General features: G+C 45.4%; 2 protein-coding genes across 9 annotated transcripts; one reads left to right on the top strand and one right to left on the bottom strand.

Annotated features, from left to right (window-relative positions):
* Positions 1–55,027: 55,027 nt before the first annotated feature.
* Positions 55,028–113,844, bottom strand: LOC121672917 (heat shock factor 2-binding protein-like). Of its 8 annotated transcripts, none has more exons than XM_042045834.1 (9): positions 113,351–113,442; positions 112,732–112,830; positions 111,048–111,198; positions 106,432–106,535; positions 102,200–102,349; positions 98,142–98,280; positions 96,676–96,793; positions 92,154–92,257; positions 82,256–82,972 (listed from the first exon to the last, which is right to left on the bottom strand). In XM_042045834.1, exons 3-9 carry the CDS (start codon positions 111,127–111,129, stop codon positions 82,764–82,766), a joined length of 906 nt encoding a protein of 301 aa, XP_041901768.1. In that variant the 5' UTR covers positions 111,130–111,198; positions 112,732–112,830; positions 113,351–113,442; the 3' UTR covers positions 82,256–82,763. The 8 variants fall into 8 exon arrangements, with proteins under 8 accessions (XP_041901771.1, XP_041901768.1, XP_041901767.1 ...); XM_042045833.1 differs by having other exon boundaries at positions 111,048–111,195; XM_042045835.1 differs by lacking the exon at positions 112,732–112,830 and adding an exon at positions 89,024–89,121 and having other exon boundaries at positions 82,886–82,972; positions 113,351–113,458.
* Positions 113,845–114,096: 252 nt separating this feature from the next.
* Positions 114,097–137,536, top strand: LOC121672916 (ribosomal RNA processing protein 1 homolog A-like). Its single transcript, XM_042045828.1, has 16 exons — positions 114,097–114,607; positions 118,740–118,822; positions 119,698–119,755; positions 120,433–120,518; positions 121,523–121,584; positions 122,973–123,102; positions 124,506–124,570; positions 125,080–125,243; positions 125,461–125,555; positions 126,849–126,946; positions 127,395–127,414; positions 127,827–127,952; positions 128,643–129,385; positions 132,178–132,324; positions 133,060–133,126; positions 134,195–137,536. The coding sequence occupies exons 1-16, from the start codon at positions 114,475–114,477 to the stop codon at positions 134,383–134,385; spliced, it is 2,268 nt and encodes a 755-aa protein (XP_041901762.1). The 5' UTR covers positions 114,097–114,474; the 3' UTR covers positions 134,386–137,536.
* Positions 137,537–144,179: the final 6,643 nt, after the last annotated feature.

Genomic DNA, 144,179 nt, shown 5'->3' with positions numbered 1-144,179 from the left:
TAAAATCTATATAGAATCACAAAGTGGTTTGGGTTCGAAGGGACCGTAAAGATCCTTGGAATTCCAACCCCCTGCCATGAGCAAGGACACCTTCCACTAGACCTGATTGCTCAGAGCCTCATCCCACCTCACCTTGAACACTTCAGGGATGGGGCAGCCACAGCTTTTCTGGGCAACCTGTTCCAGTGCCTCACCACCCTCACAGTAAGGAATTTCTTCCTAGTGTCTAACCTAAACCTACTTTCCGTCAGTTTGAAGCCATTCCCCCTTGTCCTGTCCTGTCACTCCAGGCCCTTTGTAAATCTTTCTTGTCAGATCCCTTCAGGCACTGGAAGGCTGCAATTAGGTCACCCTGAACTTCTCTTTTCCAGGCTGAACAATCCCAATCCTCTCAGCCTTTGCTCGTAGGAGAGGTGCTCCATCTCTCTGATCGTCTTGGTGGCCTCCTCTGGACTCTCTCCAGTAGGTCCATGTCCCATATATTTATGCAGCCCTGTGATACCATTGCAACTCTACACTCAGAATCCACCTTCAGTGCCGTTATCTCTGGTCAATCTGGAAGTGAGGCCTGGGAAGTTTCCCTTTGGCACACCAAGGTTTATGGAGGTTGTTTAGGATTGATCAGCCAAGAGACTCCTCTCAAGGTCAAATGTGGAACAGCAGATGCACAGGGTTCAAACAGGGAGATCTTTAGCCTCCACACAGCAGGTGACCAAAATGTTTGTGCACTTGGAGTCAAATTCCAATCTAGTCTCAAAAATAAGTCTTGAATGATGCCTGCCACATCTGTTTTTCAGCTTTATCTTCTCTATTGCAGTCAGTCTATGCTCGTTTCAGACAGGTAATTCCTCAGTCAACAGATGGGTTTCTGACTGGAAAACTCTCCCTCTTAGTCTGAGCCTCTCCCCTGACCATCACAGCCCATGGCACACTGGGAAATGACCCTCCTCTTCCATCCAGGGACACCATGCAAATTGGATTTGCCAGACTGCTGGAAATAAGGTGGAAAAGTTACAGCTCTGCTTCACGCCAAAAATTTCAAAGCACTCAGTAAAAATCTCTTCAAAGAGGAGATGGAGAGGGGATCTAATCAATACATACAAATATCTCTGAGGTGGGTGTCAAGAGGATGGTGCCCAGTATCAGGATGAGGAGCAATGGCTGTAAAATAAAACACAAGAAGTTCCTCCTCAACACAAGGAAGAATTTCTTTACGTTGAGGGTGGCAGAGCTCTGGAACAGCTGCCCAGGGAGGTTGTGGAGTCTCCCTCTCTGGAGACATTCCAAACCCACCTGGACGTGTCCTTGTGTCACTGCTCCAGGTGACCCTGCCTTGGCAGGGGGTTGGACTGGATGATCTCCAGAGGTCACTCCAACCCTGACATTTCTGGGATTCTGAGGTGGTTTTCACTTGTTGTTGATGTTCTCCTTAAGGTCCTGAATGACTCCTAAAGGGTTCAAGAGCGACCTGCTAGGGGAGGACAGCAAGCTTCTTGTGCATTTTTGTAAATTTAAAGGTGGGATGAGGGAGATGTGGTGCTCTGCATAAATCAAATTACATGATCCATGAGCTGTGTATCATCAACATACTTGAGAGAGATTCATCAGGATGTTTTAGTGAAGTTTTAGTGTTCACACTGCAGGCTCTTTCTCTTAGAAAAATGGAGAAATAACACCTTAAATGAACACCCAAAGTTTGTTTATACACAAAACCCACGCTGTCCCAATGCTTGCAGGCATTCTTCAGGGCTTGCATGGAGCTGGGAAAGGGCAGAGCTGGTGGTCAGGAGCTGAAGGACAGGAGCTGCTTACATGGTGTGACCCAAGTCATGGGACTGCTGTGGCATGTGCTGTAAAGAGGAGAATAGCACAGAGCCAGCCCGGGCTATTGTAGCATTCAATTAGTGCTTACACAGTGCCTTGACTAACTCACATGAAAAGCTGACTTATTATTATTGTTATTATTGTTATTATTAAGCTAACAGTATATTCTCTGTGGAGCTCATGAAGAGGAGGTGACGCACAAACAGCACATACGGTAGCAGCTGCATGTGAACAGTGCCCCAGGAGTTATAAAGAAAAAAATTACCTTAATAATGGTTCCTCTGCTGTGGTGGGATTTTCCTCCCTTTAATTATAGTTGCTGTTTTCATTTGAAATTGATTAAGTGTTTTAGAATGGCAAATAGAGCTGGTCTTTTTAGAAAGAGCACTCAAAGACATCCAGCCTCAGCTAGGAATGGAACATTTTTACTCCTTTTTAAAGGACTCAGAATTTCCTTCTTCCAAAATGGGAAGAAGACAGCTGGATTTGGTGCTCTTCCCAACATCTCACACTTTTCCCATACTAAGGAGAGGTGGACATCTGTGCCATGGGACTTCCTGAAGAGTGTAAGACCTCACCTGAGGAGGATCCACCACCCTGATATTAATTACCTGCTTTGGATGGAAGAGGCAAGAAGGACTGGCAAGTGCTGCTCCCTGTGGAAGGTACTTATAGGGACCTCTGTTCCAGAGCATCTGCAGTGAAGGAGGCACCACCTAATTTCTAAAGTTATAACACTGTTGTATCATTTGTTGGGAATTAAAGACCCCCTACATCTATTATTCTCAGCAGCCTTTTGGTGGTTCTCTTCCATTTTCCTTCATCCAGGTAAAAACAGCTTCCAGCAGCACCGCTCAGAAGTAACCATTGCACAATTTTGGTAGTGTCATAATTGCATGGTTTTTCTGCCACTTTCACTCTGAATGCTGTGAAGGCATCACAAACCTCTTACCCAGTCGAGTTTTATCAGCTCAGAGAGGTGCTGCTGTTGGGAAGGTTGAGGCTTTTGCAATTTTTGCTTTAACACTTTTGCTGCCCTCTGGTGTTTTAGATATCCTGGACGAGGAGTCACCTTGGATGATTCCATGATATCCGTGGTCGGGAGAGGTGTAATTACAGAGTTGGCTTGTTCATAATCAGGGAAGGAAAGCGAGGAGAGTGGAGGGGCACTTTTCAGAGCATATCCACGAGGATGTTCCTTTGATTCCTCTAGGAAGAGGGAGAAACTGGGAGGACACAGCTGCTAAGTTTTTCCATTGCAGCAGCTCTGTGCTCCCTCCCTGAGGGCAGCATGATCTGTGTGTGGGAATACACATGGAGGCTGATGCCTTCCAGAACTCACCTCGCAGGTATTTCCAGCAATTCAGCCTTTAGTCATTTCACTCAGCGTTTTCTATCAGTTTCAAAACACACTAACAACAATAACAACTTTCTTCACTTGGCAGAAAGAAAACAAACCAAGAAGTGGAGACATTCCTTTCTACCCAATTCACCCTCCACAGCTAAAGTTAAAGCTAGCCTGGCTTTATGTGGCAGGTTTGCTGGGGCACTACTTGCAGTACAGCTGTAGTTATTTGGTTTTGGGGATTTTGGGGGGTTTTTTTGGGTTTTTTTTTTGGGGGGGGGAGTGGTTTGGTTTGGTGTTTTTGTTTGTTTGTTGGGGTGGTTGTTTGTTTGGGTTTGGTTTTTTTTCCCCCTAGAAAATACCAGTGTGATTATTTTGAAAGTCAGATTTGTTTGACTATTTTATACAATTTAATTGAGTAAAACCTTGCTGAGGTCAATAGAGCTGCTTCTGCTCACACCAAGTTAGACTCTGGCCTAAAAAGAAGTGAAATGGGAGGTGTCACATTACAAAAAGTATACTGACATTTGAAGTAAAGAATATGACATAACCAACTAAAATACTTGTAGGCTTATTTCAAAGACAAAGGTATTATCTTGAAAAAAATGGTGCATGACTGTTTATAGTGTGACTTCAAAGTGTCTTTGAATTTGAAAAAATCTGGGCTGCCACTGCAATTTTGGCAAAAATACTTTAAAGCTAGCATGTCCTCACTGAGGCACCACAATGGTATCCACAAATATATTTCAGACCACTGGAATGTCTTGGGTCATAACATTGCATCACGGTTACATAATTACCATCACAACAATGATCTTTGTCATTAAGGTTTATGACATTTCATCATTAACAAGGCGATGACATCTCACTGGCATAATACACTGAGCTTGTCTTGCAGGATAAAGGGACACAGACCTTCTCTTCATCATTCCTCCTTTTCTAGGGCTAGGAAACTGCTTCTGAAGCGGTCACCACCAGGTTTGTTGGGGTTCTTCACTCTCCTAAATATAATGTGGTACAAAATTTGCCACTAATGCCAAGGCTCTGAGTGTCTTTGTTTGTATAAAGGGAAGTACAAACACAGAACAAACAAGGTGGTCTATGCCCTTGAGAGTGTCTGTTTCATTGTAGTCATTTCCCTTCCGTGTTTGTCACTCTTACAGTGCTCCACTGTGCCTGGGCACGTGAGCCTGACTGACAGCTGGCAACAAATACATGAAAAAATTATGTAGAAAAAGAGAAGTGGGACAGGTTATTTCCATTGCCCAGGGTAAATAAAATGCAGCAGGTAAACAGCCAGCATGGAACAATGGCTTTTGAATTTGGGTTTTTTCCAATCAAGCTTAATAGCCAAAGGTGGTGATGGTAGTAAAAGGGAATACACATCTGTAATCTAAATGTGCCTATTTAAATTTAGATGAAAGTCACTTTGTTTACATCTCTTTAAACATCCATCTTCAAGGTATCCTGCAAGGTGAAGCACTTATTCTACCAAAATTTGACTGAAGAGGACCAAAGGCCCCTGAGTCTGAGCACATCTGTGTTAAGCTGCTGTTACTCTTGGCGTCAGGATCAGCCAGGCAGGGACCTTCCTGGGGCAGAACCACCTGGACTTCAGATGCCTGCAGACCAACACTTGGAAAAGGCACTTTCCCACCAAGACCATACAATCTTCACAGACAAAAGGCACAAAAGCTAAGGAAAAGATGCATTTTCCCCCACTTTACCTGCTTTACTACTGGAGGGGCAAAAAGCCTACAAGGATGAAGTGTCTTGCCCATGGTAGTGACGAGGCAAGTCTATGGCAGAGTTGGAAAATACCTTTGTGTGTCCTGAGCTCAGCCAAAGTGCTCCATCCTTCACACTGAAATTAAGTGATTAATGTTAATCTTACAGCTGGTATAAATACAGTTACGTACATGCTGGGTTTAATACAGTTTATACTTATATGTAATTTTTCTATCAGGTTGGACTTTCTGTAAGATTAGTGCTTGTAGTTTAATGTTGTCCTCCCACTCCCAGATGAAATGTGGACAGAGAGCAGGTCAAACAGCATCAGCTGCTTTCTGCAACTCCCAAGATTTGCTACTCTTTTCCAGCAGTTTCTGTTGAATGTGTGTATTACTTCTCACTGCTCCCTGAAACATCCTACATACTGTAGAAGCTCATGTGTTGCTTTGTTGTTTGGGGTTTTTTAGGCCACAATTTATCAGGGAAGTTTAGCAGTGTAAGAGCAGCCAGAAGCTGCCAGCTTCCAAAGCAAAAAAAAAAAAGCTAAGTAGACTTCAGATATGAGAGCAGAGGTGGGAGGGAGGCATGTCCATGATCCATTTCACAGGGGATTTCATTCCTGCGAAATTATCCTTCCCCTTCTCCTTGTGTGGGATCTTTTCTCTTTGGGATCTTTTCTCTTTAGGATTCCAACAAAAGAGTTGAGGAAATTCTGCCAGGCCGATGGGAGAGCTGGAAACGAGTTTGGGAACCTTCCTGTGGGCAGGCCAGGAGACTGAAGGCTGTTGCCCGTGTCATTACGGCCACTGGAGTTGCCATGAGGTGCTCCCACGTGGGAAAGACCTGCCAGCTATCCTTCAGCCAGTGCAGGGACTGGATGTCTGCTCCCGTGCTGGGCTGGAGGGACAATCTGTGAGGGCAGGAAGGAATTCAGCCTCGTTCCTTTTGGACTGACTGTCCCAAGTGTCCTATTGCGTTTTACAGGAGTGCCATAGGATGCGGGGGTGCCCCGGCCGTGCAGCTGTGGGTGATGTGGACACGTGCCCAACAGGAAGCATCCTGAGACAATGGAATTCACTGCACACACACGTATGTCCTTTGTTGGTGGCTGTGCTGGAAACAGTGACCTGAGTGAGGCACTTTTGATGTCCCCTCGCTGCAGCCTCCACTCCCCTCCCCTCACTTGGTGAGTGATTCATGCGGAAAGCTCCAAATCATTCCCCAGGGACAAAATTAATAAGGGCCCCCTCACCTTTCTTCTGTATTCATGCATTGGAGTCTGAGATCCACCGTGCTCTTGCTGCAGTTTGAAATGGAAAGGCAATCACTTCCCTGGAGTCCCAGGTAATTGCTTCATCTGCTTGTGCCTGCCTGTACCTCTGCCAGGCAATGGGATGTGCACAGGCTCCTTTTGAGAGGGTTTTAATGGCATTTGTCTACTGCATACCAAAAAATCAGGAGCTTTTCCCCTCCCCCTTCCCTTTTTCTACTTTGCTCACTCTGAAAGAAAACAGAAACAAAATAAAAGTTGAGTTTACAGCGCGGTGCCGGTGGTACAGTTATTCCACAGGGAAAACCTGATGTATCCACCTATTGTCTGAGCCACTAGCAAGAGCCCTTCGTCAATGAGCAAGTTACGAAAACAGGTATCCTTCCTTAGAGATTGATGTGATATTTGTGTTGGATATTTCCTGCCATGCAGCACAGATTGTTTGTGCCAGTGGACAAGTGAGAAATGCAGCTTTCCAGCGGGGGGGAGGACTGTTGCAACACACCTTTATTGTCCTCCTCTGGAGCAGCATATTTAATTCGTTTTCCACCCATCCATCCCTGCAAATACATTTCCTATAATTGCTGCTCTGTCAGATGCGCTGTAATCCGTCCCCTCCTACGACAGCTGCATTGTTGTCACCCCACTCCTGTGTCAGGAAAACTGTAATCCTGCTCTTACGTTACTTGGGAGCTGCGTCTCTGGCATTTCCAATCGCATTCGCCCCGAGTCAGGCAAAGCAGGGACACAGAACAAAACACCACTTTCTGGACCACGAATGTAATGAGTCCTCTGGCGTTTGGGGTGTGCACGTGGGTTGTTTGGAACAAAACATAAATGCATTTTACACACTGGGAGGTTGGCATTCTGCAGCCACACACCAGACAAAGGCTCCCATTGGTGGCGGCTGTGAGAAGCTCAGCAGAATTTTTGCGTGGCGTTGAATCATGCGTGATGCATTCTTGCACACTGGTTCTGCACGTGGGCTGTGATGGAGGCAAAGACAATAAATAACCTTTCAGAGGGAGAAGGGTTAGCAAAATTCCTGCTTTGTGCGTCCCAGCTGATGAAATGACTCCAAGGGAGCAGGAGTGGGGGAGGTGGGTGGGCTCACAGTCTGTGAGTGAGACACCAAGACAATCTATTTTCCAATGTGCACACGTGTGTTACGCTCCAGTTCCGGGGCTGAGCAAGAACCTATGAACAATAACACATGGGAAATTTCTTATGTGCAATTCTTGGCACAAGCCAGCCCTGAGTTTCCAGAGAAGTGAAGTACAGGGCATATGGCACCTAAATACATGCCATCATGGATGACAAGAAACATGGAAGAACTTTTTGGATGGGGTTGTTTGTTGACATCCTGAAAATATCTTTCACAAGACAGATACTGACAAGACAACTCCAAACCAGATGATTCTCCAGTGATGGTTTCACACGAGCTTTAAGTTTGGGGTGAAATAAGCAGTTTCTGCTACTGGAGCAGATTGATTGTGACTCCTCAAATAGGAAACCAGATGTTCCTGCTTCAGCTACAGCTATTCCCGTTACACAGCTGATACAACCAGAGAGCACACAGCTTTGTCCTCACACTCAGCAGGACATGCTATCTTCAAGAAGTCTTCCTGTTTCACGCTCTTGATAATTTTTCGAGTTGGCTCAAACTGCTTCCTCTCTGTCGATACCCGTCACCTCTCACAAGATCAGTGACACAGATTCTCCTTCCCTGCTTAATTTATGCTTTTCAGTTGGGCAGATGGCTCCCCAGTCTTGTTGGACATACCGGGAGCAAACCTTTACAATTAAATCTGCCACTGCTCATCTTGGAGGTAAAGACAGACAGACAGGTGTCTTGGTCTAAAGAGATGCCTTTTAGAAGGTGTCCTAATTGTGTGGGGATAGCAAGATCATATTCTGTGGGTATTTATTTTAAAGAGTAACACTTCTAGATGCATAAGAGGTAGAGAGTCAGATTAGGAAGAGACCCAGTTATGCAGAAATTCTCACTGCAAGCAAGGGTGAGAAAGTCAGGAGCTGAACTCATCTCCAAATTTTGGGCAGATGCTTCCATAGGAGCTGAGATCTGTGACGTGAATTCCTCCAGTCAGCATGTTCCTACTTGGGTAAGTCATGTCACTTATGTCAGCAGCAGGGCTTTTTGGGATGAAAACCTCTAAATTTTGTAATTTGTAATTGAAGGAGGAAGAGTGTGAAGAAGGAGAACAAAATGGGTATAGATTTGCAGTGGGTTCCAGTGCAAAACCTCTTCTGGTGAGTCTATGTGAGAACACCCCACTCTGGAGCTGCAGATGGGACATCCCATCAGGGGGAATGATCTGTGATTGAGGGAACTGGTGGTAAAAAGTTGCACAGTCTGCAAGGCATCCAGATACATCTTTTTGCTTCACTGCATGCCAATAAAAACGAATGTGATGGCCAAACATTTCCATAGACTCATTTGTTAATAAGAGATACTAGATAAGAAAGTCAATATATTTGCATACTCCTTCCTTTGACAGCATGAAATTATTCTGCTGGTTTGTAATATCAAAGGCAGTCTAACCTGGGACTTGAGGCTTTAGCCTATTGGCAATATTGATAAATATTTTCCTTAGACAAAAAAGTTTCTCACCTTTGAAATCAAAGGGATAAGCCATAAAGGGATATGTGCCTTCTCTGTTAGCAGGAGAAGTACTTTTGGGAAAAGAGGAATGCTTTTGGGACAGTGCAATAATCTGCCTTACAGAACATGCATTGAATTGGGTAAATACAAGCTTGCAGTGTAGTTGGGACAAAGTACAGGAAGGAGCAACCTTCACCACCACAAGTAGGATGGGACTGTGGTGAGAACATCTATTACTGCATCTTCACAAGACAGGAAGGTATTCAGGAACTCCTCTTTTTTTTTTTTTTTTTTCTGTTTTTCATGAAGAGGAGTCTTGTTAAATAACACAGCAGCCACGGGAGCATTCAGAGAGAATGTACTCATACAGCAACATTTATGGAAAGGAAACACTAGTTTGGGAATCAGAAAAAAATGCCAAGGCCAAACCTGATGGGAAATGAATAGTAAAGGCATGGTCAGAGTGCAGTTCACTGGGTGATCCAGTGCCAGCCACTGAAGCCATTCACTGAGGAATTTCCAGTGATGACAAACTCTCTCTGCACCCAGCTTCATCAGTAGACAGAAAGACAGTTTCTCTTGGGCACATTGTTAATGGCAAACTGTTTTCCTGGCATTGGAAGAGAGCAGAGTGGAGTTTATGTGCACCACTGTATCATCATGTCCTGACACAGAGGGAGCAGCATTCCTGCACTGCCCCGGCAAATATCACTGGGAAGGACAGGGAAACTTTGCAGAAGCATCACCAGTGCAGGCTGCTGGCCTTTAGAGTCTCATCAGTGAACTGTTTTACATAAAGTCCATTAGTGAATGCAATAAAAACACAGAGAGCCATAAACCAGTTGTCCTAATAAACTAAGACAAAAAAGGCTGGGTCCTATGCTGCAGAAATGGCAGCAACTTTTCATCACTGGAGTAGCATGAGAGAGCTGGAGACTTGTGCTGGGTGCACAGTGTGTCTTGTTTGACAGGACCTTCACAGCCAGAGCTGGTCCACTGGCCATGAGTTTAACTCTAGACTCCGCCCCAGTGCAGTCCTAGTGCGAGGGGGATGCTGCCCTGGTCAGCTCCTGCATCTGTCCCACTGGTGCTGTCCCACTGCTCAAGGCATCCTTGAGAGGACATTTCACCACACACCTAGCTGTCTCCAACAGGGCATTCCTACCCACAACATGGATGCTTTCTTGGAATGGCAGACCCCCCCCCAAAATATAGAAAGAAGGGGGAGGAAAAAAAAGCTTTAAAAGCAAGAAAATCATCAGTGACCCCTGCTGGACACAGGCACAGGTATTGCTGTTGGGCTTCCCGTTCGCGCCAGTGCCAGTGAAATGTGTGCCTGGCTGAAGCTCTTGGGAGAGGAATAGAACAAAAAAAAAAAAAAACAACAAAAAAAAAAACCAAAAAAAACCACAAACAAAAAGTGGAAGAAAGTTAGAAGTTAAAATTGTGCCATTTACCCTGTTTCAGTGTGCTTCAGAGCTTTATGGAATCTCACATTTCCACCTCCACCTCAGTTGTTGCTGCCTGCTCCAGAGGAACCCTTTCCTGGCAGCCTTGACCCTTCCCTTCCTGCCTGCTGTCTCCATGGGCTCCAATAACTCCTGCCAAGGCCGAGCATGGGAAGCTCTATGCACCTTGCCAGCTGCTTCTCCCAGGAAAAGTCCTTGCTCTTGTCTCCAGGATCTCCTCACAGTAGGAGTTTTGCTTAGACATGCAGGTTTCTGGAAGGGATCCTAAGCTTTCCTTCACATTTTTTAAAGCCAGCTCTGAATGTCCAGGCAGAAGCAAACCAACTGCCCATTCATCCCTTCCTCCATCCTTCCTGACCCTGGGGGCAGTCTAAGGGGAAGTGTTCCTCCCAGGGTTCCCAAATGGCTCATCTTTGTCTCCTAGTGGCTCTCTGGCCAATGCAGTTGATTATCCTTGGAAGCCCTCACAGCTGTTGAGTCTTTCATTTGCTCTTGGAGCCAGGATAGTTGGTGTGCTCCAGGTCCAAAATAGTTTAGGACAACTGCATCCTGTCCACCTAAAAGTGCCCAGCAGGTTCTTGTGGATGGCCCCCAGCAGCTGCTCGGTGTTTTCATGTGCTGTGCAACAGCTGGATTTCCAAAGGGGAGAGGGGGCTCCTGTAACGTGGACAGTTGTCTCAACTGCCTTGGAAAGGAACAACACAGTCTCTGTCCCAGCTTGACTGAAAATGCCCTCAGCCAATGCTAACCGTGCCAAAACTATAATTACTTTATCTTCCTTGTTCTCCTGGAATCACCAAGAGCTGTTTTTTATAGGTGATAATCACAGTGCAGCTGCTCCTGACGTCGCCATTCCTTGAATCCAAAGAAATCCCTTACCTGCTCTGTAATTGTGTGCTAACTGCCGAGCACACAGGCAATGTATTCTGCCTGATTTGAGGCCACTGGGCTTCTGGCTACAGCACCATCCTCTGTTCAGAGGCACTGGAAGAAGGTGGACACCAGCAAACAGATTGTGGTGGTGTGATCTTCAGTTTCCAAAACTGCGGCACCTTTCTGCGTAAGCAGCCCCACGCAGTCAGCAGAGCGGTGAATCCTCATTATTCACCCTGCTAAAACGACGAAGTATCTGCAAAATCTGGCAGAGTGTGTGCACAGGATTTGGACAAGTTCTGGTGGAGCTCTGGGGACCCCCACAGAGGGGATGTGGTGAGCCTGGAGCGGGTTGCCTGCCCACCCACTGGGTTAGGTGTTCTGCTCAGTGACCAGCATTAGGTTTTGACTTCAATTAATCTATGCACAAAAACCAACCAACCAACAAACAAACAAAAGACTTTGCATCATGGGCACTTTTTACCTCTCTAACAGCTGTGATCCAGCATTCTCCTCCCTTCTCTCCCAGCTCCTGGGGAAACAGCCTTTATATCAAGCAGTCATGTCGCCACAAAGATGTGTTTGCCAGGTCAGTAAACAGCAGTGACATAGGAATCTGCAAACAGGCTGAATCTCTGCTTTAATGACTAGAGAGTTTGAACAAATACAGGTGAAGAACAGTATGAGCCCTCTGCTTCCACCATAACCCCAACATCTAAGGCCCTGCTGGCTCAAGGGACTGACACAGATGTCTTGGGAAGGAGCATCATTTTTTGCCTCTACTCCATGCAAGAGTAAGTCATGAAGGAGACTGATTCATGGATTAGGCTTCCCTGACACACAGTCTTTGCAGAAGGAACAAGCCCCTCATTCCTAGGTTGTGTGGAGGAGCCCAGTGCAGTAAATGAGCCCCAGATGGGCACTCACAGGTTACCTGCACTGAGAAGCGAAGAAGGGCACACAGACCTGCCAGTCCATGCTGCTGGCTCACACTGTGGGTCTGTTTTGGACTGCTCCAGCTGGGCATCTCCTTCTTGAAAGGAGCCTAATTCTTCACAGTGGAAAAAGGAGTGAGCAAGTGCTACATAAAATCAGTTTGTGGCTTTATTTTTTTTTTTTTTTGTCTGTCAGGATGAGTGCCACGGGGCTTAGGTGCTCTCACTAACTGAAAGCAGTGGGAAACTACCCAGTTTCGCACATCCCAGAGAACATCCCTACTGACTCAGCAGACCCAGCACTGACTGCTGATTTCCCCTCCCCTGCCCACGAGGCGTGTTTAATGTCTGCTTTGTGTTAAACAGTGAAAATGAATGCTTCCCTGATAATTGCTCTCAGGAAGGAGTAACATCATAGTCAAGGCATCCTGCAGGAACACCATGAGTCAAAGGAGAGGTAGTTCCAAGACAATCTTGCTGTTAGCTGGGGTCCAAGCTGTGAAGATCTTGCACAGCTCTGAGCAGGCAGAACCCAGTAGGGCTGTAATTTTGAGTCTGTCATCCTTTATTTTCCCTTTTTTGTACAAAGTTGTGCCTGGTCTGAACCCCAGGCCAGGCTTATTGCTTTGCCTGTGTTCTCAGGGGTAGAAGTACCCTTTGGATACACAGCTTGCATCATTAGTCACAGACTTTGATCCTTCTGCTCCCATTTCCTCTGTGGCAAGAGCCCAACCTCTTTCTTTCTGACACCACTCTGCAGGGCTCAGTCCTTTCACCACCACACTGAAGAGCATTGCAATGTTTTCAGTAGCTACTCAGGAACCCAGTGAACCCAGTGCAGATGGAGATGCCCAAAATATTCCTGTATGGATGTGATAATAACATCCAAACTTTGTTGGGCAATAAAATGCAGCAGGGCTGGTGCAATACTCCTGGAGGACTGGCACATGAAATGGGCAGATCTCTGCACCATGCAAGCTTCAGTAATGGGCTGGACATGTCAGGTAGGTGGGCTGGGCACAAAGCCTCATGCAGTTAATCTGTCTCCCAAATGAGGAACTTCCTGTGCCTGGGTTTGTGTCTCATAGGCAGAGTGAAGCTTGTCTTGGTTCTTTGCAAATACCACATTAACAGCTGGCATTTTCAGTGGCCAGAACTTCAAAAGCACAAGCCAAGGAGTTGGAGTTCTTTGGCAGGGGGACAGGGGGTGTCATGGTGGAGGTGCACAGTGACAGGAAGAGAGGCAGCAGAAATGGGTTGCAAGAGGGAGATTCTGATTAGGTCCTAGAAAAAGTTGTCTCCCTGCGAGGGTGGTCACACACTGGACCAGGCTGACCAGAGATGCTGTGTAATCTGCAGCCTTAGAGATACTCAGGGCTCAGCTGGACAAGTCCCTGAGATGTTTGAACTGTGTTGGCCGTGCTTTGAGCAGGGGCTGGGACCAGATGTCATCCAAGGACCTTCCAGACATGCTCAAGCCAATGGTTTTACGATGCTGCGGCCAATGCCAGACAAGTCACAGTGACTCAAGAGGGCACCCTGAGGATGGAGACTGAGCTAAATTCTCCTCTGCTTTATAACTCTTAAATGAGACTGTGCAAAAATCCTCTCAATCACCTCGGGGACTTTGGGGAGCTACTCTGCACCAGGGACCCTCAAGGCTGTATCTGCTCTTGCTTGTCTCTAAGCTATAACTTTATTAGCACAGGATTTCTCTTCTGGCTGAGAGCTTATCCACAAGAAACACAGTTCCAATCAGCCATGGAACACACAGCTCCCCTTCAGCAGCTGATATTTCAGGGGCAAGTCATGAAGCCACAGGGACCCAGCAGCAGCACTTTGTGGTCAGGGCACAGAGCTGTGGGAAACCCATCTGCCTCTCTCAGACCAAGTGGTAGAAACAACATGTCCCACCACACAAGGCAGTCTCTCAGCTCCCAGGCCATCATCTCTTTGGCTCCTGGCTATTTAAAGAGCCTGTGGAAAGTGGAACAACTCCAGCACGAGGAACTGGGAATAATCCACCCCTCAAGACACAGAGACGCAGTCAGGACGCTGTGGAGGAGGCTGGAGACATGAGATTCCCTCGAGGGGTGAAGTAGTGGGATCTGCATGGCCTCCATCCTGTGCCACAGCCCTCACCTCCTGCCTCATGTCCTGCCACATCTACAGCAGATCTGCCACATCTGAGGGTTTGTGAGGAGCAGATAAGGGGCTCCATCCCATGCCAAACTTATTTCTTCCTAATATCTAACTTAAACATACTGTCTGTCAGTTTGAAGACATTCCCCCTTGTCCTGTCACTCCAGGCCCTTTTAAATAGTGTCTCTCCATCTTTCTTGTCAGCTCCCTTCAGGCACTAGAAGACTGCAATTATTAGGTCACTCTGAAGCTTCTCTTTTCCAGGCTGAACAATCCCAATCCTCTCAGCCTTTGCTCATAGGAGAGGTACTCCATCCCTCTGATCATCTTGGTGGCCTCCTCTGGACTCTCTCCAATAGTTTAGGCCAAACTTACTGCTCTGCTTTGCTGCCAGAACAAAAGACCAATGGGTACCTCCAGAAGGGAGGAAACAGGGGCACAGCAACACCTGACACACCTTAAGCAGAGAGCAAACAAGAGAGAGGGAGGTGAGCAGGATTTATGGCTGTGACCTTGAGGCTTTCAGCACATCTCGCTCTATATAGGGGGCAGTTTTCTTTGACAGAGTTGCAACACTGCAATAACCTCCTGCACCTGGTAACAGAGGGCGGGGGCATTGCTTGTGTGCTTTGAAATAAAAACCAAGCATTAAACTAGTGAGAATGATATATTAAAAAAAAAAAAATAGGTAGAAGAAAAGCAGTAACCTGAGAACACGTTTTCACAGGAATTGCCTGCTCTTTCTCATTGGGTCAGTGTATTTGCCCAGCACATAAACAACATTGCTCACACAACTCGCAAGGAAATCTGACCGGCAGCTCAGGCTGCCTGGGTGGGGAGATATTTTTGTCCTAAGGCCCAAAAGAGGAACAAACAACACTGAGCAGGGAGCATAGGTGAAAGGCAAGCTGAAGGAAGGCAGCTCTGAGGCAGTGTGGGGAAGATGGACCAGTTGCTCAACAGGTGAAAGCAAGAGCAGAGGGAGCAGCCTGGAGAGATGAGGAGCGGGAGGCAGGAGTGGGAGCCAGAGATGAATAGAGTGGCAAAATAGATGAGTCTGTGGTGCTACCATGAGGATAGGAAGAGTAGGAGGAAAGCTGAGCTGAGATGTGATTAGAGGCTGGTCAGCTCAGAGTTTTAAACGTCAGGATGAAGAGCTTGACCAAACGTGGAAGGGAAGCGAGTGGGACGGCGATGCAGGGAAGGGGCAGCCCTGCAGGCAGGCACTGGCCCTGCTGGGTGTTCCAGGGGACCTGCTGTGCCCAGCACAGCGTGAGGGCAGATGGAGAGGGGAAGGGAGGTGCCAGTGCAGAGCTCCCAGGGTGGTGGGAGACACCCTGACATCCCTGAGAGGCACTGGGTGCTGTGATGGTGGGAACAAACAGCCCTTTTGGGGACCTCCACAGTAAACAGGAAGAAGAAGATAAAGCTGCAGCCAGAGAGGCCACTTGGTTTCAAGGGAGATTTCCTCTGTCTTTGAAAGACCAGGGAGTGCTTGCAGCTAAGCAGCCAGTCCTGAGGGAAGCACAGCCCATGGATGGAGGGGAGATCCTGCTGGAATCCTGTGCCAGGGAGCAACGTAGAGTGATGTGGAGGAGTGTAGGTACAGCTTCCCATTCTGTCTGTCATGTTGGCACCTCTTCTGTGCTCAGTTCCTACTGCCACAAGCCTTCCTGATCTCAAGCCCACAGGAGGAGGACCCCTCTCAGCATTTTGAGATCAGCTTCACATATCCCAGCGACCAGAGGAGAAGGTTTCCCTGTGACAGGCTCTTCCAGGAAGATACCATCCCACTGGGGTGGCAATGCCATGCACACCTTGGGCTGACTTCCTCTGCTTGCACAACTCCCATCCCATCCCATCCCATCCCATCCCACTTTATCCAATCCCACGCTCAGGATGGGAACAGCAGCCATGAAAAGAGCTGGGTCGTACTGAAGCAGCAGCAATGCAAAGGAGATGCCAGAATACACAAATTGAAGGTGCACCACGAAAGTGTGAACAGATTGGGGTGCAACTGCCTGACCCCAGGAAGCACAGCTCTGTGGTGTCACATCTCCACCCTGTCTCCCAGTGGCCCCGTGTGTGGAGCCAGGTGGGGTGTGGTAAATGACGCCATGTGGAAATCACACTTAAAAAGGTTTTGAAGAACAGTCACACAGGGCCTTTCTTTGGGTTCCCATGCAGATTTGTTCTCTGATGCTGATAGTGCTATCAGCACGTCTGTCCTGGGCTGCACTGGCAGGGAAGGCAGGGCTGCGGTGCCTTCCTTACTCTGCAGTGTAACCCGAGCCGGTGTGGGCAGGAGAAGTCCTTGTCTGGCTGTGCTGCTCTCACCCCCGCTGGCAGCAAGCAGAGATAGTGGAGGGGAAGTGTTGGTTTTCTAGCACGGATTATTTTCCTAAGGATTCCTATCCCTCGTGAGTCACTGGAGGTTTTTCCGCTGACTGCAAGGAATGAAATCCATATCACTGAGATACTCAAAAAATGTGTGCAGTGGTCAGGAATGCTGCTTTATCAGCTTTTAGGACACCCTTTGGTTATGAGACAACTTTGATTGGTGTGAAGATACAGCTAATTGCAATTTAAAGGCCACATCTTCAAATGAAGCACAACAGCTTCCCCTGTCTGAAAAATCTGTAGTATCCCAAAACGAAGTGCTAATTTGGTAAATGTTCAGCCCTCTGAGACTTAAATAGATCCTTTTGTCCAGGAGGAGAATTTGGAGCTGGGTTTCAGTGCTGGATGGCCCCGATCCCACTGTACATTCTGGACATGGAGGAGCTTTGCTCTTTCCCAGAGCTCACAGTGGGATCACATCAGCCACAGCACCGTGGGCAGCACGGTTTGGGAGGACAGAGTCCCTTCCTCCCAGCTTCCCAGATGTCAGCAGTGGAGCACTTCCATCCCACACTGCCGGAATAGCAGGTCAAGATATTCTCGAACAAATAGACACCAAGTCAAAGCAAAGTTCAGGGGTTTACAGACCGGCAGTGTGCGTGCAGCTGAAGAAATTCTCTGCGTGGTTACTGCACAGCTTTAAAACAGCCAGGCTGGGCGAAAGGGCTGCATTTACATAAAAATATCCATTTTCCTGCAAAGAGAGTGCTTCTTCAGGGCTTTCTTGGAAAGAGCCCTCCAGCCGGCTCATCCCAAGCATCACATGGGAAGGATTTTTAAAACACACTAATGAGCAGCGAGATGGAGACACTAAGTGCTGGTTTAGACATTCTAGAGGAGGTCAAAACCGTGTTTAACTTCCATTAATGTCACTCCAGTCCCTTTTGATAGTACTGAATAGCAAAGGGAACAAGAGAAAGACAAAAACAATCTTAAAAGCTTCTCAAAAACACCACATTCCTAAAGAAGATGACATTTGTTTAGAGTGGCTTTAACGGGAAAGAAAGCATGAAAGAACAAAGATTTCTTCACTGATTCCCAAATTGTAGGCTGGGCCTGGGGAAGACTGAGATGTGATTCAGTGCTTGTTGGACACTGATACCAACTGAGTGCCCTTAGCACTGCCGATGTGGGCAAAAGAGGTGGTCAGTGGGGAGCAGGGGGGTGGCAGATGCCCCCTGGTCCCCCTGCACTCCAGGAACAGCACAGGGTAAGCAAACAGAAAATCAGGACCTGTGTAGCATAGCAAATCAAAATGTTGGAGACAAAGGCCATAAGATTCTGTCCAGAAGGAAGAGAAGCAGCGGCCACAAGCTTGGAGAGACCACAACTGCTTTCGGCAGTGCATAAATGTCACACGGTGCTTAAAATACTTGATCAGCCTCGTCCAGCCAGCCGGGCTCTGGCAATAAACACACTGTTCTGCTTTAGATTGTGTTTCCCTCAAACGATGCTCTAGCAACCAACTGTGTTCAAAAAAGCCCAGCAGTTGCAGTTCGAGATTTATTTTAACTTTGCAGAGAATCAAAACAAAAAGAGCCAGAAGGGAGTGTGGGAAACTTTTTCCTAGATAAAGATGAAGTTAGATTATTTTGCTCTTTCCACCCTGCCAGGGCTGTTGGGATGCCACCGGGAGAGCATGGAGGATGTGTGGTCTAATGACTAACAGGGTCAGAGGAATCTGAGCCCAGACATTACCAACAGGCAGAAGCACCTCAGGCAAATCGCTAATTGCCTGTGACTTATTCCCATTTATCCGGGGGGCAGCAGCTCACTCCCGGGAATGTGGTGAGCATTTAATCAATTAGGGCTTGATTGCTGCTTTGAAATCCTGGCTCCCAAAACATGCGGGGTAATTGCAGAAAGTCCTTTATTATTCCCAGCAGCAGGGACCATGTTTGCACACATGGATCAGGCCCTCCCCAAGCCTGGCTGATCCCCCCTGCCCATCTGGGTAACCTGCTGAGGTGGTGGATCATGGCTAGGACAGATGGCTATGCTGCCCATCACTGGCTGGAGCTGGCTTTGAACCCCCCCAGATGGAGCTGTGAGAGGTGGATCACAGCTGAGCACAGGCAGGCAGAGAACTGTGGCAGTCGTTACCCTGATGGGAGAGGACAGCCAGTTTGTAACTCCATCCCTGAGGTGTGGCACTGGGAGGAAGGTGGGAACGTGGCTGTGCTCCTGGGAGGGAGGAAGAGGCTTGCCTTGGAAATGGAGAGAGATGGAGATGGAGATGGAGATGATGGAGATGGAACAGGCTGAGGTGACTGTGACCAATGGAAATGTCAGTGACCTTTAACTAAAGTCTGTGTACACTCTGCAGATGCTGAAACTCAGCTGGGTGGAGAGCTGGAGCAAGCTCTGAGCTGTCCTGTGCCCCTGGCAGTACTCATGCCCTCAGCTCCCCACTGGGGAAAGCAGGACCACCCTCAGGGACCCTGGCTGCTCTCCCAGGCCCCAGAGCAGTGCCACCATGCCCCCTGCACCATGCCCGTGACAGGACACAGTGCAGCCAGCACGCAGCCGCGGGGCTGGAATGGGGTCGTCCGTCAGCTGTGTGGAAGGAAGCCAAGGGACATTTTTTTAGGCGTCTCAGACAAGAAGGAGGTTAACTTTCTTTACTAGATAAGGCATTTGCCATCTAAGTAGGACATTTCAAAATGTCCCATTCCCAAACAAGCCTTTCTAAGATGGCCTGAGCAAAACAAAGTGTCAGAAGCCATTGGTTTGAGCTCCTCCTGCTCTGTTTTGTCGTTCCCCCCCCTACCCCTGGCCTTGCTTCCCTCTTTGCCTTCTTTCAAGGAAGAAAGAAAAAATGTTGAAATTGGAAGGCTGCCAGCAGGACTGGCCACAACAAGCCCTGCAGGGCACTAGTGCAGGAGAGGGTGTGACCTGTGGGGACAGTCCTGTGGCACCGTGGGGCTGGTGGCTGCAGCCGCCACCGGGCTCTGGTGGGGACTGAGAGGCTCTTGGAGGTGACACCAAGTGGGGTGACTTTTCTACCCACCCACAGAGCCAGGGGAGCTGGGGGGACTGGGAGCACTATGGGGCCACCCTCGTCTTCCATTGGGGGTTGCTCACCCTTGAGGTGTTGGAAGAGAGCTGATGGTTGCAGAGGCTCCAGACCCTGTTTCCTCTCTAGTTTTGTGCCATTTGCTGTTGAAATCAGTGACCTTGGCTATGGTTTCCCTTCTTCTGTGCGAGTGCCACCCACCTCCAAAGCTGGCACCCAAGTGCCCGATCTGCCTGGGGCGGTGTCATTTTGGAAAGTGCCCAAGGATGAGGACCCCTCTATCTACTACAGGATGTCCTATGTGACATTTTGCCATGGCCCACCATGTCCAGAGGACACAGCCGGGTTCAGAGCCCGTGCTGGTGACTCAGCCACATAATCACCATGGCTGACGCTCTTGCTGTGCTCCGCACTGAAGCGAGGAGCTGACGGCATCCACGCTTCACCACACACGGCTGGGGTCGGTGTGAATCCACCTTCCCCAGGAAGCTGATGAGCCAGGACAAGTTGTGTCTCCTGAGAGCAGGGGTAACCCTCACTCCTTGCAGACAAGCCGAGGAGATGTTGTAGATCTCTGGTGAAGGAAACACCCTGATGCTGCCGGAGGTTTTATGGCAGTGACAACTCTTAGGCAGACAGGAGGTGCCTAAACTGTGTGTGTGCCTTTGTCACACCAAAAATGCCATTCTCCACCTTTGCTGGGCAAGATGCATGAGCACAGCTTCCTCTACTGCAGCGCTGTGTTTGTGCCAAGCCTTGCTCCTGCTGACAGTGGGCAAAAGCTTTGTGAGACAGCCTCGGGGCTCAGCCATGGCAGGGCGAGTGCTTGGTGGCTCCATCGCCTCAGCCCTCGGCCTGTGCTGGTGCAGGAGCAGGGAGAAGCTGGTCCAGGTCTCCTGGAGCACTGCAGCAGCTCTCAGGGGGGCACACGGCAGGGAAACACCACTGATTCATGTTTCCTAATGAATGGCATTGCCACACGACTGTAAAAAGGGGAAGTGGAACCATGCAGAGGCTGTCTCAATACCTTCCCCCCACCTTTCCTCTTCCCCCACTCACTCTAGCTCATCCCAGGTCGTGTCTGTTGAGATTCACTTATTTCTTCCTCTTGCCAGGCTGTTTCTCATGGTGGGAGAGGTGCATTTTAGGATGGCTTCCACTCCCTGTTAGCTTTAGAAATGATTCCCCAAGGTACAGAGGCACTTTCTCCAGCATCACTCTTATTCCAGCAGCCAAGCCAGGACCCCTTCACAGCAAGGATCAGCGCCAGGACCTGTGAGAGGGAATCCCTGTTGTGACCATTTTCATGCCATTCCCTTTCCCTCAAGAGACCCATGTACTGCCAGTATCCTGGCCTGGGGGTGCCTGGGGATGCCTGTGCTGCACTGTCCTGGGGAGAGGCACAGTTCCTGTGAGGCTGGAGGTATCTGGATTGCCTGGAAAACAGCTGGGGGTTTGAACAAATCCATAGGAGCTCCCCCACACCTGTCCCCTCCACAGTCTGCACAGGCCACCCTGTACAGTGTCCCACAGCTTCGTGTCCGTGCTCCTGCACTCTGGGGTGGTCACCAGGCTACAGTGAGACTGAGATGAAACACCTTTAAAAGCTCTTAAAGGGTGTCACTCTACAGCAGAAGCACAGTCTGTGGGGTGAGGGAGCCCAAGTCCTGGCTTGTCATCCTCCCATGTAGGGAGCAGACAACAGAGATTCAAAAAAGTGGTGATGAAAAGCCCCCTGACAAACTCCAAGGCAGTGAATGATGTTATTTTCCATCAGGAAAGGTGCTGCCAGCCTGCTAACCAGGGGAGAGGACATTCGCCACCCACAGTACCACCCACGGGGCTGCCACCCCATGCTGCAGGTGTCCTCTCCCAGCTGGTACTGAAAGCCATGTCCTGCCCCCTTGTATAACCCTTCTGGGATGGGCCAAGCTCCACTGTGATCCCACCAGGAGATACTGTGGGGAGGAGCTCTGGGAAGAGATTGTGTTCCCACAGTGCCCAAGTCAGCACTATAAAGCCACTCCTCAGGGAACATTAATAATGTAGGAATAAACTGGAGCCTCTATTGTGTTCTGAGTAGGCTGTGGTATTTGCTTATCATGACAATGTCTGAGCCCCTTCCGGCAATGCACTTGCCTGTCTGATGGATGTTTGGCACGTGCTCGTGTCCTGTCCCCAAAAAAAGGAGGGACAGGCTGCACAATTGCTTGGGCAGCAGGAGACACTTGGGTGCTGGACATTCGTCCCAGATGATGAGATAGTCCTAAAACAGGCCTTCAGAATAGGGTCTAAACCCAAAGTAATCATGAGCAGCAGACACTCATGGTTCATTGAAAGCTTAGAAACACAAACCCTTGAAGAAAGAAGGGTTGTCAATTAATCTGGAATCTCTCTGCAATCTGAGATTTGTTGAACCCACTGGGACCAATTTATCCTCTGCAGTTTTCCCCAGTGATTCCTGGAAGTGGTCTGGGATAGCTTTTTCTGGACAGGCCTGTGTGCCAGCACCCCTGTCCCAGAGTGCACACGTGACACAATGCATGAGTTTTGGTTGAGGCACCCAGGAGCAGACACTGTGCTCTAAGTTCACAGCTGTCACTAACACCTGATAGATTTTCTGTGAAAACTAAGAGTGTGGTAAAAATGTTGATGATCATCTCGTGTTGCAGGCAAAGAGGTAATAGCACACAGCACAGCTCGGGAGCAAGACCCAAGCTACGAACACAAGAACAGACAGGGATTAAGAGAGAGATGTCCTTACCTTCCTGTCAGCTAAACTGAGGGGCTGCAACTCCTACGGGAAGTGTTTAACAGGGAAGGAAAGAGTGATTAAAATGCAATTCAGTCTGCATTCACCATCTATCATGAAACCAGCACAGTGAGAGATCCCTTCTGAGAAGCCCTGAGATGGGATGACCCGAAGCTGGCTGGTTTACAGGAATACACAGTGCGTGGCACAGTCTCTCCATTAGCTGGATGAAGGGAACAGCTTAGTCACTGTGAGGGGAACCATTCACAGGGAGATGAAACCTTCGCCTCCTGTTGCAACAGAGGAGTTGTTGTTTCTAACTTGCCCACCATTTATGTCACCACTTGTGCGTGGCAGGCAGCTCTCCCCCACTTCCCAGCAAACTCTCAGTGTCACTGAGTCACCGTGGATGTCCCTAAGGGGGAGGTGCCCAAAAATGAATATCTCATGGGGAACGGGATACAAATACCTTGACTGAGCAGCTGCTACAGTGCAAGGGAGAACACATTCATGGGGGATGATATCTGGGAAGTGCTGCAGTCTCTTACTGAAGCTGCAGCTCTTTATAAGAAGCAGAAAAGTCATCCAGAGGCTTGACTCAGTGGCCATGAGGCAAATGCCTTTCATCAGAGGCCAGCTGAAAATTCTCCCAAGAGCAAAGAAGACTCATGCTGATCCCAGTGGGTTTGTACTCAGGGGTTAGGGGTCTGGGGTTAGGTTTGCAGAGGGGTTAAGGTGTTCCTTCTGTGCAGGAGCTAAGGGTGGGGTCATCCTGTCAAAGTCCTCCTGGCAGCAGCACCCTCATATCCAATCTGAGAATTAAGGCCTGAGAGTGAAGGGATTTAAGCCATCATTTGCCACCTCGTGTGACTGGGCCACAGCACACAGCGGCTCGGAAGAGATGATCTCATTCCCTCCTGCTGGAGCTGTTCTGCCTGACATAGATAAATTAAGTATTGATGCAAGTATTGATTACCGTTGTGCTACGTATTGGAAAACTTATCCTCATCCTTTCGTGGGCGTTTTTCCATCTCACTATAATTAGGTGCCTGGGCAGATACTCTTCTCACTGAGGAGGTGAGGGTGGGTTTTCACTGTGTCCTGTGGGTCTAGCCCTGGCCTGGTGGGCAAGGCAGGAGGAGAAGACCCCACTGCCTTAGTGAGCAGAGGGACAGCACTGCCAGGACAAGCTGTGGCTGGCAGTGACAGCAGTGCCACCAGTAGAGCCCACACCTGAGGGCTGCAGCTTCTGGCTTGTGTTTAGGGGCTCTGTTTGAAGAACACAGTGAGTGGCTGGGACTGGGAAGGCCTCAAGGAGGATATTTCTAAGGAGAAGATGTGGTCTGCAGGCGCCTTTTGAAAACACCTTAATGCTTTCACATTTTGGAAAATGTTCATGTGCAGGATGCAAACAAAGTAGAGCCAAAGAGTCCTACAAAGACTAAAACTCCAAAACCAGAGAAGAACACAACAGTTCTTCCCACTCTGTGGTTTGATCTATGTCCTTTTCAGATTTTGCTCTGAAGCACAAGGGTAATACAGCTCTTACAGCAGAGAGACATTCTCAGTAGAAATTGAGTCATTTCAGTTAAGGTGACATACAAATATAATGGTTTAATGTCTGTGAGGCAAAGTTAAAAGCAAATGTATTTTCAGTAGAAATAGCTGATGGATCTTGTGAGCAGATTTTCCAATGAGACTGCTGTTAAGGCCCATCTGTGTTGGAGGTGTTGAATCTTTCTGGGCCAATCCCAAAGCAGAGAAACAATCTGCCCTGTGCTTCTGACCTGGGGCCATTGATAATCTCCGGGCTTTTTGAGATAAGACATGGGGCTGCGTCCCAGTGCCATTCACTGGCATAGGGTGCATTGTTCAGGAATAGGAAGGGAAGAATAGGTCAGACAAGAACTGTTACAGTTATTCACAAAGAGAGAAAACAAAACTTAAATAGGACAGTTTTTGTAACATCACGTAAGCTAAAGCTCATCTGTCTGTCAATAAAGTCATCCCTGAGTAATTGCTGGCACCGAGGGAGCCAGCCCAAACATTTTACAGTTTATCAGCCTCTCTGTAGGGTGAATATTTGCACAAGGTAGAGCTTTTTTCTTCCCTTTTTTTTTAACCTTTCCCGAAATCAACTGAGAAGTGCATGATTTCTCACTGAAAACGTCACTGGTTTCCGCGATCCTGCCAGAATCAATAGATTCCAGCAACGCCTTTGATGTGGAGATGTGCTAGTGAAGCAAACTCACCGCAGTCTGTTTTTAATGCTTTCGGTGTGTGCACTCTCACAGGGGAAGAGTGGAGAGAGGGAGATGAAACAAGAACACAAAATGCATTTTACATGACACCTTATCCCACCCAGAAGCAGAGCAGCACTTAAAGCTCAGAGTTCCTCACTGGATGGTGCTCCTGTCAACAGCTTAAAGCAACATTGCCTAAAGTGGCATTTATCTTTGGGGCTCTCTATCAGATTCCTTTCTGATTTTGCTACAAGTGCGTTCCTCGCTGTTTATGCCATACATGGTTAAAGGGAATCTTTGTTGTTCCTCCACAGGTTACAGCAAGGTCAGGACTGAGCACTGTACATCCTCTTGTGCCCAAAATATTGGACACTTAATTCCAAAGGCTCTGTCTCAGAGGTGGAAATGCACCTACAAGAATACCTTCTCTCCAGTCTGCCTATAAGGTTACTCCTGAGCACAAAACACAGCAGCCATATAGGATTTGAGGCAGAAATGAGCCAGTTTCTTCCTGCTGTTTAGGTTCAAAGCTTGGTGAGAAGGGATTTATCCTTGTGCTGACTTATCCTGGGGAGTTCTGAGACAGGCTAAATAACCAGACCCTGGAGTGACCAGGGTGGTAGTCTCAGCTCTGGCCAGGGGCCACACAAGATGCCATTGTCAACTCGCAGCCCTGCTCAAGTTCCCCGAGCTGTACAGGTTGGTCTTGTTTGCCAGACATTTTGAGAACAATCCACACATGATGAATATGCAGTGCATTAAAATCAGAAGGCAAATCTCTGCCCCTTTAGGCACTGCAAGTCTGCAATTAGGGAACCCCAAAGCCTTCCTTTTCCAGGCTAAACAACTCCATCTCTCTCAGCCTTTCCTCATAGGAAATGTGCTCCATCCCTCTCATCATCTTCATGTTCCTCCTCTGGACTCACTCCCAACAGGTCATTGTTCTTCATGTGCTGAGGACTCCAGAACTGGATGCAGGTGGAGTCTCCTGAGAGTAGAGGGGCAGAAATTAGAGTTATGATCCTCCAGTTGCTGAGACAGAGGAACGACCCACGTTTACAAAAGACCTGAAGACAGAAATTAAGAGAAAAGAAAAACACCACACATGGTCAAAAGCCTGCTTGTTCCTCAGCTCTCAGAGCTTCTCCACCTCCTTGAGGGACCATGAAAGCTTGCTTGATTCCTCCAACTGCAGGCGAGGAGGTGACCAAAGAAAATTATAAATACCCCTGACTCCAGTCAGTGAGCAGTCGTGGTTTGTACCTCATGAAGTTCAGGAGACTGACAAACAGAGGCTCCTTTGCTGTTTGTGGCACATAAACAGCTGTTTGAGAAAAGAAACATATCTGCATGAGTCTGTTATCAAAGACATACCTAAATTTTTGGAGATTTCTGGTGGTAGAATCCCTTCTGTTCCACAGCTGTCTGAGGGAGGCTGAGTGTAAACTCACACCCCTCTATTCCATACAGATGCCCATAAATCTGACAGAGAAGGCAAAATTAACAGCAGGATAACCGAATTAACTTTAATTAAGTCACTTTCTTATTTTTCATCCTGTGCACCCAGGAGAAAAATCAAGACCTGTACTATCTATTGTACCATGTCATGGTTTTGTAACACTGGAGAAGATTAATACACAATAAAGCAGGGACAAATGCCTGCGAACAACTTCATGGATACATGGTTACATTCTGGGCTGGTTATAGCGGTGGAAGTCAAGAGAGGCAGCATTGCCATTGGTGGCACATCTCCAGCACTGATCTGACACATATTTTGTCTTCACTCCATGGCAAGAATGAGCAAAAAGTGGCTGAAGCCATTGGCCAAACAGCAAATGAGCTCAGACATCCCTGCTCCATGCCCATTAGCAGAGGATAACGTTTCCAGCAATTCCAGTTATTCACCCCTGTGCAGTAGGCTCCAAAATGGAATAGAATCACAGAATTATTAGGGCTGGAAAAGACCTCTGAGATCATCGAGTCCAACCTTTGATCAATCACCACCTTGTCAACTAAACCACAGCACTGAGTGCCACATCCAGTCATTTCTGGAATGCTTCTAGGGATAAATGTTGTCAGAGCCATTGAAACCTGTCAGCGGGCACTAACAAAATGGGTTGTCTTATTTTGCCTTTAACAATTAGGGTAGCTGTTAATCCACACACGTCTTGGGGAGGAGCAGCAGCCTTTCTGCTACGTGAGCCATCTCACAGGGATTTTCTCAGCCCTTTGAAACATCTCTGTGCATATTGGTGGGTGTTTAATTGTGCAGAGTGGGACGCACAGTGAGACACGTCCTCATTGAACACAGGGTCACTTCTGAAGGGGCTGTGTTTTTTAAATCTTTCCTTGACCACAGCAAACATTTTAGGGCTGTGAGAACTTCCTTTGCTACTCGTGTGCCTGGTGAGGATGGACTTCTGAAATAACAACTGCAAGGGAGAATTACCCCCACCAACAGCTTTATCCCACAAACACTCTTTCCTCCTGCCCCGCTGGGGCACTTTTTGGTAACTGATTTTGCTACTTCACCTTCCAGAAAAGCCAAGGCAGTGTTTTACTGCAAAGCCCTGTGGGTGCACGAGTGCATGAGCACAGCTAAAGGGGCTTCTTTCTGGTGGGAACACCGAGTAGGATGTGTGCAAAAGCTGCTCATCCACGTGTAGCTCGGGGCTTGTAGGAAGGACAGCGGTGGGAATCAGTCAATGCAACAGGGGGATAAATGCACATGACCACGCTCCCTGGAAATCCCCTGGCTCATAGGACAGCCTGGCTAGGGAAGAGTTAAAAGCAGAGCTCTGGAAAGTTTGGCCAGATGACTTCCTGATGGAGTTTATACAAGTATAGTGTGCGCAAGGACGTATGTGCCTACGTGCCACTTCTCCCGGAGCAGCCTGAGCAGAGGGAGAAAAAAATTATAAAAACATCACAGATGGGTCCAGGCTGAAAACAACCATCTGATGAATGTGCAGGGTCATCACACTCCTCTCATTACAAACCTGCCAGACAAATCCATGTGATGCTTCCTCTGCTATGTAGCCCCCTTGCCACAGAACAAGAGGGCAGGGGCAGAGACAAGGCAGGGCAGGAGACAAAAGAGGGCATGAGCATGAGGAATTCACAGTATCCCAAACCAGCTGCCACTAGTTCAGCTCTGAGGACATTCCCAGCATCCGGGGAAATAATGCAGTCATCTGCAGTCGCTGGAATGCCAGGGTGATGCAGGGGTGATGCAGAGCTGATGCAGAGCTGATGCCAGGGAGATTCCAGGGAGGCACTGGCACGATGCCGGGGTGATGGCTGCAGGCAGGAGGTGTGATGGAATGCAGCTCCGTACGTACACACATGGTGGTCTCATAAAACCCAGCCTAGATAGAGGTATCAGTGAAACACTAACACGAGCTTGCTAGCATGGATTGTACAAACCTGGGCAGGACTTTGGTACTCAAACTATCCCCTGCCCCTGTGCTGTCTACATGGAAAACCCTCTGGGTTACCTTAATGCACTCATGTGCATGTCCTGCTGTGGAGCTGTGACAGCCAGAGCTGCTAATCCTGAGGGGAATGGGCTTGCTTAGGTGCAGGAGCTTAATTCCCACTGCTGTGTGCTGAGTGGGAGCTCTCTCTGTCCTCCCAAAAGAAAGGAGTGGAGACAAACCGAGGATTATACAGAGCAGCCTGCTTGATCTTCTGCAGGCAGATCAGTAAGAAGGCAAAGTCCTTATTACTCTCATTTAGCAGTAAATCAACCTTCCTCTCAATTATGGAGCACATTTGCCTCCTCCTGCTCCTTCAGAGCAGGGTGAGAGGGCGCCATGTACGAAAGAATTAAGCAGCAGTCCCTTTAGGGATGCTTAGTCAGTGAACCCGTGCTTCTCATTACATACTTAAAACCTGCTGTCATTTGACAATCTTGTGGAAGGGCTTGCAAGTTTGTGCTGCCTCAGAAATTTCTGCTTGTTCACTGCAGCTGCACTCAGAGGGGATTCTCTGAGCACAGCAAGACCACAGCTAATTGCATCAGGAGGTCAGGAGGAAGGTCTGCTAAACTGCTCCTGTTACAAACCCCACCTGCATTCTCAGAGCCCAGCTAGGTTGCTTAGAGAGCCATCATTAGCACTGAAAAGTAAAAAGCTGCAGACAGAATTTGCACAAGGTAAAGCAGCGAAAAATTAAAGAAACAAGAAAACTTTCTTCCCAGTAGTTGAGCTGACTTTGGAAAGCAAGACTTGTAAATATTAGAAATTTGCCATATAAATAAAATGAACATTTTATTCACTGATTTCTTTTAGGTCAAAATACTAACACTGAATACTATCGTTTGACCACATGGATTCCAAAAGTCATGTTATTTTATTTAGCTGGATGCTTTTTATTTTATTCTTTATTAAGTCCAAAAACTTACCTTTGACTGGAGCAACAACAGATCCTAAATCCTTGAGTGCAGTTCTCTGGAAGGTGGTTTTGAATTTTTGACTTACTCTGTTGATTTTCTGAGTATTCTCATCTTTACAATTCTATCAAAGATGTCTGTCATTTCCATCTTATTTCTATGATGCCCAAAGCAAAAGAAACCTGTTGTGTTACAACCCACAAGGCAGGCAGGGCAATTAGGAGGAAGATGTGTTACATTTTGCTGCCTTCCAGTACCCAAAGGGAGCCTACAGATAAAGGGATAGTTTTGACAAGGGCATGGGGGAATGGCTTCAAACTGGCTTAGATGAAATATTAGGAAGAAATTCTTTGCTGTGAGGGTGGTAAGGCACTGGGAAAGGTTGCCCTGGAAGTTGTGGCTGCCCCATTCCTGGAAGTGTCCAAGGCCAGATTGGATGAGGCTCTGAGCAACCTGGGATAGTGGAAGGTGTCCCTGCCCATGGTACGGGGGTTGGAACTGGATGATCTTTAACGTCCCTTCCATCCCAAATCATTCTGGGATTCTGAGATTCTTCTCTGCTTCTTTGCAGTGGTAGCAAGAAGCCTGCTAAAGGTGAGGTCAGGGAGTTGAGTTTTGCAGTGGCAGCTTGAGAGCTTTATTTTCTACCTCTTTGCATTTCACCCCTTCTAGAGATTAGCACGGGCTCAAGCCAGGCTGAGTAGTATCAGGATGAAGCAAGATAGTGGAAAAGAAGTGATTTCAGTTCATCTCAGTGGAAAAGATGAGTTTTCATCTCATTTCACACTGGATTGTCTCCCACTTGAGCTGACGTGTTAAACAGAGCTGTTTACCAGCCTGTGGTAAACTCAATTTTCACTGGGTACACAGCTCTGCAGCCAGGAGGGTCCCAGCTCCTGGGTGGCTGCCTGAACCCAATCTGAGAGCACAGAGCAGGGTTCAGGCTCCCTACCTGAATGGCAGACGTCTGATGCCAGCCACTACAGAAGTGCCCCTGTTTGGGTGGGAAGGACAGGCAGCATGAAACCATGTGGGGATTCATACCAGATTCATTCCAAAACCAAAGAGTCAAACCCATCTTTCCTGAGAAACAAGGTCCTTTCTCAAAAAAAAGAAGAGTAATTTAAGGTCAAATACTTTCACCCTAAGCAACATTAAGTGAAGAATGGCAAAATTTGGTTGGCATCCTGTGTGGTTTACCAGCAGTGCCTGAATTTGGGTTTTGGGGAGGACTGCAACATCACCACACTGCCTGGCAGCTGAGTGACATCAGGTCACACAACGTGCGAGAATGCCACACAGAAAAGGTCATTCCCTGGGCTCCAACCCAGCCTGTCCCACTTGGAAAGAGGGTTCTGTACTGGGCAGTAGCTTGTTCTGGAAAATGCCTTCTCAGGCTCAGCTTCTGTCACCCGAGCCCCTGACAGTGGCTGATGACAGGCAGGGAAGCTCTGGGCATGCACAGGTGGTAGGGAAAAACAGAGATGTCTAAAGGAAGGGGTCATTTCTTAGAAAGAGAAGAGGAACAGGTCACTCTGGGGCTGGCCAGCTGGTACAGGGTGTTTCACAAGCACATGGACTGAAGTGGCTGCTGAGATTTGCCCAGAAATGAGCTCGACCCTCTTAGCACAGCCACAGCCTCCTTTGCAGGACAACTACTCCCTCTCTGTCTTCTCTTTGGAGTATTTCCTGAGCTGCTGCAAACTAAACACAGATCCTCAGGGGCTGGTAGATGCCACCACTGTCTGGCATTGCCCCCACGACTGTAACCTGTCATATCTGTGTCCTCCCCCCGGTACAAAGTGCTGTGGTCACCATGTAATAAAGCAGCTGCCAGCTCTCCATGAGACAGCTCCGTGTCCCTTGCCCATCCATGAGCCCCTTTGCAGCAACACCAGTGAGGCTGGCTTCTGCCCAGCCCCACAAAGCCCTGGGAGTGGTGCCAATGCTGTCCCCAAAGTGTGGCAGTGGGGCCTGTGCCAGCATTGCCAACCCAGAACGGTCTCACACAGCCTTGAAGTGAAAACCAACCTCCTTAGGTAGGAACTGTACTGGATTTTGCAGGAGATATCCAGGAACCCTCTGGCACCCGCAGCCACTGGGAGCAGAGCTGGTGTTCCCTAGTGGTGCTGCACTGTGCCCTGCTCTCCCACCCATCCGACCACTGGAATCCAGAAGAGTTTTTTTCAGTCTCGGAGGGATTCTGCCCTGCCTCATTTGTTATTTTTGTGCCACCACAGTCTTACTAAGGGATTGCATCCAAGCTAGGCTCTGGCTTATCCCCACTTAGTGAAATGCATACCAGTTTGGACACTTGTAGACCTGATGGCCTCGCTGTTGTGGCAGCTTGAAAAGGGAAACACATCCTAAATTCCCCAAGTTTTGGGGGCATAATTGAGCTTGTGAGGTCTGGTACATCCAAGGAGTGGTGTGGTTCAGTGCTCAAGCTGTAACATTCAAAGCCTGGCTTAGGGCAGCTATAGGAAATGCAGCCACCAAACCTCTGGCACTGCCCATCTTTAAAAATGCCCCGTGACTTGCTCCCCACACAAGGTGCAAGACAGGCATTGCACCTGTTAGTGAGACAGAGAGAGAGGGCACTTCAGCTCCTCACAGGGACACATTTCTCACCCATTTGGCACCCATGAAAAGGGTGATGTCCCCTCAGGGTACCAGGCTCAGTGCCAAGCCATCAAGAAAACACATTGTCAGGTGCTGGGACCCTTAAATGAGGTATCAGCTCTGTCTGGGCCATGCAGTCTAGCACCTGCTTTCACACACAAGCACCTTCCATGTCCCCTTCCATCCCTGCTGGTGGCCAGCACAGCACCTTCATCCCAGCATCCCAAATACACCTACCTTCCTTCCCCATACAGGCATTTCGTTTGGGATACTTGGCTCAAAGCTTAGGCTGCTCAAGCTGGGCTGCAGGCAAAGTCGTGCCTCTGCTGAATTCAATGCCAGATTTGCCTTTGATTTCAGTAGGGAGTTAATTTTGCCCTACATGGTAGTAATTTACTGCTCGGCTGTGACCTTGCAGAACATCAGTCAGAGCCCACCTCCATTCTCATCCCCATCCTGCTCTGACAAGCAATTGCTCTCATGCCTCAGTTTCCCCCTCTGTATCTAAAAGGAAAGCCAAGTTGAAAACGCACCTTCCCCTTCCTTATGAATTTCTTTGATACAGAGATCTAAAATACAACACAAGAGCCAACACTGACCTTCACTTTCCTTTACTGTGTCAGACCCATTTAGTGGCTATTTATGGCAACCTGGTCATTAGCACTACAAGAACAAATTCAGCACAAAGAAAGCTTTAAACCACAGAACTGGGGTGTGCCAGGCTGTCAGAACACCATTGTACACTACTTTCCTCCTCGCCCTATCGAAAGACAAAAGCTGCATTTGATGATTGAAGACACAGAAACCAGAACAGCAACAGGAGCTCCTCCTGCAAAAAGGGAATTTTGCATTTCCTAAACCCCACATTCCTCCTTTCCTCTACCCTGCTTGATTCCCTTGGACCTCTCCACACGGAGATCAGAGCAGGATTTCTCCCCCAGCTTTCTGTTCACCTCTTGCAGCCCCTCGAGCCAGACCTGGGCTAAGCTGCTCCAGCAGTGTCAGAAGAGCTTCTGGTGTGCACATTTTTTTGCTGCTTTGTTTTCAGACAAACAAGGGAGCAGGCAGAGGATGTGAGATGTGGACAGCCTCTTTGTCAGGCAGGGAGCTGCTGCCACTTGCTGGCACCCCGCTATGTACAAGTGAAAAGGTTTTTCCTTCTGCATTTCTTCCCATGGAAGATTTCAAGGGTGAAAACTCATTGGAAGGAGGTGATGCACCTCCTCCTGAGCCAGGAGGGATTTTTCATTTATGGTTTCAGGTCCTCTCATAGCTCTCTTAACACCCATGGGGCTTACTATTGCACATTTCCTTTTTTCTCTCTGTCTCTCTTCCTGGAGCAGAGCTGCTCAGTTCTGACTCTAGAAAGGGAAAGACAGGGAAAGACCAGATGCCTTTGCCTCCCTGGAGCTCACAGACAGTGAGAACACCTGAGTTAACCAGATTTTTCATGACTCTCCTTCTGAACTAAAATCAGGCTGGAATGGGATATTTGTGTTCAGATGTGGACAACAGTGAGATTGTCTCAGAGAGAAAAAGAACCTAAGAATCCTACTGTGAAAACATAACATCCTTATGTGCTTAGTTTTAATGAAAACAGTTGTGATAGCAGCTTGGTATTCCTTGAAAACATGCACAGACACCCACTAAAGTATGTATTAATAGTCACTACCTCATTTCTTGCCTTCCATTCCATTCCAATCCAAAATGCCCATCTGGCCTACGCTGTCAACAAATAGCAAACCAACTTCAGTCTTGATCAGTCCTGGGGATGTACTCACAGCACTATGTAAGACATGGGTTTAGTAATATTTTCCAGCTTGGATGTGATGGAAGTGGATATCCATACCTTCCTCAGAGGCAGTATGTTGAGTAGACCCAGCAACAAGGGAAATATAAAACTGCAGAATAAGATCAGATCTTACAAACTGAGCACTTTATGAGGTGTCATACCCTGTGGATGCTTGGAGGATGCCATGCAGTCCAAAAGGATCTCTTTCTCTCCCCCATATTTCCTGGAACAAGAGGCTTAGAGATATTTTATGGTTGACATAGATACGCTGTAAGGAGGGGATTCATTCCTCCCAGAAAGTGCACCACACAATGACTGGGGAACACCTTTCTGCCCAGGAGGTGAAACTGTGCTCTGGATCACGTAAACACAAGGCAATGCCATGCTGGGAAAGCTGTGTTTGTTTGTTGACTGTCAGTTTAGCTAGAGATTAGATAAAGCTTAATTAATGCAGTCCAGTTATGCTTTTGAGGTTAAATTCTTAACACACAGATAAAAATTATTACTGAAAGTCACAGGCTGACTCCAGCAGAAGCCAAGGGAAGAGAGAGCTTTTTAACCACTGACTCAAAGGGGGCTTTTTTACTAAACAAACCACATTAGTGAGTTGCTATCAGCTCCATGCTCACAGCCTCCATTGCTTGGCAGACCAGTATCACCCTGGGAAAAGCCCCAGAAACAATCTTTCAAACATGCCCTTTTATGACCCCAGACATCTATTTTCTACATTCATTTGCAAATATCCTGCAACATGTAGTCAGAAAGAGATCAGATGGATGGACTCAATGATCTTTTCAACTCAAATGATTCTGTAATACTATGATTCTATATTGGAGCTGGCCTTTTATCATTGGGAAAATGCCAACTCATTTACATGAATGTCCACGGAATACCAGTGACTTGGCAAACATCTTGCCAGAAACCTTCAGGGTCACAGTCATTTATAAATAGGTATCAGCAGCAACCTCATTCCTACCAAAAAATTTACCAAAACCTCTATATCTTCCAAGCAGATTCCGGTCAAACAAGTTAATGCATCACAATTAATGCTTCTTGCCTTTCACTCTATTTACAAACACAATGCCATCCTCTGGGTCACAGCAAGTAATTCCCCTTCCTATTCTAGTGATCAACTGAATTCCCAATGAACCCAGAATCCAACTCTTTCCAAAGCCTTTTCAGGAGTCAAATTCCAGCCTGGTCATACCACTACAGCTGCCCAAACTTTTGGATGGTTAAGTGGCAGACAAATGGAAAAGAAATGGACTGAAACAGGGATGGTGGCTGAGGGAAGCAATAATTCTCAGCAGGAGGCGTGGCCACCTCAAGCTCCTCAAAACACCTCTAGAAACAGGACTAAATAACAAAAAAATACTTTGAAAACACCTCAAGTTTATGAACCAAAGTAGCAACACAAGGGAGAAGAAGGGAGGTGGAGTAACTGAAGGCAGAAGGAGTTTGTTGAGACCTTTCCCAAATGAAAGCAAAGCCCAGAACCCAGGGCTGAGGACAGCGAGGCAAAAGGCAGCAGAAAGGAGGTGAGCAGGAGGAGAGGCTGTGGCCAGCTGATGTCCAGAGCTACGGCCACAACGTCAATGGGAGCAAGGCCAAAATTACATCGAATCTGCAGAAGGATCATGGAAATAGCATCCCCCTGACTGAAACACCATGAGTCTGAGAGTCAGCTCCAGGCCAGCTACTGCAGCCCAGTCAGGCGCTTCCCAGGGGATGTGTTCCAGCTCATCCAGCTGACCTGACTTTGGCTCTGTCCCCGGCTATCGCACCCAGCGCTGCATCCAACCATCCAGCGGGGCCACAGCGCCCTTCAGCGGGACAAGGGGATCCCTGGGAGAGCAGATCTGGTGCAGTGTGAGCCAGGGCCATGGGTTAGGACCTGGCAAACTGCCCCTGTTCTAACCTGGCTGCATTTGTAGATGAGGAACTAAGTGTTCAGTTCATCCTCCAGGCAGTGAGGATGGGTATCCCAAGGAGAAAAAGCATCTGGGAAGAGGAAGGCATTCAAAATGACCCAAGGAGTCTGTCCATGCTGTCTGTGGAGCTGGCCAAGGGAGCAGAAGTGGTGAATAGGAGATGAAATGATCAGTTAAAACATGTGTTTTACATGTGGAAGAGAAGATATGGAAGGGGAGATGAGTTACAGCATGCTGGGATTGCAAATAGTCATTTCTATTTTTCCTCTGTGACACACACATTACCGCCTTCTGCATGTTTTCCTACATAAACAAATAACTTTGCACCCCTCCCCCTGACTTTAATAACTTTTGAACTTACTGGCCAATTTTGACTGAATTTATTTGGAGGCAATGATATCAAAGATATCATTCCTGTAACAGTTTCTCAGGCCACGCAAAGAAGAGAAATTTTCCTATTTTAGAGACCAATTTTCTAAGCAACAGAGAATCCATGGGTGCACAAACCTCTGCAGGGGTGAGAAAGAAAGAGGAGGAGTGAGGTGTCCAAACACCAGCAACAGCTCTGGCCAAGCTCTCTTGACTGAGGCCAATCAAGCACTAGACACAGTATGGTGCTGGTAATCCTTTGGAAGACATTCCACTTGCAATGGCAAAAAACAAGCTCCTTTTTCCTTGCACGTGCACCACAGATTTCAAGTTATGCCCTCAGGTTAGGTTTGTGCTTGTGCTAAAGTTGGGTGAGCACCCCTAACCACCCAGCTCTCTCGCCCTCTTCCTTCCTCACCCCTGCACAGGCCTGTGCACCATGGATTCTCTGTTCCTTGGAAAATGGTGACTTTATACTGGTCTCTCAAATAGGATAAATTCTCTTCTTTGCCTGGCCAGGGCAAATATGGGAATGAAATTGTCTTTGATATCCTTGTTTCTCACTGCCCTCCCTCTCTCCCTGGGGGCAGAGCCCTCTCCAAAGCACAAGTGTCTGGGAGGCCATTTGGCATCTCTCCTGCTTTTTGGCTGTACACAGGCACTGCTGAAAACCAACCTGCATAAACCACTGGATAGGAATGGAAAGCGTAACAGAATGATCATAGTCCTGGTAGGAGGCCAAATGCTAACAGTGCAGAAGCCTGTATGGGTTTGTTAACCTACTAAAATAACATAACTCCTGCCCCACCAGCACATTCATACGTGGCTTCTGCCACAACAGGTCAGTAAAGATTTATTTACCAGGCCTGCAGTACAAAATGCTGGCTGGACCCTGCTGGGAATCTGCAGAAAAATGCAGTAAACAGCAACAAACTCTTTGGTGCTTCTCCTTTTGCTGAAAGCAAAGCCTCCAATGGTGGCTATAAATCTTTTGCTGCCACTTGCAGAGGGTACTTACTAATTACAGCGTCAGCACGTCTTGTGCCAGTTGTAGGTCATTGGGATAGCCTAGAAAAGGAGCAGAAATAGTTTTGCAACGAAGGCAGGCTCAAAGAATGAATGTCTCAGCAGTGATCTCTCCACTGCTCTGGCAGCAGCACTAGGAAACTAAGGATCACAATGCAGAGAACAAGGATGTTAATTCTGCCTAAATAACAGACCACGTTTCCTCTACCCGGCTGTTCTGGGGAGCTAATTACACAGACTCCCAAATCAAAGAAATATAAAACAGTCTGCAAATGACTGCAATGTTGATGTGTTGGCAGTCCAAACCATGACATATGGTCCTTCAGTTTGCCATCCTAGAGAACAAGCTCACGAGCAACCCTCATTACGCAAAATTATGTCATAAATAACAGAAAGAGGCTGACTTTAGAAATGAGCTTGAGGTGACCTCCCACCTTAGCCCCACGAGAGACAGAGCTGCTGCCAGCCTGGTCATAGGTCCCCAAATGTACCTCCCTTGAGGGGGAAGGAAGGTGAATCATATCCAGGCAGGATCCTGGCTCAGTCAATACCCACACACAAACGTTGCACTCAGGTCACAAAGCCCAAGATTTCGGCACCAACACCGGCTGGACATGTGTGTGCCACCAGCCCTGCTCTGGGACTGCTCCGCAGCCATGTGCCAGTCCCTGAGGCACTCATCAGCAGGATCCGGACCTTGAGGTCATCACTGGACCCCCATCACGGACCTCATGGAGTGAGGGACACCTGCACACAACAGGAGGGGAGAGGGATGAGACACCAGCACGCCAAGGGCTTTCACACGCCCTCACCCACAGCAGCCGGTGCAGGTTCCTCACTCCAGTCCCAGCCGAAGAGGTGAGCATCGCTCCCGGTGCCACAGGGCTTGGGCCATTCCCAAAAGGGAGACCCTCCTCTCTCCTCCTCCTCCTCCTTCATGCTGCCCTTGTGTCAGAGACTGGAAAGATTGATACCTTGAGACATTTTGGGGTGCAGGTGTGTGGGGCAGGGGCCTGGCGGGGCAGTGCCCTGCTCCGCACACCCCACCCCTCTGGAGCCTGCATCCCAGCCCTGCAGTGGTGCCAGTCAAGGGCACCATGGAGGCAATGCTCCACACCTGCCCCTGGAGCCCCTGACCCAGCTCCTGAATGGCCAAATGACTGGAATCCCCACCTGGGAGAAGGGCCCATGAAGGCCAAGGGGTATTTAAGGCTGAACACGAGGCCATCATGTTTATCTAGATCTTACCTGTCCTTGGAGTCTCTATCATCGCTGGAACCCAGGAGTTGGTAGTTATATGTGTGCTTTTCTATATCTTTTCTGTCTCTCTCTCTTTCTCCTTCTTCTTATAATTTCCTCTTCTTGGAATACTTTGAGTAACTTAAAATCAAACGGGTTTAAAGTCCACTAAGTTGAACGTGCCAAGTTAATGCTGTGAGAGTGTTTTATGTTGATTGAATGTTGTACTAAACCTTTTGCCAAACATTCACTGATTTTCTAAAGTTTATCAGTAAAGTCTTTTGTGTTGTTTTGACCTCTTGAGAATATCTCATTGGTATTTCTCCTGTGCATCCAACTCAGACTACACAAACCACTGTAAGCCTTTTTAAAAGGCTCATCAAGCTGGTTGACTGGGGCCTTACACCTTGCCTGAGCATTTCCTCTTCCTCCACTCCAGCAGTGCCTCACTTCCTACCTTTGTAACCTGACCCAGTGTCACCATCCCACCTCAGCCCCTGCTCAGCCCCCCAGGCCACTCTCTATCCCTCATGGACACCCCAGAACTAGTCCAGCAGAACCCCTGAGCACCAGACCTGTGCTCCTCCCTGGCAAGCAGAGAAGTGATTTTCCTGTGCAAAAGGTTAAGGACAGAGCTGATTTATTTTCTCCTTGCCCTCAGGGATACAAAGTTCAGCTGCACAGAGCAGCTTCCCTGCATCGAGCAGCTCAGGGCACTGAGATCAAGACTTTGGCTCAGAAGACAGGTAACCCTGGCTCCCTTGCCTCAATCCACTCTCCTCCTGCCCCTCAGGACTGCAGGGAAGGAGGAACAGGCAAGGAGGAGTGTGATGTCCACTGCTTCTCCCTTAAGGTCATAGTTTTGAACTTGTAGCTCAGAATGGATAATTTTTATGTACGCAGCATCTGCCCTGGACACTGTGGACTTCATTAGTCCACAAAAGGCTAAATAGGCACAGTACCTTTGCACTTGCCTGCCTTACTGCACACTAAAATCCCAAATTCTGGTGTGCTGAGGGGCTGTTGGTTGCCTTGCTCTCATCCTGCCTGTGTTTGGGCTTCCAATGGGCAAATGTAACTCTGGTAATGGAGTAGAGGAAAGCTCAGAGAGGCCACGGGAGCATTGTGCCTCTTTGGAAGGAGACAGCAGATAAACAGGATTAAGGAATTTTGCACAGTTCAACCTGCCAATTTCTGCGAAGAGGAAATGTAGGCAGTGCCTGCAGCCCTGATTCAGAGGAGAAGCCTTTGAAATGCCTGCCAGGCAAAACGTGTGAAGATACAAGCTGCTTTTCCTCTGTAGCAGGGCGCAGTGCAGGGAACAGCCCTCCCTCTGTGGAGCCCACCCTGCACCAGGCACAGTCTGTGGTGCTTAGGCAGTTTTCAAGAGTCCTGGGAGCCAAGAAAAGTAGTCCTGATTCTGAGTCACAGGCTGGTGCCGGTGCTGGGATTCAAACAGGGAGATCCCCTGCAAGATGTTCTGTTCTGGGCCAGACCAAAAAATTTCACTAAGAATTAGTTTCCCAGGAAGACCTTAATTATTTTCACCTCTTTGTTGTTGTTGTTGTTGAAAAGTGCTGAAAACTGAAATATTTGAAATGGGGCTGGTTGTATTTGGGGTTTTCTTTAGGGGAAGGGGCTGTATTTGGGGTTATGTCTAGAGAAAGTGTTTGGACTTTCAGGTGAAACTGGCTCATTCTGATACCCAGTCTTACAGCAGGTATATTCTGCTACGCCCTGTGGGAATGCAGTATTAGAGGGGCCACCTTGACATCACATACCTCTGGCCTCCACAGTGCTGTCCCCCAAGAGGAGAGATACACCTGTAACTCACCATTGCTCAGGGACAAGAGGAGCTGCCAGTGTCTCTCCCCAAAACCAGAGCCATACATACCCTCTCCTCACTCCTGGTCATGACACCGAAGGATGAACACTGATTTTTGTGAGCTCTCTGTAAGCCAGCATACAGTGGGAGCTCTGCTCATTAAACCCAAGGGAAAGATATTGGGAGAAAAGGCAGGATCATTGGAAAAATAAGTTGCTGCTGTGTGATCAGCTCCATGGAGGGCCATCCCAGCCTGTACGGTGTCACTGGCCTGCCATGTTCTTTACCATTGGTGGTTCTGCCTTTTTGCCTCTCAGGTTTGGCTGCGAATGCAGCAGAGAGCCAGGTTTGGGCAGTTCAGTGGAGATGGGGAGAGAAGAGAGAAGAAAAGCAGGGCAGAAACCAGCACAGCCCAAGCATTCCCTGTGGCACGGGGACAACAGCAGCATCCTTAACCCACTGGGGTGGGACTGAGGCAACCAATGCGAGGAGGTTGGTGTAAGATATTGGAGATTTCCTGAGTGCCCAGAGTGCTCACAGAGGATTTGGCTGTGTCTCTACAAGCAAAGGGAGTGGGGCAGCCCTTGGGCAGGTGCCAGCGATGGAAGGTGAGGCTGGTGTTTCTCAATGGGAGCTCCATGTTGGGTAACCCGGTCCCATCTTTGCAAGAAGTCTGAACTCCTGGAGTATTGTATTTCTAACCAAGTCTATCTAAAATGAAGAAAAATCTGAGCTTTTCATCATTTTTAAAATTTTATTTTTAGAGTTTGTTTAATTATTTATTTGCAAGTAGTGATTCAGAAAAGTTTTTCCAAAGTTGGTCTGGACAACATGCTGTTGAAACTTCCTCTTCTCGGGCACAAGGGGCACCCACCACTAGCAAATTATAAGGAACTGAGTGAGGAGTCATGTCTGGTTTCCCTGCATCTAACTGGAATTTTCTCTCTTTCACATCATATCATATTTGTTCTGTCCCTCAGGGTACTCCTGTCATTGGATGAGGTTTTAGTGGGGCTGTTCAATCCTGTTTGGATGGACTTCCAGACAGCCCAGATAGCTGAAAGCTTGGCTGCACAGAATGCAGGATAGGACTGTTGGGATGTGGAGCAGGCATGGGGAGAAGAAGCTGCTTCTCCAGATGAGGTCCCAGCTGTGTTGTGCAGGTTTTCAGAGCAGCCCACTCCTCCCCTGCTCTGCTGGGCTTGGGGGGCTGTGGGAAATCGGCTTTGTTGGCCCATTCTGCAGAGCCCTGTGTCCAGCTTCACAGTCCAGCCACTCCAGACCTGTTGGCTCTGAGGAGCCTGCAGGAGCAAAGCTGAATCGGCAAGAGAAGATGTAAGTATGGAAGATTTGTCAAAGAAATGTTTTAAAAAATATCAAATATCCCACAGCAGTCCAAAGTAATAGCTCAGCTGCTAAAAAGGTGGAATTAAATAGGTCAGGCTGTAGAGCTGTGCCACTCCATGCCAGCAAAAGGAACCAACTTCTCATCTGTTAGATTGTTTCATCCTTTGCTGTTCCAAGAATCCATCTCTCTGCTAGTAATGATGTCAAATAAATCTTCACTAAAATGTAAAAATGTTTATGATTATACGTACTGACCCGTTCCTTTATTAAATGAGGACAACAGGATGATGCCTTGATATTTACTAATGGGTTACTCCCATCTAACCTTTTCTTGCTCATCCATATCATCTGTTTTCATTTCACCATTCAATGGCTGCCAATAAAATTAAGTCAATTAAATTAAAGGTCTATTATGTTCTTTCAAATCAGGCTGAGGCCCTTTTTCTTTCCCCAGTCAGTCAATGCTCTGAGAAGATTTTTGATAGGGCAGCTGGGAAATCTGGAGCAGATTCTCCTCTGCTGGAAATTGGTTTAGCTTTTCAGAAATCAATAGAGAGGCATCAGCTTACCCCAGCTGAGGGCCTGAGCCCTGATCTGTAGGAATAAGCCTCAAGCCTCTCTTTGGGCCAAGATTTAGATCTGGAATCTCTCCCTCATGCAATCTCAAAGACTTTGTCTGCTTCTCAAAGTGTTAGAAGTTTCTTATAACATATATGGTACACTTACGCCATCATCTCTTCCCTATGGAAATAGCCCTAGCCCAGTATAAAAATGACCTTTTATATTTAACTTTGAATGTGAGCTATTGCCAAGAGGCATAAGTGAAATTGATAAAAGACTCTAATGTCGTATAGTAGAGTCTGCATGAAGCTGTTTGCTTTGGTTTTCTGATATTAAAACAGTTTATTGTGGTTTTTTCCAGTGTAGATAAAACCTTAACATCTCATTCAGTGATTATTAAAAAAAAAAAAGCAAACCAAGGAGGAATGTTCTACATTCTAACAAAATCCTAAAGATTGCAGATCTTTTCTGCAAAATTCTTATCAGGCTAGTGAAAATGTCAAGCATAAACCTAACCAAGGCACCATCACTTTGCTTGAATCTTGAATCTTGAATGCTTTTTTCAACTTTTAAGATGTGAGCCTCCCTCAATGCTCTGAATGCTTTGTCAGAAGTCATCTGTAAACTCCTGACTCATCATCTCAGTGCTGCTATTGTATTTGAAGCCCCAGCCCTCTGTTAGAAATCATCTCAAAGGTCTGCAAAGTAGAAAGTGCAAAGCAGAAAGTGTTTTGTCTTCCTGCAGACTTGGTGGCAAAGTTAGCACAATCCCCACCAAACTCTGCTGTGAAAGGAAGGCAAATAAAGACCTGGAAGAGCTCCTTCACAGAGGCTGAGAGAAGAGACAATGTTTACCCAAAAACCGTAAAGCAAGCTCGGGAATTAAGGCTGAACAGCTTTGTATGTGTGAGAGACTTTGTAAGCAAAGCTTTATTTAACTCTCTGCTGTCACGAATTCAAACAGTGAAACGGCTCCTAACCCTAATTAACTCAAAATGTTTGACATCTTAGGAAAGCTTTGAAGCACAGAAGGGCTTTCTATAAGCCAAACTTACAGTGCAGACCAAAAGTTTCCCTATTCAAATGTCAAAGTTTTTCAGTTTGCATCAAGCATCATATAAACTACAAGCAACCTCACACAAGAGCCAGCAACCTTTTTGGCTCCTAAAGCACATTTTTCTAGGATAAAAGCTTTAAAGTGATTTATGGATTTCTATCTGCAAGCAGAAAATCCCAACTTCTCCTCAGACCCAAGGGGTGTGAAAATGAGTACAAGAGCTACGGTCACACGGTGAAAAGGCAAAGCAAGAATGTCCCTTGCATGGTGTTGCAAGAGGGGTAGGAGAAGAGAACAAGGTCAGACCTTCCTCTGAGCTGATCTCTCTGCCACTGGGCAGAGGATGGATCAGAGAGAACCCAAAATTGCTACTACTGCTGACACTGAACCGTGCCATAAATCAAGTCCCTCCAGATGGGAGAGAATTTGCTGAAAGTCCTTGCAAGGAGTTTCAAAGATAAGCTGAGACTTTTCCTTTAGTTTCAATGCTTCCAGATAGTTGTTTATTAAGTCTTATCAGAGGAACAGAGCCACTAACGTGACCCAGGTACAGCATAGAAGAAAGAAAAGTAGGAGTGAGTCTAGTTATCAAGATTTACACAGCCTTTTAAAGATATTTTAACCAAGAGTTACTAAAAACGTACATTATTTTCACTTTCCTACCAATTATTCAGTAACACAACTAGGAACTGTGGAGTTTTCTATCCAATCATTCCAAACTATTTTTACTGCAGAATATGGAGTAGTAGAAGAAGGAGAAGAAGGTTTAGAGAACAACAACAATCCTCCATTTTGATATTTTTTACTCTTATCTATTTACTACAAAGAGAAGCCTAAAACCTCTAAATTTTTCACCCTGTGACAATCTTACATAGCAGTCTATCACCTAATTCACACCACTGTATTTTCTAGTTCTTGTCTGACTGTTGGCAATTTTTTCCAAGGTTTGAAGCTAAAACAGTGTTGTTCAGGGTGGTAAGAACCCTTAAAAACAGGCAGAGAAATATTCTCGGCACTCTGGGTTCCTATAACTGCTCAGGCTAGTGATTGCCTAAGGATAGAAAGTTGAACCCGCTCTTCCCTCAAAGGATCTTGCCATTCATTTGTGCAGTTCCAACTCTAAATGGTCTCTGAAATGATGCAAACAAGATCTGGTTGCTCGTTGCCTGTTAATGACCCCGCTGCTGTGCAGCTCCATCAGCTCTGTGCAGAGCTCATTTCTGCTGAACGATCACAACTCAGCGGCTGGAAACCCAGAGATCATCAATTTCAAGAGCTGCAAAGGTGATCTTCCTCCCGGGAGACCCACACCCCTCCTGCAATTGTCAAACTGCGTTGGGGTAAAAGCGATGCAAATGAAGAGAACCCTTACTTGGCAATTTATGTGCTGTATCAGGAAAACGTTATCACCTGTGACATATCAGCGGGATTCTGTGTTTACTGACACCTTTGCAACACCACAGTGATTTTGGTGAAATCCTCGGGTAATGATTACGTCAGGAGAGTTGCACCACTGAAAAAGAATTACAGCACTTTCCATCTGTGCTGCACATTAGGTATCAGTGGTGATGACTTCCATGGGGTTATCCCTGAGTAGAAGAGAAGCAGGAGAACTCAGATTTCTGCATTTCGTCAGGTGAAGCTGAGAGCCACAGCCAGGAGAGCTTGTGCTGGTGAGAGAGAAAGGGAAAGGGATGCTTATACCTGATGTGCTCACAGAAGGAGCAGGGTTTGACCAACAGAAGCAGCAGGAAAACGACTTCTCCATCTCCAGACATGCATCATGTCTATAACTCACTGACAATGGTGGTTTTTAACAGGAAGGGGAAGAATAAAAGCAAGAATAAACACTCTGAACAAGAAAATCTGAGTTTGTATACAGCAACCTTTGCAATACATCTACTTTTTCCTTAAAGAAAGATCTTTCTTTAAATCTTTAGGCCAAGGTGCCCCCATGAGAGTTAGAGCTCCTTTTGACCAAAACTGAAGTGCTGCTGTGATAAGGATTAGCCTTATCAGCCTGAGGGCTGTGGAAGAAAGTGCACCAGGCTCAGGGTAGGGGAGGGTGCTGGAAGGGTTTGTAAACATCTGGGACATCTGGGCTGCTGAGTCACACGTGCAGAGAGAGCCTGTGCTGCAGGCAATGGCCAGATGGCAAAAGAACACAAGAAAAGCTGTGTCCCATGTGCCTCTCATACAGGGCATGGGATTTGAGAGTGCAATACAGGAAATCTGTGTTGAAAGGGGTGGCTGAGGAGCTTGGCACTCACTGATGGGGAAGGGGTGTCATTGCAAGGAACAGCAGAGCAGCGTGGCTCCTGTGCAGGATGAGGCACCAGCAGTGGGTCCCACCCATGGCAGCTGGGCACCCCTGGGGGCACCTGTCCCCCCCCCAGGCAGCACCCCGCATTTGCTGAGGAAAGATCCTGCATGGATCTGGTATCCCTGGGCTCTCCACTGGGCTCTCTTCAGGCCAGAGCTGCCAAGGAGGTCAGAGCTCTGCCTTGGCTGCTCTCCCCAGGCTCAGTCTGGGCCCTGCTGCATCTGGCTCCAAGCACCTCTGTGTAGGGAAGGGAGCACTCTCACTGCAAGCTTTCCCCTGGAAGAGGAGAAATTCACCAGCAGCTCTCAGCAGGAAAGAAAATTGTAAGAAAAAAGAGCGATAACACGTGGAGGGTGATGGGCAACAGTGAGAGAGAGAAGCAGTTGTTTGTTAGTCTGATTTATTGAGCAGGGATTTTTTGCAATATCCATGGTGCAGTGATGGAGCTCTCGTGGTGCTGATGTGTCCAAGCCCAGTTCTGACAGCCTGGGAGTTCCTGTGCCACAGGTCCTCACTTTGCTTCCCTGCCAGGTAGACTGGACACCTGGAGTGCTTTTCTTTCCCCTCCTCTTTTCTGCTAGTGGAGAGTGCAATTTCATTTCATTAATCTAGGAGCAAAAGCCACGAGAACAAAAAGCAAATATTCTAAGACTGACAAAATCACAAGAGCTGGTAGCACTGCCTGGATTTGTCTGTTCAATACTCATTCTAGAATAATTGGAAGAGACTTAACCAGCCCACTGGCACAGACAGGGACACATGGTGCCTTGTAAAACTCAGGGCAGAGAACAAAATGAAAAGGTAGTTCAGCCCAACTCCCTGCAGACACAGAATTTCAGTGTGAGAGTCTTGTGGATCCAGTCTCTCTCTGTGAATGCCCGTGTTCCCTGCTGTGTCCCCACATCCCTGCAGATTTCAGCACAAACAGGTACTCCTTGAGCCTTCTATCAAACTGTAGGGTAAACAAAGTCCATATGACAAGAGCCTGAATTAAGAAAAAGAGCTGACCAACTCCAGGCAGTGGCCAAGTCAATGTGTCTAGACTGTGTCCAGTCAGTGCTGCAGACCAGCTTTGATTCCCACAGCTTCTGGAATTCCAGTGGTGAGAAGCATTTTGTGGTGTAAACTTGTCCTTACTTCACTCACAGTTCTCTCTGGCTCTCCTGGGACTTGTTTAATATAACATGATCATCCCAGTGTCACCACAGTAAGGACCTGTGGGCCACACCCTGTGTTCCTCAGGCACTTGGTACTTTCAGGGCTACAGAAATACCCACTCCAAGGCTGACAACTCAAACAAAAAGTTAAAGATGCCCTTTCAGGCAAATTTCATGGTTGGACTTTTGAGTCTTCTCTCAGGCCCAAAACTTCAGAGCTAGTCCCCCATGGTTTCAAGGAGAGCAACATTTTGCATTTTCCCTCCAGGCAGCCACTTATTAAAAACGCCGAGACAAGCAACTTTCCAGAGAATCCCATTTCTGCCTGCTGAAGGACAGCTGTGCTAACCAGGCACCAGTCAGACCAAGCCTAACATCTGGCAGCATCTACCTGGGTCTCCTCTCTCTCACTCCTGTCTGGTTAGAAAGCACAGGAAGAGGCTTGACTGCTGCAAAACTATAGGAAACAAGGTGTTCTGAGACATGGTGGGTATGGTAACACAGTACCTGTGCAGGACAGAAACAAAGCCATTTCTTTTTACAAGAACCAGGAGCAACAGCACCACCGAGCCTGGGAAATGGGAGTGAGACACATCTGACAGAGCTGGGTGAAACATTGCATCAACCAAGACAACCCCAAAAAGTCAGTGGGTAAACAGAACAGCTTTTTCTCTGTCCATACATACACACACACACACATCTCTATGTGCATGTGCTGCTATGTGTATTCAGGTAGAAGCATTATTCAGAGAGAGGTTAATTCCAAGCTGATAATGCCCATTAGTGCGAGGCATAACCAGCAATCTGGAAGCATTCAGAAGTGTTTCCTTCTGTGGGTATAGAGCAGCTGAATTGGATTGTAGAGGCAGCAGTGGCTCTCCTCAGGGATCCTCAGAAGGCAGGCTGGTGCCTCTACCACCCCACATACCTTTCATCACAAGTCAGAGTTAGGCTCCAAGGAGGATTTGCTGCCTTATCACCTCCTCCTGCCCCTTTCACTGGCATTTACATCATCCTGAATCTGGCCTGGCTCATTTAAACAAAACCATAAAAAAAATACCCCTACATTTTCCTAATTACAAATGGATTTAGAGAGCCTAGTGCAGCAAAAGGCAAAGTAAAATTCACTTGCCTGACAAGCACAATCTCGTTGATGGAAACCAAAAGACCTATGCCAAGGGAAACTTTAATAGACACCTGGAAAAAAACATTAACTTGAGTTACATCTATTTTCTAATGGCATATTGTGTATGTAACAAAACACCCACAAATAATTTTGGGACCAGGGATGTTCCCCCTTCCAATTGTTTTCATCATGGGGGCCGACAGGGCTCTTACGTGCGCTTTCGACTGCCACGGTGAAAAATGTGTTCCCTGTTTGTTCTTGTTCTGCCTCTGCAGGAAATCAGAGACTCTGGCTTCCTGTAGGCTACAGATGCTTTATTCTTTGTATTCCCCAAATAGGAAGTCCTGGGGTCACTCTGCCAAATATATGGAAACTTAATTTTGTTTCAACACAGGATTAATCACTAGGAAGTGTCAGGACATTGATGGGCTGATAACAAGACAGTTACAGCAGAAACCTTTTATGGGCACCAGGGTCATAGCATTTGGCAGCAGACATGGAGCTCTGAGTCTCCCCTCGAATGGGGAAGGAAGGCTACCTGATGGGAATTAATGCCGGCAATTGTAATAGCAGTGTTTGTTTAATGCCCTGTAAACCTCACCAAACTTTCAAGCCTTTTCATATTTTGAGAGGAAGGTAAACTGTTTTTGATGACTAACCCCTGTTTTTGATGACTAAGTTCTGTGTTTTCACTCTACGAATCAAAACAGTCTGCGATAAACGTCCTCTCCTTACCACAGCCTGGCAATGGCACAACTCCACTCAGTTCAAGGAAAGGCTTCTGATTTGCACCCTTGGAATCATAGAATCATTAAGGTTGAAAAAGACCTTTAAAATCATCAAGTCCAACCATCAACCCAGCGCTGCCAAGTCCACCACTAAATCATGTTGCTAAGCACCACATGTTTTAACACTTCCAGGGATAGTGATTCCAACACTTCCCTGGACAGTCTGTTCCAATGCCTGGCCACCCTTCCACAGTGGATGAATTTTTCCTCATATCCAATCTAAACTTCCTGGTGCAACTTGAGGCCATTCCCTCTCACCCTGTCCCTTGTTACCTGGAAGTCACAGATCAGTCCCCTATTGCCACTGCATGTCAGAGGGGGTCCAGGCTAATGGATAGAACGGGATCACTGGAAAACCCAAATTTAAATCCAGGAGCAATTAAATAGAGTTCCACCAAGTGTGCTCAGACTTTCTGTTTAAGCACAGCCAATACCACACTGCTATAAAGTTAACAACTATTATTATTCCCACTATAAAGGTGGGAAAAGTGAAGTACAAAGACTGAGAGCTTGATGTGCACCCACAGAGTTGTGGTCTTTGTCAGCACTCAGGGACTGACACCATCAATCACAGAATTTATGAATTGTAGAATGGTTTGGGTTGGAAAGAACCTTAAAGATCACCCAAGTTCCAGGCCCCCTGCTATGGGCAGGGACATCTTCCACTATCTCACATTGCTCAGAGCCCCATTCAAATTGGCCTTGAACACTTCCAGGGATGGGGCATCCACAACATCTGGACCAGGGCTTTCATAATTATTATGTCATCTCCTGCAACAGAGGAAGAGATATGTCTAAATTATAGGACTTTGTGAAGATAACATGCTTCTAAAAGCATCTTCAATCCAGCATTTTCTACAATGAGTAAACAGTGAGGGAGGACTGTCCTTTACAGAAATGAAGATCCCCTTCACAGAGACCAGCAGGCACATGGTGCCCCGCCCAAACTGCTCTTGTGCAGCGTGCAAAGGGAGTTGTCACCTCCTCCCCTCTGAAAACACACTGCAGCAAGTGACTATTTCAATTTCTACCCTTTCTGAGCTTGTGTGACATCTGCTATGGGAAAGCTGTCAGGTCAGCCCATTGTGCTTTGTGTGCATCCTTCATCTCTACTCTCTGAGACTGGAGAGGAGAAAACCTGGGTGAGTAGAGGGATGAGATGAGGTGAGATGAGATGAGATGAGATGAGATGAGATGATGAGATGAGATGAGATGAGATGAGATGAGATGAGATGAGATATCACCCAGTGCCATCACCCTTCCCACACCAGCAGAGCTGAGAGGCTCACCAAGGTCCTGAGCCACCTCACAGGCCCTTTCACCAGGCAGATCCAACACCACAAAAATATCCCTTGATGAGCAAGATTAAAATATCAACACTTTGCCCTGGGAATAAACTGTTGGATGCACAGCTGGTGGGGAGGGAAGTCTTGGGGCAGGAGTGTACCAGTTTTCTGCCTGAACTCAGCTCTGCAGAGCTCCCCTCTCCTTGTAATTAATCCCTGCCTCATTCAGTGATGTAGAGTGGACATTCACCTAAACCCATTAACAAGCTAAGGGATTTGAGCATGAGTTTAATATTAAATTCACAATTAAATGTTCTGCTGGATGGAAATGGAGCAGAAATTGGCTTATGTGCTTTGCTGAGTAGGAACAGCTTGCAGCAGTTCAGCATCAGTAGCAGAGGGAGATTACTCTGTGAGGATGATTCACTCCACTCAAGCCCAGACAACCCCAAGCTCCACCAGCCACATCCCACCCTGCCTGTAAAGAGACTTGAGAACATGAGAGGCTTGAATTGAGCAATGATGCATACGATGAGTGCTGCCAGAAGACACCCAGGATGTGAGAACAACAAATGCAGAAAGGTTCACTGCAGAGCATCTCTCCCTTGGGGATCTGCAGGAACCTGCAGAAAAGCTGCACGAGGGGAGCAGTGACCTTATCGAACTGATGTGCAGCAACTGAGTCAAACCACCAGCACTTCAGCCAGCTCCATTTAGGAGCACTTGTCTATACTACAAAGCCTTTAACAGCAGCTAAATTGGCTGATTTATGTCAGAAAACTCAGCTTATATTTGGAGGGGGGCGATTTGGAAGATTTATCTTAATGTTCTCCCTGAATAAAATAAAGCTGTGTTCTTCTGCTGGTCTGAATTCTGCTTACTCTGCTTACTTTCCTGAGCTACCTAACCTGGTTTGGGAAATAATCTCTTTTGCCCAGAAAAATGTCAGCTTGGGTGAGGAGACCGATGCAGTGGCAAACACATAAAGAGGCAGGAGAAAAAAAAAAAGGACAAGAGGCAGGAAATTTGGGATAAAACACAGGCAAGAAAAACCGGCAAGGAAAGGCTTCCCAATGATAAATCATTTTTGTTACAGGCAAAACCCAAAGGAAAAAGAACTAAGCAACTTATCAAAGAAACAGTCATGCTAAAAGCCTGTCACAGACAGAGTTTACATTAATGGATAAATAAAAGACATCAAGAAAGGTGTAAAATATTGCCCTGAAGGACACATCCTTTACAGAAATGGCCGGGCTCTGGAGGGCAGAGCAATTGGGGATGAGAAGGAAATAGTGAGACCTAAATCATGGAATCACAGAACAGAGACCACTGGAAAAGACCTCTAAGATCATCAAGTCCAACCCAGCATCACCAAGGCCACCACTAACCCATGTCCCCAGCCACCACATCTACACATCCTTTAAATACCTCCAGGGATGGTGACTCCACCACTTCCCTGGGCAGCCTGCTCCAATGCTTGACCATCAAGAAAATTTTCCTAACATCCAACCTAAACTTCCCCCTGGCACAACCTGAGATCATTTCCTCTCCTGTCATTTGTTACTTGGGAGAAGAGACTGACCCCACCTGGCCACAACCTCCTGTCAGGGAGTTGTGGAGAGTGAGAAGATTCCCCCTGAGCCTCCTCTTCTCCAGACTAAACACCCCCAGCTCCTTCAGCACCTCCTGATCAGACCTGTGCTCCAGACCCTTCCCCAGCTCCACTGCCTTCCTCTGGACATGCTCCAGCCCCTCAATGTCCTTCCTGCACTGAGGAACACTCCTGCCCAACTTAGGGTCAGCTGCAGACTGACTGAGGGTGCCTCAATCCCCTCATCCAGACAATAAAGATATGGAACAGAACTGGCCCCAGCACTGAGCCCCAGGGAACCCTGCTCATGCCTGGTCACCAGCTGGATGTAACTCCATTTCCACCACCTCTGGACCTGGCCATCCAGCCAGTTTTTAGCCCAGCAAAGAGTGCACCTTCCCAAGCCATGAGCAGCCAGTTTCTTCAGGAGAATGCTGTGGGAAATGGCATCAAAGTCTTTACTGAAGTCCAGGTATCCACAGCCTTTCCCTCACCTGCTAAGCAGGTCACCTGGTCACAGAAGATCAGGTTTGTCAAGCAGGACCTGCCTTTCCCAAATGCATGCCAGCTGGACCTGATCCCCTGGTTGATCTGCATGTGCCACATGATGGCACTTGGGATGACTTGCCTCATGACCTTCCCCAGCACCAAGGTCAGGCTGACACACCTGTAGTTCCCAGGATCCTCCTCCTGGCCCTCCTTTTAGCTGGATGGCACATTTACTGACTTCCAGTCAACTGGGGCTTCTTCAGCTAACCAGGACTGCTGGTAAATGATGGGAAGTGGCTAGGAAAGCTCCCTCAGCACCCTTGGATGAATCCTGTACAGACTTGTGTATGCCTGTATGGCTTGTACTAGGTTACTGATGATTTCCCCTTGGATTTTGGGTCTTCATGCTGCTCCCTGTCCCTGTCTTCCATCTCAGGGTACCCAGAACACAACTGGTCTTACTACAAAAGACTGAGGCAAAGAAGGCATTAAGTATTTCAGCCTTTGTCACTATGCTTCCCCCCACCTCCCGGAAAGGATGGAGATTCTCCTTAGCCCTCCTTTGGTTGCTAATGTATTTATAGAAACAACTGTTGTTGTCTTTCCCAGCAGTACACAGGTTAAGTTCTATTTGGGCTTTGGCCTTTCTGATTTTCTCCCTGCATGACTTCACAATATCCTTGTAGTCCTCCTGAGTTGCTTGCACCTTCTTCCAAGAGTCATAAATGCTCCTTTATTCCCTGAGTTCCAGCCAAAGCTCTCTGCTCAGCCAGGCCAGTCCTTCTCCCCCTCTGTCTCATCTTTTGGCACATGGGGATGGATGGTCTGCTCTTGCTGTGCCTTTAGGATTTCCTTCTTAAGGATCTCCAGCCTTCCTGGGCCTCTTTGACTTCAGGACTGCCTCCCAAGGGACTCCGTCAACCAGACTCCTAAACGGGCCCAAGCCTGCCCTCTGGAAGTCCAAGGTGGCTTTTCTTTGATCCCACTCCCTACTTCTTCAAGAACTGAAAACTGTACTATTTCATGGTTGTGATTAAAGGATCCTGCTGAAATTTGTTGAGCACTGTTTGCAGTACTTAAAAGTCCTAACTGAAATAGCCCCCAGAAAGTGCAAGTGGGCTCCAGCCAAGCTCTGAGCCAGCCAGCTGGAGCTGTGGTGAGCAGGAATCTCCTGAGCACAGGAACTGGCACCAGCGAGGTGCCTTCAGGGCCAGACCAAGCCTTGAGGGAAGGCTGTTCTTGCAACTTCACTGACCTCTTTGTGCAGCTGTGCAGAGCTGGGGTCAGGGAAAGGGGCAAGGGGTCCATCCAGCAGGGGATATTCTGAGAATAAGATGACCAGTGAGCAAGAATTGCATTTCACAGAAAAAAAAGAAAAAAAGGGATTTCAACACTTGTTCCCCACTCCAGGAGGAATTCAATTTTGGATAGTCCCAACATGAGGAGAGGAGGGAGGAGAAGGGAATGGGGGAAAGGATGAGGGGGAAACGTGGAGAAAGCCGGAGAGGAGCGCCTGAGGAGCTTGGGCTGGGGCAAAGCCAGCATGCCTGAGGTCAGACGTGGGGAGCACTTAATCCTCAGCAGGGCTGCTCACTTCCTCGCTGTTTAAAAAAAATACATCTATTTACAGGACCTCTCAGGGAAGGGAAGTTCTGTGAATCAGTGTCTGACTATTAGCTGCTGACCCAGATGAAGGCATTAGCAACTTGGAGTGCCCCTTTCACGTCGGCTCCCCAGGCATCCTGTGAGCTGTGTGCCATTAGAGCCAACCTCACCTGACCTTGCATCACTGCCACGTTGACACAGCACCAAGTAATGTCACTTATGGACCTCAGCTGACCTCAGGGGGCTTTGCTTCCTGCCTTGAACCTCTTCTTTCAAGGTTCTCAGCGTGTCATAGTGCAAAATCTTTCAGCTTCACGTTAGAAAACTCCTCAGAAGGATGTATTTTCTTTCTGTGCCTCACTGTCCTTAGAGCTTCTCACAGCGACCAAGTTAGAATCATAGAACCATAGAATGGTTTGGGTTGGAAGGGACCCTAAAGATCATCCAGTTCCAGCCCCTGCTATGGGCAGGGACACCTTCCACTATCCCAGGTTGCTCAGAGCCCCTGGCCTTGGAGACTTCCAGGGATGGGGCAGCCCCAGCTTCTCTGGGCAACCTCTGCCAGAGCCTCACCACCCTCACAGGGCAGAATTTCTTCCCAACATCTAACCTAAACCTACTCTCTTTCAGTTTAAAGTTCCTACTCTCTTTCAGTTTGAAGTTCCCCAAGGTCCCTTTCATCACATAATTGCTCTGCAGAGCACCCCAAAACACATCCTACCAGTTTCCAAGACCTATGGATTGCTGAAGGTCCTTGAGGCTGCCCACCTCCTGCTAGGTATTAAAGAGGCTTTCTTTGAGCTTCCATGAGGCTCCACAGTGCCTGTCCCAGACTGAAGGGTCACATCTGAATCCAGGCTCTGCCAGTGGTGCCTTCCCTGTGCTCCACAGCCCTGACCCTGGCCAGGGAAGGGTGGGGTTCAGTCAGGTGCAGCTTCCTTGAGTTCCTCATCCCTTCAACCAGGAAAATCCTCAGAACTTGTGAATTAGAAGCCCTTGTGAATTAGGTAAATCCTCAGTTTTCTTGACGGCCTCTTCCAAAGTGCCAGCCAAAGGCATCCCTGGGGGATGAGCAGGTTGGTCCAGCCCAAGGGAGCATGGACTACAGGGGAAGGTGATGTCCGAGAGTCTGTGCAAATGATGGAGAAATTTCACAATTTGAGAGGTTTCTGGTGGGAATTTGGCACCAGGAGGCACATTTGTAAGGGCACCCAGAGGGGTTTTCAAAAGATCCCACTCTCCCAATGCATTTATTTCAGTGGAGGTTGGGGACCAAAGAGCTTCCCAAAGCCCCATTGCTGTCCCCTGGCAGGACAAAGCTGAGTGAGCTGTGACACTCACACTGTTGCCTCTCCATTGCATAAGCCACAAACCCATGGCCCCGTGTCTGTGCAGCTCTACCCCATCACCCTGGCCTCGTGCCACCTTCAGGAGGACACAGAGCACCTGGTCTGCATGAGAGCTGCTTTAATGACATTAACCCCTCCAAAGCTGTGTTGTCTGGGGAATGAGATGCAGCAAAGGGATTCAAAGTAGCAGCTCAATGTCTTGTGCTGCGTGGTTGTAATGGATTTGGGTCAGCGCTAAATGCCCTGAAAGTTGATTTATGATCTCATTGAACCATGGCCTCTGCTACTTGGGAAATTTGAATAACATTTCCAGAAGTACCTAAGTGCTCCTGATATATTTTACTGCCAAAATTCCATTTGTTTCATTTCCTCTTTTTCCTCCCACTTTCTCCCCTTATTCCCATTATTGTTTCAGGAGTAAAGAAATGTTGTCAGTGTCACAAATAGCTCTGAAATCATTTGCATACAGCTTTTTTGGTTGGGGTTTTTTTTTATTATTTTTTATCTCAGTCCTCCCAAGGCCTTCACACACACACCTCTTATCCTTATCTCTACAGTCACTATGGATGCATCAGGGATGGGCCTGGAAAATTTACATTTTGATAATTTTCAATGGGAAATAGATTTCCCTGTTTTGTTTTCTGCTTTTGCTTTTTTGCTCTGGCCACTGGAGTCCTGAGACCTTGTCCTCCTCCTCCTTCTTCTTGTTCTCCTCCCCCAGCAGGGCTTTAATGGGAAAAGAGACCTAAATTTAAGGACATTTATGCAAATTAGAGGATATACATACAGCAGGAAAGCTGCTGACATGCTTCCATGGCATGGGCAACTGTCCTTGATAGGAAAAAAGAGATTCTGAACTAATGGGAGAGCTTTAGGGTTTGCACCTTCATTTTCTGATTATAGAGTTTAGGAGTGCTTGGGGATTTACATTAAAAATAAACATAGAGGGCCAAAATGCATGTCTGTGCATCTGGGAGAGATAGGGAATGTGGACACCCAGAACTTGTTTTCTCGTTGTGCCAAATCTTGATTTGGTTGAAGTGAATGGAAACATTTCCACAGGCTTCAGCCAGATGGTAATTTAGGTTTTTTTCTGGAAAAGGTTGTCCCTGTGGAAGGAGCACTATTGCACACTCAGGACTGACTGAGTCCTTTTTATAGCTGCTTCTTGTTTATAAGCAAAAGTACTTACATTAACATTGCAAAAACAGTCTAATGTTATTGCATTTTAAGGGCACATTAACTTGACAGAGCAGCCAAGTTTGTTGACTAAAATGATTTACACAACTCTAAGGCCACTAAACAAGTATTTCTTAATGTCTCAGCAGCAGCTCAAGGGAGCAGAAGCTAAAAATGCCACAGCTCAACAAACAGTTCTGTGTTCTGCTGTTGATAAATACATCACGCTTCTTTGCAATTAGGCCTTTCACAGTTGTTTTAAAGAAAAAAAAAACCAACAACAAAAATCAACAAATAAGCTGTAATTAAATAAATAACATGAATAATTTCTAAGTGCATACTGTCCTCTTTCCCTCCTTCCATTTCCCTCATATTACTCCATCAAAACTGCCCAACAAATCATCTGCAGTTTGCCCAGGATTCCCTAATTACCTTCAAACTGGCTGCTGGCTGGCCAAGAGGCAACCCTTGGGGTGGCCTGGTCAACACAGCTGCCCTTTGCCTGGCAGGGACAGGTCACTCCAGGTGTCAGGAAACTCCTTTTACACAAGTTGATCATCCAAGGTTGCCTGAGGGACACAGAATGTCCTCCACCAGCAGATGTTTTGATGGGAGGTGAGCATGTTCACACCACACAGACAAGGTAAGCACCTCCCAGGGCCAGCCCTAAGACCAAGAGCCTACACAGGGCCATGGAGCCTTCTGTGGAATTCCAGTCAGAGAGGCACCCCCTGATCTGTCAAGCTGCAGTAGGAATAGGTCCCTGTCAAAGGTTGTCATCCATTAGAGCTCAGTCAGGATCTCTACCAGCTCCCCAGAGGGAAGTGTCCAGGTGCCTTGCCAAGGGAGCTGTACAAAGTGGAGATAGTTCCTTATCAAACCAGGCAAAGGACTGGTAAAGGGAGCAGAGATACTGAATTGAGCTAAACAGTGTTCTGGCAGACATCCAGTACCGAGCACGGTCAGGCAAGGGACTCATTAACAAGGCCATTACTTGGTTCCTTTTCATCTGGCAAAACTTCCATAAAAGATGCTCTTCAACCAAAAGCTTACTTGGTTTTTGGAACTGGATGATAAAATTCAAAGTCTTCTATCATACAGAGGTCAAGCAAGGTGACCTTAGAATCACAGGACCATCACAGAATGATAGAAGGGTTTGGGGTGGAAGGGACCTTAAAGATCACCCAGTTCCAACACCCTGCCACGGGCAGGGACACCTTCCACTATCTCAGGCTGCTCAGAGCCCTGTCCAAACTGGCCTTGAACACTTCCAAGGATGGAGTATCCACAACTTCCCTGGGCAACATGTTCCAGTTGTGAAGGATTTAAAAACATTGAAGACTACAAAATCAATAATTTAAAAGATTTGAAAAGCTTTTGTCTCTGCCAGAAGTGTTGGAGAGGGAGAACAGGAAAGTGTGCTCTGCAGCTGGACTCCAGGCAGGGAAAATATCAAGCAGCACTACACTGTGCTGTCTGTTTTGGTAATTTCTATGGCCATGGTTGCCAAACAACAGAGATCCTCACTGATGTGCTGACTTCCAGCAGGCCTGGTGCAGCATGAACACAGCCAAATTTCACAGCTCCAGAAAGAGATGAGAACCAGTAGTTTATGTCATCCAGTCACATAAAACGTAAATATGTCCTAATGGAGGCATGCAAAGTACTTGCTTTACTTCCTCTCCTAAGCCAGCTGAGAATACGCTTTGCTGCTGCAGCAAAAGCGGCCAAACCGCTGAAATGTCACGTTTCAGGCATACACCTTCCATCATGCACAGCCTGTCTGTTCCCTTGGTTTTCCTTATTTTCTCTGTTAGGTAGCAAGAAAGCTCCACTGTAAGGAGACAGACGTCTCACAGACCTGATTCTCACTCAGGCCCTGCCATGCATATTCATCACACACATCTCTCCTGCCATAAGAAGGTGGCTGGTCTTTTGCCTGCCATATGATCATTTGCCAGAAATCATTTTAAATAGAGAGGACAATGAGCCTGTTACTTAGAAATGTTTTCTGATAATTATGTTCTGTCATCCTGAGCCAAAGTGATGTAACATCTCTGCTCAAGCAGTTCCTACACAGATGCTGCCCAAGCCCCGTTTTCCCTGTGAACACTTGGTGAACAGTGAAAGACAGAGAAGGAAAACACCACTTGGAGTCACACTATCAGTATTTCCATGATGCAGGAAGAAGGCCATGAGCTGAACTCTCTTTACATAAACACCAATAGGGGATAAGTCAGTACTCTTGAAATCGGGGTGTCACCTTATTTCAACATCAAACTAAAGCTTGATGTGAAAGTTCAGTCAGAGCTGAGTCTGGCTCCACAATTTATAGTATTTATCTAACTCAGGAGACAGCATGATAGTAAAATGTCTCAGTTGCCTCTTTAATCTGGATAGTTTATATCCAAAATTGCATTTAACAGTCGGAGGATGGGAAGGAGGGCAAGTCACAGTTTGGACCAGGTTTTATTGGTTGCACAGGGAACTGCCTCTGGGGAACTTCTTGGGGAACAAGACCCAGGGAGAGGCTCCAGAGCAGGGATGAACTCTGGCCTTGGAGGCCAGGGGAGAGGCAGGAGAGGAGTAGGGAGGGAGAAACATGTGCATACAGAAGGGCAAAGGCACTTGGAATTTCCCAAAAAATATAGGCTACAGGGCAGGAGGCTCAGATGAGAAGGGCACAGGCCAAGCTTGGCACAGGAGACAGCTCAACCCTGCTGCCCTGGGAGGAGACAGGAATTTATCCACAGGCAACACACTCTGCCTGCACTGCTGAGCTTCCCCCCTGCTCCCTCCCTCTGTGCCTGAGGACACTGCACATCTCCTCTGCAAGGGCTACAGCCCAAACCCCAGGAGCCAGGCTTCAAACTGTGGGAACACATTCCCCGCTGGGGGCTGTGAAATGGGATCCTGCCACCGCAGCTGGAGGGACTGATCCCTGCTTCCAGAGAGGCTGCTCAGCGGCCAGACGGGCATAGGGGTAACTCCCCCAGGTGGTCAGTGACTGGCTACTGAGCCACACAGACTTCCTCATGTAAAGGTCGCTGTTATTTTAGGTTTATTAATAAAATTATCTTTGACTGGGCTGAAAGCCACTTCACTATGGAATGGTATCTGAATCCTCTTCAGTTTGGGGATGCAGGGGCAGCAAGCAAAATCTCAACAATTTGCAAAATTCCCCTCTGAGACACACAGCCGTGCACTTGTATTTTTAAATATCAATTTGCATGTTATCTGGAACGGAAACATACATTTACACACATATGTGTATAAAACTCAAGAGACTTTCTGAAGACATTGAAGTGCAGCAGAAAGTTGTCCCACGTCCCTTCAGGCAGGGCTCTGAAATGCCTCTCTTGGCCAGGTGGTATTCCCTGTCCTTCTTCGCTGATGTATGAGAAGGTAATGGAAGTTTATGCTTGCCCAAGAGCTGGACCCCTCGGGAATTTCCAAGGAATTTGTGCTGCCCTCCTCACACAGATTCAGCAGGGGATGGACCTGCCATGGGCAAGACTGGCGAGGCCGGGTGTCCCCAAGGCCGGAGTGCTGCTGTGTTAGGTGCAAAAAAAGCCAGGCTGTCATCCAGAGGGTGCTGCAGCTGAAGCTTTTGGGTGCAGTATCAGGGCTGGCACATCCCAAACCAGCCACAGGTCCCAACACAGATGTGCTGTGAGTGGCACAGCCACAATGGTGTGCTTGGACCAAAACCACGTCCACCCACAGCTGCCGTGGTGAACACCTTGGCTCCCTGGGAGGCTGACAGGAGCTAACGAGGCCTGAGGCTCTGCCTTATCCCTTTGCTTGGCCTTGGTTATCCAGTGCCAAGATCTTCTCCAGGACACTGTGACAAATACCTTGTCTAATGGCTTCCCCTGAAAAGCCAGGATTTTCTGCGTCATCGCCAGACGCTCTCGGAGGCAGACCCGAGTGATTCAAGCAGCGAGCAAATGCCAGAAAGGGGATGATTTCACTGCACTATTGAACACATATTGGGCAGATAAGCCTAGCAACAGGGCCTCTGTCTGCAGGCTGACTCCCAACAATCAGCCACTGCTGCAGCTCCCTGTCATTCAACCGCATGAATAAATAAATGAGATCCTATAGCTTTTCTGCAATAAGCAGAATATTAGCAGTGGCTCTCAAGACGACCTTTATCAAAGGAAGCAGCATTTATGCTGGAGAAATCGATCTAAAAATAAATGATTATCACTCATGTATACATAGAAATACCAAGGGCAAGATATGACTTTCTATAGTGTGAAATGACTCATTTTCCCCCTGAAGTTTCGGTGAGTGTAGAAGATCCTGCTAAGAGTGAATCACTGCAAATGGCCACTGGGTGATTGGCTGAGTTTGAACTAATCCCAGGGAGGAGAGCTGACGCAAGGGCCAGGGGCCTGGGACTTGGAATGCCTCAGCTATTTGCAGGGCAAGAAAGGCAGACATTACACTCAGTTGTCACCAGCAAATCTCAGATTGCTCTGATAGGTGGCAGATTGCGAGACGTGAATGGCTACAGCTTCCAGGGCAACACTTCTGCTCATGGAAAGTGGGATGAGGCCAAGGGAATGGCCCATATTTCTTCTTTGTGTGTATACACGTGTCCACACTCTTGCATAAATAGCTGTAAAAAACAAGAGCACCTCTCCTACGGATCAGCCAACTAACTTGAACCCTCCTTTATACTTGCTAGCTCAACCCCTTGGTAAGAGTTCAAGCTTTCTGGGAGCGTAGCTGAATTTCCAGCCTCCAGAACAAGCCCCAAAACGTTCTGATGAGTTACTTTCAAACTTTGGCAGCACGAGGGAATTCATCAATTCTGCAGATAATCATGGGCATGTGTGGAGCCCCTGCTCACTGGGCTCAAGCCACTCCTGGAACAACCAGTGACAGCAGTATGATGCTTCAAGGATTTTTTCTTTTCAGTTACCTCAGTGAGGTTTGTCCTCTGTGTCATTCCCAGGTATCCAGGTCAGCATGGATGCTGATCAGCACCCCAGGGAATGGCACAAGCCTCGCTGAGGAGGGGAGGCATTCCCTCTCTTCCTGCATGCAGCCAGTCTGGACAGCATATTACTTGTGACAGCACCAGGAGAAGAGCTTTCTCCTCTCTTCCCAGAGGCACAAATGGAAATTGAGGACGGCAGGACCGAGCAGGCATGGCTAAGCAGGCCGAGCAGTGTGCTAAGCAGGCACACAGCAAATTCCTGACTCACTTAGGAGTGCCTCCCCCAGGGCACAGGCATTACACGCACAAATATCAGCTTCACACTGGAGACGTGTCCCGAGGAGGGAGGTGAAAGAGAAGCAAGCCACGACTTTCCAGATTGGTTCACAGCTTTTTTGCAGCCTCCCTTTAAACTGTGATCAGAGCAGCCTGATTGCTGGGAAGGGAATGATCCCCAGAAAACTCTGGCTTCCAGAGGCACCCAGCAGCCTCCATAAGCAATGTAAGTGTACCTGTGCCTGTCAACAGCACATCCCAGCCATGCAACATCACACACGATAGAACGGGCTGAAACAGCAGTGTGTGGATGCCTTGGGATTGGCTTCACATGGAAACTCGTGCTCTACAATCTGCTATGGACAATTCCCATCTCACAGCCCAGCACCTGCCACGTGTGCAGGTTCCTTGCACTCCGTGAACTCAGTTGCTGAACGTGGGTCTCACAGAGGCTTTACACCTCGCTAAGAACCTGGCTGTCTTTCATTTCCCACTCCCAGAGCATGCAGTCAACACAGCTTGCCCTGTATCCCATAGGGAACTTCGTGAAAACTGGTAAAATTTTGTTGTGGGTTACAAGACAAAATAAAAACCAAACCAAACCAATTCAAGGAAAACCTGTTATGGAGAAGCATTTCCTCAGATGACAGAGCAGTCAAACAAAAGGTCTTTCAGAGAACAGAGAGAAACCTCTTTTGACTAACACAGTCTGCCAGAAAGAATGAAATCCTGGAAGGATTTTGAAAATGAGAGGGAAATGTGGATATTTCCACATCACAGAGATTTTTTCTGACTTTAGTATAACCAAAGCGGTTTAACTCCCCCTTTGAACTCTCACTTCTCCCTCCTTCCAAAGGCGGAGGGATGACAGGAACACCTGCAGTTCCTCCCATTCCTAAGGGGCATCAGCAACTCAAACACACGGGACAAGTAGGGATTTTAAGCACATGAATTATTTGCTAGAAACATTCATTTCCACTTGGCTAATTATCCTCAGACCTACTTGGATGACTATAAATCCGTTCATGATTATGAAACAAGAGAGGGATGCAGCTGTAGTTCATCCTGTATGCAAACCCTTTGCACAACCAGGATGGAGTCAGCCCTTGTCCCACTGCAAGAGCTGTGCAGCTGCACAGCCACAGCCAGCTGCTGCTAGGGCAGGGAAAAGGGTCGGGATCTCTTAGCCAGCCTCACACAGGAGTTAAACAGGACTGCAAGACACTCATTTTTTTGCTGCCATGAAGTTATTCAATTGCACTTGCCAGTCCCATGGCACCTTATGGCCAAAACTACAAAGAAATGTCAAACTAACCATAGGAACCCTCCCAAATATTGATATATTTGCATTTTACCTACTTAAGGACAGCCTCAAAAAACCCATGCAAACTCCTCAAGTAAGTGGAGTCCTCAGTAGCTGGTAACTCACATGGTTTCCAATGAAATTAAGGTTTCTGGGTCCTTCTGGGACAAATTTAAACCACTCTGCTCTTAGCAATGCAGCTTATCTAGAGGGAAAGATAAAGTATAAAAAACCAGACAAGCTGGCTGCAAATCCCACTGCACCCCAGCTCTCTGTAATTTCAGAAAAACTGGGTGAGTGTTAACTACAAGTTTGCATTTTCCAACAGAGGACATTCAAAGGACAATTATATCAATGACTGAGAAGAGCTCATAAACCACACAGGTGAGATCTATAACCATTTGTAGGTGAGGCAGGAGACTTCCACATAACATTCATATTTAACACAGTCACGTTTCCCTTCGTATAACAGGTCATAGTTGAACCCTGAAGAACAGATTCTTGCATGAAGAATTTTGTTAAGTACATCCCATTTTCAGTGGCTGAGATTCTCCTTCGGAGAATAATTAAGTATGCAATATATGGTCTAAAACAGCCAGGAAAGAGATTGAAAATTCAGAAAATTGAAAGGAAATTATTTCAAACTGGAGTGCTCTGGAGACTAAGTTATAAATGCTTTTGAGAACCTGCATTTATTACTTGCAATAAATAACTTTTCTTCCAAACACGCCTTTGTGTGAGAGATTAGCAGTGCAAGTGGAGCATATTTCTGCTGTGCAGAAGTTACTTATTTTAGAATAATGGACGTCACAAATTGGCCCTGCATAGCAACACTCATTGGAAAAAGATCACAGCTCCACTTAACACAAAAGTGCAATCTTGAAGCCCATTGAAACTGAAGTCTCTTCACAGGGCAAACACTGAAGTAGCTCCTCATTTACGTAAAGCCGGACAATTGTTCCACTTCCATACACAAAAAATTGCTTAGATATCTGCTATGCATGGGGAAAGGCTCATTAATCACATTACAGCAAGTGAACATCCCAAGGTTAAATCCTACTGCTGTGGAGCACTTCAGTGGTTTATAAAAGTCATCTAAATGGGATTTATATCTGCAAATCTTCACACTGCGGTGAAGATTTGGAGCTTACCTTTAAACTCGAGGCACTTTTTTTTTTCCCTGTAAGAAAAGCACAGCTCTGAAAAACAAATCTAGATAAATAAGGTTTAATTCTTCACTACATTAAGCCTGTTTCACAGCTGTGTCACTGCAGTGAAAATCAGTGGAGTAGCACTGGTGAAAAAACCCCAACATAACGATGATGAGAACTAGCCCAGGCTATTTTGAAGGCTGTTCATGCAGCCATTCCACTTGGGTTTTCTTCAAGTCCCTTTGGATAGCTGCTGTGTGGAAGGAGGATGTAGGAAAAAAAGGCTGTGAGATGGTAAACCTTTTTCCACCCTTGTTTGCTTGTTTTATGGCATTCCTATCTTGCTGCCTCTGCATCATAACTCTACTTTCCTTCAAGGAAAAGAAAACAATGAGACCTAGATTTATCCTCACTGAGCGAGCTGCCTTTCCTTACAGTTTTGGTTTTTTTCTCTGTGAGAAGCAATTACACCTGAATTTGTTCCAGTGCTGCTGACTGCCCAGGAGGATGACTGGGAGCACGGGCTGGGAGCCAGAGTAGCTCCAAAGGGACCAAGGGGACAGTGCTGATTTACATCCACAGGGGAACTGTCTCGGGAGCTTTGCTGTCGGGCAGGTCATTTCACTTCTGGAGTCTCCACTGGCAGACACTTTAAGTTTCCCCTTAGAAATCACACAAAGCTTCTCAAAATCCCACAGACCACTTCAAAGTCACCTTGAAATCACCTGTGAACAAAAAGGGGGCAGCTCCTCTGCTTGTCACCAGTCACATGTGTCCCTGCCAGGGCCCACTGCCTCCCACCCATCCCACACCAGCTCCCACCCACACTGCTCCAGGATGTCCTGCATGGGGCCAGATCCACTCTGTCCCAGACCGAGACAGCTGATAAAGCACATGTGCTGGGCTTTCTCCTCATTCATCACACCAAAAGCTGTTCTTTTGTGGTTGGGATCCAGACACAAGAAGTCTGAGTTGCTGTTTAAATTTGCCACGGGCTCCCTGCATGAGATTAGGGAAGATAGTTGAGCCCTCTGGCTCTCAATTGCCTGTTCCCAATGCTGACAGCACAGCTTGTCCTCTCATCCACCCTCTCTCCAGTGCATCCACTTTTGGGGACACAGGGTTTTTTACATGGCCTCCCTGGTAGGATCTACCCCATCCCAATTCACTGTGTGAAGCTCCATTTGGAGCTTTAAAAGCAAAGGGGGGTTGCACCCCTGTGCCAACATTTGGTTTTCCAGAATTTGAGTATAATGAGGCCAAGTGGCAGGAGAGCTGAGTTTTGGGCTGCAGAGGAGGCTGGCACAAGGCAGTTGGCAGCAAGGAATTACCTGAGTCAGAGGAGCACCTGAGTGGAAGAAGGGGTGTGTATGAGCACAAACCTGCTTAAAGAGCGTGGGCCACTCCTGCAGCCATGGCTCCAGAGAGCTGAGAAGGGAAAGGAGATGGGATGACTGAGCATAATCTTGGGGAAGAGTCAAGACCCCTGAAGGGACAGAGCAGTGCAAACACCAGCTTGAATTTTTCACACCTCTCTGACTGAGCCAAGAAATGTTCTATCTGTGAAGCACTCTGCGTCACATGGCTGCAGTGCTCTTTCGCCCAGGACAGAGTGCTCTAAACCCAGATTTGCCACCTCCCCGACACATGGCCCCGCAGCTGAGGCTGTGCCCACGTTGGACACAGCCCTGGGAAGGGGTCCCTGCACTGAGGCAGGGTCTCTGATCACATCCCCAGCAGGCACTGCCGCAGTTGTGATGTGCGTGTGTGGCTGGCACAGCTCAATCACCCTTCGTCAGATTAACAACCTCTGCAAAGGCCACTTTGCAGCTGTCATGTCACCTGTCCCAGTCCTGGGTCAGACTCTTAATTTTAGCAGCCCCACATACCTTCAGGGCTACTTACAAGGTTAGAAACGGGGGATTTCCAAGTGAAAACTGTGGGTAGCCAGACCCACCCTGAGTTTTTTCATTCCAGAGGTGACACAGCTATAACTGGACCCTGGCAACGGGAAGACAGAGAGAGCTCCAGAAGGCAGCTAGGGGGCATGTGCTTGGGGTTTCTGATTTGGTCTCTCTTTGTCTGGAGGTAAAAGTGAAGTGCCAGGACTCCCAGGAAAACGACAAAGCACGAAGATGAACTGCAGGGATTCAGCCAGTGACAAGGTAATGAATGAGGTAGGGAGGAAACTCTGCCTGGAAGACTCTTCTGTTCATCTGCAGCTGGATGAATTATGCCTCCCAATAACCCACTGACAGCAGGGTGGGTTTGAGATTTTCTGCAGTGTCCAATGAAGTACAAGATTCAGCACTAATCTGTGGGGGTCATGGGGCCAGGTAGAAAGGAATGAGGTGAATAAATTACATATGAGAAATAAAACAAGGTGAAAAGTTAGCTTTGTCAGTGGTCAGAAGGCCAGAAGGAAACACAGGTAAGCACAGTTTAGCCACTTCTAATTCAGATATTTCCTTCCCTGGTGTATGAGGAAGCAGCCAGACAAGTGAATTTACCGAGCTCCTTCCATACCAGCTCCCACCAAGCTACACTGTATTATGAGTTGAACAGCCAGCTCCAGCACTGACCTTTAAAGCACCACACAATCCTTTCCAACCACTCTGTAAACAGAAGAGCCTTCTATCCTAAGAACAGGCGGATGGAGATGCCCAGACCATGTCCATAAAATGTATCAGACGTGCCCAGGTCTGTCCTCTGGCACCAAGGCCAGCCAGCATGAGATGCTTCCAGTCTACTGAACTTCCTTATTGGCCAAAATAAGGCAGTTTCATCTCAAATGTCTACCAAGAATGGTCTCCAGGCTCTGCTGGCTTCCAAACCATGCCTGGGAAACATCTGAAGGACCACAGATGTGCTTTGGACAGTACAGATGACTCAGCCTTAATGTGTGGGACTGTGCCCTGGCATCATTTAATTAAGAAGCAGAGAAGTAGCTTGAGGCGCTGAAGTGCTGCAGCTCCAGCCAAAACCAGGGGACAGTTTCAGGCAGCCTCTGGCAGCCAACCCTTCCATGGCTGGAGCATCCCAGAGAACAAAGCAGCTTTCTAAAGATGTGTCAACATCACTGCCCCAGAGCATGTCTTGGATGTCTCTTATCTCCTACTAGAGAACGATGTGGGAGTGATCCTTCCCCACACCCCCATTGCACCCTGGTTCCCACACAGAGGAAATCTGAGTGCACAGGCTGAGTTAGACCCATGTCACTGCCTGTGGGAAATGCAGCTGCAGCTGCAGGGATCCAGAAGAACTGGGAAATATCCTCCTAAGAACTCTACCTCTCCTCAGGCTCTCTGAAGAGCTCTACCTCACCCTGCCTTTTGCCCTGACTTTCTGGCCAGTCATCTACGGCTGGGTCATGGAATCAATGCTGATCTTAGCTGCACAGATGACAGCATGTCACTAATTAATGACAGCCATGTCAGCCTCCCAGCAGGGAGCTGCACACATGCCGTGCATTTTTAACATCAGTCAGTAAACAGTGGTGATGAAACATGATAAAAAATGCCAAATGTTTAGCACTGATACGATGCCCAGACAGGTTTGAGTGCCTTTGGCACACAAGGGAGAGGGTGAGCTCCTTTTCTTTGCCATCACAATAAGCCAGTGGCCTCACTAGAATCGTATCTGCAAGATCTCAGAACTAAGCAGGATGTCCTGTTCATAAATCAAATCCCAGCAGACCTCTCCCTCGACAGGCTTTTCCCTTCCTGGACTGCACTTTCTGGAAACCTAACATTTAAAATTCTAATCCTGCAAACATTTGTACGCATGTTTTCTTACCTAGAGGCCCCATCACTGCAGTCAGATCTATGCACAAATGTTGACCAGGAACAGATTTTGTAACGTTTCTTTTCAGTGCATTACCGATTTCTAAACAAGTATCTGTATTTTTCCACATGACCTCATAACTCTGGGGCAAAGAGAGAACTGTATACGCCCACTGAGTGACTTTACAATCAGTTGTCTCAGCTGCCTTGCCCTGTACCAGATTTGGGATGTGCCCTGTGGAGTACCTCAGATACAGCTCGGTTGCACTTCCCTCCCTATTATTTAAGCAATAATAGCTGATGGGGAGGGTATTTCCTGAGAGTCATCTGGAGAAAATGAGGTCTCTGCCTCAGGCCCATAATTCAGCAAGGAATGTACTGCCAGGATGTCAGTCCCACCCCGTCCCCCTACACCGGGCCCACCACTGCTACAGCAAGCAGCTGCTTGGTTTGGGGTTTTCAGGTGCAACAAACACATCAGACCTACATTTGTGTTTTCCTCAGCGAGCTACTTCTCAGGTTTCCAGAGTGACTGGTGATTTTGGAGGCACAGAAAGCTGCTCGACTTCCAGAGGGAAATTTTGCCCTGAAGAGTCAATGAATCACGGCATGTCAGGCTGCAGAAGGGGACATGCAGGCAGTGTACAATAGACAGGATACACAGTCCATGCAGGATTGCTCTCATGTGCTGTGTGTCGATTGCTGTGGTCTCCACAGGACACACAGGAGGATCTGTGAGCAGCAGGGGCTGCACTCAGCACTTGAAAAATCCCTGCGTTATATGGGAGCAAATTTACCAGTCCAGCTACACATTTGGAGCGACTGTTCTGAGCCATAAACTGCCACCCATAAGCTGAGTTTCCGGCTACACTGAATTCCCAGAAAGCTGCACAGCAATCAGAGCTCAAAGAGGAATCTGAGCAACTGTTTTATACCAGCATTTCTTCCACTGATGTGTTGTTCTTTGCTTTTCACAGAATCATTTGTCTAAAATTGTTATGACAGCAGGACTTACTCTTCTCAGCAGTTACATACAAACGTATTTTCACATGCCTATACATATGTAGGTATATATTTTCTACTTTCTTTCTTTCTTTCTTTCTTAACAGAGAAATTAAATTTTTAAAAAGCCACAGGGATTTTAAAAACCTTGGATTCAAATCTGGAAAAACGGCAGTGGAGGATAAGCTGGGGAAGCTGGGGAGCATTTTGTTAGCTTTATTCATGTGAACTGTGAGAAAGAGAAAATATTTTTTCAGGTCTGTACCTGTAGGACTACAAATGATGCAGCACAGCTCTGGCAGCCTGCAGAGCTCATTGGCACAGGACAGCAACCTGTTCTCAGGCTGGGTAGGATTGATGTGGAATATTTGGAGCTATGGGATATTCTCTAAAATCACTGCTTGCCGCTGCAAATTAAACTCTTCTCCTGACTTTACCAGAGAGCTGCTGCCACCAGCAGAGCTTTCAGCTGCAAAGGTTCCTGTGGATACAAGGGCACCAGCACTAACAGGCCGTGGTTACACAATACAAGGCCATCAGCAGCAATTCTGGTTCAGACAATTGACACTGCCCTCCCTTCTTGTCCCCTGTGCCATCCCCTCACACCACCAAGCACCGCTGTCTGTGGGGCCACGTTTGGAAGTGGCTTAGGGAATGGATCCAGCAGAAAAGCAAGTAGGGAAATTGCACAGAATACCCACAGCAAAGAATCCCTGCGGTTTGATGTAGCTCAGGTGTGTTGGCAGCACTGGCCAAAAGCAGGTGGGCAGCACAAGAGGAGGCAGGTGAGCCACAGGTGAGAAGCTGAGGGCATCCACCACTGGCTGTGCTGCCAAAGACGCCACAGTGCAAAAGCACAGCCTGGCTGAGCTCCCCTGGCCCACCATGAACAGGGAAGCTGAACTTGGTGCCTCTCCTGAATGCCCTTTTGGCCTAAAACCACCAGTGTCCCAGGGATTTCCCGAGCCAGCTGCAATGTCCATAACCCTTCTGGTGATGCTCAGTGGATTTCTCTCCACAAACTTGTCTAAGCTCCTCCTGGATCCACACAAACTTCCTCAGCATCTACAGCACCCCCTTAAAGGAGAGAGCTGCTCCATCACCAAGTCATGGGATGGGAACAGGCAGTGGTGTGGCAGAGGTGGGCCCAGGCAGGGAACAGAGACTCCTGTGCCTCCTGGCAGGACTCCACAAGGCCCTGCTGAGGGCTGTGTGGCACAGATCAGGGGCAGGCTGGCCCCTCACACTGGCCATGATGGTGGGGGTTGCTGTGGGGCAGGAGAGACACCACAGTGCCTTCTCCTGGCAAAGTGTGAGGCAGTGGCCAAGGAATGTTTGTCAAAAGCCAAGGGGCCAGCTCATGCTCCAGAGCAAACAACAGGGCTCAGGAACAAGTGCTCTATTGCCCTCCTCTTCATAAGAAAAGTACCTATTCCCCAGACTTTCAGCATTTTCCCTGAGAGCCTCCAGTGGTGTTCCCTGCTGGAGACAGGACTGGCTCATGGGTTGTGATTCCACCTGATAGAGCTGTGCCTGTCTGCACAGTCCCACCACATGGAAACAACCTGCTTGTGGAAGAACTGCCCTTGCTGTTGCCTCAGTGCTGATCAACTGCACATTTTGGGTGGGAATGTCTGTGTTGCTGCTGAGGTGAGTTAGGGCAGTGTCGTTCAGCATCCAGAAGGTTTTGACTTCTTGCACTTGCCACTCGAACAGCAAATCCTGGCATTTCACACTTCCTCTGAACAAAACTTCAAGCCTTTTGCAGAAGCTGAATTTTCAAAGAGGCCGAATCCCCTGCCATGATGAAACCAACAGCATTTCTATATTCACTTCAGTTTGTGTCTCTTTATTTGAAATTGCATCTACACCCTAGAGTGGCTGAAACTCTGGATGTACAAATCAATTGAAACTGAGTCACTGGGCTTGATAAAAGCAAACAGACGTCATCATAACGGGAGTGAAGCCCTGCTTCAAGCCTCAACCACCCTGATGAGTTACAAGATTAATTAGAGGAATGTATGAAACTGAAATGAATAAAGCAACCATTAAACATGTTGCTAATATTTAAAGAAACTTGGCCAAAAAAAGAAAAACTAGCTAGTGGACTCATGTTTACATTGTAAAATGTAAATTTACAGTGTTAACTTACTCCAGAATGAACAAACAAATATTTTAAGCAGGCAAGAAAAATGTACATACTTTCAGCAAACACTGACATCTTCTAACACTGGGGAAATTCTTGCCATGCTTAACCCAAGTGTGACACAATGCCTTGTAATAATTATCCATTACTGAAGCTTATCTGGGCTTGCTGATAGCCTGGTGTTCCTGTAGCACATAAAGCAGTGCATATTTCACCCCATTTATCTTGGACACCACTGTATTTAATCCCTAGGAAGCCAAGTGTATAAACCAAGAAACACTTGGGTGTTTCGAATTACTCACTTGGGGCTATAGTCAGTCTTTGTAGAGCTAGCAAATACATCAACTCAGATGCCTAAAGCAGGGCAGGGTGAGTATTTACTAAATATCCATCTCAGGAGCTGAGGGTTTGGTCCCTCTCTTCAAGTCTCACCAACAGGAAAGTCACTGTAAGTGACTTCCCACAGATACTCCAAAAATTACCCAGAAAAAAGTCAGGGTTTCTTTTAAATCATTAAATCTGTGATGTCTCACAGGCAGATGCTCCTGCACTGCTGGGAAGTGGATCCTGTGCTGAGAATGGGAGAGAGGAAGGGTAGATGGTGACAGAGAGGACAAAGCCTCTATCCAGGGAATCATAACACAATACAAACAGTAGTTATTGATGGTACAGGCTTGATTCAGTTGATACAAGTTTCACCTCTTTCTGCCTTTTTTTCTTCAGAGAGCATTTACATCGGGTTACATCAGTGGGCCTGTCTTTTATACTGATGTGGAGAAGGGATAACACTTCCCACTCACCACAATTCCTTTTATTGGGAATAGCAGTTAGAACGTACTATTTATCCTCCGAACAAAAAAAAACCTGTTACAAAATCTCAGCAGCAGAACCTGAAGGTCTTTATTTATTCCTTGAGCCCTGGTCTGTAGTCCAAAAATTTAAGAATATTGTTGGACAAGTCAAACAACAGATGCATGGGGAACAATGAGGAGATAGGGAAGAGAATAGTGAAGATAAACAGCCCTGTCATATATACTCTTCTCACTTTCCACAGACCCACATTTTCAAGCCACAGAATGCAATTTTCATGCTGTCTCTAGACATAAGGATAACTGCTCTTCAGGAGCTACTTTGTGTGTTAAACAAATATGACATTTGCAGATTGTTTTCTCTCAGTACTTATTTGTTATGTCCTGAGCTAATGACCTTAAAAATTGCTCTCTCTGATGGCATTAGTGTGAGACGATTTCCAAAAAGCATGAAATTGCAATAAACTGTCAAGTTTGCACAGGTGCACTGGAGATTAAGAGATCAGCCACAGAGCCATTAAGATCTATGGCAAAGTGCCCAATGGGACCAAGATCAAACCTTTAGAGTGTTTTTAAAAATGTCATCATTAGGAGAGAGATGCCTTCCCAGGAGTTCCACATAATGCTGGATTTTAACCATACCCTTCCACAGTGCTCCTCGGAGATGGCAGCTGGTGGAATTTTCTATTCATCTCTAAATAGATGAAGCAAATATTAATTCTGCTGGAGCAAGGATCAGTGGCACATCCTCCCTGAGATACACTACAGAAGCCTTCAAGTTCTTCCTCACCTGCAGGGAGAGGCACTTTAGAGGTGCAAGAAGCCCATTTGCACTCCTTGCACAGGGACATATTTTTACCTACTATGAAAAACTCTAAGGAGCCAGGTCTTGGGAAAAATGTGGCCATGAAAAGGTGGATTTCTCACCAGCAACTGTCTTCTCTGCAGTCACACAGGTTTCATCCTTACCCCACTGCCTTTCCACCTAGAAGGACTCTGGCCCAGGGAAATTCCACTAGCTGGTGTGGCCAAGGGCAATGGTGATGCCCTGAGCTGCTGGTCTGCACAGAGAAGGTGGGAAAAGAACCAGTTTTCAAAATCTCCCACTGATATTTTCCTGGAAGGACAGGCAAGTTTCCCTTTAACTGCCTGGGAGTGAACTCCAGGGCATTCCAGCCCCATGAGCCAAGAGAAACACTCTGGGATGCACTGGCAAATGCAGAATCCTTGGTACAGCAGGAGCACAGGCAGAGAATTGCTTTGCAGTGCTCCCACATGGGGTTGGCTCTGCCTAAGTGATAGGTGAGGAGCAGAGCGTTTGTAATGGCTTGGGAATGCCAAGCTTCAGTGCTTCTCATCTGGAAAATGACATCATCAATGCTGAGGTTACGTTTTACTTCAGTTCTCTGTTGGCAAATTCCCATTTCTGTCCTTTTGTGCTCTTGGCTTTGCTCTGTATTGTAAGTCTTACACTGCAAAGGAGAACAAAGAGAAAGAATAAAACCTAATCCAACTTTTTCCCCCCAAACATTCCACATTGGTTTTTTCAAGAGAAAACCTGGGATGTTCACAAAAACCCCTACCCTGCGTCACGCTGTCGAGCACATACTTTCAGTTAGTTCTTCAAATATTTTTGTAAGATAGAGAAGTCAAGCAGGAGGTGGGAAATGACCAGATCAGAGGGTACACATGCTCAGCAGGCTGAGTCACCCCTGAACCCAGCCAGCTGCCTGCACACAGCTCCCCTGCTGCTCAGCTGCACGTTAGCTCTGGCTTTGGGCAGAAATTCTGTTACACAGGACATAGTAGGTGCTACTGCTGTAGCATTTCATTGCTGACGTTGTCCTGGCCCGCTGTGGCACTGGCTCCTGAAGCCCTGCAGTTCATAGCTGGCAGGGCATGATGCTGAAGGTGCTTTCTGCAAGCCCATCACACAACTCCAAATCAGACCAGGATCAGGTGCTGCTGACAAGAGACAGCTCTATCTCAGCCAACACAGCAGTTCCCAGCCTTTTCCAATACAAAGGCTCATACACATCTTCCAGTGCTTAATGGCCATGGGAGGAAAGAGAGCAGAACAGAAGAAGATGTTTGTCTTTATGGAAAAGAGTAAAAAGGGCAAGAAATGCAAAAATATTCCCATCATCAGACTATAAGACCTTCTGCCCTGTCCCTGTTGTTGTATCCTTGGCCTTGGCTACTATTCTGAATTCAAGGACAGTGAGATTTTCAAGGTAAAAAAAACAAAGCATCCCCTGCAGGGCAGAGGAAGGAAGGGAACCACAGTGAGCCCTTGGGAGAGGGTCTGGATAAACAGAAGCTCACAGCACTCACCTGTCTGCCTGCCTTCCTCTCTGCAGGCTGTGGCCACAGGGCAGACAGAAGGCACCCTGCCACAGCTGAGTTGCTCAAGACAGGCCAGGCAGCTTTAGACAGCACTCTGGTTCCTGTTGCTGCTGTTTTCCCTTCCCCTTCCCTTGTTGCAATCCGTGCTCATTGCTGATGCAGAGAAGCTGAAATAGGAGCCCGGTTGGTTAAGACAGGCTTTGCAGCCCCTCAGGGGTAGCATCACTGCAGCTTCCCTGCTGCCAGCTGATCAGACACACTGTCCAAAGAAACCAGCGGCTCAGCAGGATGGGGAGGTTACTCCTTGTGAAAGGAAGGAAGGAAGGAACATTTTGAGACCTTACAGGGGGATGAGGTGCAGGGGCAGCAGTAACACAGGCTGTGCCTGTTTGAAGGCCTGGGAGATGCTGATCCACAGGCAGAACCATGCTGTGGACTCAAGTAGCTTCTCCAGGCTCCCACTAGCAGCAGGAACAAAACACATGGGACATTTTCCAGTTTCTAAGACACACTTCAAATCTTAGGTTACCTGCTCCTTGACTATACTTTTTATTTTCCAGGGAAGTTGAGTTCTTCAAGAATGAACAGATTCGGTATTCCAAAAGCACCCAGCCAGGATCCCCCCAGGGGAGGGAAGGGAGCCAGCTCTGCCTGTGCTGCAGCAGGAATGAGAGAGCAGCACACTCAGGTCTCCTCAGAGCCTGGCCCACAGGCAGTGCAGCCTCTGACAGTGGTTTCTGCTCCTGGGAGAGCTCCCCAGGGAACAGACCCATCTCTCTGCCCTGTCCCAAAGGACGAGCTTTCCTTGGGTAACTTCTTATCCCTCCCCCACCCCCATTTCCTTTCTCGCTTCCTCTGTAAACAGAATCTCCTTCTTTCTACGTCACTGTGCTTAAGGGCTGAGTCCTTGGAAGCAAGCGTCTTTTTTCTCTTCCTCCTAGTTCCAGAATGCCCTTTGTCCTTTTGTCTTCCCTCAAGATTTCCAGAAGGGATTGTTTCATTCTCATTTAGGATTTTAGCATTTAATTTAGGATCTTTGGATCCTCATTTAGGATCTTAGAAGTCTCCCACCTGGACAGGCAGAGGAGCACAAACCTGGAGAAATTCTCCCTCCCATAATTTATGGTGGTGAAAGCAGGAACACCCTGGGCAATAGAGGAGCTTCTCCTTTTGGCTCCTTCCACACTGAGCTTTCATAGCATGAGCCCAAGAGAGTTCACACAAATTCAGACTACTGTCAACAACCTGGGCTGCAGAGAGGCAGGAGCAGCAAACCCAGGGTCTCCTTTTCCACGAGGTTCTCTCTGTTCTGGCAGGAGCAACATCTCCTAGGCTGGAAAGGACTCATAGGACTTAAGATGGGTCCTTTTAGCAGCTTGCAGGGGTCTCAGTCAGTGCCACAGGAGGACTATGAGGACAGCAGAAGCCACGTCACAGCCACACAACCAGCTGGGAGCAGGACTGGGTATCCTCCACACCTCAGGCTCCCTCCTCTCCTTCCCTCAGCCAGTCATTACTTGGACTGTGGTATTATCCTCTCTGTGCCTGCCACACACTTTACTTACTTACCCCAAAGCCTTTTGCAATCCAAGTAAAAATGGTCAGACCAAGGCAGAAAGGAGGAAAGTTACATGAAAAGAGAACCAAAGCAGGAAACTGATTTGGAGGACTGAACACTCCAGCATACTCCCTCTGCAATCAGGAATGGTCCAAGAGAAGCCCAGCCCCTCAGCAAATTTGCTCCATGTGGCTTTCCTGTGTACACAGGAGGTCTGTGACTGCACAAGGAACTGAATCCATATCGCCTGAGTCCCAGATAAGCCCAGCAGCTTATCTCAGGTCCCAGGGCTGCATCTCCTGCCCCAGCAGGAGCCATGGAGACAACATCTCCTGGCCACCAGTGGAGCAGAAGCTGTACAATCTTCTTGTGCCCACAGAAACTGAAATGCAGGTCTAAGAAACTAAAATTTAATAGCAGCAGGGCACTTCAGAGGAAATGCTTAGTTTGTGTGGTAATGTCTCCGGTTTTTGTGGTGGCATTATAGCAGTGCCTTAGTAACACTTTCCTGTCCTTCCCTCTGTTCTCCTCTTGTGCCACCTTTATCAGTGAGAAGGTTGCCAGTGGGTCAACCCTTGCCATAGACAGCCTGTACAGTAGAAGCTTCCTATCACTACAGAACACTCCATTACAATTAAAAATTAATGGCAAATGCACTCTCTCCCTCTCTCGCTCCTGAGCAATGTGTGTCATTGCGGGGACAAAAGCTTGTGGGATACCAAACGCTTTTCGTTAGAGGCTCTGTGGCAGCTCCCTCCTCAGTGCTCTCATGCTTGTCATCTGCCCTTGAAACCTGGCCTCTCCCTCGGCCACTGACAGCAGCACTATTGTTTCTAGCAGCTCAGCTTTTCAGCTGACTTCAGGATCCCCAGAGGCCATCCCTTTTTTTCTGACTGTGCTCCAGATTGCCATCAGTGCTCATGAAATTATTCCAGCACCGTTTGGCCCCTTGCCATTTACAGCCAAGAGGGCACCTCCTTTCCCTTGGCTTCCTTACCCAGGATCTGTCTGCTGCTGGCTGAGCTGCCTGGGCACTGGAGACACTGGCTGTGCCTGACAAGCAATCTCTAAAGGTTTCCGGGGCAGTGTTACACTCCGTCAGCATTGTTAGAGCTGAGCAGGATCATTGCTAGAGAGGCTTCCTGAAGGGGCTTCCTTACTGGAATGTGGGTGACTCACCGCACTCAGCCGCTCTTGTCTCAAAGAGATCACGCTCCTGCTGCACCAGGGCAGTAATGATGTTCGTGAAAATCCCTAGGAAAAAACAGCCGCTGCAATATAAAGGGGAGAGAGGGTGTTTGGGAAGAGCAGTGGCTATCGGTAGCTTCTTGCTGCTGAACGATTTCCGAGCGCACAGAGAGCTCTGTGTCCCTTTGCACCAGCCACGGGACGATGCATCCACTGCATTTCCCAAAATGCAGCTGCACCCAGCCGGGCCGTGCAGAATACAGTGACAGGAGCATGGGTGTTTCTGTGTGTGCCTGCAGGGGAGCCTGCAAGCCCTATGGAGAGTCTGCACATGCAAAGCAGAGGTAACCACCTGCCCACCCATGTTGTGGGTCCATTGTTACAGATCCCGTAGAAGTCCTGCTTTCCCTGCAAGTAGCTCTGCTGACACACTCCAGGGTCAGCAAGGGCTGCCAGGGGACCCACAGGGAGGCCAGCAGGAGAGCCTGCACTTGGGTTTACAGTGGCTGGCTGCCCTTCAGGTTGGCCACCAGGTTTGTTCTTTGGAAAAGGCATCCCACAAAATGCCATCACCACTTCCTGGCACAGGCAAGGCCCTGGTGCTTTTGGTCACCTCTCCGAAGTCAGGCAGCTCAGGACACATTCAGGACCATGTAGCCCAGTGCCCCCCAGCCTGAGCAGAAACATGCTGCCCCACTGCTGGGAGAAGAGCCTGGAGCACTGCTGAAACCCTGGGCATGTCTGCCCCCAACCTGGTCAATCCTGCCCCCAACCTGGTCAACCCTGCCCCCAGCAGCCTCAGAGACTTCACTCCCCCTCAGCAATGCCTCCTGGCCCACTCTCAGGCAGCAGGCACAGCCTGAGAATGGAGAAGATGGAGAGGGACTCTTTGTTGGGAACTGTAGTGATAGGACAAAGGGAAATGGGTACAAATTGGAAGAGAGGAAATTTAGGTTAGATATTAGGAAGCAATTCTTTACTGTGAGGTTGGGGAAGCCCCATCCCTGGCAGTGTTCAAAGCCAGGTTGGGTAAGACCTTGAGCAACCTGGTCTAGTGGGAGGTGTCCCTGCCCATGCCAGGGGGGTTGGAACGAGATGATCTTTAAGGTCCCTTCCAACCCAAGCTATCTGGGATTCTGTGAAACTTATTCTGGACACTATGGATCCTGCTCAGGAGGAAGGTGTGCAGATCCAAGAACTGGGCCTTTTTTTCTGCAATTTTCCATTCTCTGTTTTGTGCTAGTACAGGGTGACTGCTGCACTTTATTTGACCCTGGTGGCAATACAGCTACAGAAGCAAGGAGGGATTTATCTCTGCAGAGAGCTTCAAGCAGTTCACTTGCTCTCTTAACACCCAACCCAATCCCCTGCCTCAAAGGAAGACTCAAACTTTCCATACAAGTTCAAAGCAAGACTCATGTGGCACAAAAGCCACTTAGGCAGCTCAGTCGGGGCTGACCTTCTCCATCCACCCCAGGTCACACAACCCCTTCCCCTCCTCAGCCCCTGCCCTCAGTGGTTGCTGCCTCTCCCACCTGCAGCCCAACAGCACAGACAAACATGTGCATTGGGAAGCACTGAGCAGCTGGAATTTGAAGTGCTTTCACTGCAGTCACACCCACAGTAAAAGTTATAGTTCCCATAAATGACATGTGCAACTATCATTTGGTCAAAGTCTTTTCAAGGTTTCCGATTGAGCAAGTTATAGGTTGTAAAGGTCATCGTAAAGCATTGGAGAAGTTTAAATCTCTACAACCTCGAGCTCGCTAATGACTTTTTATCAGCTGTAACTTGGAACTCACGTATTCAAGCAGCAAACAGCAGTTGCAAAAGTTCCTGCATACAAACCAGGAAAATTCCAAACAACACAGACATGGCCATACGCAGATGCAAATGAGATGCTATGAAGAGAAATGAAGGTGCAGCCATGCTTTGCATAGCTCATAACTTGTAGTACAAGCACTGGGCAGGGATAACAGAGCAAAAAAGAGGTTCCTTATTCCCCAGGAAAACTCCTGTCTCCTCACCTCCAGCATCCTCGCAGGACTGAAGGCAGTAGAGGAGATGAATCGTACAGTATTTGCAAGACTTGTAAAATCTTATCAATTCTGAAGTCCAATTTGTGCTAATCAGCACATATCACAAGCGCAAATGATAACTCAAAGAAGCATGCAAGTGACTGGTGCCACCAGCTGAAATTGAATCATCTAAAAGTTCACTTGTGGCCACAAGACCAAATTGTCACATTTCCCATTCTTCCTCCCATTCTTCCTTAAAAGGGACTTACTTCCCTCTCTTAAGCAACCAGAACAGGATGATGTGCCTTGAACTCCAGTTCACTGCCATTCTCCTGAGTGCTGGGAATGGGCCAGTGCCCTCATGTAACCAAACACCACCTTCCCTCAGGACAGCTGCTTGCTGTTCCCACCCAAGCTCTCACAGTGCCCTCCAGAGATGCCAGGCCCCTCTTGCTGCCATGCCTGTCCCTCAGCACAGGGCACAGAGCCACCAGGGGCCTTGCTTTCCTCTACTGAGGTTTGCCAGTTTCTTTCCAGCCAGCTCGTGCTCCAGACCAAACACTGGCCTGAGATACCACACGAAGAACTGATGGGGCAGCACATTACACAGCTAAACTTCTTAAGCTGCACAAAGTAAGTTTTAGGGGATCCTCATTTATTTTTCATTTGCATCTAATTTACCACCAGCACCAACTATGAAGAGCCAGTATCTCCCTGGAGCATCAGCAAACAGGCATCATTCCAGGGCTCTGTACAGTGTATACAGAATGAAAGGAGCCAAGTTCACTTTTAATTGTGCAGCTGATACTGTGAACTTTCTTCTACAAGTTGTTAAAACAGATTTTTCATCTTTTGAGGCAGCTTAGCCCAAGAGTCAAATTTTACTTTCAGTTATATGGGTTTAAGTCTGGAGTAACTGATAATCTCAAAGCAACACCAAAATCACGTTTTCTCCTCCACTGAAACTCTCAGATTGTGTAACAGAGGAAATAGCAAAGCTGGAGTAACTCTGGACTTTGAACACAGCTACTGAAACTCGTGCTTTGACTGTGTGAGCCCCCTTTACTCCTGCAAGCTAACGATCCAGTTAATCAATTAAGTAATGCAGTTAATCAATTAAGTACTTCAGTTAATCAATTACTACAGAAGAATTCCAACTTTTCAACAGGATCCAGCAAAAGCAACACTCCAAGCCAGTGTTTTTTACAGCACAGGCTGAACTCTTGATTTTAAACCAATAAAGCCTCCTAATGGTCCAGAGTTTCAGAATGAAGCAAATTGAAGCAAAAAAAAGAGCTGAGATTTACAATGCATCTGTTGACCAGTCTTTAACTGCAGCAGCTCCTTGTGTCATACTGTGTCTTGTGTGCCAACCATTGTTCAACTTCATACATAAAGCTTCGGCACGCTCTGAGTTTTCAGAGTTTCTGTTATTCAGAGACTTTCTTTTACTCATAACCTGTCAAAAAAAGATGTCTTTCAGGGGACAGGGGGACTCAAAGGAGATCCACAGTTACTTAATGGCCTAATTTCCAGTACTAACCACAAGAAGACAAATTAGGCCTTCAGACACTCGTCTCTTCCAACAGGGATCTCTCAAGCTTATCAACACACAAAATTATAAAATGCTGTCTGCAAACAGTAGGACAATCTGAAAGCTTGCTCATGTCTATTATTGCAAAATAGACACCAAAGGGTAGGATTCACCTCATCTAATTTCAGTCATCTAAATAGTTGGCATCTCGTCTCAACAAGTCACTGCAGCTTCCTCTACAGCCAATGGCATGAGATTCCCACCTATGTTAGGATGGAAAAAGGAACAGTAAAGAAGGCATTGATGCTGCTGATGAGGAAGAACAGATCAGTACTTTATGACAGATGCCAAAGTCTGGGAGAGTCCCACCATGGCGTGTCCAAGAGTATGCATGGGGTATAACAGACTCTTGTGTGGAAAGCTGAAGGCTTCACTCCACAGCACAAAGGTTCAACTAATTGTACACAGCCCTAGACCAGGAGGGGCTGGTCCCTGGCTCCATCAAATGGGGGATTAGGGAAGGAAGGAACCTGAAAAACAGCAGAATGACCTAACAGCCCATCATGCAACCTGCAACTCCAAATGTCCATTTCATTTCACTACAACATTTAAGTATGAGACACCTTGAACATTTCTAACACTCTGGAACGTTAAAGGGTCAGGCTTATCCCTGGCTTCTGCCCACTCACCTTGCTTCAGCACCGTGTGACTGCACTGACACTTTTTTCCCCAAATCAAGAAGTATTATGAATTTGTTTCCCTGTGATAACAAGTTTCTCTCAAATGCTGTCTTCTTCTTTTCCATACACTCAATTAATTGTGAACACCTAGAAAAAGTACGCTAAGGGAAAATACACAGACTTTCTTAGAGAACTGTTTGACACAGGTTCTTCTCTGATGTTTCTGATACTTTTCTTCTCTAGTATTTTTAAATATACACTGTATTTCACAGATTAGATGATTTTTTTCTTATTTTTCAGTCTTGCATAATCAAACATTTTGTACAGAAAAAAGACTTTCTCAAGGTCAGTGGGTCATTGATGATTTGGCTCTGAAGAAACAGTCCTGGCAAGCTACACCTGAAAATAAAGTCATCTGGGAGACACTGAAAGAACCTACCATCAGATTTGAGCAGTTTGCTGGGGAAAACTGTATCTCAAATCACCTATTTGAGCATAGTTGACCATGCCAGTGGACACACAATTAAGATGAACAGTCCTGATTGTTTTGTTTCCTGATTTCACATGGAAATGAGGTGCAGTTGCACTGCCAGTCCCTCTCGTAAGGCTGAATTTGTCAGTGGCCCCTCACCACAGTTTACTGACCTGGCCATGAGCACCTGCGTCACCCCCAGCTTGTGCACACCACACTGACCCTTGGCTGGGAAGGGCAGGGAAGTTTTCAAGAAATATCTCAAATCCACAGGACATGAGGCTCCATCAGCTTTTCTGCTTGCAGAACTACTTTTTTCTTTTTCTGCTATTTACTGGCTTCCAAAGTTTGATGAAAGACCTTCGTGAGCAGGTAACAATTCAATGCAAAGTGGATGATGCCCTTCAGTGTTTCTCAAAATCAAACACTTTCATGAGTTGATATTCCAATTACCATTTTGATTCCTTCAGGATTAAACTCTAGGAGGATTAACTAGGATAGCAAGATAAGAAAACAAATCCAAAGAAAGTACACTTTACTGAAGATTTAAAGCCTTCCACAAGTCTGCACTTGGTAAGTTCAACGCAGTGTTGAATGAGACACAGCAGAACCCCATGCAACCCACCCATGTATGTGAGCTCTCTATCTTAACCTTCATTCTACAGCCCCAAACCAGACTGTTACCATCTGCAGCATCTGAGCCAAGTAATTTCAAGGTGATTTATTACATTTCTAACTCTGAACATCCATCATTCTGCAAACAGCCCAAAGGGAGATGCCCTGTACCTTAAATTTCACGTTTTACAACCGTCTCCCTCCGCTCTCTGCCAATCATAATATTTAAATCCCATGAAGCTTACTTCATGTTTTCTGTAATTTGAAGTTCACGTTGTATTTTGTTAATACATTGAGTTCCCAGATGAGGTGTAACAACTTTAGTATGGAAAAAGGTGCTACCACAGCACTGCACTTCTCATTTGCTGCTCCCTTGAACAGCCGCACTTAACTGGCTCTGTTTCTGACATCACAGAAATGAATGCTATTTTTTTCTAAGAACATTATAGATTCTACCAATACCCAGCACTAAGTGTTTGTATTTACCCCGAGGTGAGCACACTGTACTCAGAAGCTCTAACAAACCTCATGGTTGTGAGGGGATGTGATGCTGCTCACGACAGAGCAGCAGCTCATTTTAGCCTCTTCAGCACACAACTGGGTACCACGGACAACAGCAATTTATTTCCCCTCTCAGGGCTTTTCTAAAAACAACAGCCCAGTTTCTAGCATGCCTGGCAGCCACAGACCAGCTTGACTTGCAAATACAAATTGACTCTGAATACAATTTTTGAAAGCAGAATCCATTACATGCTACAGAATTTCAGTTTTATTACAATAGAGAGAGGTGAGAAATAACAACAATAAAACTGGAACTTGGGCTGCATTCTGACACAGAAGAGTTATAAAAGGCAACAAAGTTTTCCTCACAGTACAGTAATTCTTAAGGATGGATCAAAAGGATTATTTACCACTGCAGTGAACTGTTACCAATGAATGAGAATATTTTACTCCATCTAGACAGCAAATACACAACATAACCGTGGACCATTTTGGAAACCCATTATCAATAAAATTCTGCTCAAAGAAATTAAGCCTGTCCCATCTCTACCAGATCACCCAAGGTTTTATTTGGGCAGCTAAAACCCAACACATTTTCCCAAGTACGATTTTAGTTGGGTTACCTAATTCCCAAAAAGGATTTTGTCCGAGGAACTTAGGCAGAGGTTTTTTTTTCAGTCAAGCCCATCTCCAACAACTCTTGCAGCATAAAAAGATAGGAAAGACATATGCATTTGGTGTCGTAGAGCTCTTCTACGCTTCGTACTCAAATATTTTAAGATCCTCAAGTAGTTCTTTAGCGAGTGCCTGCAGCTCTGCATTGCGGCTCTGGGACAGGGCGACGATGCGCTGGAACGGCAGCGTCTCGCGCACCTCGGCGCCCGACCTGGCCAACACCTCTGGCTCCAGGAGCACCGACTGCAGGAGCCGCAGGACGTGGAGGCAAACCTCTGTGTCTGGGTCTAAAAGCAGGGAAGAAAAGCATCCAGTGCTTGTTAGAAGCCAGTCTGAACAGATCCACCAGGCAGACAGGGAATAATGGAAGTGTCGCAATTCCCAGATGCCCATTGCTGCTGGCTGGCTCCAGGAGGTACCTGAAAACCACATTTCTGTCCGCCCTCAGCAGCTTCTGCCCAGCAGTGTTTGTGAGGGAGAGATAACCAGGAACCTTTCTCTTGTTTTTCAGATGTTGAAACTGCTGTAAACCAGGGAATTTATCAACCTGACTTTATCCAGTCAGTGCCCAGGATGTACTGTTGGATGCAATCCAATTTAAGAGCAGAACAAACTGTATCCCATGATTATTCAGACTTAAAAAACAAACAGACTAACAAATCAACTCTGCAGTAGATCATCAGGCTTTTCTTTAATTTCTTTTTATAGGAGGCTTCAGATTTCTTCAAAGCTCAATAAAATATTAATCTTTATAAAACTTTCTAGCAACAATGTATCAACCTTCCAAGTGTTTAATTCTGCAGACATTGAAAGCACTGCTGCTCAGGAACGTGCCAGGGAAATGCAGCAAAGATCTTTGACTGACTTAAGCCAGGAAGACACGTAATAACTCCACTGCTAAGAACACAGGATGCATTTTTAATTACTGAAACATTTAGGAGCATTACATTTTAATCATTTGCAACGGCCCATTTGCATTTAGTGGTTTACTGCTTTATCAAAAGCATGTGGTAGAAAGACTTCCCCTATTCTGCATATTCCAAATGAAAACATCTAATATATTTTTATAGCTGAAGCAGTTATTTGTCCCACGTGCCATGCATTTTTAATGTGTTTTTCATTAGCATACCTAGTCTTCAGCAAGCTTTTGATAAAGGGTTGTGCAGAAAAGTTGAGAAAATTAATTCAGATCACTTGGAGCACAAAAGCACCAGAGAGACCAAAATCTCACTGAAGGAGCATAAAACCAGTGCAGTGATGAACCAGAGTGCACTGAGCTTGGAGGAAGCATTTGGTGGGGCTGAGGCAAGTTCTTACCATTCCTAGCTTATTTCACACCTAACACTGGCGACTTGAAAAAGGACTGAGGAGAATTATTCATTAAAGCATAAGGGTTGAAAGCACCCAGGGGGACAGAGAACAGGATGTGATGGACAGTGAAGAAGACTCTGGTTTCAGAATGAAACTCACTGCTGAGATGGGGATTTTTAAGTAATTCCCAACAGCACAGGGCTGAAGGGCAATTTTAAAGATTGTAACATCTGCTCTACACCCAAAAGCCAGGCACTCTCTCTTTTACTCCATTTTCCATCATAAATGGAAATAATCAAGTGTTAACCTGTTAAGAAAGGAGTTCTACTTTCTCCTGGAAAACCAGCAGAGTGAGGTATAATCTGAGGATGCAGGTATTGTCCAAACCCAAAAAGTAATGTACATTTTCTCCTTTTCTGTGCCCTGAGAATCCTAGCTGTTGGGCATGCTGGACAATTTTACACATATCAGATCAATAAAAACCCAGTGATTAGTGCTGCATACCCATGGCACAGTCACTCCTATTGCTGACACCCAGGCTGAAGGCTCTAAGCTGTCTCTTTCCATCATCATCTCCAGCAGTACCTGCAGGTGCAACTTTCTGAGTGATGAGCATTTGTAACTCATGGGGAAATGCTGCAGCTCAGCCTCACAGAGAGCAAGACTTTATATGCAATTTCCTGGCCAGCAACATTTCAGTGAATCCTTTTAAGAAAACCTGGGTGCAAATTTTGGTTTTCAGATTTATTCTGACCTAATCAAAATATGAATAAAAGCCTTGAATTCGTCCTCCTTCGCCTTCATTTTTTGCCTCTATGTCTTCCACATTGTGTGGTTTTTAATGCATATTTTTTTGCCAGATGTAATTTTCAAACTCTGCACACATCACCTCCCCCTTTTTCTGTACTTTGTATTATTCTACATTTATTCATTAGAAATAAAAGCCACAAACTACAGCTCAAAGAGGTAAGAAGAAAGAAGCTTTGGGGGAGCAAAATCTATGTAGTTCATTTACAATCTTCCTCTGTGTGACATTATTCCTCCATGAAATAAAGCCACTAATACTTTTAATGGCTTGCAGTACTGCTGGGAAGCTTCATATATGTAAGATGAAAAGAGCTTTGTTATTAATACTGTTACGGGAATCAATGTTAGTATTATCTGCATGTGTTTAAAGGCTGTAGAAATTAAAGAATCGATCAGGGAAGAAGCCTTAGCAGGGGAGCCAAGAAAATGAGGATCTGTAGGAGATCAGGAAATGATTTCCAGCTTGACAAACAAGAACGTTTTCCAGTAAGAGCAGAGAGGTTCTAGGAAGAATCTCCAGCAGCAGCCAGAGAAGCTCAACAGCTTGAGTCACTCAAATGAAGAACAGATTAGGCACGTGGGCATCCAGCAAAGGAAGGAAATGATCCTGCACCAGAAGATGACTTAATACACATTTAACCTCAGATTGCCATTGTTTTGAATGTATTCTGAGATGTTCTGAGTTAAATAAGTACATATGCCTTAAAATACACTCCCTTAGGATTACATGTGGTTTTGAGAATATTACTTATTGAAGATAATCATGTTCCCTAAGAGGATTTAAAAAAAATACCAGAGAAATCTTTCTCTTGTCTCCAACACCATTAGGGACGTTTTCTAAAAACCCTGTCTACAAAGCACTCAGAGAAATGTAAGGAATCTTCATTATTCAGCATTATATTTATGTCAACAGCTTCCAGATTTAGTCATTTCTACACTAGCTGAGTAACATTTTGTTTGTACAAGATTGAAAAAATCCTTTTTAGCTGTAATCAAATCACTGCATCACATCCTCCCAACCAGCAGCACGCACATCTCCAACTACAATTTCAAAATTATCACCATTATTTCTGGAGAAGAGGGGGAGAAATCAAGCTGCTTGCCTCAGCCAGGATCACAGGCGTAGCCCAAACCTACCACCATCATGAGGTGCTGATGTAATTTTACCAAGGTGTTGAAACTGCTGGAGTTTGCTGACGTCCTGCAAGCTGCCAGCTCAGTTTGATGTCAATGGCTTTCAGTCACTGACAAAAGGCAGCTGATAACGTGGATGGATTTTAGTCACATCTGTCATTAGCACCAGGCTCTCAGATGAACTGTCCCCTACAGCAGTGTTTAGGTAATTGCATTACATCAGCACTGAACAGCTTATCCACAATTGGCTCTGAGTTGTGTGAACTCAATTTACACGTGGCCACGCCATCCCCTGTCCACCTGAATGCAACATTTATTGCCAGCACACTGTTTACAGCTGTGCCTGTGTACAAGAACACAGAAGTTCACAAGGCCAAGTGCAAGGTCCTGCACATGGACAATTCCAAGCACAAGTACAGGCTGGGGAATGAAGTGATTGAGAGCTGCCCTGAGGAGAAGGACTCAGGGGTGTTGGTGGGTGAGAGGCTGGATATGAGCTGGCCACGTGCACTGGCAGCCCAGAAAGCCAAACATGTCCTGGGCTGCATCCAAAGCACCATGGGCAGCAGGTGAGGGAGGATTCTGCCCCTCTGCCCTGCTCAGGTGAGACCCCACCTGCAGAGCTGCATGCAGCCCTGGAGCTCACAATATAAGGAGGACATGGATCTGTTGGAGTGAGTCCAGAGGAGGGACATAAAGGTGAACAGAGGCTGGGGCACCCCTGCTATGGAGACAGGCTGAGAGAGCTGGAGCTGTTCAGCCTGGAGCAGAGAAGGCTTTGGAGAGACTTTAGAGCCTCTTACAGTGCCTAAAGGAGCTACAAGAGAGCTGGACAGGGACTTGGTACAAGGGAATGTGGGGACAGGACAAGGGGCAGTGGCTTTAAACTGAAAGAGGGGAGGAGGTTAGATTAAATATTAGGAAGAAATTCCTCATTATGTGTGTGAGAAGTTGCCCAGAGAAGCTGTGAATGCCCTGTCCCTGGAATTGTTCAAGTTCAGGATGGATGGAGTTCTGAGCAACCTGGCATAGCGGAAGGGTATCCCTGCTCACAACAGGGGTGTTGGAACAAGATGCTCTTTAAGATCCCTTCCAATTCAAACCATTCTATGACTTTACAATTTCAAAAGCTTCCTACCACTGCTGTAGGTACCATTCAATTAAATTCCTGTCTGATTCCAGCAGGAAGGAGCAATCTGCCACTCAGCTTTTCCTTTTAATGAGCCTGTCAGACTATCTGTGTTCACAGCATATTTAACAGAGACAGCTATGGCCACGGCTTCCCCTGTGCAAGATCCCTTTGCATTGCCAGTGTTGGCAGGGCTGAAGCAGCATCTGCAGCAGGAGAGTTTTCCAGACATTTCTATATTGTTGATAGGTCTGAAGAGACAAGAAATGTTGCAGTAAAGATGCACTGAGGGGAAGGAGCAGAGAGAACACCAGGGCAGAAAAAAAGACTGAGCTTTGCTGCTGCCATTCTTACAGACACAAATGCACTTTCTCTCTGCAAAATTTTTGCCCCAGCTCCTGTGTTACAGCTGGGTTACCTTCATTCTCCTCCCTGGCTGGGTGGCTGCTCTCACATGGAGTTCAGCTAAGGAGAATTCCCCACTCTCCTACAGACACATTTGTCATGCTTTTACCAGGGAAATCCTTGAGAGAGACTCCCAGGATCCATACTGAAGCAGCAATTCAGTCCCAATTTCCCTGCCAGGGGCTGCAAGTGAACAGGAGTTTGCAGAGAGGCCACTCTGCAGCTGCTGGGTAACACTGTGCTCCTCCCAGAACATCAGTCTGCATGAGCTGTTAGGCAGGGCAATGACCTTGTCAAGAAGCTCCTGCTCAGATGGCAAGGACAGCCTAGAGCTCCACCCAGGCAAGCAGCTGAGTATGGAAAAGTATGAGTATGGAAAAGTATGAGTATGGAAAAGGGCAAACATTCCACAAGACTTGCCCTGGCCACTCTTCCAGCCTCCCAGATAACTGAGGCTCAGGGGACTCTGCGTCAGAGCTGACATCCCTGCATTTACCAAAATGGATGTGGCCTCAAAGGGCAATCCTCTTCTTAAGATTAATGTCATCATCTGAAGAACAGCATGAAGATGAGTCAGGGCAGGTTTAGGCTGGATATCAGAAGGTTTTCCATAAAGAGGGTGGCTGGGCACTAGAGTAAGCTCCACAGGGAAGCTGTCATAGCCCCAAGCCTGCCAGAATTCAAGGAGCCTTTGGACAATATTCTCAGGCACATGGTGGGATTCTTGAGATGTTTTGTGGGGTCAGGAGTTGGACTCAATGATCCTGAAGGGTCCCTTCCAACACAGAATATTCTATGGTTCTATGACAAGAGGATGAAATTGTTGAGCACTTGAAAGACTGGTAACTGAGGTTTTGATTTATGAGCCAAAATTTGTTTTTAATACAGACATCCATTTATAAATATGATGGTTCTGTTTGTCCAGATGTTTTTTAAAATAACATGCTGCCATGCAAATAACCTGAAATTTCAAAAGCTCTCACAGCCATAAAAAATTCAGATGGAAGAGCAAAGCATTAGAAACCTTCAGAGCTAGTCATGAAAAGCAAATATTGAGGGTGCAGGCAGCAAAGTGAGAATGGGCTTCATGCAAGCATTTCTAATAGAGACAATAATTTGCAAAGAATTTGGATAAATAAGGTTGGATTTCCAACTGGAAACTGTGGGTTCCAATGGAACTGTGGTGGAGGAAACTGAAGGGCAAGATCTAAAATTAGTCCTCCTCCTCTTTTTGTGTTTTGTTTAATTAAGTACCTGGAGCAATTTCCCAGCTATGGACAAGAAATGTCACTGACTTCGTCTCTCTGCATTCCATGCTTTCTCAAGTATCCAAAGAAAGCAATTTTTTAAACTGCACTCAAAGAAAAGGAAAGAGGGGAAAACCAAAATAAAGATACACAATAATAAAAAACCCCCAACCAACCAAAAAACTCCGCCCAAACAGAGAAAGTAAAGAAGACCCTAGACTCCTTTTCTCCAGCACTCATTTGTTGGCGGATGTTCTGCATGATCGAAAATGAAAAACATTTAATTTAGTCTTTATTATTAATACCTGAGCTAACTGTTACTTCTTATTCTTCAAGAGATCCTTGTCAGAGAAATGTTCCAATCCACTCCTTTGGCAGTTACAGAATGGAGGTCTTACTGCATCTTGAGATGGAAAACACCAGAAAAAAAAATATTGACAAATCTCAGGTGGATTTCTACACAGTATGATATAGGCTTCTTTTTCTGTGGCTGAGGACAGGGGTTCTTTAAATCTGAAAGTTATCTGAAACCCTCAGCCAGCACACCAACACAGGGACAGCAGCTGATGGAGGAAACTAAAGCTGCCTATTTTGTCCAAGATAGGAACAGCTGCTCTGCAAACAAATGGTGCTCCACAAGAGGAGAACTCTATTGATCCCACAGGCTGCTCCACGGACAGAAATCTGAGTCATCATTCATGCTGGCACCAGGCTGGGAAGGTGTAGGCAGGCACAGCTGATACCTACACAGAGGATTCAGTGATCAGTGTTGGTTATTGAAGGGTGTCCATCTTTTAAGCAGTTTTAAAAAGGCAGGAAAAAAAAAAGGAAGAAAAAGACAGCCCACTTGATAAAGCGCTAAAACTAGAGATCTGCATTATCTTCAAAAATTCTGTCAAACATTTGGTTTTCTCCTATGATCAGTACAGCCTCCAGCAGAAAGAGGTACTAAGAATTCTTGTTAGGGAACATGAAGCCACACCAGCTCATCCAAGTTTCCCAAAGACAACAGGACAGTTTGCTGTTAACATTCCTACTCCACTAGGAACCTTCATTAGATTTTTTCCCTTCTTTCTCTTCCAATCCATGTATTCAACATCAAGGCACATTTCTATCTCTTCAAAAATGCTGTGAGACAACTTGAATGAAATCCCTCTTTGCTTTAGATACAACAAAGGAAAATAAAGACAATCGAGTCAATTATTTGCTCTCTTCACTTAACGGGAAGGACATTCTTCTTCAAGGGACAAGGATGGGCAGAAACTGAGAACTCAGAGAAGGAATTTGAGGGATTTATCAGCTGCATACAAGGCAGTGGAGAAAGATGGGCCTGATGCATATAGGCTGAGGTCACGAACACTTGTAGATTGGCAATGGAAAAGTAAACAGGGTAATTCTCTGAAAATGAAAAAAAAAAATCAGAGGCTGATTTCTGGGGCTTCTCTTACTGGGAATGGTGATAAAAGCATACAAAACTGGAAAGCTGAGTCATGTCATAAGCCTTAATCAAAAGAGGCTTTGAAGAAGCTTCCAGCAGGCAGGAAGCACGTACAGGATACTCTGCCAGCACAGGGTAGTGCTCTACTCTCCTGCATGGAAATAACAGGACCTTATGCTGTAGCAGCTCCACGTGTTTATGAGCTGAATCTTGGCTAGCAGAACCTGAAGGTGCTGGTCAGGGAAACGGGAGAGGAGCAAGAGTGGGCGGAAGCTGCTGAATTTTATGACTACAGACATTTAGAAATAGATTAAATGTTGAGAAAACTATGGAGATCTCACACAAAATGATGGGAACAAGATCAGGTCTTGCATCTAACCTCTCATCTGATATCCAAACCAGCCAGTGCTCTCTCTTGACAGTAAGCAGATTTCCTCCAAAGTCGGGGATCTGAACCTGCAGAAGTGCTTTATCTGAGAATCTTCCACCCTTGCTGTAACTGAAGAAGTTTATTATCCAAAAAGTCAAGGAATTAGCCATGATCATCCTTCTTTCTACAACCCAGCCATAAACAATTAGCACTTCCAAATTGCAGAGTAGCCTTTCCATTAGTAGCTTAATTAATCATAAATGTTTTCCATTTCATCCTCTTACTTGATCTTTTTCAGACAACAGACTGCATCAAATGATTATCTTTTTTATCACAAAAATTGGAAGGGAACATTTGGGAACCCACAGTTAGACAGGATACTAAGAGGGTGTTTTGGGTTGGTATTTTTTGCTAGAACAGCTTATGTATATATTAGCCAACATAAAGTAAAAGGAAAACCTGGACTAAGACATGTTAAATTTCGAAGCACAGCTGAACAAAGGACCAAGTATTTAATGGTCTCTGAGGATCACATGTTTCTCAAAATATATTAAAAACCTTTATAGAAATGGTGTTTTCCCTTACAAGGATTACTTAATTTCCTGAGACCTCGGAAGAGCGAGCCTGTGACATTCCACAGCAGGAAATTATTTGATGAAAAGCATGAGCAGCTACATTTTCTGTAAAATAGTTAAGGGAACCATGAGCTATACAAATAGCTTTCAGTTTACCAACCCTAACCAAAGCTTTTTTCAAAAATTCAGTATCAAAGTAATTTCTGGAAAAAGCAGATGCAATCTCTCTCATTTCAGCTGCTGTTAGTATTTTCCAGTCGTACTTTAGCAGGGGTTTAGCAGCACAGAGGGATAATTAACCTCCCCAGTCCTATCTGCACACCAAAATCTCCCCATAAATCTTGAGAAAACCCAGGCAGAGCAGTGTCACAGCTCTGTCCCCCTGCTGTCCCTCACGAGCTGTGCACACAGCTGCCAGCCCAGTCCAACGCACACTGGAACATCAATCCCCGCTGGCTCCTGCACAGCGATTTGAAGCCTCCCAAAGAGCAGAGCCTTGATGTCACTCATGTACCTGACAGTGACAACACAAGTCCTTGACGTCCTTGGAGTCCTGCACTGGCCAAAGACACAGCTGGGAATAGTCCTCCAGCCCTGGCACCCCAAATCCTATTAGAGCACAAGGCCTCTCCTCAGAAAGGGCCACTTTTGCAATGGGTCAGTGCAGTTACAGACTTGGCTTCTCTCCCACAAACTCCTCTGTTAAATGGTAGTGAAATGGTATGTAGTTTCCCCTTAAAGTTTATTTTAAAGTTGGTATGGGAAGACACAGGTGGCTTTTTTTTAAACTACTCCATCAAATTTCTCCACTCCCAATTCTTAAATCTACCGCCCTTAAATTTTACATTAATGAAATATTACATACAGTGCCAAAAGTTTTGTGGGAAAGGCACATCTTTTCCCTCCAGCTATGTGCCCTTTTTGTTTACTTCTATTCTGTCAAAAGCTAATCAGGTTACAGATAAAAACTTCTGGTTTGTTACTTGCAACACCTATTGCAAATCTACAAAGCCCTGAAAGTCATGATTTACAAGCTTCTTAGAGGAACTTACCATTCAACAGCCACCAAAGCAGGGGAATAAAACCTGGACTTTCACTGATGTACTTCAAGCCTTTCAGGTTGATACTCACATTGTAAAGTGACATTAGCATTAGCCTAGAATTCAAAGAAAGAAGATGTGATGGCCTTTGATTTCTTTGCATGCTTCAGCATCTTTTGCCATGTGTCAAGCAGGTACCGGTGCAGAACCCTGTGCTACTAATTTATATTTTAGTAAAAGAGACGAATCTCAAATTATATATAAGCAATGTTGTGCAAACCTTTGTTTCTACTGTTGAATCACATATTCTAAACACATGAAAAAATACCCCATGCAAGAGTAGGAAGGTCTCAGGGAGGGGAATGTTCTCTGTCCTGGAGCCACCTTGGCTACTGCTCTCTCATGCCTGAGATAAACCTGCATGTCACTGCACTGCCACCATGTCCAAACAAAAGGGAAATGATTCTATTCCAAATGGACTTCACGCCTCACATCCAGTTCTCAAACAAGGTCTCATGGCTTAAGCTCCTATGCCACCAGCAGACTTCGGGACACTCTGTGGACACCTTCAGAAAGCAGAAAAGGCAGTGACCCACGGCACACTAAACTGAGCTGTAAGAGGTGTCATTTATGTGCCCTGAGTTTGATCACCTTGGTTAAGCAGTAGAAAGATGGAAGAGCAGATTTATTAAATCTACTGCACCAGTGGCCACTGCCAAGCAGGGAGGGGTGCTCTGGATCTGAAATTTCAGCTGGTAGAGCCCACACACCGCTTTTCATCCAGCCCCTGCAGCTCTGGGCTTCCAGAACAAGCCCTGACAAAAGAGCACAGCACTACCTATAATCAGCCAGAATGGAAATAATCAATAAACCATCATCTTGTAATGGCAATGTTAACATTTCTTGAGAATGTCTTTCACCCTTAATCTGTTTGACATTTGCAGTTAGAAATAAAGTGACGTAAAAAGGCACTGCTGTGTTTGTATTTTTATTTCACTTGTTTGCTTTGTGCAGACAAAAGGGACTGGTGGTGGTGATCCAAGAAAGTGCTGAGGTTTTTGGAGTGCTGGAACACCCCACAAGCCAATGCAGTGGGATATGAATATGTAACAGAATATTTAATTAAACACACTCATCTAGGTACAACAGAGAAACATTTCCAGGCCCTTTACAACCACCTTCACCTCCAGGACCTGTAAATTTTAGTAAACATTTTTTGAATAATAATTGCAAAAGTGCTCATTGAAGCAAACCTGACAAAAATGATTAGTGGATAAACAATACTTTCTGGTGTTGTTTTTTTTTTTTTTTTTTTTTAATGTGGAGTGAGTCTTAATTATGCATTTCATAATCTTCCTACTTAGACAAGCCAAATTTAATTAACATCTTGTACTACTGTATCTGTCAATGCTTTCTTTTAAACCTGGAACTAAATGCACAGCTAAAGCCCCTTCCCGTCTTGTTAATACATGGGATTAGTATATAAAATGTACTATTATGTACTAATCTGTCTCTTTACTGGCTACTTTCAACTGCTACAAAAGCAAAGTTGAATATTCTTAACCATTTAATTATGGCTACAAACAATTACATAGATGTTTATTGACTGTGTTACAATTACAAATGTTGAACAAACCCTACATCAATGAGAAAAATAACTAGTCTTTCACATCTGCAACTTCAGAAAGGCAAGGACACCCCTGAGATTTCAGTCCCAGCACTCACATTGATACCTGGGATATATTTACTCCATACTCACAGACTACAGTGGATATCACAGCAGTTTTGGAGTAAGTGACAGCTTCTCCCTGTATTTTTTTATTTATATATTCATCCAAATAAAACACAGGATTGCTAGAACTAGGAAATAGAACTCCCCTCTTCATCAGCTTACTTTGATACTGCTGTGTGTAAAATTAGACTCACAGTTTCCCCTGATTTTTCACACAGAAATAAAAAATATTTTTGAAAATAAAAGTTAGAAAATAATTGTAAAATCTCAAAGCTAAGCAAAAGACAACCATAGCATTTAAAATTATAAGCCAAATTTTTTTCTTCAACTGATTGGATTATAAATTGATATCCTCCCATGTAACACCATGGTTATGCTTTAAGAAAAACACATTGCATTTCCAGAATAATGAACAGACATTTTCATCTGAGAGGTATAGTTTTAAAAACGTATCTGTCTGTATGAATATGTATATAAATCTATGTGTAAACACTATTTATGATGACTCCAGAGTCCATCCTCATGTAACTTTGAAATTGCACTAGAATTTATGACAACCTTCATATCCTTGTCTCACAGCTGTCTTTCATTTTGTCCTGGCTTATGTTCCCTATGGGAGGAGAAAAGGGAGTTCTTTTGACACATCTGCTTATGAAAATGCTGATTAAGGTTAACCAGCAGCTAAAAAACCTTACATGCAAAGAACAACATAAAAACAAATCAACCAACCCCCCAGACCCTTCTTTGCTGGGCTGAGAGACTGTAAAACTCCCCAAGAGGACAAGAATAAAATCTAGTGTTAGTAACAGGTTTTTAGAACTGAGCAGTGACAAGACAAATACAGAGCTCATTAAAAAAAGGATTTTTTTTTTGATTATGGACATGAAAGACAAACACAGGGAATCATTTTGCACTAAAACATTTGAGCAAATTAGGCTCTCCCGTTCTATGACAAGGCCATGAAGAAATGTCCTTTCTGGCATTTGCTCTAATGCCAGAACACAGCAATTTTTGTTATCCAATGGCAAGTGCCAGAGTAAGGAAAAAAAAAAGTTGATTCTGTGGGATATCAGAAAATACCATCACAGCACTGCATTCAAGCTACTGTAACACATGCTTAATATTTCTCACTTATCAACTACATTGAGCAACCTCTTTTCCAAGCTTCCCTCCATTTGTTAGCCCAGAAGTTCACACCTGTTGAATTCCTTGCCACCTCATGGGATTGTTCTATGTATATTTTACCAGCAGTGCTGCATGGCAGCCAAGTTTACATCACCACGGGCAATTCCTCTGCAAAGCAGGCAGATTTTGAAGCATAAATACAAGCAACCCAAAATATCAATTCAAAAGAAAGGCCCTCAAATCAAATTACATTAATACAATATGAAATTATCAAAACCAGTTTATCTGGACCCATAGACACATATCCATTTGAAATTCAGTGTGTGTGTGCAGGAGTATCTTCCTTCCTCCTCTCAAAGTCCTCTTTTTTTTTCCTATTTACCGATTCTGAAACAGTATGGATCCTCTTTTAAGGGTTGTTTTTTGGCTTTGGTTGGTTGGTTGGTTTGGTTTTTTTATACACATGAAGTCACAAATTTCCTTTCTTAAACTGAGATTCTCATAGAATTCTTTCAGTTGGGATGTTATCAAAAAAATCCCTTCTGTTGACCTTCAAGCCCAACACTCAGGAGTAAATAACTGATCTCAAATCATCAAGCCACTATCTACAGCACAGGTTGTTCAGCTTTCCCCTCATCAGCCAACAGGGAAAGGCAAACACCTTCAGAGGGCAACTTGCTCCCCCTCACATGAGCAATCACCTGACAGCACCATCTCCTCCCAGTGACTGTGGGAAGGAGCCCAGTCAGTCAGCAAATGCTTGACATCCCCCTCTTTGACAGCTGGGGTTAGGCAAGATAAAACCTCTCCCAAGTGAAGACCGAGCCTGATTTCAAGACTATCACATCCAACCTGCCTAAATGTGTGCCTGGATGTGATCAAGTTACTGTGGCTGACAGGGCTGCTGTTTGTCAGCTGAGCTGTGACAGCTGCCTGGGGTATGAATTGCTTGTGTATTTAGGAAAAAACCACAACAGTGGCTCAAACTATCCTCATGAACAAGTGAACCAGGTGTACAGGACCAGCGCCCACAGTTCAGCAGATGAGCCATTCGTTAAGCCACAGTAATTTGTTCAGTCAAGGCCATACATCCTCAGCTTACAAGGTCTTGGAGGAAAAGGCAAAGACAGTTGTTTATTTAATCTCTCCATCAGCTGAAAAGCAGTTCTGCAGTATCTGAACTGCGCAACAGGGCCTTGCCTTTAAAGCTGTTTTGCAAGGTCACTTTACAGGCATTGCCTCTTACAGACTGAAGTGTTTGGTGAGTCTTTTTCAGTTGAAATCAAAAATTATTTCATTTTTGCTCCATAACTCACTTTCTTCACTAAGCACATGTGACATTTTACACTTCATATTAGAAGGGAATAAATATGAGTCCACATTTCCCACATCCTCTCTGTTGCAAAACTTGACCTCACACCTTCCTTATTTCTCACTCAACTCACGACCCCCTCCCAAGGTAGATGAGAGCACCCCTGCTCACCTTTACAATATTACAATGCTTAAGAGACTTCCAAAGAGACACAAAACCTGGATAAAGCTGCAAGGAATGATACTGAGAAAATAACTTTCTCTCCAGGAAGGGAATAATGGGAGAGTGGGAAAACTACTGTCATCACTTGAGCTGCACTGCAAGATAATGCATTTCATTTGAAAGGGGAAAAAAAGTCAACATACACTTTGAATTTGTTGCAGAGTCCTGGCTTCATGTCTCCCAGGAGATGCATCATTGTGTCTAGTAATTCCTGACTGGAACTGACCAGGAATTCACGGCCACACGCCAGCGCAGCCACGTCTGTGGGAGAGCACAAAACATCACCAAAAATCATGTTTCAAACAAAAGTTTTTGCTAATTATCAGGACCACTAAAAAGATATGTCAGCTGTAATGGATGAACTGTGGCACTTATGTAAACTTCAGACTACATTCACCTACATAGCAAATACTGAACAGCAAACACTGGTCGAACTCCTTCATACTTCTGCTTTGGTAACCAAAGAATTTATTCAGAATGCCCAGTGTCCCAATAGCAACACAGTAAATTATGAAACAAAAGGCTGCATTCATCCACAGGTAAAGTGTGACTGAAACAAGGTTGATCATTATAGGTTCCACTTTAAAGAAACAGGATTCCAGAGTTTTACAACCACTCAATTCAATACACCTGGCACACTACACAACCAAAATTCTTGTCAACATCTACTCAAATTCTCTTTTCCTACCTGTCTGCCAAGTGTGGCATTATTCAAGCACAAACCAAAAGACCAAATTATTTCCAAAGGCTACTACTCCAGAGCAGACTTTCCTTTATTATTTTCCCTTACACCTGCCCCATAGTAACAGCGGCATAATGCATCACATATTGATTTTATTACACTCTTTGATGACACACCAACAGCTAAAAACCCCATTTTCAGAAAAGTTGTTCATTCAAGATTCACTTATTTGTATAAATATCCATTGTTTCATCTCTCTTGCGTTATGTCTTTAGTGTAATTTTGACAGTTACAGTTTCACAGAAATGCAGATGATGTATCAACCCTATGCCTCACAGCCTCCCAAGCCAAGGGCAATCATTCTACAGCAGATATGTGACTTTTTACTTATTTTCTGGCCCTAAAAAAAAAATACTTAGTATGGAAGTCAGGTTTATTACCTTCTACTTCTCTTATACAGTGAAAGTGTGGTGTATTTGACAGCAACCATATTTTTAAGCAGTTTTAAAATCCTTAGTCCATGCCTTAAGCTGGGGCTGATCTACTTGCAGCATGTGCAATTCGTAATCTTGCACATGTTGGCATCTCTGGTGATTCACGAAGTCAATTGATGTGTACAGACTAACGTGAGCACACAGGACTGGTACAATGGCCCTTGTTTCATTCCAGACTGAAGGATGCAATAGGGAATTTCAGAACTCAATGGCTCTTACCTGTCTAACCCTTAATGTCACGGGCAGCACAGAAGTGCCTGTAGCAGAATTGTTAGTAACAAAATTTGCCAGAACTTTAGAAAAGCAGAAAGTCACCCAAGATATCAACATTGACTTCTTAACTTTGAAAAGCTGTATTTACTGCAGCTTCTATGAGGCAATATACATTCCCAGTACGTGTGGAATGCTATTCTGAGACACAACATTAACTTACTTGTTACAATCCCTGCCAAAGCTAATACAAACTGATTTTCCTCAGAATCCAAATCCTGCTGTTTCATGTCTTCACTTAATGACTTCACAAAGCTCTCCATGGTCTGGGCAGTGATTGTGAAAAACTTTACTGCTTTACTCTGCAAGAGGAGAAGAAAGATTACACACACTACAGCAACTATAATTATTAGATGCTACAGTAAAATTAGACAATCTTCCAAACTATTGAAGCATTCAGTTACTTCAAATAAATAACAGAAAATACCAGGTATTCACTGAGTGATGTTTGATCCCCCATTACCTCAGAAGAAAACAGGAAACTACTCAATGCTACATTTATTCATAAAACTGAACCATTGCATATCTACCTCCTAAGCACACAATAATATCTATCAACCAGCAGAATTAAAGCTTATTTTCAAAAGTGAGAATATTGTCTCCTTGTTTTGCAGTAGCTGCACCAGGTGTTTCACATTTATCTGGCCTACTACAGTAGCTTTTGTCAAAATCAGCTGGAGACTGGAGACTTAACATGAAATTCCTAAGAAAACAATGAAGTATCCAGAAAAAAAAGCAGAATTCAAATGGATCCTAATAGGACTCATTATTGCTCAGTACAGGATGGAGAGTAACAGGCTATGCAGAAGTTCTTTAGAAAAGGAAATGGAGGTCTCTCCTGGGTCACAGGTTGAATTTAAGTCAGCCATGTCACATGAGAAAGAATAATGATCACAGGAGAACACACAAACAGGAGCACAGGCTGTAATTATGGGACAGTCTTGTCCCCTCAGCTGCAATCCTGCTCCGTTTGGAGGTATCTCAGCTGAGGGAGCTCCACCTGGTACAAAGCTCAGGGCAGGTCAAAGAGCCTGGCCAGAGGTGCAGAGTCCACAAAGAAGGATGGAGAGACCTGTTTCTGCTCATTGGTAATTCTGACTAGTAAAACATTGCTGGAACTCTCTTTCACACAGAGGATGAAGCTTTCATAACCAAAACAGTGTGGCAGAGAGCCCATAATGCTGGGTTTCCCAGTGTCTTTGATAATTTTTCCTTAATAACTTTAATAGGTTGTTCCATGAAGCAGCTGAAACTTGTAGTTATTCCCAGTAGTGACCCAATGGGAGAGTTCAAGAAATGCCTGAACTTTTATTCATTTTGTAAAGTGACTGAAAATGTTAATATTTTTGCAAAATTACTGCTTTCACAGTATGTGCAAAGCTAGTGGTAACATTTATTTATTCCTCCACTGCTGCACATTCGCACATTAAAGATGTATAGTTCCTGCAGGGTGAATTCAGCAAGAGGGGACAAAAACAGGCTCAGTCAACACAGTATCTTCACAAATGACACTGTGGCCCCAAAATCAGAGAAATGAAGGGATCATGGAGAAAGAGGAGGAAAACAAGTGCAATTCTGCATGTGCTGGATGTAGTTTTTATATGGGCACCACTCCTCAAGGATGGCAATTTTAACAAGCAGCAACTATAGCTCAAGAAGCAAGAGGGTGTGAGTGAAAATGAAGAGCCCTACAAGTTATTATGAAAATACATATTCTCGTGGGAACATAAGGGTACTAAGCACCCTGAGTAGTCAGTATGTTGCACAGAAAACAAGAAACCTATCTGCCAGCCTCTTGAGGTTTCACTGGTGTCCTCTCTGCTGATCCTTCTTTCCAGACAGCCACTACTTAACTAGTGCTGATGTCTGAAGAGCTGCAGCAGAGACCTAGCAGGTTTATAAATAGCAAACATTACGCACTCTGCACAGTCCCTTATTAATTGACGGCATTTTCGTGGGACTGAAGAATGTCTCACCCACATATGTTGAGATAACGACAGTTCTGAAAGCAGCCATTAAGGTGCTTGAGCTCAGATGGTGCAATGAACCCTCTGCTGTCTGTGGAACTCCTGTGTGAAAACTCCAGGTAACATGAAAAATTGCTGCCACAAAATATAAAGTCGTTTGTCACCATATCAGACAACTGAAGTAGCAAAACACCTTGTAGGATCCAAAATTTCTCAAGCTGAAGCAAGCCTTGATGCTGCTCTGAAATCAAACCTTCAGGTTGTATTTCCATGTGAGAAGCCCGTCATATCTGGCTGAAGCTTTTTGAAAGACATCCAAAACAATCTCACGGGAATTAATTTACTTCTTTTTTTGGTACATGCAGGTAGGAAATCTTGAAAACTCTATCATGATGCTCCTCTGGGTGTTTCTTCAAATTCTCTCTAGGAACATGTGGGCAAAACCAGCAGGCATCTCTCCCCCACTGCCTTGAGAACTACTTGTGTCACATTTCAAATCTGCTGCTTAAGTTCTGATCTTCCCAATCCGTACGGACACAAAACATATATTGGTCACTAACGTCATTTCAGTCCACTTGCATTACAGGACTGTAAGAAAGACCCACTTCTGTGTTGCTTCAAAGACTGAAAAAAGCTTGGGCATTGTTCCCTGAGGCATGACACGATTATGAATTGATGCCACCTTCCCCACGTGCGTAAATATCAGCAACAGTTTCAAAGCACCCTCGATGCTCTCATACATTTGCGTAGCTCACAGCACCTTCTCAGGGGAGGAGGGAAGAAGCTACAAGCTGTACAACTTGTCCCAAAATAACCCAAACCAAATATGTTGTATGACAAATCTCCATCATCTTTTAATGACCTGACTCACTGCCAGTTGCAATCTGTGGTTGACACAATGCCACACAATCCATTTATGTTTTTCCTAGGAGTCTTGTTGCAAGCCCAGGCACATTTCTTACAGTGTTATGTGCACCATCACAAGAAAATGATGCCCCCAAATGTTGCTATGATCTTCACCAGAAGTACAGCAGTTCAACAGGCTTTAATGATTGCTGGAAATGACTGTAGGAGAAGTATTTTGCATTTCAAACAAACCTAACCCCCAAAGTACTGCATCTTTACAGTTGGGTTTTTTACTTTTATACAAATCTTCAGGCAGCAATTTTGTTTTTAACTAATTCAATTGAATTTTAATACTTAAGACTGCTTTTAACAACCAGCCTTGTTCTTTAAATTTCAACTGCTTTATACAGTGTTTTACAGATTTTTTTTTCCTAGTGACTGCTGCTGCTTGGATTTGGAATCATCAGAAGTTATCATTAAAAAGGCATCATTGTACAGCTTTCTGATATCCAATATAAAGTTGTAATTGTATTTTGGAGCACCCAGCTAGAACAACTCTTACAAACATATTGGTTTACCACTTACTATAATGAACTAATCATATTCACTCAGCTGTTCATCATGCTGCTGAAAAATCAAGCCAAAAGAAACTGTGGCATCAGTTCACTCAGATTAAATACAGCAATTTCTTCTCATGTTGGCTGTGTCAAGAATGAAAATCATATTTTTATCAGGCCTGGTCCCCTAATCCCTCCTAATTCCATCAGCTGCACTTGGCAGTGAAACTGGGTAGCTGCAGTATTACTATTGTCATTACTGTTGTTGTTTTGGTTTTGTGGTTTGTTTTTGTTGGTTTTTTTTTTCAAATAGTCTACTTGCCCATGTTTAACACTGATGATTTAATAAAATCCATGAACAGTAAGGGTCTCTAAAATTCCAAGAGTCATTCACGTATTAAAGCAGCAGAAGGATTTATAGAAGTTGAGAACCAATGGATCTGTCTTTTCCCAATGGAAATAGGTCCTCCAAGCTCCCTACAGCCATGGAAACTCCTGCATGTGCCCAGGAACTATTGTCTCCTTCTGTTAGCTTGTGAAGATACTTATATTGTGCTAACTGTAGCCTTGTTTCCCGTTTAGCTGTGTGTGGTGGAAAACAGATAACCCTCATTTGATAACAAAATCATGAATTACTGCATTTATTTGTAACACTTCACAGCTCCAACCCTTCTTAAATGAGAATGGATGGTGCCCAAAGAACATGTAAACCAGAAAACATTCTTGCTGCCCAGACAGTTTCTGAAATACATCCTTAAAGTGTGTTCCACAGCAAGGTCCTTATTTTAAAGATCCTTGTTTTAAAGGCCTAAGAGCATTACCAGGGGTCAGTATTCACCTGCCATACTTACTGCTCCTAGAATGGATTTCACAGCCTCCTCGTTGCTGGACACCCCCCAGAGCAAGGTGCACACTGCTGCTCCCATCTCTGTGCAATACTCTGCCTGCTGCAGGAGCTGCTGCTTGGCCTCGTTCAGCTGCTGCCGCAGGTCCAGTTTTTCCTGGAACAACGTAAGGAAATTTTGGTTGCACTTCATGTCTGCCACAAGGGACAGAACAAGAAACACAATCATGGCCACCTCTGAAATGGAGGGTAACCCACAGCAGCTGCAGACATGTTCCTTCTCTCCTGAGCTGTCTCTAAGCAGTGCAGCCTGACAGGAACCAGAAACTGTCCACAAGGTCAAACCAAGTGACCCACCGAGACGGAGTGGCACCTAGAGAAGCGTGATAGGAGACATCTCCCCCTGAGCAAACAGATCCCTGTCTCTTCAAGAGAGAGGAGATTTCAGCATCAGGGGCCAGCTTTTCCTGACACCTGACAAAAGATACAGGAAACATCTTACAGGACGGGAGGGTTGTTTTGTTTTTCAAAACAGGCTTCTGCTCTAGCCAACATGGAACAGTTGCTGGATATCTAGGATAAATATTGGTGTCTTCAAACTCTTTACTGTTGGCATAGTCCTGAGCAGCAGTGTCAAAGCAAGACAGAGTTCCCAAAAAACACACCTAATGTATGAAGTTTGGAGGACCTTCCATTGCAAGGAAGTCGAGGCACCATTGTGCATCCATGAGGTTGGATGGGGTTCTGAACAACCTGGTCTAGTGGAAGTTGTCCCTGCCCACAGCAGTGGGGTTGGAATGAGGTAAGACAACCCCAAAATCCTTTCCAGTCCAAACTATTCTGTGACACAATGATTCTGTGATCACTTAAGTGAACTGCTAAGTGGTTCTTGCCACAAAGCATAAAGAGAGAACAGATCAACCCTAACCAAACTAAAGCACAATATCCATTTGGCAGTACTTTCTTCCAATCACATGGGAAGCTGGCTGGAAGAGTATCATGGAATTGGGCAGGATTCTAGGTCTCACTGTCTTCCCACCAGCTGCCACCGGAGTAGCAAAGCTGTTGCACTTCTTGGTTTTGAGCCAGCACAGACAGCGAGATCAAGGCAGGGATTCAGCAGTCTGTGTCTCAGGGTGGGTGGGGGCTCCCAAGCACCTTCCAGGTAGGGTGGTACTAGACAGTGCTGCAGGGAAAAGACCAAGGCCAGTCCAGAAAAATCATGCCAATTCATGTATTAAAAGAGAGAGAATCACAGATTGCACAATGTCAAAAAATAGAGGGATCTGGGTTTTTTTGCCCTTTTTACTGACATAGTATTTTCAAATTCACTGCAGAACACACCTTCCTCAGCTCAGCCTTCCCAGTGTGTTTGGCTTGTGTATGGGGAAATGAGAAGGAATCTTTTCTATGTCAGTTTTGAAAGCAACTAGACAGAACAAGACTTTCAACCATGTATTGTCATCAAGACTTTAAGTATCTTGTCGTTTTTGGGGTTCAGCTCAATGCTTCATGTCGAGGGTTTGGAAAGAATAGAAAGAGAAACTCACCTGAACATTTACACAATATGGTAGCAACCAGTACAGAGCTGCCTGTGCTCTGTCACCAACTGCCTGCTGAGCCTCCTGATCACACCTACCAGCCTGATTTGCACTGCTGCTGATGGAACATGCAGGTAGGGATTTGTAAAGTTCAAATCTCATTTCTCAAGTAGACTTCTGTGTGCACTTACTCTCTGCAGTGAGTCTCTCTCACCTATATATGCAAAAGACTGACACTTGCTGCTGATTCCATAGGCAGAGTCTCCCAGGAAAAGTCTCTTACTTCTTAATACTTTGATCCTTTTTAAGCAAATTAGCCAAATTCCATCTTTTACATGACTCACTGCCAGGCCTATCAGCTTTTCTGCCACCATGTGCATCCACAAAATGTCCTCAGGCATCTTCCTGCCTAATCCCTATATTCTCCCTGTCTTTTCCACACTGTCCTAGTCTTAGGGAAATGTATCTTCAATACATTTTATTTGCATTTGGATGCTAATACTGAGTAAGACATAAAACCCAGTAATACCAAATCTAGATCCCCCAACAAGTGTGCAAAGCCAGCAGAAGAAATGCCAGAATTTTTAACAGATCAAAAGCAACACCAGAACAAAGATATGAAGCAAGGAAAACAAAATGGTACATTCAAGAGCCAGGAAAATAAACGGAGCCTGCAAAAGCAAATAACCTGGCTGGAAACAACGCTCCTAAGAGTTCACATCACCAAGCAATCCCTGTGCTATGCAACACCACCATCTTCAGGAAAAGGTCAAGGCACGAGAACACACCAGTGCCCAAGTATGGAACTGCAAAAAGACAGACAAAGGAGACATTAGCCAAGAATAACACGTGCACTTGAAGTTTTGCTCAGGTTCAGAACGCACAGCAATTCCCTAATCAGTGATACAGCTCTGCGCAGAGAGTTTGGAATGCAAAATGTTGACTTATGATGGCCTCAGAAAAGGACACTGCTCAACCAGAAATGCATTTATTTTATGTTTGTTTCAGTGAATCATTTTCTTCTCCTTTAGAAGATAAACATATAGAAGATAATTCAGAAACTGTACACAAGGATGCCTAGAGCAGAACAGCAACCAAATGAAGAACACCAGGAAAGTCACTACCAGGAACAAAAATCACTTGTATACACACACCATCTTGTCGTACCCTGAAGAGCTAAAGGACTTCACACCATCATGAGCACAATCCACTCATATACACCTTCCTGGTATTTAAGAGAACCATTCAGAGAACTGCCACACACTGCACAACAGCAAAGACATGAAGAGAAGAGCTTTGAGCAGAAACACCAAAATAACTGCTCCCAGTAAACTATCCATGCTTTAAGTAAAACTCATCCCCAAGAAATCATAAATGCAAACCACCTGCACTTTACTTCGTAGTATTAACAAGAATAATGGGAGGGACTCTCTTCATTAGTATCTAAAGCAGCAACATTCAGTCTTACAGGGATTTTATCTTGGGTGCTTACACAACTGAAGACCTCAGTGCACAGCAAAATGAACCCTGTACCTACTGCTGAACTGCAACAGCTATCCCAGAAGATACTTATTTTGAAATAAGGAACATCCAGATTGACAACTATTCCATCATACCAAACTTCATCCCAGAGTGCCTTTTCTATGCAGATGTGCACTAAAAGTGCATTTCTGAACTCTTCATTATTCCTCTTCAAAAACAAAGTAAGTTTTGTAGGTTCATCTGTCTTTGTGCAATCCCAAGGCTGGCAAATGCCAGCTGTACAATCCCAACACTGTGAGCTTCTGCTGACTACTGAAGATTGCTCCAAGGAAATGAACTTTTGCAGCAGATAATCACCACTGATTCTCACAGAGACTCATTTGAACCCAAATGGTTTCACAGTCTGAGAAGTCACAGTCTTGCTATTCCTTCATTGTCAAGAATCTCCCCTCTCATAATCACTAAATACAATATTGACAGAGCAAAAGAAGCCCTGAAATTGCTCTTTGATTCTCAGCTGTACATGGCAATTGGATCAATAGGTGCTTTGAGAAAGACTATTAACACTAGACAAAGGTACACAGCTCACAGCAAACCAAGCAATGCTGGTTTCATTCTGCACATTGCACTGTTTAAATTATCTTCTATTGCCCTCTTTGCAAATATGTTATAGCAATGTTAAAGTCAAAAAAACTGATTCTGTGAAGGACCTCTTGATTCCACCTATACCACAATGCTCAAAAATACCCCAGTGTTTTACTACAACATGTTAATATAAACAAAATGCTTGATTTTTTTGTTCATATATACCAAGACAAGCCCTGCCAAGAACCCATAGCACAACTCCATACAACTCTACTCTCCCAGAGTATGGAAGCTGAGAGAGATCCCTGCAGCTATGCAGGATCCTGTACTGCAGTGGGAGACAGTTGGTACCTCTGTTTGTACACATTGACTTCTTTCTGGTACTGCATCTTACCATATTTTGCCTAGTTACAATATTGATCCTTTCGCTCTAGAAATACCAAGGGGGTGGGAGGGAAAGCAGTTATGACCTTACAGGCTTTTTCCTCACCACCTGACTATATGGATAGAAATCCCAGATTGTTTTTGAGAGAGGATTCATTTTGTGACATGAACATGAAAATTTTATCAGTACTGCTTCTGTTAGTAAAACTCAAACACACAGGTATCAATATCCTGGCAGCAAATCTACCTTCTTCTCTCTCATGCAATCTGCCTGGGCTGTTTCCAGACGGGCTCTGAAGTGTTCACAATCCATTCTCAGCTGCTCTATTTCCTCCTCCTTTTTCTCCAGGTCTGTGACAGGATAAATCAGACAAAAGAAAGAAGGACCACATTATGACCATCGGGCCTGCGTTAAAGCAAAGAGAATCCACCAAGTGCGGCTTTACTGAGGCGCTTCAGCCGTTTGCTTGTGCGAGATCACCTCCCCGTGGCTAAATGGGAATCTCACAATCTGCTGTGTGGCAATAGCTCTGAGAAAGCAAACCAACACGTTTCTAATTTAAGAGAATCACATCTAGCTGTTAAATACAGAGGGTTGAGAAGACACTTAAAAATTTACTCAGTTTTCTGCTTTGTTTTCACGTTGGTTTTCATGAAAACTCCATGAGTGAAATTTCATCCAAGTCAGTGAGTATATTAAAAATGTAAGAAAAATACCAACATTAGTCAAAAGTGAGTGTTTCAATCTACAGTTTACAACCTATATGGATAGCAAGAATGAAAAGCAACTATTCCAAATACTTTAAAATAGTATTTATAAAGTAGTATAAGCAACCTGGACTAGTGAAAGCTGTCCCTGCCCATGGCAATGGGGTTATAACTGGATGATCTTTAAGATTCCTTCCAACCCAAACCAGTCTGTGATTCTATGATTATAAACTATTTACACATTATGTCAGTTACAAGCAAATTTTATGATTCCCTTATAAAATTAATTTCTGATGTTATTGCACTTCTGATGTTATCAGAAATTTCCGTTATCAGAAATTCATTCTAATTTAGACACTTTATTTTAGTGAACAGAAATCAAGTTAAAAGTATTCAATTTCACCAGCATGATGCCTGTTTAAAAAAATTCCCTTTGAAGGATATTTTTAACAATAGTTGCGTGTTGTATTTTTCTTTAAAAACCACAGTCCTGGATGCTTAGTATTTATACTGAAAAACGGAAACACATTTAAGTAGTCCCAAAAAGTAAAATCTAAATAGCATCTATTCTAACCCTGGTTGGTTCAAAAAAACCCCAAATTACACCCCACTTTAAACACCAAACCCTTGGACATGACAGTTTGGTCTATGGCTTAACACACTTTAAATACTTCCCTTAACATGTGACAGTATTTTTTAATGTAGTTACAAAAAAATCATATCAAACTCTATCATAAAAAGACAACATCATTAAATTTATCCAAGTATGTTCTTATCAACCAAAGGACTTGGCTTCTGGCATTCTATTTAGTAATTCTACACTATTTGAAAAGAAATACCTTCCTGTTTTGGTCCTAATTGACAAGTTTATCATCTTAAATATACACACATTGCTTTGAGTAGGCTGTATAAAAGGAGAAAGGCTGTTTGTGGCTGATTTATCTGAAGAGGTAGAACATATTTCCACTCAGCCCTTGTGTGATTCTAAGCCAGCAACACTTTTTAGCAGAAAGCAGAGGTAAGCCAAGGGTTCACTGCTGAGAAACATCTCTGTGCCAGGACATGCTCTCTGAGCAACTCACTTCTTTTCAACCTGCAATCCAAAGGAAAAGAATGAAGGGAGGAATGGATTCATTGAGTTTTTGAGGATAACTCTGGACAGTGGCAAGAAACTTCCCTTCCGTCAAGTAAAGAAAAATCAGTCCCATGCACTTCTGACTGTGGGTGTCAGTCTGAAGCAGCTGACAGCAAGATGTCTTGAGCAGGACTAGAACATGATCTGCTTATCTACAGCAGGCCAAGAACCTATTCATACTTGCCATGTAAGTTCATCCAGTGAAAATATCTGTCCCTGCAAGGAAACAAGCTCTCCAGAGAGAGAAGAATCACTTCCAGCCTTTGAGAGGATGGATCCAACCTGAATCCAGCCAGAAGACACACAAAGATGCCACATCCTTCACCACCAGACTGCAAAAGTCCTGGAACCAAACCTGAGCCAGAAGGGGAATAATACTCACAAGTGAGTGTTAACACAAGGCAACCTGTACTTTATTTAAAGGGCTTCAGATGAAACAAGGATGTGTTGATGTCCTGTAAGGTATCACAATGTTTTATGTAGAGGGGAAAAAAAAGGACAATAGTGGAAGCTGCTGAAAAGAGACCTACTTCTAGCTATTCCTCATTTGTGGAAACTCCCCTGCTATGCCCAGTCAACCTCCCAGCTATGCCTTTGCTCTGAAGAGAAAGAAGCAGCTTTCACTAGCAACCTGGGTGAGCAAAGAAAAATATGAAATGGTATCTTCATACGAAGAGGAAATATGTAACTTTACCGATGCAGTGGTAATCAGACTCTGGGAAGAAGTGGCACTTGCTCCCAAGATAAAGACTCAAAAGCAGAACAAGGCACTCGGCACAAGAAAGAAGAGGAGGCCCCTATTTTCAGATGGGAGGTAGACTCGTTCTCATCCACAGAAAGTTACAGGTCATAACAGGAGATTTTCTGCACCAGAGGTCTAACCTCAAAGCTCTGAGAGATGGAGAACTGAGTACAATAATGCAAACAAGTGATGAAATTCCAATTCTACTGATGCAAATGCTAGATCAATGTTAAATGCTACTTTTAACACTTCCCCAGTGAAGTGTTATGTTTATGTTCCACTAAACATACCCATAACAATGCAGAAAAACTGCTGGAGCTGTATTTCTAAGACTCCTGGAGCCAAGCACTCTTCCTGAGAAGGGTGATAAGAACAAAACAGAACTCTCTTTTCAAAATGAACAATTACCCTGGCAAAAATCTAAATAAAGACCCTGACAGCAGCCTGAAAAGTAAGTGTTGGCTGCACTGAGAATTGCAAGCTCAGATCTCAGACATCACCCCTGGGAAGCCTTAGGAAATGGCCATCCTATTGACCTACACACACCAGTGAAATGTGCTAAGATCTCAAGGTTTCTCAAAGCTATTCAAGACTCCATCAGTCTCACAACCAAATGGGCCAGAGGTGCTGAAGTCTCTGACTACAATCTGTACTTCTTGAGGAGCAGGAGACTCTACTCCTCAAGCACACCTCACACACTTCACAGTATGCAGAAAAGTGCAATAGCTGATGCAGTCTGGAGATGTACAAATCACACATTAGGCTTCTGTAAGAACAACAGGAAAAAACATCTCTAGGAGCTGCCAGGACTCCTGTAAGCTTCGCATGCCACACCAAGAGGCTGTATGTAGCAAACAGCACCATTCTGAGAGTGAGGGATGCTTGTGTCCCTGTGATGTGATCTGTATGCTCCAAAGCCTCCTTTCACTCTGCCTTATTTCTTGCTGCAGAGGCAGGAGAAGACTGGAGCAGCAAAAATCACCACCTGACTGTCCAGCTGTAGGGGCACACGATAGTCAGAGCCTAAATAAATATTCAAATGACCTCATCACCTGCAAGAGAAATCTCCACTGTGGAGACAGACTCAAGAGAGGTCAAAGGCTGACTCGGCTCCACGTCCTGCCCTAGAGGACCCAGAGAATGCTGGGCAGCCAGCAGAACATTTCAAGGAGTCTTCAAATCCCCACGTTGGTGCCACGAGCCTGCTCTGGATGGCCCTGACAGTGTCTTCTTGATGCCTGGCACAAGGAATATAAGAAGGATCAGTGAGAGGAATCTCGAGACTGGACATGGATGTAAGTAGGTAAAAACTAATTGAGGATCTTGATTTGAATTGAGGATCTTAATGCAACTGGAAACAAACCCTGATGCCTTGCAAGAGCATAAAGAGAACGCGTCCAGATCCCATCCCCTGCTTGTGACGTGGAAGAATCTTCCCAAAGAGCGGATCACTGAGGCAGCTGGCAGCTCTGCCCCAATATATTATTACATTGTCAGAGACAGGCCTTGAGGCCCTATCTGGGTCCTTCTTAGCTGGCTGTTGCAAATTCATTTCCCATTTATTACTTGATATTCTACAAGAGACACACTCAGTCTGTGTCAGTGCTTGTTCCATGTCTTTCCAGGCAAACCCAAATCCAGGTAAATTGTACAGCTGCAGGTAAGCTACAGGCTAGGGATGGAGCTGACTCCTATTTGGACCTGGTGGTATGTTGGGAGTGGGATAATTTTTGAAAAAAATAATGCACAGAGAAACCCAACATTGAAAAACTGGACTTTGGGAACAGCAGTAAAAAGACTTTTATTACAGAATCTTTTTTTTTTTATTATTAGTATAGCATACAAACTAAAAAACAAAACAGGCCAAATACAAGATCAATTCACTCTTCCTTCAAATTTTTATCCACTACTATTTACCATTATTTTGTTGGGGTTCATTTTCTGTGCAAAGTGACTTTTTGAAAAACAAAATGCTTTTGCCTTTTCTCAAAGGGAAAACTTTTTTTTTGCCTCATACAGCTTCCCCTACTGCCTGAATGATGTATGTTTTTATCCACAGAAAAATATTTTTACAGATTAATTTGACATGTCTGATTATTCCTAAGGCAGCCTGTAATCTTCTTCACTACAAACACATTAATTTACTGAAGCAGCCACTGAACAACACAGTTGAATCTGGAATAGCTCCACAAACTCTACAACTATTTCTGGGGAACAACAGTTTGTTCTAAGCAGTTCTGGCAGAAACTGTAAGAGCTTGTAAGATGGTGCAACTCACTTGATTCAATAGCATCCAGCTTCTGGAATGTCCCCAGGATATCTCCATTTACTATTTTGGGTAAGAAATCCCGCAGTTGCATAACTTCAGTTGTCAGCCTTTCCAAATCCCTCCTTCTAACTTTTACAAATTCCTCTTTGGTCTCAGCCTTCTGAAATAAAACAACAAAGCAAAACAAAAACAAACAAACCAACAACCAACCAAAGACACTGTTACAGCCCTGTAGCGCTTTTCTGCTGAATTTCTTTTCTTGGATAAAAATATTCCTCTCTATGACATCATTTCAGAAATTTGTAACTTTTTAACAGAGAACTATCCAGCAATCAAACCCAAAAGTCTCTGAGGTTGACCCTTTGACTGTGATTTTTTTGCCACTCTGGCCTAAAGTAAATAATATTACCTGTCTACATGTGTTTCTTCACCCAAAATGTGTGCAATGCATCTGAGAATGCTGCAAAAATTCACACTCACATTTTACAATGTGAGCAGCGTACACCAAGCTGTCGTTTCATGACTGTCGTAAAGGGTACAATTACTCAGCTTTTTAATTAATTCAAAAACTTGCAAGATCCTCAGTCCTAAATTACAACAACTCTTTTGGAGGAAACCGTTACTTTTTTCAAACCACTTTATCTTTTGTGAAGAGCAAAAATTACTTGCAGCCATCTGCAACCCAATCTCACGTAAATGATTTAATCCTGAGGTAAGACAGAAATGTTTACTAGCTTCCTCTCCTGCCACACTATAGCTATAAAATAATTTTCATTCCATATTCCAGTAGAACGTGTGTTAATTTTAAAATTACAGAGCAAGTTTTGCTAAAAAAACCCCATAAATTCCAAATTCTGATGTACAGAAATGTGCACTCTGCTGGATCTTAAAAAGGCTGATACACACACACACCCACAAAAAGAAGGTTTTAACATGTTTTGACTAAAACATCAATCATTTAATATGCTTTCAGAAAGCAAACTTACAACATATCTTAGTACTGCTTTGCACTGCATCAAGAACAGTGACAAAATGAGATCTTTTATGTACCACATCTTATTCCAGAGGCAGGAGGGTAACAAACCAAAATCTCATCTCCTACAGGTATAAAATGTGCCATCCCCACTGTCCTCTCAAGACCAGACACACAAGACAAACAGAGGTCATGCTCTCCAACCATTCCCTACAATTTTTTCTGCTTCCCTACTTCCTCAGATTGAACATTTCCTTTCAGTTTTGCTTCCTACTCTATTTCTTTCCCCAGATGTCTTTCAAATCCAGAGAGTTTTGGGACATGTCAGTCCTACCTCTGCAGGTTCAGAGCTGCAATGAAGGCATGGAAGAAAGATTTTGCTTTAATTTGAACTATAAGCTCTAAGTTGCATTTAGGAAGTGCTTATGGCAAGGTTCCTGAGGCCAAGTAGCACCACGTGGCATGACTGGACAAATTCAACTCATCTAGGTCTCAAAAAAGCATGGAATAAACACATCGGAAGAGGAACCTTTAGAGGAATGCCATCTGCATGTCAGCAACCATGAATGACAGGGAGAATTCAGTACTGTTCAGACTTACGGAGCAAAATTTGGTACATAAAAATAGCTCTGTTCACTAGCAGAAGCTGAATTCAAATAAATCACACTGTGAATCACTGGTGTTGAGATATGAAATATACAGTAAGGAGAAAATTCTCACTTGTAGTTCCCACTGTAAGCACAGGTCTTTGCAGTGCTGCAGTTACAGTAGACAAGTTTTATTTTCTCTCTTTAAGCAGCTCCTCCACATCTCTGTGCACTACAAGAGTATATTAAAGACAAACACAGAAAGGGGAGAACAGGAGTTTTCTGCCCAGTCCTTAGAGTAACAGCAGGTTAGCCTGGATGTAGGAAATCTGACTTCAGTCTTCACCAAGCTCTTTCACAGGGGTCAAGTAGCCCAGTTATGCACCTGAGCTCATGGCCTGCCTGGTGTGACCCAAGTGACGGCAACTCCCCCTTCCTGCCCCACATGGGGGGGGACAAACAGGGCAGAGCTCCCAGCTGGCAACGAACCCCGACCATGGAATCACTGCCAGCCCTTTCCCCACTCACTCCCCACCAGCCCAGGGTGCCTCTGGCACCGCTCTACAGCCCCCACCACGCTCCCCTCTACCTGCGGCCCCGCCATCGCCCCCTCAGGACCCCACAAAGCCCAGGGCCGCCACACAACTCCCCGCTCCTGCTGCTCCTCGGGGCACCCACGCCCGCACAGACCCCCGGGCTGGGCTGGGCTCGGCCCCAGGCCCAGCCCTGAGCCCCTCGGCCGCTCTCGATACCTGCGCGTCGCCAGCGAGGCCGGCGCTGCGCCACATCCCCACAGCGGCGTCGCGCGGGGACAGGCGGCCGGCGAGGGAAGGGCGCGAGGGCGGGAAAGGCCGCGCGGTGGCCGCGCCCCCTCCGTGACCACACCCCCGCTGCCGCCTCGCCCGCTCCGATTGGGTAGCCGCGTTCGGGGGCGTGGTCTGGGCGCCAGGCTCCGCCCCCAGCCCCGCCCGGAGCAGTCCCGGGACAACGCCGGCACAGCCCCGGGAGAACGCCGGGATAGTACCGGGATAGTACCGGAACAGTTCCGGGCTGCCGGGGACGGCCAGAGCAGGGTAGGGCTGCAGGGAGCCGGAGCGCGGCCCTGCTGTGGTGCCGCTGGGGCTGACGGCTCCAGGGAGTGACAGCAAGTTGGGAGGGAGCGCTGATCTGCTAGAGGGCAGGAAGGCTCTGCAGAGGGATCCGCACAGGATGGATCGAACGACAGACGCCCGTGGTGTGAGGTTCAACAAGGCCAACTGCTGGGTCGTGCACTTGGGTCACAACAATCCCTGCAGTGCTACAGGCTGGGGCAGAGAGGCTGGAAAGCTGCCCGGAGAAAAAGGACCTGGGGTGCTGGTCAGCAGGGCTGAACATGAGCCGGGTGTGCCCAGGTGGCCAATGGCACCTGGCTTGTGTCAGCAACAGTGTGGCCAGCAGGACCAGGACAATGATTATGCCTCTGTGCTGGGCATAGGTGAGGCCACACCTGAGGTGCTGTGTCCAGCTCTGGGCCCCTCGATTCGGGAAGGACGTGGCACTCAGTGCCGTGGGCTGGCTGGCACGGTGATTATCGGTCACAGACTGGGCTCGATGATCTCGGAGGTCTTTTCCAGCCTTAATGACTTTGTGATCTCTGGGGTGCAAAGCCCCGGGAGACCTCGGCCGGTGCCTCCCGTGGGTGCACCCGCCCCGCTGGTGCCGATGAGCCCCGACCTCCGCATCGCGTTCCCCGCGGCCCTCCCTGTGCCCATCCCGGTGCCCCGCCTTCCCTGCGGTGACGGCGGAGCCCCGCGTCGGTGACGGCATCAGGCGGAGCCCGGCGCGGTGCGGGCCGGGCCGGGAGCGGGGCAGGAGCGGAGCAGGGCCAGGCCGGGCCATGGCTCCCGCGGCCGTGCAGCCGCCCGAGGTGCAGTTCGCGCAGCGCTTGGCCGCCAACGAGAAGCGCATCCGAGACCGCGCCCTCAAAAAGCTGCGGGGCTACATCGGCGTGCGGACCCAGCGCTCCGCCGGTACGGACCGGGGCGGCCCGGGGGTCGGGAGGGACCGGGACAAGGACAGGGACGGGGACAGGGGCCCGGTGCCGTGGCGAGGGGCGCGGAGGGAGCGGCGGCGCCGGCGGACGGACGGCATGGGGAGGGAAGCACCACGTGTGCGCCCAGAGCCCAGCGCGCCTCCTCGGGGCTTCTTTCCGGCTTGGTTTGGGTTTTGTTTTTTTTTTTTTGTTCGTTTTTTGTTGTTGTTGTTTTTTTGGAGGTTTTTTGTTGTTGTTGTTTTAATTTTTGATTTATTTATTTTTATTTCGTGTATTTTCCTTTTCCCTTTTTAACTTTTGTTTAACTTTTACGCATGTATTTCACCGTGTGTACGCACGTTCTGCCCCGCTGCTGCCGCAAGCGCAGCCCCAGCACCCGGGAGCAGAGGGACTCGTGGATCCTCGCCCGGGAAGCGTCTCCGGACACTGGAGGGGCTCGGGAAGGATCAGCTTGGACCGGGGGAGGGTCTTGCTGGCAGCATTAACAAATCTGGGATGGGAGCAGCGTGGCTCATGTGCTCTCGTTCCCAAGGAACAGGGTGTAAATGCACTGATCCAGGCTGGAAACTGCCCTGTATATGCAGCATGAAGTTTCATTTTCTGCTATTTCTGTGAGGCGATGTTTTTTTCCGTGACTGATATTCAGGAGCATTGGAGGAAATCGGGGAAGGTTCAGGAGTGTTTCAGCACTTGTGTAATTGAAGCTGATTCTGTTACCCATCTGGACTATCTCCACATTCATAGTATCAAAAGTTTTTCTGCCAAATTTTTCTATAAATTCAACGTGGAGCTATATATTGGCACTTTAGAACAAGAGTTCACCGGTGTTTCTGGGGACAGTTTGAGTCTGGCAATGCCAGTCTGAAGCTTCCTGCACCTGAAAGTGTCTTGTGCACAGTTTCCACATGGATGTGGGTTTTTCCTATAGGTTATGTTATATATAATATATATAATATAATATAATATATAATCTATAATTTATATATAATTTTTATAAAATATATTTTATAAGCTGGTTCGTACATGATTTTATTATCATACATTTAAATTATGTATTACTGTATACTGCACCTATATTTTATATCTGTGGCTTTGGGGAACCAGCCTAGACCTGACCCCAAGGGCTAAACTGGAGCTGGAGTAATGGTTGGACCTGAGTCAATTCCTTGAAAAGACTGTAAAATAGATATTGTTTATTGCCTTTTCAGGTAGTATTTGTCCCATTAGCCGCATCTGACAGAGGGAAGGACACCTAGGATAGCCCTACAGGGTCAGGCCAGAGAGCCAAACAGTCATTATCCCATTCCTGACAGTTAACATAAATCTAGGGATTGCCTGGGGACTAGGTCAGTGTACATCATGTACCTCTCAAGTACTCTTTGAGCCTTCAGCTATTTTTAGCTCTAGAGACTTTCTAAGGGGGAGTCTGTGTTCAGCAGTGCTCCGTGCATCTCACTGCAAAGTGCAGATTCCTTGGAGTTCGTGGAAGTAGCCACAAGAAGGCCAGGAGTACTCCTAACTGAGGGAAAAGGCTGCGGGTTCAGGTACTGACATCATGAAACCATCACAGGGAAATTGCTCAGTTGAGCTGTGAACCTTTTGCATGTTAAAATCAGCACACCATGGAATGCAAATGAGTAGGAAATAAGGGTGACTAATTTCCAGAGCTCTTAGATTTACTTGCTGGTAGATACTATTCAAACTTGAAACAAAGGGTAATTTCTTTGGGCTTGGAAAAAAAGCATGTTCAGGAGAGAAGGGGATTTATTAAGTTATTTATTAATTAGCAGCCTTATATCCATCCAGTGTTCTGAGAGGGATGAGGCTCACACACCACACAACCCAGGTAAGATGCCCTAACCTGAGGAGCTGAGAATGTGCTGGCTTTTGGAAGAAGTGCTGGAGTTCACCCGATGTTCACGCTGACTGCTCAGTGTGGTCTGTGCTAAGGCTGGGGGAGCTTCTTCACAGAGCCAGAGCTCTTAATTTTCAGCAAGAAGTTAAACTCTGTGGGAGGCATAGAACTACCTAATGAACTGATGAGAGGATAGTAAACAGAAATAACTTCAGGTAACAGAGGAAGCATTGCTGGGGGGTTTTGCTGTCTGACAGAGCTGCACTTACTCGGGCCCAGATCTGTGAAGGATTTATGTAATTTCCACTGAAATGTGCCTGTGTGGATCTGGTCCATTGCAATTATCTAGAATAGGAAAAATTGTAACAAATTCAATGATAGCAGTGTCAAAGCTGCCCAGCTCCCAGACAGAAATGCTGACAAGGATTGCATTAAAGTAGCTGTGAGTGGTTGTAACATGTTAATCCCAGCTCCAACAATACATAGGAACAGAGTTACAGTGCACAGGGACAGTTACAATTCAAGCCCTAAAGCCAAAATCTTTCTCAGGATAGGTTTGAGGTATAGAAGGCCTTCAGTTCTGTGGTTGCTAATATAATGCATTCAGGTTTTAAAATAGCCTTACTTGAATGATTATTATTTACCAGCTGTGGCTGGGGTCGGCACGTAAAATTTAAAAATAGAAAACACAATCTTGAAACTATCCTTTTGAGCCACAAGGATAAGAAACTTGCTGTAAAACCTTTTGGTCAGAGTCCTATGTCAAATGGACACAGGACTGCCTCAGGCACTTTAAAAAGCCCTGTATGTATGAAAAGCAACCCCATGGAAGTCTGTGTTTTCTTCCCTGAAGGTTCTCAAGCGTTGGAACAGTCTGTCCAGGGCAGTGGTGGGGTCACTGTCCCTGGAGGATTTAAACGATGTGTAGATGTGGCACTTGGGAACATGGCTTAGTGGTGGCCTTGGCAGTGATTATCTGAGAGGTCTTTTCCAACCTGAATAATTCTGTGATTCAATTCTGTGAACTCCTGAGCCGCATTTATAGGTAGCAGGTGATACTTCTGTCTGATGCCTCCGTAGGGTTAATGCTACCTGTGAGGTTAAACCTGCTTCTTACCAGTCAGTATGTCACATATAATTCCCTTAAGAAATGTTATTAATTTTAATATTTCAATGAATAATTAAACAGTGAATTAAATTGTTTCATATTTTATCTTAACATTACTGTCAAATCGAAGTTAAATTTATAATTAAGGCTTGATATTACTGGACATATGGCTTCCTACATAGCATTTTGCATATTTCCTCACTTCCTTTCTTTTTAACCAAGCAGGACTGCAGATGATTCCACTAGCATGTTTGCAGGTGTTTTTGTCTGAGTGATAATTGCTTTCAAATGACTTGGTCCAAGGAAAAGGTGCACAGTTCAGGTCTAACGCTGGGTCTCAGGCTTTTTGACTGACACACTCCTGAGACAGTGGTCTTTGTGGAGCAAATTTCAGCTTACTGAAGATGATGACCTTTTCAAAGTGATTTTTCACGAAATTGCTTGGGAGTATTTAGTAGGCCATAGTTTGAAAATAGCTGTAGTAGGTCATTGTAGCTGCCTTGTAACAATGTACTGTTACAATTTTACTTCACAGAAATGTAGTTGATGTAATGAAAAATCCAGTTCTTGAGCAGCTATTATGACTTCCATGTAGTACTTTACTTCTGGAATATGAAAATACTGTTTTGCTGTTAAAATTCAGGTGTTACTACACCTCAAGACTAACTGTTGGAAGTATTTAATATAGAAATTTAATATAGTAATAAATGTGTTGATTGCTAGAAGTTTATTCTATCCAAACAAACTCCTAGTAAGGAGTAAAACTATTGGTAAAGTGAGACAAGTTAAAAACAACAAAACAAAACCCATCATGTCTCTTGTAAAACTAGTTCTGATGCCCTCATTAAAAATTTCTTTCAGACTTTGTGTTGAAAATATGCCAGAGAGATTTATCAGAATTATCTTGGTATTCATCTTACCTGTGATTGCTTTGAAATCTTTGTTGTTTCAGTACAAGGTAGAATCTTACAGTCATGGAATCACTGTTCTATGCCTAGCTGCCTTCCAGTTAATGTACTTACAGTAGGAACCATGGGAAAATAACAAGAACAAAGAAGAAAGCAGGGAGCAGAGGGAACTGCATGAAAATATTTTGGTGGAAATGTGTGTTTTTTTCCTTTCATTCAGACTTTTTCTGGTCTGTAGGTGGCTTCAGCCAGGAAGAACTGCTGAAAATATGGAAAGGCCTTTTCTATTGTATGTGGATGCAGGATAAACCTCTGCTTCAGGTATAGTAACTGGGTTTGTGTTTGCTTGAGGGGGTCCCTCCAAAATACACTCTAAGGACATACTAATTTAGAACAGGGAAAATTATCTTTTTTTTTTCCTTCCCCTGCAGCCTATCTGTGGCACATGCAGGAGAAGAGGTGACTGTAACTCGGTGATCTGAACGTGAGCAGATCATGTTTGGACTCACCTTCTGAGGGGCAGGTGTAGCTGTTTACCTTTCAAAAGGAGAGCTGAAATAGATGCCTCATGATATGTTGATTTGGTGTAAGTAAAGCAGTAACAGCAGGTTGCCCTTAACTGCTATAACATTTGTGCAGATTTCAGTGTGAAAGTTTCCATTTCCTTTTCCTATGTTAGTTCAGTAGCACTTCATCTACTACCAGCTTTGTCTCTACTATGTATTTTGGTCAACTTCTACTAGTTTGTCTCCCTACCTTCAAAAGATACTGGTTTTGGAGTACCAGCTCTCAGTAACCTCAATTTTCAAATCACTTGTCTGCATGAACAAGGTTTATCTCACACATGGCCCAGACAGCTCCACAGAGATGTATATGAGAGCAGCGCCCCATAAGTTTTACATCATTTGTTAATGGGATTCTTCTCCTCTTAATTGAATATTGTCTGCTGTCAAAAAGATGATTTGTGCCGAGATCTGGTGAAATGAACAGGTTTTGATACCCTTGAAACTTCTCTTCCAGCTGACCTAGTCCTAGTGGAAGGATAACTGCAGTCCTAAAGCAGCTGTTGAGAGAATATTTCTCATTCTGAGAGATGTTTCATGAAATTCATACTTCTTGCTGTTTGCTGGTTGTGTGTTTAGTGAGGAGACCAAACTCCAAAACATGCTACACTAACTACATTTATTTACTTTTAGGAGGAACTTGCAGCCAATATCTCACAGCTTATCCACGTGTTTCAGAATACAGAGACTCGTAAGTACTATTTAATTACCTAGTGCTTTGTAAGGTACTTCCCTCTTTGGTGATTCCACTATCACAGTGCCAGAATACAGACAGACAGATGGGGTGCTGCTTTGGGGTATTTTTCTTTCATTTTTGTCCAACTGGTGTGTGTGATTGCATTAAAGGAGGTGCAGTTTTTTTCTGGCTGCTGCAGAGGAAGAGTTGTGTCTTTAGTGTGATACAGGTGAGATTTTGCAGGACAGGTAGCAAAGCAAACTTGTCCCCTTACTTTTCCATTCTGTGTAGACTGCTCTGCGTATTTCCTGCTCAAAACCAACCTTGTTTCATGAGCTGTTAAGCCCCTGGTATTCAAAATGCTCATGAAATGGAGTACTCAGTCAATGCCAAAACTTGCATGGGTAGAAATGAGGGCAGAATGGATATTTTCCTTTAACTTGTGCATATATAACACAAAATAGATGCAAATCTGTCCCTGTAACTGTTTTTAAAAGTAGCTGTGTGCCTTTTCTTGTATTGTTCTCAAGTTTAATTGACTCTTGTACCAGTCTCAAGCCTGTCTTCCTGTAGCTCTGTCCCTGTCACTAGGAGAATCCTAGGGAACTGCATCCCTTTCTTGAGATTCTTTCAGGTTAGCAAAATAACCCATTGTGCCAGACATACAGGTGTTTTTCCTTGCTCCCTTGCAGGACACCTGTTCATCCAGACATTTTGGCAAACGATGAACCGGGAATGGAACGGGATTGACAATCTGCGTCTGGACAAGTACTACATGGTACTTACACATCTCTGGGTGGGGTTTTCTCCTAGAAAACATGTGGTGCTGGTGTGCTGGAAGGCAGCTTTGTCTGCACATGCCTTGGTGTATATTTTAAGAGAAGAGAAGGGATCATCTTCTTGACTCATTGCAAGAGATGTTTGTTTCAAAGGCTTTCACTCACCACTGCGTGAATCTAAAAGCCAGTGCAGTTTATATCTTTATATATATATTAAGTGCTTTCCCTCCTAACTCAGTTATTTTTTTCATTGATTTATATATTGGAATATAAATACTGTCTCAAAGGACACTGTATCAACATCAGTTATATAGATCAGGCTGTTTAAAGACTCTTCTATAAAAGACTCTGCACCAGAACCCCAGCTTTTCACCAGTAAAGTATCCACTGCAGTACATTCAGTTGTCAGAATTCTTTCTATAGGAAACAGAATATTAAAACAAGTACTAAAATCTTAAAAAGCGTACCTTTGTAAAGAACAAAATCCCATTATCTTCTTCTTTGAAAGAAGGTCATTACAGGCACATTCACTCTTGGTTTTTCTTTCCCAATATTAGCAGATACAAGTTATTTCAGTAAGTGAGGTGTTTTGAGCTAGTCAAATGTAGTTACATATCACTGTCTCTTAGTGCAAGTTTTGAGTAAATTAAATTATTATTGTTATCATCTGTCCCATATTGTTGAGCCAGTTTAAGATGTGGCTTTTCTTAGATTAAGGCAGAACTTATTGAAGAAATCAGGGGTGTGAATCAAGAGAAAGCTGTATAGAAGAAATGTTCATGGATTTTTCTGTGCTTAGCATATGAAAATAGTTTGTTGCCTTTTTTTGCTTCACAGCACCCTTCTGTTGCATTACATGATAGACAATCTGTCGAAATGTTCATGAGGCACCTTCCACCTTGTGCTTAAGAGGTTTACCAAGAAATCTGTTCCTGTTACAGTCACAGTGACTCCTCTACCCGTTTTCATAAACAAAATGTGTAACAGATTTTGTGCTTTGCAGCTGATGCGTCTGATTTTGAGGCAATCCTTTGAAGTGCTGAAAAGAAATGAATGGGATGAGGGGTAAGCGGATTTCTGAATGTTGTTGCATCATAAACAAGTCACCCAATATACCTGTATTCAAATATATTTTCATTTAATAGGTCCTTTTTTTCCATAGATGCTACTGTCATGAAGTCTTAACATTAAGGCTTATTTGTCCTTTATATCACTTACTTTGTTTAGTGACATAGTCAGGTGTTACACTTCATTAAATTGAATACAGTATTTAATGTATTTCATTTTCTGATTTAGCCAGAAGAGCTATCAATGAAATATCACCTGCAGGGAGTGCAGACAGGGGACCTGCATCCCCAAAAATATGGAAAAGGAATTTTTTTCTTTGTTTATGTTGGTTTTCTGATTGGCTCTGACTTTTTTTTTTTAATATTTATTTTACTATGATTAATCATGGCGAGTTCTCTTCTGCTAAGACGGAACGCCTTAATTGTAAACTAGCTTCCTATTTGTTGTAAACATCAGTGGTTTTGGTTGTATTTCTTCCATATTCTATTAAAAGGCAAATAATTGCAGTCATTTGCTCTGTCTAGAGCTCTGTGCCACTTCTAAGCTTGTTGTCTTTAAATCTATGAAGAGATTTAAATCTTTTAATTGAAAGTGCTCGATAACCCAGTGTTAAGGTTATGGTTTCTCTCTCTTACCCTCTGAAATGTGGGATGCACACAGGCATGTTTTTGTGGAAACAGAAAGGAATGCAGAGCTAAAGAACATCCCATCCCTCCTGTTCCACCTTAATTTTGCACTGGGTAAATGCCCTCAGGTTGAAGAGATGAAAATGTTCCTTGACAGGAGCAGAAGGTGTGGGAGGAGGTTTGATAAAGCTGAAGCCCTTCCTCCCACACACATGGTCACCCAAACTGATCTCTGACAAGGTTTCTAATGGCTTTGGCCTCCATCTTGCACTGGAAGGAGGCAGTGTGAGAAGAGAGCATTGTGATTCCTTTATTTGCAGAGTGAGGAAGCTCAAGAACTGCCTTTCCCTCCCCAGGTGGAGCCGAGAAGCTGCCTAGCATGACTTTCTTTCCTCTTGCCTTTTAAAATGCTTTTGAAGGAAGGTGTATTAAAGTAAAACTGAAAGAAGGTTTATGGGTTTTCAATGTTTTGAATTCTCTTTGGGACTGGAAATGTTTGTTCTGGGCAAAATTGCAGGAGGTCCCAAAGAACGCCAGGGGAGAAAGCTTGGAATATACAAAACTTCACTCTCCTGAAAGATAGCAATGATAGGCCTCAGGATAAAAAAAAAAGGAAAAAAATTCAAATTGGATAGCTGTCCATAACAGTAAAGAAGTGGAGTTTGTTTTCAAGACGAGTTTGTTTCCAAGGCAGATAAGACATGAGCAATTGAATATGAATATCTTGTTCTTTTTTTTCCCCTTTATTATTTTTTTCAGTCTAGTTGAACCATTGCTGCAGCTATTAATGAAAGAAGTTATGGACCCAGACAGCAATTCTCCCACTGGGATAAAGTTCCATTTCATTGATATCTATCTGGATGAATTGGCTAAAGTTGGTGCAAAGGAGGTTAGAAAATACTTTGTCATTTTCTTCCTGATTGATGTTAACTGTGGCATGGAGCATCTTAGAAGAAATGTAGTTTTTAGATTATGCAATTTTTAATTGTTCTAAATATCGCATAACAACACTGAGTAAGCCTGAAGAAAGTGACTTACTACAAGTTACACTTTTACTTTTATTCATGTCTTTGACAGTGAGAATATTGTAGTTTCTCTGAAGTTCCTGAGTACTGCTATGCTGCTCCAAATTGAGGTTGGAAAAATAGTGATAGAAAAGTTAGACCATTTCTCATTTGTTTGCTTCAGAAGGGACTCAGTGTAATTTCCCTTGTGTGAACTTGTTTTTCAGTCTTTGCTTTTGCAAAGGCTGACATAAAGCCTGCTCTTGGCTCGTTATGTAACACATAAATAGAGAAGGAAAGTGAGCTTTCACCATTGTCTAATATTTGTTTATTGTTGTCTGTGCATTGTGCAGTTTACCCTGCATATCCAGATGTTTGTTTTGCTGGTGACATCTGTCTTGCCCTGCTGTGTTTTGCTGTGACAGTTAATTTGTGACTCTTAATTTTGGCTGCTGTTCCAGTGGTGCAGAGTTTTGCAGCAGCAAAGCCAAAGTGCATTCCTCCTGTCCCTGCACCCTTCTTGCTGCCCCACGCTTGTCCCAGGCTCCTCCTCAGTTACTTCCTTTTGTCTCTGGCTTCTGATACTTCTCCTTGCAATGGACAAAGCTGTTAGCAGTTTTCCATTCGTGTTCCTTCCAGTCAGTATTCAAACCAATCCTGCCTGCAGTTTTGTGGTTATGGATTGTGGAGCAAGACAGAGATGTCTGCACCAGAGAAGTGCCAGAGCTTGGTGCCCAAATCATTTCTGCAGCTCCACAGTCATACAACTGTAGCTAAGCCACTCACTGGAAGCCTGGAGAGGGGAGTGAGTCCCCCAGACTATTTGCAATCACTGATGATGCTCATAAATTGAATTTTGAAGGGAAGGATCTTGATCTTTAGCTCTATTGTAGCTGACAGTGTTTTGGTGCAAGCAGCCCAGTTAAGAGAAACCCAAATCTTACTCTTGTCTGCTACAGACCTTCTTTGGGAAAGTAAACAAAATTGTTTTAAGTTTTCTCTGCCTCCTGTTTCCATATCTAAAGTAAGAAGCCTTGTTGTATTTCTGCAAGCAGCAGAAAAAAGTCTGCAAGGCAGTCAGTGTTTTTATAATACTTCCAGGGAAATCTGGAAGTTGATGGTAGCAGTGGTAACAAAAAGGCCCTGGATACCTCTGCCAGTTGGAATTAGATAATATGCTGAAAGACTGTTAAAGAAGATTCCTGTACAAACACCAATATTCATGGAATTTCAGTGTACACATACAGTATTTTCTGTACTCACAGGATTTTTCTTTCTAATCAAACAGCTCACAGCAGACCAGAATCTCAAGTTTATCGAACCTTTCTGCAAAATTGCTGCCAAATCAAAAGAGTAAGTTCAATGACAGGATAAATACATTTTAAGAATTAAGAAACTCTGAATATGGTAATAAATGGATCAAAGAGTCATAATTTCAGAATGTAGAAAAAGAAGGGTATTTTACCAGCAATGTTCACAGTCATTTGAAGCTAACTTGTGTTTATCAAAGCTATAGATAGTCTGCATGGATTTATAAGAACTATATCAACCTCTGTTGATTAATTTGTCCAGTTATTTTAATTTTTTAATGCATAGAGCAGCTGAGCTGGTTGGCTTCTTTGCAGTGTAATATAGGTCAACATACAAACAGTGAAATTTAAGAGGGGCACATTAGCAGGACATTGCTTGGATTAAAGGACTTCTGTTTAGGGAGTAACAGGTTCACTTCCATCATCTGAAGAGCGTGGTGTTCTTCCACGTTCTTTCTTACCCATTTTCCCTCCAATTCCCCCTTTTTTAATGTGAGAAGCAGGGGTGTTTATGGTCTGCCTTTGGGCTCACCCTGCTCTCCTGTGACACAGTCGCTGCGTGCTCCATGCTGTGGCCACCGGCATCTTTGAGATGATCGTGGATCAGTCCCCCTTTGCCATCGAAGACCTGATGAAAGAGCTGGGTACCCACAGTGATGAAGAGGATGCTTCTGAAGAAGGCAGAGAGGAAAATGAAGAGGTGCTTAAAACCAAAGGTGAGGAGAAAGCTCTAAATTGCCCTGGTAAGAGTTGCCAAGATGGAAAAATTTGTTTCCTGAAAATACTGCTCTGAACCAATCAAACACATGCTCAGGGTGTTTTGAGGATAATTGTGTTTTCCCATCTTCCCTTCAGATGTGCTTAATAAAGTTTGTTCTTTTGGAGTCACTATCTCAAACAAACCATTAATATTCAGTCTTTTTTCTACAATAGCAGACAGATGTCTGTCAAGAAAATCAGCACAGAGCTCTGAAAAAACAGAGGATGTCAATGAAAATGCTGATGATGGGATCGGGACTGTTCTTCAGGTTTGTGGCTTACTTACTCTGTTACTGTTACTTCTTTTTCCCCCTTCCTTTCAAGAGGTGCCGAAGTAAAGGGTGTTAAAGGATAGACAGGTTACAAAATTTCAATCTCCTTTTGATTTAATGTAAGGTGGTATTTATGTAATGTGTATTCTGTGAGTGGTAGTAAAATAAATCCATTTCTAAATTCTAAATTCCTCTTTCCTCTCTCCTGTATCTTCTGTTTTCTGCTCCTTCCTTCCTGTTTCAATAATTTAAAAATGTGTGTGCTAAAAGCCAAGTCCGTTTGGGTGGGTGGGGAAGCAATCAGCCTAAGTTTCATTGAAAATGGATGATGGGATTGATGCCATGAAGATTTTTGCCTTTTCTTTTATACCCCTGTTATGCCTTTTTACAACTTCTGTACTCCTAGTGCTTTTTGCCTCCATTCTTGGACTTGTTTGTCAAGCTGAGAGACTCAACATTTTAGAAGCTTGGTAGCCAGGGATCAGTGTGCCCCAGAGCCCAAGGTCCTCTCCAGAACACATTCTGTAAACCAAGAGAGAACCATCCAGGGGAAGGTTCCTTGGGGAGGGGGGCTCACTCGAGCCTCTCATTGGGGAATCTTTGATAGATCTGCTAATTAGTAAAACCTGTAACGATATACCAGATCTTTTGGCGTATATTCGGCGGGGTGCATTTCAATCCATATGACCTGGACGTGTGCACCTAAGGATTCTTAAAAATAAATACCAAGGTAAAATCCCTTTTCCCCTTCTAACCGTGTTTGACTCTTGATTTTAAGACCAGGAAAAGGCATCAGGATACATAGGAGAGAGGATAATATGTTACAATTTGGGTTTTCTAGACCCAGGGCCAGTGCAGTGTAGTGATTTTGACAGATCCTCCCATCAAACACACATGCAGGTGGATACACTTCATGCATCTGTGGCTTTTAAGCAAGAATTAGGACATGACACACTTTAAATCTGATATTTAGCTAAATATTTATGGAAGTTTTGAAGTGGGTTGGCTTCTCTCTTGAGTAAGAATTAAGGTTGGGAACGTTTGAGAAAGTGATACCAAGTTCAGCTGTTCTGTTAATGAAGCAGCCATCTGTACAAATCAGTGTGTGAAGGGGGCGTAAATTTCAACAGAGGAAAACATTTGGGGTTTAAAGGAAGTGTCTGTTTCAAGATGTGTATCTTTACAATTTACCTATTGAGCTTAAAACTTGATGTACTGGTAACACGAGTTGCACTGAGTTATCTTGCATGGATAAACTAAGAAAAGCTGCATTGTACTTCCCCCCAACAGTTTGATTACAAGGCTGTTGCTGACAAAATCTTCGAATTTGCAAGCAGGAAAAATACACCTTCCCTGAACAGAAAGCGTCTGTACAAGCTGGTCAAAAAGTGAGTTCTCCTGAAGTTCACCTTTTCCTGAACAACTTCCATTTGCTTTCTGTCCAGCCTCTCTTGTCCTGGTGATGGTGTCATGCTGTTCCTCACTGGTACCAGACAACTGCAGCCAGTTGGGGTTTATCTGCAGAGGTTTATCTGCACAGGGTGGGTTTGTTCTGCAGGATGTGACATCAGGTTTTGTGTGACACAAGGAACAGATGCAGGAAAAATGTTGAACTGCTGTTTTCTCAATCCTTTCAGTGATTTGGTTTGAGTTTGGGGGTTTCTGAGGCAGATCTCTTCTGGAGTGAGCTCTCTGTAACTTCCTATGCAAAATATGGTGTTCCTATTTTGACAAAACCATAGTAAGTGCAGTAGTGCTGTTCTGCTAGTGTTATTATCAGTACTAAATGAATAGTAATGTTTTGGTTTTTCTTTTCTCCCTTCCTCTCCCCTCCAGGTTCCAGGACTTAGCAGAAGGTAAGGACTGAGCACCAGACAGAGACAGCAGTTATTTTCCATTAAATGATATATAATGCTCCCATACGATATGTACTGGAATTTTTTTTCTCTTTTTTAATGTCTATTTCAAGAATATTGTATTGGGAGTTTTGTGGGTTTTTTAAAGCTCATTAAGACACATTACATGGTTTTGGTGAGATGGCCAAATTCCTTTCACAATTTGAGCAACCCTGTACTTTGTCCTGAAATAAAAGATGATTATTTTTGCTTAAACAAATAGGAATCAGTCATATGTTTTTCTTTAAGGTTGGGTGGGGAAAAAGGAGTTGTTTTTTCTTTCTGTGGGAGTTACACTGTATATGAACAGTTCATATAACTGTTCATAGAAGTAGGACTCGCAGTTTTCTGATACCTTATCCTTTCTCAACAGGAATCTTCCCCCAAGATATTCCTGAAGATGTTTCTACAGATGAAGACGATGATGAATTCGGCAGGCGAAAGCGAAAGAAAAAAGCCGTCAAGCCTTGGCAGCAAAATGAGCTGGAAAAAGTAAAAGGTAAGGCAAGATCAACCTTTGGAAAAGAGACAATTTGCAGTGACTTGTACAGTTTGGCAAAGTGTCAGATACCAGCTGTTCTGAGGATGGCAACACTGTTGTTCAGGATGTGCTGATTTGTAGCCTGTTGTGATGAGGGTTAAATGTGAAATTAAGTTCTCTTTGAAAGTGGGGGGAGTTCTCTTACCAATTCTGAGGCAAGCATCACCTCAAAAATTTCAGTCAAAAGCAGAACTGGAAGCAGGTGTTTGCATCGCTCCTTTGAGCAGGTGAATTTACTGTAGGAAAGCAGAAACATGTCAGTCTTAAAACAGGATGAGTGTTGAAATATAAGAATTTGGGGATGCAGGATGCTGGAATACTGAACCCCTGAGTTGCCCTTTGATGGGCTTAACAGGTGGGTAATAACTCTTTCTAGGGATGTTGCTATGAAAAATAAGGTTGCCACAGGGAATGGTTTAGATCTTAGCTGTGACAAGGCAAAATTAGCAAAGTATTAATTAGGCCAGACATCAGCAGACTGCAGTGTCCTGAGCAGCTGTAACAGTGAAACTGTTGTGCAGGCTGATAACAGGAAAATGGTACACCTATTTTAAAAGAAAAGAACAAAAAAAAAAATAGAGTTCAGTTGTTTTAAGTACCTTTGTGTTTCACATCTGTGTTATGGCATTCTTTTTGTGATGGATTTAGAGGATAAAGAAGAGCTTTCAAGTGTGAAGGTGTCATCAGTTTCCCAGAGGAAGAGGAAAAAACGGAAGAAGAGGGACAGCCCAAGTGCTGATTCTGGAACAGCTGATGGAAATTGTGAGGAGGGAAAAGCTGAAACATCTGGATCTGATGCTTCTAGCCAGGAAAAGGTGCCAGAAAATAACAAGGAGAGGAAGAAAAAGAAATTGCTAGTAAATGAGACCAGTGAGACCACAAATGTAGCAACTGACACCAGAGAAAATCACAGTATCTCTGCGCAGAACAGTCTGACTGACGCAGAGCAGAGTAAAAAGAGTCATTTGAAGAACGTGAATCCAAAAGTGCAGAACGTTCCTGCAAAACCAGCATGTCAGAATGGACCAGCCAGTGCCAGTGCAGCAGAGGATGTCAACCCATCTGTCATGCCATCACCTCCTAAGGCTATGAAAAAGAAGCAGAAAGCAGGGGCTGTCCTGGTGAATGGGGAACCCCCTGTGCAGCAAACTGACCTGAAACCCAACAGGGAAGGTGTGGTGGGGACCCTGCCAAGAAGGGCAGGGTCTGAATCTCTGCCCTCCAGAAAGGTCGCAGTGAAGACAAAGACAAAGTTAGGTGGTTTGGAAGGGATGAAAGTCTCCAGTCAGAATGCAGCAGCCCTGAAAAAGAAGAGAAAAGTGAAAGAGGTGCTAAACTCAGTCGAAGCCAATGGAGTTCTGGAGACTGCATGCAAGAAAAGCAGGAAGGTGGTATGTACATCTCATTCTTTTCTCTGCCTGCTTCAGGAACTGCCAGGCTCATTTTCAAATTTGGCTTTAGCTTTCTGAGCATGGGGCTGCATGGGCTGCATGCTGATGTCATCATGCATTGCCACCAAAAAGAACTTGATTCCCCAGAAATCCACACACTGCTACAGTGTCACACCCTGCTGTACAGTGACACTAAATCCTGTGCCAGCCTCTCAGCTGGAAGAACCCATCTAGCTGAAAAATGGGATGTTATGGGCAAGATGGGGTTGTCTTTCTTTGTCTTTCTTTTTTTTTCTTTAGTCCCTGCGTTAATTATTCTTTTGCATTGGGTCTCTGGTTGAGCTTTACAGCATGCTTACAAAGGGCATCATATTTTGACAAGACAATGAGAAATGGGAAGATGGAGCATCCCCTCTGCAGCAGCAGCACACAGATTAGGATAAGCTCCTTGTAAAATTGCCCGCAGCATTCCAGGAGTGGCTTCTTTTGCTCACTCACTGCTCCATCTTAAACAAACTGATAGGACTGTCAGGGGAAAGTATTTGGGGAAAGAGAATAGACATTGGAATAGAGAATATGACCCTGTGACCTTTAATGTCATCAGTGGCTATGTAATCACATTTATGAATGATCCAGTTTTTTATAAAGACAGTACTGTGGGTTTTTTGCTAGGAAGGTCTGCTTGTAGTCATCTTCTTCAAAAATGTATGTCTTGCAGTTTGGGAACAACCTATTTATTCCCCACCATCTCCCACCCCCATTTTCTTTTTGGCAATAAGTAGAACAGGGTTGATTTTTCTCAGTGATGTGAGTGTCAAAAAGCACTTTGCACTGTGTAATTTTGATAGTGTGGCTAAGAGAGAGAGTGCAGAGGTTCTTCCCTCTCCAGCCACTGAAATGATTTTTAACTGCTCATTTCCCATGTGCATATTCACCCTAACACATTCAGGGGTTTACTTACATTCTTGGAAGTCTTGCTGACAATCTCACTTTGGTGGAAAAAAAATTCATAAAGCACAAATGAGATTATGAGCACATAAAAGAGTTAAAAGTGCATGTTATGAGCCTATGAGCTCACCTCTGTTTGACTTAAGTTTAAAACTCTAGAATTAGTTAAGTAGTGCAGCATTGTATATGAAGATATAACTATTCAGTCCTTCACAGGAGAAAAAATTCATATTGGAACTTTGCTTAAATAACAATAAAATAACTGACATTTTCTGGTTTTTGATGATAAACTCCTGAGAGGGACTATTCAGACTGCATTTCTCTCACTGCAGGGCTTTCCAAGTAGGAACCATTGGCTTTGTCTCCTGTTGTCTCAATATTCTGTATCTCACACCTGGTTTTTCTTTGTCTATAAAAGTTTAGTTTCTAAGAAAATATGATTATGACACCCCCATCTCTTTCTTTAAGACTTTGCTGTAACTGACCAACAGGTTCCAAGACCTGTGATAGATTAAAGATAAGATGTTCCTGCAGACTTCATGGAAATGAGTTGTTGGCACAAATCAGTGTAAGGCACTGAGGGAAAGGCAGCAGCACAGCCCCAGCACCGGCTTGTTGACTGTCAGGGCATGGGCTAGTGGGTCACTCTTCACATGTAGAATTCCAAAGAAATTATGGCATTTGCTTTTAATTGCCCAGTTCACATAGTTGTGCGTGTGCTGAAAGGGAGGAGAGGGATGGAGACAAGGAAAGATACATGGAAGCTGAGTCAGGAGGAGAGGGAGAATACTGATGAAAGAAAGAAGAGGGCAGGGTAAAGCTAAAATGCGTAAATGCGGAGGAAGTTAAGCTTTGCTAATTTTGTTTTCGTTGCTTGAGAAATAACATGTTGTTTTATTTCCTGATTTTAATTATATAATCCTGGCCCTGTGCCCAGAAATAAGGGGCATGTTTTGATTCTTGATTTCAAGGACAACACACACCTCCAGAGAAATAGCTTCAAATATTCAGAGGAAAGAGGAGGAGAAGGGGAAAAAAGCTGACAAGATCAGCATTATTTCAGAGATGTCTCCACAATTCAGAAAGCTAAAAGTCTTGTGGGTTTTCCCTTTATTTAAAGCATAAGTGATTTTCAAATCAAAAGAGGCCATATCCTCTGGACATTTTCCACAGCTTTCAGTGAATTCCATGTCTGTAGGTTGATGAGAAGCATAGCTGAACTTCCCCTCACCACAGTCCACAGGTATCTGACTAGTCCACAGACAGCAGGTTAGAAACCTCTGCCAGTGCAGGTCCTAAGAATTGCCTTGTGCTGGAGACAAGAATTGCTTTAAATCCCATAAAAGTATGAATTTCAGGCAGCAAACCAGTAGCACTACACAACAGCTGGATTCCTGATAATATAGTCACATTTTTTTCTTCAAGCTCTCCATCTTAGCCCAAAGTTGTGTTTGTTCATTAGTTATTTATCTTATTCATCCAGAAGTACCACGGAAGAGTTTTTGCTTATGGTGAAGGGAAAAAAAAGATCACTTGTGCGCTGGAGAGCTGGATCAATTGTGAAGTATCCTCATGCACATGGAGAAAATGTGTTTGTTTGCACTCTGATGGGCTTGGCAAATCCATTGCAAATTCTTCCTTTTGTGCTTTGCAATGACTTCCCTATTTCTGTGCAGAGCTTGCCTTAAACTTCTGCTTTCACTCATGCTAATTGCAAAATTACCTGCTGAGAGTTAAATATGATGATTAGCTGATGTGAGTGTGTGGTCAGCACTGATCCCTGCACCAGGTATTAGTTAACTACAGTACTTTGTACTGAAGCATTTTTCCCTTTCCCTCCTCAGGAAAGCAGTGCTGCTCTGTCACCATTAAAGAAAAAGAAAGTGAAACCAGCAAGTGATTTTGTAAAATTTGAAAAATCAACTGTACCAAAGGCAGTGTTCTTCAGGAAAGCCAGAAGCGCCATCTCTTCCACCAGGACATCCATGCAGGTAAGGTGATCTCACAAAGGGCAGCTGAGTCTGGGGACAAATGTCCTCCCAGGCAAGCTCCCCAGCTTGCGACCTCACTCGTGCTGTCTTTTCCACTCTGTGTTAGTCTCCTAAAATGAGCAGATAAAACTGGAAATGCTGAGGCATTTCCCTGTAGACAGAGTCAAACACAGCTTCAGAGTTTCAGAAAATGAGTTGTAGATGTCTCTGAAATCTCTTCTTCCTTCCCCTCTGCTTTCAACCTTCTTGTTGAACGCACACCATTCTGAATCTGCTCATTTCACAAGAAAGCAAAAGCATAAACTGATTTTCAGTCTTGCAAAGGGACTTTGAGCCTCCATTTCTTCTCATTTTTGGAGGGTGGCAACAGTACAGGGCTTCAAAAGACTGCCTTCTTCTCTAGACCTTTTTAACATCGAAAGCTTTTCAAGTCCTCTTAGTTTGAGGCCTGAGTGCAGTGGGGCCAGTCTGTTTAACACACAAATATCTTCTTGTTTGTTGCTGAATTACATAATGACATTAAGGAGAGTATGTGATTTCTGCACAAATGGAATATGTTTGCTTTTGGCTAGAAAAACAGTGCTGTCTTAGCAAGGGTCAGTGCCACAGGATTGGGGCAGTTCTAAACCGACTGAAGGAAGCAGGTTGCTTTACATCAGTGGGGTGCAGGTGAAAGAACCCACAGCATTGCCTCAGAAGTCTTATTTTATTTCATGTGTTTATTTTGCTTTATAGCTGAACAAGCTGCAGTCGCCCAGCTCCAAAAAAGTCACGTTTGGCTTGAATAAAAACATGACTGCAGGTGAGTCTGACGTGTGTGTGTGTCCACAGTCTCTCTGGTAGCTGTACATACTCACACACCTGTAGAACACCTCTAGAACAGGATGATTCTGATCCTTTTTTGTCTCAATATTTGTATTTCGTTTACAAACTCTCCTCAAGTTCCTTTCCAGAGGAGATGGTAAAGTTCAGGCCATTCAGCCCTGCAGCTAGACTTGAGCAGTTCCAGGGTGCTGGATTAGTGACCTGCAGAAGGAGCCTCATGGATGGAACACTGCAGCAGGGTGATGGACTTGCCTTCCTGAGCTGCCTCTTTGCAGGGCTCCTCTGAGGGAAACACGTGCACTTCACAGTCATCATTGCTCACTTCTGTTTCCCAAGGCAAAGGTGCTGACATGCTGATAAAATCAGACTTTGTAGTAGCAAAGTTTGCTTTTTATCTTGGCTGCCTGTGGTTTATTAATGGTTATGAGTAGATAAATGTCACTTCCCTTCTGTAAGCAGACAGTGTTTTCCCTGTTAAATAAATGTCTTGCTCCATAGCACAGAATTATATTCCATGTATTCATTTAGGTATTTTTTAACTCTCTGAGGTGTGCAATAGGTCAAGTTCAAATTGAGAACAGTGTATTTAGGTAAATGTCTTCATGTTAATATAACACAGGTGAACAAAATGAAAAACAAATGCCTCCCTGCTGGCTGAAGGGATGGCCAGGAAACTCTGGAGCTGTTCAGCAGTCAGAGCAGAGACACTTCTTACCCACTGTGATCTTTTAAACTCCAGTGTGGTGTTCTTCAGGATAGCTGGAGCACTTGTGTCTGAGGAAAAGGCCCAGAGTCTCTGGTGGTCTGTGGAACCATCGGGAGGATTCTCAGTGGGTTGCAGCAGACCCTGTTCCCCAAGGGACTCTGCTGAGAGATGTGCTTCACCACCATCTGTTTTCTCTGCCAAGTTCTTAGGCTTCTGATGCTTGCTGGGCTTGAGGATCTAACTCAGGCTTCCAGGGCTGGGAAATTCCACAGTTGATTGATAGGCCTAGTTATTCCAGGGGTTGCATTTCTTTTAACTTGTTGGCTTGTTTTTCAACAGAATTTAAAAAGACTGACAAAAGTATATTAGTGAGCCCAGAAGGACCCTCCCGTGTGGCTTTCAATCCTGAACAGAAACCTCGTCATGGGGTGCTGAAGTCACCCACAGTGACCCCAGCAAAAGAGCCCCAAATGAAGAGACCATTTACTATGTCAGCTAAGAAGAGACCAACTGCTGTGGACTTCTTTTAAACCAACAAGTGTGGCCTACTTTTGTACAGGACATTTTGCTAACCTAGAATGTTCTCTGGAGGTATTTTGAACTTCTTTATTTTTTTAAGTTAATACAAATTGTATATACAAAATTCTGATTATGACCTGGGTCGTTGCTATTTTGAAACCACTTCAGCTCTACCTTGAAATACTTGTTTTGTCTATTTACAGAAAAGAAACAAAATCCAATCTCTGCTCAGGTTTGGTCTACAAAAAGTATGGTCTCTGCCCATGTCATTCCCAAGAGACTTGTCCATTTAATTAAGGAATGTTCAGGGTTTGATTGTTCCAGTGATTTTTTTTTTTTTTGAGCCAGTGTAGGACAACTTGCACTTCATGCTGTCAAACTGTCTTTCATTGGACAGAATTTAAATTGGAAAAAGGCAATGCAGGTTTTAAGCCTACTTGTTCGTGTATTTTAAAATTCTGTCTGTCATTTTTCATGTGTCACCCCTGGCATCCTGTTAATTCTTCTGGAAATAATGATTACCTCATGTCTCTGTTTAATAACAGCTGGACTTGGGCAGCTTTGCAGCTAGCAAGCGAGCTTTCCCTGGGATAAGAAACCCTTAGCTGTTGCTCAAGTGGTCACTGGTGCACATAAACCTTCACAGCAGGTTGCCTGCTGAGTTGGGAACAGGTCACCACATTACTTGCAGTAACACAAGTGCCAAAGCTGGCTTGAGCCTGTCACATTTTGAGCTGACTCCTTCTCTTCACTGAACTGAAATTCATGCTCTTGCGCAGGAGAAATCTTTGGTATTTCCAGGTCTTGCCCCAGCCTCCACTGCTGCCTTTCCTGAAGGTCTGACAAGACTCCTGGTTTTCTGATTTAGCAGCTGGTGTCACCACATTGTGCCAGAACTCAGCTCTCATTCAGTGCATGAACCTCTGACTGAACTGAAGTGAGCTAGATGGGTATAGTGCATCTCTGGGTAGGACACACATCTCCCTGAGAGCTTTGGTGCCTCTCAGTACAGGGTGAATGAAACTTTACAGCCCAGGCAGCTTGGTTTTGGTTTTGATGTAGAATCAGATGTCCACTTGGCATTTCTCTGAGTTCAGTTTTTATTTGGATATTTTATCACTACTCTGCATGTTTTGTTTTTAATTTGCTTATTTGGTAAAGATTGAGGTGCATTGCTGCAAGTGATCATTTATGTATTCTGAAGGGGAACAGTGAGAAGGGGGAGAGCAAATTAAATTAAAACCTTTTTTGATACAATTGGAAGATTTGAAATCTTTCTTTGCAAATTTTCCTTACATGAATGAGGCAAAGACTTTGCAGCAGCTCTCTACATTAGAACTCAGCTTGGAAGCAGAGCCTGGTGCCAGAGCAAAGCTTTTCATGAAGCTTCACACCAGTTATTTCTGTGATCCTGTAAGAGAGAGAGTGAACCTGCTTCATTACGTTGTCGTAGGATAACTGGATTATCAGTTAAATAAACTGATAAATGTTTATTTACCTACTTCAGCCAACAGAATTACATTTTGTGACCTTTTGCATACTTTAATGCTGTTTTTTACTAGTCCTCGATGTTGACTGTCCTCTGCCAGATTACTCCTCATAAGCAACTGTATCAAAACTGTTCTTTTGTAGCTCATCTACAATTGCTTCAAAATACTGGGGTCCTGCTGGTTGGTCTCAGCTACTCAATTGTAATCTGTCCCAGCTCTCGCACTAAGTTTGTGGCAGTCCACGGTTTGTGGTACTGCCAGAAATTAATTTTGCTCTTGTCTTTTCTCATTTACAGTGAAGGACTGAATTTAATTTGGTTTTGGTATTGGTGTAGGCTGTATCGGTCTCTGTGATCAATAAAGAACTCTGGAGAATACATTGATAAATTAATTATACTTGTTTATGCAAGTATTGTTCACTATGTGTTAAAAAGCTCATTGTATATTAGCATAATGGATTTTGTTGAGAAGATGATGGTAAGTAGGGTGTGACAGCCTGTTCAACATGTTGTACTGTTACTTTGTCCTGTGGGTGAAAAGTCTCCTGTGGAATATGCATAAAACCATTTGTATGTGCATGGTTGTTACTGCCTCAGGTTGCAGATGCCACATTCCTCCAAGGATAGAGATGCAAACAGTCACTCGGTGGATCTGGTATGCACAGAAAAATTCAGGATCAAGACACATTGGGGTTTGGTTTGGTTATAATACATATAACTTATTATGGAAAGGTATTGGCTGTCTGGATCTGTTTCTGTTGATTGTAGATCCACTGAACCTATTGCTTGTCCAAATATTTTGTTGCCCACAGTGTTAAATGGAGAGGGCAGAAATGGCAGTCAGGTTTTTATCTAAAGTTTTATTGATGTGATTGCTTGTTGCAAGGCATCCATAATCCATCTGTGCCATGGAAATGGTGCAATGTTTTGTAAATATACCTATGAGGTGGGTATTGTCTGAAATTTCATTCAGGACAACTTTACAAACAAAACCCAACCACTGTCAATGCAGTTTATTCAGCATTGTTGGGTTACATTTGAATACATTACCCAGATTATTTGGATGGTGACAATTCCAACAAACACTGAAGACAAAAAAAGAAATGTAGCATGCAGTATCCATTGCACAGATACAATAGTGCTGTGAGGAGAGATGTATTGGTAAGAAAAGAGAAAGGAAAACTCATCTGACCTGTTTGATGTCACTTCATAGGTTTTTTTTCAGTGTTATTCCAGCTCCCCAGCTGCCAGCCATGCTCTGAGTCAAAAGTAACATGGCCTCACTTTTAAAGGATGGTGTATTTTAATGATTGTCTCTGCATTGTTGTTACAAATCTGAACAACTCTGTATTTGTCAAGCTCTAATAGTTTATAATTCTTCATAGCTTCAAGAGAACTCAAAAGCACAAAATTAATTCAGCAAGGCAAAAAGTTGAAATTCTATTTCAATTATTGGATATGCAAGATCTCTTACAGTTTGTCAAAGCTGTGTGACTTGGAAAGCATCCAGTGCCCTTTGTCATGAATTACCTGCATTGAGATCTCATTAGAGGCAGGAAAAAAAAGTATCATGTTATGTTCCTCTGCAAGAGCATTGTTAATACAAATAACAGTGTCTAAGCATTATATCATTTAATCTAGTCCAATAAACCATATTTTTTGTGGACATTGTATATTGGGTAAATCTGTGAATTTCAGAAATTTGGAGAGGGTAACATCTGGGGGGCCACTTGAAAGCACAAAGGAAGTTTTTCTTGCTGGTGTACACCTGCTATCTGTCTTTTATTTAACAGTATAAAGAGCCCAAACTGATCAAAGCTCAGACACCTTTGGAGTAGGCTTGGGACGGGATGAAGCTGTTCATACACCTTGAACTTCTTCCCTTTGTAACTGGGTCAGAGACAGCAGCATCTAAAAGATTGCTCAGGAGAAACTAGCAGATCACACACTGTCACTGCTTGGTGATGAAAATTGGTAACTGAAGTGATAATGTGGCAAGAAGTGCACTGGAGAGAGCCAGGATAAGTGAGAGATGGACACTTTGAAAGCTGCTGGCCTGATTGTTACCAGCAGCACATCCAAAAGAGCTCTGCACATAGAGAAATCCTGCACGGGGTGCTACATCCCCACCTCCGGTAGTGGGAGGCCCTGCACCTGCTCAGGATCAATTAAAATTAATCAAGGTGTCTTGATAGGCGCAGAATTTTCAGGAATGCAAAAGTAATTATTCAGACAAAGAAAACTGATCTATCCCTACTAGTAAAGTTAAACCAGTTTACCTGAATCCTCAGGTAAGGCAGGAACAGATTTCCTTCAGAGAAAAGTTGTGTGAAGAAGGTTGGCCCAGAGCCTGTGCAGCATCCTGAGGGGGTGACACAGGGTGGCTTCAGTATGGATACATTAATAAAAGATGCTGCTTTTCCAACCAGGCTCACCTGTGCCTGGTCCATCTCGGGAGCCAGATGGGGCCAGGGAAAGTAGCAGAGATCTGAAATTCTGAAACTGAAACAGCTGCAGTCTGTGGCCAAGTCTGTGTCCCTGGGCAAGCCATTCAAGAGCCCCGGGGCCAAGGCAGAGCCCCGAGGGACACCCCTTGTCCCCAGCCTGCAGCTGGACATGGAGCCAGTGCCCAGAACTCCCTGGCTGTGTCCATCTGGCCAGTGGCTCGTGCCCCAAATAGCCCAGCCTCCAAAGCCAGGGCTCTGCAGGGTGGGGCTCACGCTATCCTATGGGACCGTGTCCAAAGCCTCCCAGGGCTCTGGGCACATCAGGGGCTACAAGTCCCCGAGTCCGGGGCTGCTCCATGCCACTTCAGTGGGGTCAGCTGTTGAAGGGCCCTTTGTGACACAGGTGTGTGGTGTGCCGTGGGGTGCCCAGTCCCAGGAGAGCCGCTCTGTCACGAGGAAGCAGCTTCCCTGAGAGCCTCTGTGGCAGTGCGTGATGGAGATGCTCAGAGAGGAGGTGAACCCCAACTCCCCCCCTGCCATGGAGTAGCCAGGCCTGTGGATGAGGCCACAGGTGATGGCCAGCCCCGGAGGGAGAGGGGAAAGACGGAGCTGGGATGGGGCCAGAGGCAGCTCCCTTGGGGCCAGGGCTGGGCAGGTGGCTGTGCCAAGGCAGTCGCCTCCTTCCCCCCCAGCCGAGGCACAGAGCCAGGGCCGTGCCCTGCACTGCCCCTGCTGCCCCCGCAGCCTCTGCCCTGGGTGGCTGGAAGCCCTCGGGGAGCAGTGGGAGGGGGCAGTGGGGGGGACAGAGCTGCCAGGGCCACAGACTGTGGGGTGGGACTTGGCCAGGGAGGAGAGAGAGTGGGAACCCTACATGGGCCAGGAACTGCCCCAATGGGGAAATGAGAGTGTCCAAGAGCTGGAGCAGTGGGAAGATGAGAAATATCAGGAGCCTTCGCAGTGGGGAAATGAGAATGTCCAAGAGCTGGAGCAGTGGGAAGATGAGAAATATCAGGAGACTTCCCAGTGGGGAAATGAGAGTGTCCAAGAGCTGGAGCAGTGGGAAGATGAGGAATACCAGGAGACTTCCCAGTGGGGAAATGAGAATGTCCAAGAGCTGGAGCAGTGAGAAGATGAGAAATACCAAGATCTGTCCCAATGGGAAGTGGAGAAAGACCAAGAGCTGTCCCGTGGGAGAGATGTGAGGTGCCAGGAGCCTTCCCAAAGGGGAGATGTGAATGTCCAAGAGCTGTACAAACGGGAAGACAAAAGAGACCTGTCGCGATCAGAAGGTGAGATAGACTCACAGCTGTACCACTGGGAATTTGAGAGACACCAAGAGTTACTCAAGTGGCTGGACATGGGAATCCAAGAGCTGTCCCAAGAAGAAAATGACAGTGACAAAGTGCTTCCCCAATGGGAACACTCAATTGACCAAGAGCTGTCCGAAGGCGAAGTCGGACGAGACCCAGAGCTGTCCCAAAGGGGACACAAGAGAGACACAGAGGTGTCGCAGGAGGACTGGGAACAGATCGCCATCCACACCATCTGGATCAACCCCAAGTACCCACAGCTGCTGCAGGACCCCGACGCTGCTCCCCAGGACTCGGCCAAGGCAGCGGCTTCTCCGGCCTCGGCTGAGCAGGGGAGGGCAGCAGGGGCACAGAGCCAGGGCCCTGCCCCGCACAGCCCCTGCTGCCCCCCAGGCCCCTCAGCTCCCCAGCCGGGAGCCCTCGGGCAGCGGCCGGCGGCCCCCAAGAATCGCCCGTCCCGCTTCAGGCGGGCGCTGCGGGCGCTGCTCCGCTGCCCCTGCCTGCGGCCACGGCCGGACAATCAGTGACCGCTGCCCGCGCCAGGCCGGGCTCCGCAGGTGGCGGCCGGCCCGGAGCCTGCCCGGCGTCCTGAGGGAGCCACACGGGCTGCCTTTGATGTCCAGGTGTCAGGGACATCAGTTCCTTGTCGGGAGAATCTCCTGGCTGAGGCTTAGGGCTTGACAGGCACCAGTGGTGTCAGAGCTAAGGGCAGGTGCCCAAAGCCTGGGGAGAAGGAGCTCCTGCTCAGAGGGGACACCAAGGATGCAGGAGGGACAGGCCACAAGGACATTCGGCAGAACTTCCCAGATGAGGAAGAAACTCATAAAGCCAACTCAGCAGCTGTGCTGAAATCGGCTCTGACCGGGGATAAAAGTGCTTCAGGCACGGGGAGACGGCGACCACCGACCCCCAGCTCAGTGACCCCAGAAACCCAGCGAGAACAAAGGAAACTCTTCAAAAGAAGAGACAGACCGAGCACAGAGAAGGACTAGTTAGCATAAGGAGCAAGGAAATCTTTTAACCAGTAGAGGAAAAATATTAATATTGAGATATTAGTCCATGTACTAATATTAATTATTAATAAGTTATTTCTAATCAAGAATAGTCAATAATAAAAGATTATATTAATATTTAATACATACCAAAACAAAATACTATTATAAAATACAAAGATAAATTTTGTGTATTATTTAATATTTATCATGTATATAGTAAACATTGAGAAATAATGTATTTTGAATATTATAAGATAATATCCTATTTGTAATATATGATATAGAACATTACAGATTACATATAATATAAATGCAACATCTAAATGTTTAGATATGATACTATAAAAATATAATTTTAAAAAGAAATACTATATTAAATTAATAAGTGAGCCACATAATTGGTAGCCAATGAACATTAATCCCGTTTTTGCTAAAATGTATAAATAGTGAAAAGTTTGATAGTTGCCGTGCTAGCTTTGCGCATTTGCCACCCAGCACCTCTTTCTGTGCAGAACAGTAAATAAAGGAAATACTTGAACTCTGTGTGGGGATTGGCTTCTCGCACATTGGGTGAAAGAATCCTTTTTGGGACAACAGCTTTGCCGTGGACACATTAATAAAAATGCTGCTTTCCCAGCCATGCTCACCTGTGCCTGGCCCATCTCGGGAGCCAGACGGGCGCAGGCAAAGCAGCAGAGATCTGAAACCCGGCGGCTGCTGTGGCCAAGACAATCCCACGTCAGCCACGAGAGCCTCTCTGGGAACGAGCAACAAATCACAGAGGGCACCTGTCCGAGCCGGCTCCTCGAGTCCCTGTACCAAGAGGTTGTCGTCCAGGTGTTTTGGGAACCTCCTGGAGCTGTTTGGACCAGCTGTGGGGTGTTCCCAGTGAACAGCCAGCAAGTGGAATTCCCTCCCAAGGACAAGGGTGGATGGTTTGGAGGTGTCCCTTGGTTCCTTAAAGAATCATTTGTCGGTGCCGTCGTCCTGGCTGGGTGGCCAAGAGCAGCCTCCCACAATGACACCCTCTCCATTGGCTTGTCCCTCAATCCTTACCTCAGAGGCTTTCAGGTGGCCTCACCAACTGCAGCTCCGGACATTCCAGCCCCTCCAGTTCATCCAAAGCTCACGGCAGTGCCCTGCACACTCCCAGTGGTGCCCTGCACACTCCCACGGTGCAATGCTGCTTCAGCCATCCACAACAGGGCCTTGCCTGTTTGCACACTCACCATTGTGCCCTGCTTGCGCACCCCACTCGTGCTCACACTCCCACTCTGCACACTCTCCCTGCTCGCACGCTCACACGAGCCCAGCACACACATCCCATGCACACATCCCTGCATGACCCCACCCCTGTGCCCGGCCATCTGGATGGATGGGGCACTTTGGGATGTGCCTTAGGGGTGGTGCTGGGATGATGGTGGGACTGGATGGTCTTGCTGATCTCTTCCAATCTTGATGATTCTATGACTCAGGGATTGCCCCACCGCAGTGCAGCACTTTGCACTTGGCCTTATTGAACCTCATGAGGTTCTTGTGGTTTCACTTCCCAAGCTTGCCCAGGTCCCTCTGCATGGCCCTGTCCTTCCACAGTGTCACCTGCCCCTCGCAGCTTCCTGTGCCCTGCAAAGGTGCTGAGGGTGAGCTGGATCCACTGTCTGTGTCCTTGGGGAAGCCATTCAAGACCCCTGGGGCCAAGGCAGAGCCCTGAGGGACACCCCTCATCCCCAGCCTGCACCTGGACATGGAGCCAGTGCCCACAACTCCTGTGTCTATCTGGCCAATTCCTCATCCCCTGAACAGCCCACCCTCCAAACCCATAGCTCTCCTGTGGGCAAATCAGCACAAAAACATGCATACTAGGTGAGAGAGATAAAGAACTAAACTGAACAGAAAAAGGTTGAAATCATTGTTCAAGATCTTAATGACAAAAAAGCCAGCCTTCTCTAACTCCAGTAAGATTTGTGAGTGTGTTATTTCTTAGAATTTCCTTTTGCTGTTGAATTCTTTCATTCAATGAAGGTTTGGTCAGGTTCCAGCCTGGATCCTTCTTGCTGATCTTGCTCAGAGGAGGATACAATACTAAAAAAACTCTCCGTGAAAAAATTTTGCTCTTTAATAAGGAATGGGGATGGCGAGAGAGTCGCTGACTAAATCCTACCTCACTGAGACAGGTCTGTGAAAAAACTTGGAAGTGCCAGGAGTTAGACCGTTCAGGTAAATGAATTCCCGTCTAAGTTTAGGGAGCAGATCTCCTTCCAGTCCTGACCCATGTTTTCATAGGCTTTGCCACTATGGTAAACATCTGGGAGACATCTATTATAAAATGAAGGTTAACACTTGTCTAATCCAATAATGGGTACTTGTCTCTGCAGAATACTGTCATGGAATAATTTTGTTTCTGAAAATAAAGCCCTCAAGTCTTTAATTAACCCCTTTGAAAAGGAGGGTGGGCATCATTCACAGGATCTGCACTGCTTTCCAGTAGACCATCAGAGAGCAGAGAGTGCCCACTCTTTCTCCCTTAGAAATCCACTCAGGAACCTGTTCTGGCAAGAGGGCAAGAAATTGCTCTTTGTTGTTCACAAGCTGCAAAATTGGCCATTGAGGGCCTGAGCTGTACAGAGTTGCCTGCCAAGAGTAGGAAGCATTGTATTGCATTGTAATGCCAGGCACAGGAATTTGCAGTTGTCCACTGGCATGTTCAGGGCCTGCACAGGATACAGACGTTTTTGCTGATTATCTCTAACTGGCCATAGACAATGATGTTATCTGCCCAAGGAACCTGCTACTGCTGCTGATAATGTCAGACAGCTCAAATATCTGACAAAACCAGATGGCAACTCTTCATTTTTGCCCATTTATCTTGTGCAATTTTCATATCTTTTTTATCAGTTTAGCTTATTTAATTGTAGAAGTTGTTAGTTGTCCTGGAGAAAAACTGTTGAGAATGCAAGTTTCAATGTTTGGTATTAAATCCTGGTGCCACTAATGTCCACTAATTTCATCCTACCATTTTATTTTTGTACTAAGGAGAAAAATCCAGGAGACTTTTGGAACTACATAGGTTAGACTTTGCTATTAATCACAAAGGTCAAAGTGACAGGAGTGAGGAGAGCTGTCCCCTAGTAACACAGACAAAAACAAGAGCAAATTAAAAGGAATTTCCAGCCTGGGACAGAACCAGCATCTCTCAGACTCCTGAAATCTGTCCTCTATTACTGCTATTTTGCTAATTAGTGAAATTACAATAGCTGTAAAAATTATGTAGCTCGTGTCTGAACTACTGTATTTCATTCAGATTTTTAAAGGTTAGTTTAAAGTAGAAAATCTCTTTGTAACCACTGAAGGAAAAGAACAAAATGAAATTACCATTACCCACGTAACAGGACTAGAAATAGATGTGGTATTAATCAACTTAGCATGTACACCCTGCAGCTTGAACTCAAGTGCAAATCTGTTCTGTTTCCAGAACAGCAGTGGCCTGGCTTCCTACTGCTTTGTGTGCACATTTCCCCAGGGAATAAGCTGTGCAGCTTTGCCAAGCCGATATCCCTGAGCAGT

The sequence above is a fragment of the Corvus kubaryi genome, unplaced genomic scaffold (genome assembly GCF_017639235.1).
Source record: "Corvus kubaryi isolate FWS band 111438036 unplaced genomic scaffold, C.kubaryi_AGA036_p1.0 65038, whole genome shotgun sequence".
Classification (NCBI taxonomy): domain Eukaryota; kingdom Metazoa; phylum Chordata; class Aves; order Passeriformes; family Corvidae; genus Corvus; species Corvus kubaryi.
This window is presented reverse-complemented; position numbering and strand designations above follow the sequence as displayed.

What these genes read in the sequence shown, in the direction of transcription:
- LOC121672917 (XM_042045829.1), bottom strand. Translation starts at nt 113,386, where the DNA reads ATGTGGCGCAGCGCCGGCCTCGCTGGCGACGCGCAG. An exon ending in GCTGGATGCTATTGAATCAA is followed by an intron (nt 106,536 to 111,047) that starts GTGAGTTGCACC and finishes ATCCTGTCACAG; the next exon opens with ACCTGGAGAAAAAGGAGGAG. An exon ending in ATTGCATGAGAGAGAAGAAG is followed by an intron (nt 102,350 to 106,431) that starts GTAGATTTGCTG and finishes ACGTTGTTCCAG; the next exon opens with GAAAAACTGGACCTGCGGCA.
- LOC121672916 (XM_042045828.1), top strand. Translation starts at nt 114,475, where the DNA reads ATGGCTCCCGCGGCCGTGCAGCCGCCCGAGGTGCAGTTCGCGCAGCGC. An exon ending in AGGATAAACCTCTGCTTCAG is followed by an intron (nt 118,823 to 119,697) that starts GTATAGTAACTG and finishes ATTTACTTTTAG; the next exon opens with GAGGAACTTGCAGCCAATAT. An exon ending in GGATCGGGACTGTTCTTCAG is followed by an intron (nt 125,556 to 126,848) that starts GTTTGTGGCTTA and finishes TCCCCCCAACAG; the next exon opens with TTTGATTACAAGGCTGTTGC.